This window comes from Anomalospiza imberbis, chromosome 1 (assembly GCF_031753505.1).
Source record: "Anomalospiza imberbis isolate Cuckoo-Finch-1a 21T00152 chromosome 1, ASM3175350v1, whole genome shotgun sequence".
Lineage (NCBI taxonomy): Eukaryota > Metazoa > Chordata > Aves > Passeriformes > Viduidae > Anomalospiza > Anomalospiza imberbis.
Window position 1 is genome coordinate 137,704,307 of NC_089681.1, and position 144,179 is coordinate 137,848,485.

The 144,179-nt window shown below is 39.9% G+C and overlaps 2 protein-coding genes and 1 long non-coding RNA gene across 17 annotated transcripts in view; 1 reads left to right on the top strand and 2 right to left on the bottom strand.

The window, feature by feature from the left end:
* Positions 1-5,400: 5,400 nt before the first annotated feature.
* On the bottom strand, positions 5,401-80,638 carry ARHGAP12 (Rho GTPase activating protein 12). Of its 12 annotated transcripts, none has more exons than XM_068173122.1 (18): positions 80,483-80,638; positions 74,327-75,078; positions 48,217-48,480; positions 43,073-43,213; positions 41,425-41,505; positions 33,131-33,256; positions 29,809-29,883; positions 27,024-27,085; positions 25,339-25,420; positions 18,839-18,943; positions 18,382-18,480; positions 15,730-15,838; positions 14,853-14,972; positions 11,875-11,973; positions 9,713-9,790; positions 8,792-8,926; positions 8,420-8,522; positions 5,401-8,001 (listed from the first exon to the last, which is right to left on the bottom strand). In XM_068173122.1, exons 2-18 carry the CDS (start codon positions 74,993-74,995, stop codon positions 7,827-7,829), a joined length of 2,523 nt encoding a protein of 840 aa, XP_068029223.1. In that variant the 5' UTR covers positions 74,996-75,078; positions 80,483-80,638; the 3' UTR covers positions 5,401-7,826. The 12 variants fall into 12 exon arrangements, with proteins under 12 accessions (XP_068029223.1, XP_068029182.1, XP_068029151.1 ...); XM_068173081.1 differs by lacking the exon at positions 80,483-80,638 and adding an exon at positions 79,670-79,800; XM_068173050.1 differs by lacking the exon at positions 80,483-80,638 and adding an exon at positions 78,847-78,910 and having other exon boundaries at positions 18,839-18,940.
* A 154-nt stretch (positions 80,639-80,792) lies between these two features.
* On the top strand, positions 80,793-81,546 carry LOC137462643 (uncharacterized). Its single transcript, XR_010993740.1, has 2 exons — positions 80,793-80,852; positions 81,080-81,546. It is a non-coding gene; the product is annotated as an uncharacterized lncRNA (long non-coding RNA).
* A 26,032-nt stretch (positions 81,547-107,578) lies between these two features.
* The window catches only part of KIF5B (kinesin family member 5B), a 102,975-nt gene continuing 66,374 nt past the window's right edge, over positions 107,579-144,179 (bottom strand). The window contains exons 1-26 of one of the 4 annotated variants that reach the window (XM_068173000.1): positions 140,725-141,086; positions 133,270-133,357; positions 131,633-131,706; positions 131,104-131,208; positions 130,648-130,696; positions 130,294-130,349; positions 130,094-130,181; positions 128,569-128,693; positions 126,990-127,094; positions 126,450-126,595; positions 124,509-124,657; positions 122,970-123,163; positions 121,956-122,024; positions 120,665-120,871; positions 118,770-118,913; positions 117,932-118,117; positions 116,947-117,064; positions 116,468-116,529; positions 116,247-116,356; positions 115,969-116,070; positions 113,878-113,938; positions 113,703-113,774; positions 113,422-113,526; positions 112,721-112,937; positions 111,528-111,657; positions 107,579-110,135 (exon numbers count right to left, since the gene is read on the bottom strand). In XM_068173000.1, coding sequence (XP_068029101.1) covers positions 110,129-110,135; positions 111,528-111,657; positions 112,721-112,937; positions 113,422-113,526; positions 113,703-113,774; positions 113,878-113,938; positions 115,969-116,070; positions 116,247-116,356; positions 116,468-116,529; positions 116,947-117,064; positions 117,932-118,117; positions 118,770-118,913; positions 120,665-120,871; positions 121,956-122,024; positions 122,970-123,163; positions 124,509-124,657; positions 126,450-126,595; positions 126,990-127,094; positions 128,569-128,693; positions 130,094-130,181; positions 130,294-130,349; positions 130,648-130,696; positions 131,104-131,208; positions 131,633-131,706; positions 133,270-133,357; positions 140,725-140,850 — 2,895 coding nt within the window. In that variant the 5' untranslated portion in view covers positions 140,851-141,086 and the 3' untranslated portion in view covers positions 107,579-110,128. Of the gene's footprint in view, positions 110,136-111,527; positions 111,658-112,720; positions 112,938-113,421; positions 113,527-113,702; positions 113,775-113,877; positions 113,939-115,968; positions 116,071-116,246; positions 116,357-116,467; positions 116,530-116,946; positions 117,065-117,931; positions 118,121-118,769; positions 118,914-120,664; positions 120,872-121,955; positions 122,025-122,969; positions 123,164-124,508; positions 124,658-126,449; positions 126,596-126,989; positions 127,095-128,568; positions 128,694-130,093; positions 130,182-130,293; positions 130,350-130,647; positions 130,697-131,103; positions 131,209-131,632; positions 131,707-133,269; positions 133,358-138,348; positions 138,481-140,724; positions 141,087-144,179 lie in introns of those variants that run through there. The other 3 variants (XM_068172991.1, XM_068173010.1, XM_068173018.1) reach the window with 3 other exon arrangements.

The following is a 144,179-nucleotide window of genomic DNA, read 5'->3' on the forward strand; positions in this document are numbered from 1 at the left end:
TAAAAAGGGAAATGGAGGCTCTGCTTGGCAGACCTTGAATTTCTGTCAGGAAGGGGATTGGCCATATCTTCTACACAGCAATGCACTGTGGGGAAATCATTACTAGACCCCAAACTAACCCTGAACATCTTTACAGGGTTTGAATTAAAGGCTTTTCATGGGTTCCAGTAAATGACAGGAAGTTCAGCTTTGTCATGCTCTTCCTGGTGTTGCAGGTGTAGTGTTGATCACCAGCTCACGTAAAATAGTAATAAATAGCACCTCTGTTCATTCTTTTAATTTGTCAGCCAAATCTGCTAGACTAAGTCAAATGTGCTAGTACCTTATTTTTTTTTTTTATCTTGGTTCTGAATGTTCAGAGCCTTAATTTTTTTGTACATAATTACAAGAAGCTGAGACCCATAAAGTTAAATAGTTCATTGTCACAACAAGCTTTGTCTTCAAAATAATAATCAAGCTAGATGTGTTTGGTGTTTCTGTGTCCAAAACCTCTTCTAGCTGCCACAAGGTAGCTAACAGCATAGTCCTTCAATGTTGACTTTCATGCCATGAGCAGGAAGGTAATTCCAACTTTTCCTTGTCTGTCCAGTGCACAGCTGGTGGGGCAGCTCTTGCCCAGATGACCTGACTCATGGAAGCTACAGAGCAGGGCAGGACAGCAGGCGGCTGTCATGGTCACCACTGTGGGAGGCACAGAGGGGAGGGTACTGACAAGAGGAGGGAAGGGGAACCTCAGGGTCTTCCCCATTTTGTGGCCCTGGCCCCGAGGCTTGCGAGGCTTTGCCAGACATTCTAGGGAGACAACAGCAGGGTGTGCCAGGGCTGCTGCTTTGGTGACAGCTCCTGAAAGCCATTCTTCTTCTTCCCTGTCCTAAGTGGTTTTGGGAGTCAGGGTAGTCCCTTTGCAGTGACAGCCAGGGAGGCAGTTTGCCAGTGCTGCTTCAGGCTCCCTCACCCTTGCACATGGCCCAGTCCATGGAGCAACACTTTCTGCCAGTGTTCTGGTCCCTGGCACTTCAAAAAAGCTTTTGTTCACAAGGATAACAAGAGTTGCAGTTATCTACCTGAGTGTTGACATCACCTAAACTTGTTCTGGAAAGGAGTCAGAGTAAACAGCTCCTCTGCCCAGACCCAGTGCAGCTGCCCATGATGGTTTTCACTTTCCTCCCTGATAATCAATGCCAGTTCTCCTTGCCAACACTCCTGAGTAGATTTGTAAATTTTGGAGCACTTTCATATATCAGCTGTTAATGAGAGCTTTTTCTCCTCCCAAGGATATGTCCCTACAAATGTCAAGCAGAGTGATTTGCACACCAGCAGGGATGTAAGTGCTGCCATGGGTGATGAGACAGGTTTACTCAACTGAGCAGTGTTCCTTTATGACAAAAATGGGAAGGAAGCCTTTGGCCAGAAGAAGTGCTTTCTTTTGCTAGAGACCATGAATGGCCAAGTAGGAACAAGGAAGCCCATGGGTAAATGGGAGGCTACTGCCAATTCCATTCATAGATTCTCCAAAACCCAAGAGGACAGCTACAATGATGATGTCTGGCCTGCAACATGCCATGAGCCTTAGATCACAACCTAGCAAATGAGAAAGGCAGCAGGAAGGAAGGAAAGGCTCTAGTCCCCAGCCTCTGCCTTGCATGACATGGGCAGCACTTCTGCCGTGTGCGACTGATGCTGGCAGAGTGGAATTTGCCACTCTGTGCCACCACCAGCAGCATTCAACATTTCGTTGTGCTGCATCTCGCCCTCGCGCGCTTTCTTTTCAGGCTTTCTTTTAATCTCAGGGATGCAAAGAAAGCCCAGAACACATTAGGACAACTACCTGGGGAGTTAGATATGATTTTTAAAAGCTAATGATGCCGCCCACTGTTCAATGTTTATAATAAACTGTCTTCTCCCCCTCTTAACTAAATTGTGTATATACTGGGTAAGAAGCTGTACCCGAGGGCCCTGAGCACTTGGCTTGCTGCACAGAGCTGCTGTACTCCATAAATAGGAAAGGTGGACAGAAAGTTATTAATTTTCATGCATTTGAATGGGAGAGGCTGGGAAGCTCAGGCAAAAGAAAGTAACAAGCATAATCCTGGCCTGCAGTGTTTTAATGCAAACCTGAAGACTGTGCTGTCCTCTTGGCAGCTGGCTCACAGCTCAGCCTGCACAAGAAATGCAGACAGGGATTCAAAGGCTGCATGGAAACACATTGCTATCCTTCAGTCCTGTGCCGAATGTAATAGCTGATTGCTCAGCTTAGGTACGTTTCTGCAGCACGGAGGAGAAGAGGCACTCTGTGACACGGAGCAGCACACAGCCTGCTGTAACTATTACCTGGAAAGGAACATTTTTCTAATTCTCTAGTCCATGGTTTTACACCGATGTTTGCTTTGTGATGAAGTGTCTATGGCTGAGTGGCCCGTGCCTCAGCCCACGCCAGGGAAGCAGCGCTCTGGGCAGAGCACAGCACATTCCAGGGCTCAGACTGTTGTACAAATAAGGAAGCAAAAGGTCTGAGCTGGATTAGAGCAGGACTAGTGTATCAGTGAGAACAGCATTTCAGCTCTGAAACAGCTTTGTCACAGCAGCAAATACAGTGGCATCCTTCAACCTGCCAGAGGAGAGGCATTACCTTTTGCACAATCATGTCTCAGTTTTTCCTCACAGAAGAAAGCTGTGACGTTGAGCAGCTCACACGTGTGTGTGGGCAGAGGCTTTGGCAAGACCAACAGAAGATGCACTCAGTCCCTCAGTGCTGGGAGAGAACATCCCTGCAGCAGGCAGGTGAGCTTGGGCACAGCACCTGGGCCAAGCCCCTGCAGCCCAAGCACCGCCCAGCCCAGGCTGATCTGAGAGGTTTTCTTGTAAAGAGGTGATTTTTCAGGTCTGTTTCTAGGTTAGTCACCTCTTTTACTGGAACAATTAACTAGCTGGACGCTTGTACGCAGGAAGCCACCAAGCCACCATCAGCTCAGCATCACCCTCTTCGTAAAAGCAGAGAGCTCGGGCACATCAGTGGCCAGGAAACACTGCCAGTGGTTTGATTCCAGTGATTTGGCTGCAGCACTTGATGAACTAGACAGGCTGACCAATATTTAACATGTATTTTCCAATTCCTAATATAAGAAATGACAGCTTTTAATTACAGTACTTAATGTTTTAGAGGACAGCTGTTTCTTTCACACTATGAATTAACTAATTAAGCTATTCTGAGCAGATTTGTATTGTGCATGCAGATCTAAACTAGTTGTGAAGATAGTTTACTTGGAGCTTTATTTCTTTGGCATACTCCCACTTCTGAGCTTCATGTATTTATTTCTTCTGGAATGCTGAGGTTGTAACAGACAGGACCACCTGCATTTCTCAGGATCTGGTGCAAAAAGGGCTGGATCTTGGATGGGGCCCTCAGTGTCACCAGAACAACACTGCCAAACTGAGAACAAGTTTATTTTTGTATTGCACAGATGCTGGCTGAAGGGACATAGCTCTTGACCCCCATTAGCACTCAGGTGCTTGTGTCCAGGGAAGTTAGACTCAAGTGCAGCCCTGAGGAGCTGACACATAGAGGCCAGAAAAGTGTCCAGAAAAGATGGAGAAAGGCAGATACTGGTGCTTTGCAATGTTACTTAACTCCATCTGTTTGCAGAGCAAATTACCCTTAAAAACATAACTGGGCCTTCATCTGTATTGTAAGATGCGCAAAGGAAGAAAACAGAAAATAAAAAGCAACTCCAGCCCACACTCTTGACAGCCTGGCTCTCTCCCAGGTCTCTGGCCTGGATTCCTGCAGTTCTGAGTGAATGTTTCTTTGCTATCTTGCTTGTCCATCACACCCGCTTTGTCTGTTGCCTTCAGTGTTGTGTATTTACTTATTCCCACACTCAGGATCTCTCTCTCCTTCCCCAGCCCACTATATTTTAGTGTAATAAGCTGTAAGAAGAGATTCCATGAGAAATAAAAATTACACTGTACTGGCCTGTTCCACTTTGTGTTCTGAGTTTGCCGAACACAACACAGATTTCTTTTATTTTTTTAAAGTAGCAGCTGACTACCTTAAGAAACTTGAATCTGTTTGGGGAAGTTGTAGGAAACTAATATCAGAGCTGCCATTTAATTCTCAAGGCAATAAAATGGACTGAGAGGCCAAGTCGCCTCTGAATGTCTTTCATGTTGGTTTGTTACACAGAGTGAGCTTGTTTTACAAGTGCGCTGTTTACAAGAATGCTGGGGGAGCTGGAGGGGGGGAATGTTCATTTAAGCCCCACATTCACATAGGGCTACTTTTGTAAAGGCCTGATCCAGTCCTACCAGCTGCTTGCCCACAAAACTTCACAATTGTGGAGGCTAATTAAGATTCTTCAGAGGAGCTCTCCTCTCCCCAGCGGCTGCAGGCAGCCTCATCAGACATGCCCTCCCTCCCCCTGGGCCCAGCAGAATGCCCTACTGTGCCTGGGTTATGTTATGGCTTATGAATTAACCAATTGATTCTGAAAATATCACTTCTCTAGGGCTAAATGAAGCTGTTCCCTTCAAGGGGAAAAAAGTCAGGGCCCAGCCTAGGAATAAACTGATACTGTGTTACCAATAAACTCCCTTCTCTCTCATGCTGCAAGGCGTTCGCTTGCCAGGGGACAGTGAGTTGAGTACAAAGGGAATTTATCACGGATTTCTGTGAAGAGAGGGAGGCTTTCCTGAGCCTGCACAGTAAGCACGATCCATCCACTTGCAAGTAAATAAAGCTTCCTGCATGCAACTCCGACTTAAAAAAATTAGTTTACATGAAGTGACTGTGCACATTTGCCTTGTCTTTTTTGTGTCCACTTCTCTCTCCAGCTTCAAAGTGAAGAAACCTGTAACCAGTACAGATCAAGCATGGCTGAAAGTTGCTTGGCACTACTGCTGTGTAGCTGAACACAGCTTTAGTGCTGGAACAAAAATCTCAGCTGGCACCAATACACAATGTTGGATCTCCAGAATCCTTTGAGTGGTTATGGCCCCGAAAAATTATATTCAGGCTTTAAATTGATTTTAAACCAGAGCCAAATCTGATAAAGAGTCTGAACTGAGGAATATAAAAAATTATCTATGTTTCATCTGATACACATAGATGTATATGTATACACATCCCCTGGTGTGCTTGTGCAGATCCCTCATTTTGATTATTTAAAAGAAAGCTAGCTGCAGGGACAAGACAAGATCTTTCAAGCAGTGAAGAAACCCAGTGTGGTGACATACACAGTTTCATGCTGGTCACAACAAATGTACCATCAGCTTGGACTTCCTCCTCTTCCTAAATGTCTCAAGTGTTTGCCTACACCTCCTTCAAGTAAAAAGAATCCTCTCCACTCCCCAAACTAAAAATTGGAATATTAAGACAACTTCATTGGACAAAACCATACTAGATATTGTAATAACAAAATGCTTTATTTTTGGGGAATACAAGGAAAAGTGTGACATCCTCATAATCAAATTGCTTTAAAAAGGCATTCTTCCTTTGAAAAAGGTAACACTCGCAACAAAAGGTGACCGGTGAACAAGCCCTCTCATGTAGCAGCAGGAATTCTTTCTTTACAGCCAAAGGCAGGGTTTGAATAATGTACAGCCACAGATTCCAACTCAGTCGATATTTTCTGGTAGGTTAGGGCACAGGCTCAGCACTGCTCGGTGTGACAGCCCAGAGGGAGGCTGACAACACACCTCCGAGACAGGGCTTTCACAGTCCTCACCCAGTCGCTTTGCAACAAACCACAAGACTTCACCATTACCACAAGAAGACACTGAGAAAGCCACAAGGTTACTAATCTTCTTGCTCATCTCCAAAAACATTTCATGCAAGCCCTATGCTCGTGAAATTCTCGTACCATCAGTCTGGTTACAGCTCAGAGTGTCACCACACATCCCCTCTGCTGCCAGCCAGGGCTGTGTGTGAGAGGGACACAGCAGATCGAAGGCTACCGACACAATCCCTTCCTCAACGTAACCGTTTCCTGTACAGCGGGCTCCAAGCCGGGATGTGCTTTAGAGACTGCAAATTTATATCCATAAATTACTTCTGCCCTCTCTGAACCTTATGTTGGAATTCAAGTTGTTAAAGAAGGGGACTGGGAAGTTTCTAAAATTGTCAGGTTATAAATTAGGCATTCATATTTCAGTCCAGTGTGACAGCTCTTTGTCACAAGCGGTATCCATCCATGCTAAGGGGTAAGATGCATTGGTCTTGTTTAATAGAGGCTCATGTTGTCTGAAGTGGGTTTGGTAAACTCTAAAAGAACTACTGGTTTTCTTTATTCAGGTTAGACATAACAAATATGTCAGATACAGCAGTTAGTCTAGAAAAATACATTTAAAAAAATCTTCAGCAGACCATGCTCCCTGTAACAAAATCTTTCAAAACCAATTTTACAAATTATTCTACATTAATGTAAAAAGAAAATCTTAAATTTAGCATAGTGGATTCCATCAAACATCTATCTATCAAAACATGACTTTTACTATCTGCAGATGTTAGAATTCATAATACATTTTTCTAATGTATCCTGTACATATTAAATAACCTAAAAGGCTCTTCTTGTAGTGCATTAACAATTTAGCAAGCACGCTCAGTATTTCTCCAGTACCATTTGCATTACAGTTATCTGCCCGCAAATGTAATTAACATCTAAAAGTGCACAAAGTTAGATCTCCCTCCCTCCCCATAACCTGTTTCCCTGCTGAAACCCAGACATCCACTGGAAACATTATGCTACTGTAGCTAATCTACCCATGATTAGAAATGTGTGACTAAAGTGTTCTTAAACTATACAGGAACTGACTTATATACAGGAATCAAAAGGACAGCCTGTATTTACATCAAGAATGAACTTCCACTACCACAGCATTATACCAAGAACTCAATACAGTGTTACAGTCGGTATTTATGTAGGATTTTAGCTTTAGATCAGTATAACACAAAACTTAGTTCAGGACATACCCTGAAAAAATGATCATGTTTATTAAATATTACTTCTATTATGCCCCATGACAAATAACCATTGCTGGATATTCTTACAAGTTCAGTGTTTGAAATAGTGTAATAGTGTGCTGCTCTATGAAGCAGCAAAGAACTTCCAGAGAGGCTGCTAGGGAAAAAAAAAAGGAAGAAATAAGTATAAAAAAAAAAAATCCAAAAAGCAAACAAACAAACAAACAAACAAAAAAAAAAAGCCCCACCAAAAAAAAGATAAAACAAAAAAAAACCCCAACAACAGAAAAACAGGAGAAAAAGTATGACAGAGGGCAGCAGACATCAAGGGAAGAATTAGATTTGAATAACTAAACCAAACTGTTAGCACAAGTCTACGACAGTCACAGCATGCAGAAACCCCTTGGAAAAGTGTCATACAGATCTAAGTAGGTTGTAATAAACAAGCTTAAGATGTAACTTCACTGAATTTTTCCATAATGGGAAAAATGGCAGGAATTTTCCCCATCATATGGAAGAATTTTGAGATTAAATTCCAGATTATCCAGTCTGAGATTATTAGTTTTACTCTCCATGAAATCCAGTGTATGAACCTATATTAAATTTTTCCAATGATACTTTAAAAAGGTAAACTATAAACCTTTCAATTGACTTTTTATATTGAACTTTTCAAAGAAATCTGAAGTGTTGTCTTTAATTTGCATTAAAGTGGTCAAACATTTCTCCTGTTTCTCCCCTCCCCAAAAGTGCAAAAAACAAGTTGCTGCTTGGTCCACAAACATAAAACATCATATACAGCAAGAGGTTTTCCTTCTGATGGAGTACTGCTGCCAATCCATCACTTCCAGTTTCTGCTCCAAGAAAAATGTCAGCGTCCAAAGATGGAATTCAATTCCAGTAGAATTAACTCTACAATCTGATTCTGGTATACTGTGTGGACTGCTATGTTACCAGTCTCTTTCTCTGGTTTTAATAAGGTTGGACCAAAAACTATTGCTATACTTTGATAGGTCATTCGGTTCTTTTCTCCATTTTCTACAACTCTGAAAGAGAAAACAATACACAAGAAGAGATTTATCAGTGTTAGGGCAACAATATGACAGAAAAAGACACATCCCAAAGCAAATGGCTATTCAGAGTATTTATTCAATGAGTAGTCCTGCTATGAGGACATACAGCTGCCATAATTCCCCTCTCTATGAAAAAGGTTTTATTTTGAAATGTCATTCTTGGTCCTCTCACAGTCCCTCTAAAGGATTTGGCAGCAAACATCACAACTATGCAACATACTGTCTCAAGTCTGGTGCTCTGCAAGCTCATATCCAAGCAGTTCATACATGCTTTTACCAAGTTCAGTATTAAAAAATGCAGTAAGAACAGTCACTTGGTACTTTAAATTGGATTCTTTATCTTTAAGGAAAGATCAGAAATACAAAGTCTTTCCCTCTCTCTGTTACTTACCTTTTCAGGTGTCTAAAGAGTACCTGCATCGTGTCCTGATTTGGTTTTGGCAACTGCTTGATTAAATCTTTAACAGCAGCGACACGCTGCCTTGGTTCTTGCTCTGTAAAAGGGTGAGGTTGAGAAACGAAGGTTCAGTATTTTTGTTTAAAACTTGAGCATAAAATTTAAGAGGCTGGGAAGGAAAGCCACGGTTTGCAGTGCTTATCCGAGATAGGACACTGCCACCTCCCGGCCGGCCCCGGCAGCACGAGCAGGCAATTCCGGACAAGTCACCCCGTTCGCAACCAAAACATTCTTCTTATGTCCAAAATCATTTTTAAAATTGTACAGAACTTATCCAAACACCATATCCAAGTTCTCCAGACTTACTAATTGCATTGACAAAGTCATTGAAGTGGTTGTAAGTGAACAGTGGCTCTGGCAATTCTCTGAAGAACATTTTTAGAGCTCCTGTAATGACATGTATATCTTCCCATTTACTGTCATTCAAGTCCAGCTTCTCATCTGAGAGAGAAAAATAAATAATTAATTATAATACTTCAACTATAAAAGCTTTTTTTTTTTTAATTAACTCAACTATTCTTCTGTACTTATTGCTTTCAAAGCAGTGGACTTGCTCTACTTCAGCACATTCCATATCCCATTTTGGGATACAGAGCTGCAGCAACAGATGGAGATGGCTAAACTCTGCCTACTGCACTACATACAGTTCCCCTACTCCGAGGGCATTTTCCAGAAGGGAACAGGAGCTGCTGATATAACACTAAATTTCCTGTTAGATCCTGTCAATCAGGAAACAAAAGGTCAGATTCTGGATGGGCTACACTAAGATACTGACAGAAGAAAAGGTTTTATAGACAGAGTACAGTGAAGAGGAGCTAAGCCCTCCCCCTGCTAAAAGGCAGTAGCAAATCTCACTAAAAAATACATCAACTTACAATTTTAATGCTAGTGAAAGCTTAACATGCTTGCTGTGGTGAGTTATTTTGTTTGAAATAATTCCCCTTTGAAATAATTTCCCTTCCTCAAATTCTATTACAATCTTTTTTTAGAATTCTGTTCTAGCAATGCCTCTATGGTCCGTATGAGACTAAACCTCCAGAATGTCAGGTTTTTCAAGCAATGTATGTTACACAGTCAGTTCTGTAATTCTGAAGTAATTTTACTTCGAGGATGACAGTAATTTTTCTTGATATACTACAATTACAGAGAAGTCTTTTGCCTTAGCTTTCTATGGACTTCAACAATCTGAAAATATATGCCACTGTAATATAACTGGAGGAAGCTTACCGTGATTGACTGCAAATCTCAGCTTCTGTATCACTGCAAGATTGCCACTAACTCTGTATAAGCCATCAATATCTAATCCTGAAATAAAGGGATAAATCCATTTTAATAACTTACATATAGGTCTACTCAGCAAAATTAAAAGCAAAGGAAACCCACCTTGTAACAGAAATAAAAAGTTAAACTAGCTAGTTTTGATGGGCAGGGCATATAAAAAAGAGGGGGTTTAATTTGCTGACACAAGTTTGGCAGCATTGAGCTCAAAGTAATCTCTAAAACTTCCTATTCAAGTAGTAATGAGGCAACAGCTCCAAGTTTCCCAGATGAGATCAGATGTCTTGTTTAAGATGCTCTTGGTGGGTGGGCAGGGAATACATGGGAGTCCAACATGCAATAACCAGGTATTTTGTGGCTACAATGTTCAATTTTTAATGTATGGTTAAGAAAAACCCAATCAAGTCATGCATAGAGAGGATCTCAAAGTTGTCAAGTGACCAGGTTTACATGGAGAAGGAATGATGCACATGCACACTCAGAGCCACCCAACAGCCTACAGAACTAAAATGGGCAGCCCTTGCCTTACAGGATTTCACACTCACAAAGAAGAAAACCGTGTCTCTGTGGTTGCTACTGCAGTTACTCAGCAGTGATTAGGAGGTAAAGAATTTATCTGAAAAGCCACTTGGATGCAGCAGGTGAGTCAGTGCCACTGAGAGGGTGAGTGTTGCCAGAATACCTGCAAGTCCCTGTAGCTCCTCAAGGAGTTGTCTGATGCAACACAGCACAGCTACCAGCACCATCTGACATATCCCTTTTCCCCATAATCCACTAGTCATTCCTTTACAGAATGGACTGATTTGAAGTGTATTGGTAGAAGGAACAGTTGGAGAAGTAGGAAAAAAAAGCTGTTCATTTCTGTCAGCTTCCCCTCAGGTATTTAAAAAAGGAAAACTTCACTATTTTCACTGCAGTCTTGCCTTTAAAATAAAATAAATTTTTTTAAACCCCAAAACAAACAAACAAACAAAAAAAAAAAAAAAAAAAACACAAAACCCAAAACAAAACAAAAAAAGAACAAAGCAAAATAACCCCTTTCTCACAATCTTCAGATCACAAATGGAATAAAGCCTGCTGCCACAAGCAAGGTGGCAGTTTGTCAAACTGGAGTAATGCAATGGAAGCAGTTTTTCTCCCCTCCCAAGCCATAAGATAGAAGCATTGACAAAGAAGACTACAGGCTAAATGAAGTTCCCATGGAAGATGCCTTAGAATTCACATGTACTCCCCTGTAACACTTACCCCGATACTCAAGGGAATGTTCTCAGATTAACGGACTGGTAAATATCTGAATGATGATTATGGAGATTCCATAATCCCCTCTCAGTCATTTTTTCCAAGAGATAAGGCAAAGACAACAGCAAGGAACAGGCAAGAAAACCCGCAAAGACCACAGCCAAATCAGGAGTCACAAGTGACATTTTCAACAAAAATGTGAAGATGTGCTTTACAGCAGAAAACCCAGAATGTCACATGTAGCTTTCAAACAAACTGTTCTCAGTTATTAGGTAGGAAATATATATTTTCAATCAAAGCAAACAAAAACTGAGTCAATATGTGGACACCGATAATCTCCAGAATTGCATAAAATATAGCAATTCGCGTAACTGGCTGAAGGGCATCAAACCAACAGGCTGGTCTTCTGGCAGTCAGTGCATACACAGAGCAGGAACACAACTTTTTCCTAAAAGTTCATTTCAAGGAAGTTTTAATAGAAGTGATTGTTAGCATGCTTAAACCTTCCAAAAATGAATAGTTGCATTTCAATAGTCTCACTTTTAATCTGAAAAAAAAAAACTTGATGAGCTGCGCTCTTCTACTACTTCTTGAAATCACTCTTCCCTTGGAGCCTTGCTGCCAGGAGGCTGTCCTGCCTTTTCTTCAGTTTGAAATATACTGAAACAGATCAGTTTCTCAGATATAAGATTTCCTCCCCTCTCCCCACTTTGGATCCCATCTATGTCTTCACTCTTGGAAACCCAATGCTAACTCCAGACATAAGTTTCAGATTATCTTCCTCAAATAAACCAACAGCATTTTAAGATTAAAATGTTCAACATTAAGACTGGTGAGCTAGAGAGAATTGTAAACAAAAAATTCAACCATACCATGTTCCTCAACATGCTCAATGCACAGCTTCACGAACTTTGGCACCGTGCTGTTTTCTCTTTGACACAAGCTGGTGAGATTTGAACCAAAAACTTGATCTGGAACCAAGTAAAGAGACTGATTTACAGTGGAACAGGACACAAGTGACAGAACTAGTTCAGGTTAAAACAAACCTCTACAAAGGGCAAAGTCTACTGGATACAATTGTCGCAGCATTGGAGAGGAAATAGGAAAGTTTTGGAAGGAGTTCTCAGCAGCTCCCAGCGAGAAAAAGCTCCCAGTACGAAAAGCATCAGCAGCTACACAATCGTGAGCCTCCAAGAAAAGAAGTTTTGCTACTGAGATAATTTTAATCCATCAGGTGATACTTTTAAAGAGTCATGTCGTCAATAATGTTATAAGAAATTTAATGGATACAAATGTGTCCTGTTACACTCCATTCCTGTCCCAAGCTCAACATGCATTTATTGCAATCTTTGTTAAAAATTTGAAGAGATAATGAACTTTAGCCAGAGTGAAAGCTTTTGGCATTGCTTGGAAAAAAGCCCTGCAAAATGCCATCTTTCACTGCACCCACTGTTTAACACATTATATATTAATTTACTTTAACATAGAGTCTTCTGACATTTTTAAGTTCTGACACAAATTTGTAAATGATAGACTTCTACCTCAGATCTCTGAACGGATGCAAGTCTGACCATGCATAGGCAACCTGGCTGCAAAGTCAGAATCTAAATACAGATATTTATGGGCAATGGTAAATCTGAATCTTATTTTAAAAACTGCACAATCCACGGGGAGTATTTTCCATCATAAAGTGGAGTAAAAATGAAAATTAGCTTGGACAGAGAGGAGAATCCTCCAATGTCTCAGTGAATTTTAGCAGCATGTTAATTCTTCTTGCCCACATTGCTATCACCAAAACCTTTGATAGATCCATTTCTATGGCTTTCATCAAAGATGCCCAAATAATAGATGGCCTCTTCTGTTCAGATGCATGATGGTGACATGGGGTCATGAGACAGAGAAGCAAAGATTCCACTCTTAAAGGGAAGGGCTGTTTGTTGGTTTGTTTACTCTGTTCAATTAGGTACATAAGTGGCCATCTTCCCAGAATCTGGTGTATCTTACTTCAGAGCATCTGCAAAAGAGAGACTGCTCTTGCATTTGCATCATGCACAACATCTAGCCCATTTTTCATGTTCAATAATTTCAGTAGATTAACAACTCTTGCATCTTGACTAGTGCTTTGGGAAACCCAAACAGCACACCAAACCAATTTTACAGTATGAAAATGGGCATTTAATGGCATTTTTAGTTGGATATGATAAGGCCAGTGGTCCACACCACCTCAGTGCTGTGGCAGCTACTCACGCAGCAAGCTTTATAAGCAGAATCAGTAGCAAAGGATTGAAAAAGCCCACGCAGCAGAAAGCCAGGCTAGCATGCAGCTGTGGCAGGTAAAGCAATGCAGATTAGGTAGCAGAAGAAAATAGTAGCATGTAACAAAGTAATTTGCTACAATTGCCTTTGACTTTAATAATTTCAACATATACAGGAGTAGTGTTTTATCTTCACATCTTAAAAGTAATGTCTGTACTTTTGATTTTCCATGTAACAAAACTAACACAGTTCCTTCTCCACTTAGTGCATGCTGTTTCAAGTGGATTTTTTCTTCCAGAACTTTTCACTAGTTTTTCTGCTCATACTGGGTTTGCCAAGCTTTCCGTTTACTAAGCTTGCTCTGCAGCAGCCACAAAAGTACACTGGGCTTTTAAATGAAGACTTCTGTATTCTTCATTCATACAACAAATGTAAAGCTGTACAGTGCACATCCAACTTTTAAAACTTACACCATGCTTTTAAATAAAAACCAAACTCCTCATTCCTTAATGCCTTTATTAAAAATCCAATCATTAGCACGCACATGTACAAGTTAAACTTGGCTTTGTGTTCACTGTTGCCAATGTCAGAAGTTACGTCACTGAGCCATGACATGAATACTAAGTTGTAAAGCAGAGCAAAACGTCAAAGTCTGGGAATAATGCTCCCTTATTCCAAACAAAATTTCCATCATTTACAAGTAAATTATATTTGCAGATACACAAATATATCAAATGCCACATGCAACAGAAGCACACCTGTTAAAAGTATGTAGTGAGGCAAATCACAGTAGGATTTGGTCTGGTATTTGCCTACCCATATGCTATTTTGACCCTAGTAGAGCACCACCTACAAGTCCTGCTAAAGCATACAAATAAATAAATAAATGAAATTTTACAATGAGTAGCAAGTCAATAATTTACACAAACACATTAACTTAAACCTGTGCAAATACTGTTCTCTCAAATTTCTACAAGTGTGACAAAAAGAAATCTTTCATAAATCTGATGCAAGAGTATCAGTAACACTCTTCATGAAACAATAAAAACAATGTATACATTCAAAAAAGGTTATGGGAAAAAGATGTTTAAGTTAAGACTCCTGTAACCTCATCCTGGTTTTCCTAAATATTTCATTTCTTATGATATGGCACATGATTGTCTGGTTCCACACGGACTAAAACACCCTTGTGAAACGGGTGAGCGCACGCACTCAGCTTTGTACCCAAAGGGCTGTTCTTTCCCCTGTTTGCACAAATGAGGGTCAGATATCTGAGTTTCCAGCTCAGAAGGGTGGAATGCAGTGCTTCTTAGCTAGAGAGTCCAAGTCCAAACAGGCTCCTGGGCCCCCAGTTTTCGCTGCAGTTTGGCCAGCACTGAGCTGAAGGAGAGGGCATCCTCCGAGCAGTTTAATGGCTAGTAACAGCACTCAGAAGTACAGCAATCACCAGTTCCACTATACATCCAAGACTTCTGTTAAACCAACTATACACATGTATTTTACTCTGAAACTAGACCATTTTAACCCAATTTTACACATGAACTACTAAACCCAGCTTTTCAAATTATGTCCTTTGTTAAAAAGGTTCATTTACCCTTAATGTAGCCTTTTTCACGGACAGCTTGTAATGTAGGGCGCCGTGTAAGAAACTTCTTGAGCTTTGTTTTGGTCTTCTTCTGATCTGTGGAATCTATATTGCTGGGGGCTTTCACTGCTGAAAAGAGAAACACATTTAGCATTACTACCCACAGAACCAACACTGCATTTATCAGCCAAGGAACCAACATTAAATAAAAAACCATTGCACTCCAAAACACACAAAAAACCTATTCAAATTTGCAACACAGCCCTATTTTTTTCCTTAACCTTTTGGAACTCCTTGTAAATAGCATCCATTTCTCAAACTACCAAGAGGCAACCCTGTCACTAAAAACTTGCAAAACCAACTAAACGATAGCTTATGTGTGGAATTGCTGTGGAAATTTAAAAAATGCAGCTATGTTTCAAAGCCAGTCCTGCCTCTAGTTAGGTTAACTACCTTGAAAGAAATAAATAATTTTTTGAAAATTACATATAGAGCCTGGAAAGATAGCAGAGAAAACAGTTTGCCTGGTAAGTCAGATACTATTTCTGTGCATTTGACAACACCTTGAAAACAATTAATTTCACCACTGCTTATTTTCCCCTATTTTAAATGTGTCATACAACAGGAGCTAAAGACATTTCACGCTTCTTTTTTTCTTCTTCCTTTTTTAAAGTATAATTAATAAAACATTAATAAAAATTTTGGAAGAAAATTTACCAAGTGGCATCATGATGTAGAATGAGCTATATTAAGATTGTTTCCAAACTTCAGTAGTTTCATTTTTAGCTGTCCTTTTGAATTCTTCCCTATTTACACATAACACTGAAGATGCAGAAAATGAAAACTGGCAATGCTAGAATAAATTAATGGAAAATTTTCAACTCACAACGAAGTTTCTTAGAGTCCTTATTTTCTTTCTCTTTCTCTTTGTCTTGTTTTTCCACTCCAGGGGAATCGGGTACCTCATCATCTAATGCTTCATCAGACTCTATTACCTGTTGGATTTAAGAAGATATGCAGTGCTCAGTTTGCCAGTTCAGAAAATACAGCATTCATTAACACACACATTTCCTGCAGACAGTTCTACAATACACAATTTTTCCCCCTATAATGACATTCAGTTTGGTCTTTCCTGAACTCTAGATGTTAAACTTCTTCAGAGACAACACCACTCTCATTCGCAGAATAACTTTGAGAAACACTATTTAAATCATAAAACTGGACACTGAACAAAGTACAACCAGCCTATCGTGATAACACTTCATTACATCAACCAATAAACAACACAAAATATTTTTGGTTGGGCTTATTTTCCAAATCTAATAGACAAACATCAGCTATTTAATGGTCTGCCACAGAAATGCCTGACTGATAGAGTAGAAAACATTTCTATAGCATTTACCCAATTTGTTTTCTCTATAAGTAAAATTTTCTTAATAGAAAACAGAACGATCAGTTGGAAAATCTCACTACTGTCAAAACATACACTGAATACACTCTGAAAAGTAAGTGTATCAGTGTCTAAAACTCTCTCCCAGTGTTCCTGCTATCTCAGCATACCCTCATTAAACACTGTCAAGTGAAAACATAGACCATGTTAAAGTGTGGAGGCAGATACCAGTCTGCTGATCTTACCTGCAGCCCAGGCTACGTGCCTGACTGCAGACACCCCAGGAAATGGGGAAACAAACTTCCTCAGTTTCAGTACAACATATCCCTTCCCAAACTGTGTATGTCTTACTTCACTTCAACTGAAGTGAACTGGACTGCTATGCAGTTGCCAAAATCTGACTGCAGAGTGCCTCCTTTTACAAGGAAGGAAACCCTAAAAAAAAGAGGCAGCGTTGTGCGCTCCAGAGCACTGAGCAGCAGCATCACTTCCTGGACTAAGCTGTACTTTAACCTGTAGGGCAGTGTTACCTTTAAACACCTTCATTCCTGGTCCTTTTCAAAAGCTTTGGATAGCCTTTTCACACATCACAGATCAATATATTCAACTGCCCAAATAATGTCCCTATTAAGGATCCTCTGCTACTCTTCAAGAGGCCTCAAAGCTTTTTAGGATTGGCATATTTAAAAACTATTAAATGCTTTGGAAAAAAGTCACCTGGGATCTAGTTTGTACTGTGCAACAAATCTAAAGTAATAACGTGGAAATTTCTGTATTCAAAAAAGAGCAGCCACATCCTTTGCAGGTAGCTGTTCCTCTTGTACAGGATATTGCCACAACAGCAGCCTGAGGGAGCAAAGAGAACAGAATCTGATCTGCCCTTTCTTTTGAGGAAGGTCTTGTCATGCTAGCAATAGTGCCTTGGACACGGGAAAGAGATCACAGCTACTGTTAACATAAACTTTCCAAAATTAAAAGTTGGCTTTAGATCTGATGGATTCTTGTACCCAAAGCTTCAGAGCTTCAAACTATCAGGTAGTCTAATGCATTTTCTTGACTTATGCCTTGTAGTCTTGGGTCTCTTGGCTACCAGCTCCCAGCAGTGTACATCACCATTTCCTCCGGAATGCTGATAAACTCTCTTTATTCCACCTTTCCTCAACCTCACAGGTAATACCTCACATCTCAGCATATCTCAGCCTTTCCATCTTCACTCATTTTTAAGCAGGGAAGAAGTGGCCTCAGTTGTGTTACACAGGGCAGACAGGAGAAGGGGTAACTGAGTGACTGGGTGACACTGCCTTGCCTGGGTATTAAGGCCATGACATTTCCATACCAGGAGAGAGCAGATTAGGATTCTAAACTATGAGTGCTCAGAAAGAAGAACTCAACCATTCATATTAGCCTGCTGTGTTTTGGTGGAAGACACCCATATGTGAAAAGCACTAACAGAGCTAAGAGAAATGAAAGCCACTGACTGGCATTGAAAGCAGCAAAACTGGAGCTAATGGACAGCAGCCAAGTCTGGAACTACTATAAAGTAAGAATACATATGAAGTACACTTGACAGAGAGCAATATTTTCTGCAAGATCTCCTGCAACTTCTGAATTAAAAAACTGTTAATCCTGTTTGGCAATATCAAAAGCAAATGCTTGAGCACTTCTCTGATAATTAAATACTTGGCATTATGCTGTCAGATAAGAAGAGATAATACAGTATTTTGCCAGGACTTTTAATTTGCACTTCAGTGCAGCCATAGTAAGTGAAGAGCAGCATGAAATGCTAATAGAATGTATGTCATTAAGTTGTCCCCTGGCCATCCTCCCCCTTTCATTCCCTCTCTCTCTCAGAACCTTTCAGGTCTCTGAGACAGAACAAGTATTTGGCCAGAGAAGTAAGTTCATTTCTGAGATGGATGCCAGCCCACACTTCCTGCATCTTAAGCCAGTGGACCATCTTTCTCCCTTTGCCACTATTAATTATATTTCACTCACCACCATCAGGAACTGCCATATCCTAAAACTCCTGCCTACTCTCAAGAAAATCAGTAAATGAAGATGCACACTGAACTTTAGAAGTTGTTATATCAATTAGTTTACTAAATAATATTACTGTGATAATAGAACCTTCATGATATAAATACATACCTGATTATTGATGGTGTAGTTAAGAACTTTATACCATTCATTAATAAAGCTGTCATTATCTGACTGAATTAAGAGCTCAGTACCTTGGCGGGTTTTTAGCTTTAAAGAAATAAAAACAGATATCATCAGAACTGATAAACACACTACAGTTCAAAAGTAAAATCACTTAAATCAAATTAAACTTTTCACTGGCAAAATCGTTAGCTAATACACAGATACTCAAAAACATTTACCAGTGAGAACAGCCATTAACAGTCTGCTTAAAAATGCAAAGCATATCCCATGCAGACATATTAAAAATAGACATTTCTTGCAGGTACTAAGATAACAGCTACATTTAAGCAGGTAGAAGTGGATAAAACTCCATTTTATGAGTTTTTGATTTTAAGCTTAAAGAAAATTTCATACATCAGTAATTGAAGTGCATAAAATTCTGCATTTAAATAAAATAATTTACCTCAATAACATTTTTCTTGCTGGATTTGTCCTTTGAGGCCCAGTCAATCAAAGCCCCTTTAAGATCCACTGTAAATTCTGGCTTAGACTGATTAACACCAAACTTCTGGAAAAAATTATGAACAGTGATGAAAAAATTAAACCTACATTCTTAACAGTCTTGCAATCTTTTAAATACAGCATGTATTATTTATAGTCCATACAACTTAGACCAGATACAGTACTTTGCCACCAATCAACAGGTATGACACCAGGAAAACAAAAAACCTTCCACAGAACAACCCTTAAGCACGTCTGTTACAAGCTGCTCAGCTTAAAACCCTCGAAATTCCACAAATTTAAATGCCAATCAGATTCCAGCAGAGATTTTTTTTCTATCACAAATGGCAGAAGTCCATACAACATTTGATTGTAGCTTGATTTTAGCCAAGATAGTTCCAAGCTTTAAACAAAACCACCTAATAAGTAACTAAACAAAACACAATCCAAACATTCTACCACTTAATCAGCAGTTGTATAGAAAACCAAAAATCTAACTAGAAACAGTAGGTTTGCTGGACAGGAATCACATCCCTCCACACTGAAAGAGCACTCTCAGTTTGTACATTTATCCATTTATAATTTTTCTGAAAACATTTACCCCCCAACACTTTTATACTTTTCTGTAGTGCTTCTATTGCAATACTGGAGCATGTCCTACCATGGAAACAGAACTCACTGTCTGTCTACTGAAGAGCTAATAACCTACAAGCAAACCTTCAAACAATTTGGAGGAAAACCTCAGGGAGATGTTCTTACTTCCTACCTTCACATTTATATTAGGTATCAGAATTTTTAAAAATAAAGTACTTTTACTATGATTTCAACATACACTACATAGCTTTGAAATGTAATTCCTCAAGGAAACCAGTTCAGTGGCCCACACAAACAAAAAGCTCTAATTGTGAGTGACATGAGGAAAATCTGGAACAGGAAAAGCTGGAAATCACTCAGTTATAGCACAGAAATTTCATGCTGTAGTTCCAGGGAAAGCTTGTAGCATCTGCTCCCCCAGAAAGGTCCTTAATTTCTTCACAAAGCTTTGATGTGCGAATGCTGTTCCTGCGACAGCTCTGGGGGACCTCCTAAGCCCCAGGACAAGCTCCTTGCTGCAAACACAAGTTTCCAGCCTGTACAAGAACAGCCATACCCAAGGGCAGAAAAGATGGTTCAGAAAACAGGACTAATCTGCTGCTTCTGATTAAACTCCCAGCATGGATGTTAATTAATGCTAATTGTGTTTCAGAAAGGCTGTTTACCACTGGAAAATCTCCACATCTAGAGTCCTAAGGGTAATGAAGTGTTGAATGGAAAGCAGCATCTTAACTTCTTTATTTTACCCATGAAATATCAGAACAGGGCTGTACTTCTAATTCACCCAATGCCAATTAGCACTTGGGAAAAAAATTCCCATCACCCTTCACTTTCTAACTTAATTCTCAGATACCTCATCCAAGAACATTTCTTATTAATTATAGTAGAGCTTTTGAGAGAAGCCCAGCTCAGCAGCAGAATCCACAGGAACAATCTCTGGGCCATTTTGGCTCTTGCAGCAGCTGCCCAATCAAGAGAAAGTCACATAACTGCTGCACACACATCCAAAGTGTCCCAGATGCACTTCCTGGCAGTCTAGATCAATCTTGCTGTGTGTTGGAAAAAAAATTAAATCAATTTATAGAGTTTGGCACTGGAGAGAACAGGAAACTAGTGCAAAAGTCCTCCACAGGATTGGGGGCAGGGGGGTGATTAGTTAAAACCATGGCCCACATGATGCTGAGAATCATAGGACAGGACTTCCTACAGGTGACATCAGGACATAACAAGAAAATAATGTTACCTGTCAGTGTTGCTTTGACCAAAAGAAAAGCCCTCCACTACATTAGCTTGCTGAATCCACACCTGACAGGTTACAGCACTACTTCCTACAGCTTTACACTGTACCCACCTTTTTGGCCTGACTCCCCTCAGCATTTCAGAGAAGCACATAAGAAAGCAAAAACTAAAGCCAAAAGGGGAAAAAAAAAAAAAAAAAAGAAGACTTTTACCACTCCTTCACTCAAATGTTGGCCAAACTGCTGTGTGAAATCCAAGGATGGGGAAATTCAGGCAAATAATCCAAATACCCTGCAAAGGTCTTATTAAACACCAACACATTACATATTTGTCACAACCTTTTTATTCAAGGACATTTTAAGTTAACCATGCAGGCTCTCCTTTGAGCTTTCCTGTCAAGGTTCTTTTCTGCTCCTGGATCTATGAAAATGAGATGCCAGAAGCCATTTCCCTCCTTAAAGCTTTCAGGAGCAAGTGCTGCACAGGGCTGCTCAAACAACCTGCACACAAAGGCTGCTGAAGGCAACTGAACCCTCCTGAAGACAGAAGCCAAAAAAAAACCCTTTCCTTTTGCATCTGCTGCCACACAGATATTAAGTCTGCTTTCTCAAAACAGAGTATTACCTATCAAGCACCAGTCAAGAGAAATCCAGCTCTTACTGAGCAGACACGTTACCCTTACTGGATTTCTCTTTTGAGCTGTCTGAGAATTTTGGAAAGGGCAGCAGAGTAAGACAGAAAGAGGGAGAGGTCTATACGTGGTGCTGCCAGCTGTCCTAGATACAAAGCTGTCCTACAGTCACTTCTGACACTTTTTTTTAGACAAAAAACATAATCATGGGATGTACTTATGCTGGTTGTATGGGAGAAGTAACTTTTTGGAAAGAATAGGGTGTTTTCTTTGCTTTAGATAGAGTAGATGCTGTGCAGTTTAAGGACAGCCTTGAAGATGTGTACTGACATCAATAAATACAAGGCCTTTTCAATCTTTTCAGGATTTTCTCCAAGTCCTGGAAGCCTGCACAGGGACAAACCACACAGTCTGTACAGTGACACATTCTAGCATTCTTTAGAAACAGAACTGGAAGTTATTTAAGACTTTGGATGTACAAATGACACCTGACATTCTTGCAATTCTGTTTCTAATTAGAGTTGGGCAGGATGTTTTCATTCCAAGTCCTCCTCATCCATGGATGGACTGTGGAAAGAAAGCTGTGGAGACAGATGCACCTTTTTGGCTGGCAGGGGAGTTTCAAAACTACAGCTTAAGCAAAAAAAAAAAAAAAAAAAAAAAAATTATTTATCATCACAGCAAAATGATTGTTTTTAAACCAGACTGATAGGACCATTTGCATTCCAAGAAGTTTTCACAACAGCATCTGAGCTCCTGCATAATCAGCAGTGCAATACTGATGAACTGCAGCAATGTACACGTAGCAACCTTGGCTACAATCACAGTTGTGTAACATCAACAAGAGTTTGCTCAGACGAATCTTGAAGAGCATCTATTTCCTTGATGCTTGGGAAGTTTAGAAGCCTGGTTTGCCACCACTGTACTTGTCACTGAGGACATGTCCCTGATACAGAAAGCTGACAAATGAATCCTTCTAAGCAGTTACCATTTTCTTTGCTTTATGAAGCCCTGTCACTTTGACAATAATACATCTCATTCACACAAAAACTGAGTGAAAAATACTTTTAAAAAACATCAAGATCTCCTTATAATAGGTAGCCTTTTACAAGGCTACCAAACTGTTCACAAGTTACCTGTTCTAGGCTTCCACATACAGAGCAATTAATTTCACAAACAAGAAAAAGACATTTGCATCATTTTAAACACAAGGTTATTTAATGAATTTTTGATAGGCAGCTCTTCTGTGCTTGGCATTTTCAAAACATAACATCAGATGCTTAAATTACATATAAAAAATCCTACAAATTTACATCAGCTTTCTGTATGTGGAATATAGCCAGAACATCCTTGTGCTCTTTTCCTTTCACCTCCTCATGCATAACATTTACATTTTTGGGTATTCCAATTACAGCTACAATTATCAAACAACATGTAAACCATTGTATCAAAGATATCATAGGCACCATACAAAGACTCCAAATTAGTTGTGTTAGAATGAAGCAGACAAAATATCTGTTAAAAAACTCAGAATATCATGCTGCTTATTAGTTAAGGCACTAGTGGTTCAAATAGTAGGCAAATTTGGGATTATAATTCTAGCACCAATGAACCAGATACACTTTCTACTTAGTTCCAGTGGAACAATTACAGGATTATTGCAATAAACTTGTGTTAATTTGCACCTTGGATGACTTTCAAAAACAGCAAACAAGATACATGAGCTGTTATATGAAGTGTCAAAACTAAATCTTGGAAAAATTCAAGTTTACTTTCAGGATTAGTGGCAAATAGCCTTACAGTGACAAGAGGCATGCAACAAGAACACATACAGTGATAGCTGAAACTTGGGCAGAGTTTACATAGGTGACAGCAGGTCGATGACTGAGAGCATTTTTCCAAGAAGAAAGCAGCGAGAGCAAGAGCTCAGGAATTGAGCCCCCTTGGCAAAATGACTTGATGAGAAAAAGGAAGAAAAGTGATGAAGTCAAAAAACAATGCACAAAAAAAGAAGATATGGTTACATCAATCACTAGGCAAATGCTAAATATTCTCATAAGGTGAAGAAGAAATGTAATTCTTATCACATGTCAAACTGTTAGACTTGACTTCACCTTATTAAAACATGGACACAGAACAAAGTTTGAGAGGTGAGGTGGAATTTTGAATACCTAAAAAAAAATTTGCCTACAGAGACCAAGAAGAGTGTTTGCTGAACACTCAATTACATATCTACAAAGTCAGCTATGATTATGCAGGTGTAAAACATTAGGTGCTTGAAAGAGATTTTTGCTTAATATTTCCAGCTTCATTTTATTCTATCTGTGCTGTTGATATTTATTTTGCTGACCCTACTCTACTGCTTTACAGTACACACAGTTGACAGTGTCTCACAGAAATACTCTGACTATGGGATTTCTGTTCCATTTAGATTATCAAAAGAATTTATGCATTTTTATTTTTAGATTTATTTTTTAAGATTTTTTCTTTAATTATTCTATCTGGTATAACATGACTTACACTAGTGCCCATAAATCATGCAATGATTTACTATCCATTATTTTATGGATAATTAATTTGGGCACACATAATTTATAACATCATCATATATTCATGAACAGTTTAGTATTGTTTGTTTTAATTATATCAATATACAGTTGAAAAAGACAGTTCTTTTGATTTACAGCCACACCTGAATTAAGAATATTAGTAGCTGTAATTGAGATTTTGGAACTTGACTAGTTACATAGGCAGAACTTTTACCTTGCAATATGCCTATTAATATCTGTAAAACTAAAACACTTTTTGGATCTTTGGCTACAAAAGTCAATCACAGAAGCCACCAAAATCCACTTCCTGCCGTACAGTGGAATTTACCTTCTTTCATGCCTTTCATCTTTATGGTTTTTCTTTCCTCCCTCTGCTTGATCATCTTGCCCAACTTTACCTTTTTCATTCTCTTCTACTCCAAACTTTATTTATCCATCCTCATCTATTTTTTTCCAACCACCCCTTCTACAGAAGGAGGGAAAAATATATTTACGGGTCTGAAAAAACCTCAATACTATAGAAAGGAATTGTCAATTTAAATTCATTATCCATAATGAAGCACAGCAGGAGAAAGTGAGGCAAGTAGAAAGACCAGTGAAGCACAGTAAGATAGCACAGATCTGTAAGAGGCAATTTTGCTGGAATTCACAAGACAATACATGGAAATAATGAACACTGGCTCTGGCCTGTCTTCACTTATTACAGGAGATCCACACAGTTTAATGTCAGACCTCCAAAAGAGGCTACAAAAGCCATAGATAAAGAGACATTTCTATACCTATTAATGCAGGAATGTAGCTGGATGAATATAGAAAATTTAATGACAGTGCTTTTACACTAGAGGTGATAAAAAAATTGAATAATCATCCTCTTCCGTGTGATGTTTCTCTTTTGGTCTTCATCAGACAACAAAATAAGTACAAGTACTCATCATGCACTATGAAGACCTAGAACAAAATATGGAATCCAGCAAGAAAAAGACCAAATCATAAGACAACAACACTGCATTGCTCAAATAGGCCAATGCAAGAAGCCATGTGTCAGACTATTTTCTTTATTATATGTATCACATTCAAAACTTACCTGGAGTTTACAAAAAAATATCCAAGAATGGTAAAACACACAAACTGTTTAGACAAACACATTAGTAAAGAACACAAAAGTATTTGGCCTGGAGAAATAACTTCAAGCTTAAGGAGCACCTCAATGTTATCAGTTTCTTGCCTGTCAAAAATACATACATATAACTGGTTTTCTTCTTGCTCTACATCATCATTACATTATGGTTACATTTAACCATTTTCTTGCCAACTTCTACACAGGTATTTTTTTCTGGGTTAGGTGTATGTATACATAGGTATTTAGGCCCTGCAAATAAGAGGGCTTTAGTTTATTGTGCTTTATATGACTAACACTTCAGTGAGGGTGGGGGTTGTTCCTGGGCTTACCCAGCCAGTTCCACTTCCTTGGGTTTTAGTGAACAGCAGTGATGACCCTTGTAACACTGCCCATGATGACATCCAATTCTTTCTGTAAATAATTGTAAACAAACATAAAATAAATTGACTCTGAAAGTAGATATTTAAACTGTCGGTCATTGTTGCTCAGCTGACCTGTATGTTAATATAGTTAAGCATATATATAGTCATTAGTGGGATCAGTAAGTCTTAATTGCTATCATATTTGTGGAAGGAAACATATGTTAACAATCCCACCCTGACCATCAAAGTCTAAATCAAACAAAGCTAATTAGTAGTAGAAGCAGTACACCAAGAGAAACACCATGCAATTATAATTTCAAAGGGGCCAATCTGGAACGCTCAGCTCCCTGTTTACTTAACAGATCATGCCAAACTACTGCATAGTTCTGAAATTCATTGATCTGAGATGCAACCGTCCCATGTTTATGTAATAAGTTCATTTATATTGGCAAAAAGTATTTCCTACACATCTGAAAAATTAAGAGAAAGAACGAGTTGTTTCAGTTGTCTGACTATTTGATTTTATGCCAGCAGACCCATCCTCCTGAGGTTATTAAAAAAAAAAATCTTGACAAGTCTTGGATATCTATTCACATTGCCCAACATGAATTATTATTTAACAGATCTCAAAGTGACAGGATGGCCACAATGCATCTTTGTGTTCAGCAGTGCAACAATCCAGATCAATGATTCCAGCAGATGCAACGTAAATGATGACAGCACATTGTACCAGCAGCAGCTCACACACTGCTGTCTAGCCAGCCCTACCAAACTCTTAGAAGCAGCTCTGAGGAACCAAACTGAAGGTCAGATGTGCTGCCCAGCCACACTGGACTAGGTCAGGGTGGGTCTACAATAACAGCTGGGTGTTGGCTATTTAATCCTCAGAACAAGCATGCTTCGTGTCACAAGTCTGGGAAACACTGAACTAGATGTAACCAACTATTGGATCTAAAAGACTGTATTAACCAAAAAACAATAAAAAGGGGAAAAGAGGCAAGAAGCAAATCTAAATTAACTCTGAGGATGTGCCACACCTCTGCAGTATTTGCCATTGATTCAAAACACCAGAAATGTAGTCAGACAGCATCACCTGATTACACATTATGATTTATAGTGCAAATTGCTGCCTGGGACGCAGAGGAAAGTTAGAAATGAGGCCACTCATCACCTACAGGAGACTGATGTTGGGCAATACACTGCTCCAAACCCTTCACAAGCACAGTGAAGGAAGAATCAGGGAGCACATGGATGTACGCCCCTTGGAAGTTGAAGGACAGCAAGTGAAAGTCTGAAAGCTCCTCTTACACTGATTTTATCCAAGGAACAAGACACACTATAGCCTACACAGATTTGTTCTTCAGTAAATCAAGCAACCAATCCCATTTTAAAGAGCTGTCTCTCATCAATACACCTTCAGGAAATTGCTGGCCTGTGTGAAGCCTTGATCCATGAGCCTCTGGCTCTCTGCAGTCCATTAGCTTTAGCTCACTGGGACAAACACATGGGGTAAGGTTAAGCTGTGTCACACAGGAAAACCTCTAAGGCAAGTTCAGACAAAAAGTAAGAAGTTGAAAACCCCAGTATGCTGTCATAATAAAAAGACCTTTGATAAATCCTAAGCACGTGCACTTTTAAAGTCCAAGACTTACCGAACTTTCTTCCCATTTTCTGTGATTTTTGTCACATTTAATAATCCATACTTTTCTTGACCCTGTAAGATAAAAGTAAGACATAATAAATATAAAAGAAAGTCTGCTTCTATTAACATCACAGAAGTCAATCCACCAAATAATCCATTTCTGGCAGTGAGCCATCTTTGCTCATGTCATAACTTCAAGAAACTGTCTTTAAGCAGATTTAAATATTCAGACATCAGCAAAATCAAAATTCCTCTGGGAAGGTACTTATTACCATTCAGAGGGTAAAAAGCTTTCCATCAAGACCAAGGTTCTTTGGACAAGTCAAATTAAATAATTTGTGAAAGTAGTGAAAATTATGAATGTAAAATTTATAGTGATTTGCATAATAGTAATATAATAATAGCACAGTAGTCCTTTACTGAAAAAGGAGGTGGCTGACAAAAAAAAAAGTCTAGATTCCCATATAAATTCTTCCTATTAATTTTAATATAATTTCTGATTTTAAATAAAACATGGTTGAAGTGCATAAAAAATTAACATAATCATGTTAAAAACAGAAGAGTGAAGCATTTCTTTGATGTCCTCTTTTTTCCTATCCCTATGGAAAATACCAGAATTTTAAACTACTTAGTTATGTCTTGTTGATGAAAACAATCTATATTAGCATGCCTACAAAAAAATTTGAAGACCAGTCAGTGACTGGTGGGAGAAGAACACTGCTGAACAAGAAGGCTGTTTGCAAGTTTCAAATATTTGGAGTATTTCTAGTCTCTCATAATAAAATGAAGGAATGTTCAAAAAGCATTCTAGGAGAAAAAGACTCACTTAAACCATCACCTTAAGATAAGGTATCAAAATCTACCATTTTCTTCTGACACCCCAGCCTTGTCTGACCAGCCAGTGGTGCTAGAAGAATGCCATATTATTTTATCATCAATTCCTTTTCAGTAACAGCTTCTAACAGTTCCTAATTTGTATAATAAGCTATAGTTTAAACAATCAACTAGGGAATGGATCCAAATTAGTTTTATCATTAAAAAAATGACCTCAATTCTAGATCCAATGAAAACAGAAGATAGATCCTCTTCAGAATTTTCCTCTAAATCTCAAAATTAAATGGACCATAACTGCACAATACAATTTTGAAGATTTTTTTTTTTTTTTTTTTTTTGCTGGGATACCATGGACAACACTCTTATCAGAGACATAGATCTGTTTTTCATGGACTTTAAAAATTCTACCTGCATAATTCAAGCCCAGCACATAAAATACAGAAAAGACACATTATCAAGGTTTTAGCTGGTGGATCAGATGTTACTTTAGTCCAGTGGTAACTGCTGCTCTTACTCAGTTTAATATCTTCTCCGGGCTGAAATGCTTTTCCAAGCCAGTGACATAAGCATTATTTTCCAAAACTGGTGTTTTCAACAGAAGAAGTGAGCCCCTTCCCTCATCCACTTTCCAAAAGGCCAAACAAGTGAATTATCCCATTCTTTAGATTACTCTATTTGTGATCCATGTGGACCAGGGACCAGCAGTCCCATGTATTGCACCCTTTTAACCAACTTTAACAGGTTCTTAACAAGCAGAACAGCCTGTTGCCAACTTTCACAGTGACAGAACAACCTGTGCTCACTTCCCAAAATAAATCATGGTTTTAGTCAATTACTCACAGTGGAACCAGTGGGGATGTTCCAGAGAAAGCATCATACTGCCCTACTTAGCAGCAACACTAGGGGGTAGTAACGGGAAAATTAATGGAATCAAGAAAAAGAAGAGGAAAGCAGGTTAAGGATCAAAACTCATTAGCTTTCTTTGGAATATTTGAATCCCAGGGAACAGCTAAAGAAAATACAGATGTTTTTTTCTATTACCTAAATCAGGAGTGAGCTCTTCCACAAAATACAGTTTCAAAAATTCAAGATCTGAGCCATATTTAATGAAATTAGATCACATGCAACAATAATTGCTTTTGTGTAAGGTTATCAGCTATGCTTGTTAATAAACAATGTTTATTTTATTGAAAATTTGTTTGAAGTGTTGTGAGAATGGATTATCAGGACTAAGCCAGAGAACTATTCCCCTGCATATAGAGTAAGAAAGAAACAGGAGAATTTGTGTTTTTAATGCCCTGAGCTACCTATCAAGGGGCTGGTAAAACTGACCAAGTTACTTATTTCAATGTTACTGTAGTACAGCTCCAATATTTTAAAAAATCTAGAAAAATGAAGTTTTTTATTAATTTTCCACTGTTTAAAAAGGAATGATCACATTTAAAAAATAAACTGAAATTAAAAAAGCTATTTAGCAGGCTAAGGTTTTTCTCCCAGAATTTATTCTACTAAATCAAGGGACACAGTTTCTTTATGCCAGGTCCTTTATGTCTCTTTAAAAAGACTGAAACACAAGCCAAAATTAGATATCAGCTATTACTGACTAACAGTGAGGGATTCTGTGAGGAGGGGGAATTTTCTGTTTTTACCTTTCTAGATGCTCCTTGAGATGTGACTGTTGAAGGAAGCAAACTGACTTTTACATAATTAAGCACAATTTGGCCACAGTGATTTTTTTACTAATCTACTATCATTAAGTTGCATTTAAACCAAGGACATTCATATTCTTTTCCTGAAAGCAGAGCTGGATGTAATGCATTCCTTTTAAAATGCAAAGCCTTCAAATAGTTTTATCCCATTATTTTTCCCAAGAACAAGAAGGCTTGCCCTCAATTCTCTAATCATGAATAGCTCAGTTTCTACAACATCTATTTATTTATTTAAACATTTTGCATACTGACTGTGGCTTGATGCTTTGGTGAAGAAGGAGATGATTCATTTTCTGGAAAACTGGCCTTAGACGCAGTTGATGATTCCTATAAAATTCAAATAGAGAATGTTAACAGATGCTGATATTATTAGTAATATTACTAATATTATTATCTTTCACACAATTATTTTATTTTTTTTAACCTAAAGATGCTTTCTCTCTCTTTCTTTTTACACACTCATAGATTAGAAAAGTACTTCTTTTAGGCATTCATAATATTCTCATTCTAAACATTCTAAACTTACTTAAACAGTGTTCTTACAAGGTTAACAGACAACACTCAAACTGGGTTAATTAGTACATAACCATTTGAAAAAAATGTTAAAACATGCTGCATCAGCTTCAAGCAAAGCCTTCATCCTTGCAAAGGGTAGATTTTTGTATGACATTACTATCAAATTATGATGTATATTTAAAATAATGGCTGATTACAACATACCATATACAAATACTACTATTTTAAATAATACAATATGTTTCTGTGTGGTTATACACAGTAAATACAAGGTTAGCATAAAAAAATTTTATACGTAGAAAAACACATACCAACTTTATTAATTTTTGTGACTCATGATCATTAATCCCCTTATAATCAAACACTGAAAATCTCTAGAGATTTGGGGTTGTGTTTTGAACTGTTAACTACAGACCAAAATAAAATACTTAATCTCTGAAAACTAGAAAAATTGCCCATCTGGAGCAACAACAAAAAAAAAAGGCATGTGTGTTTTCTCTGAAGTAATGATTGCCTTGCACAAATACACTGCTTGAAAATCTGGTAAAGAATCTCAAATGGAAGAAAAACATCACTTGTTCTCTGTTACTGTTAGCACATTTCTCCCCCTCTCTCTTTTTAAATCCCTTGATAGCTCTCCTAAACCCAGTTTGCTTTTGCAGCATTACACAGCACTTTGCACACTTGTGCTTTAAAATTCACTTGCAAATCTACCTAGAAGTGACCCACTAGCTCTTTTATTAGCATAATAACAGAGAACTTCAGCAGTCCTAAGTAGAACAGCCTAAATGTTCCATATTTTCAGATGTCTGCAAAGAAAAAAAAAAAAAAGTTCAAACTAAGAAAATCAATTGTCCCTCCCAGGAAGGTATTTTTTCCTATGCTTATCAAATTTTTTAGCTGATGGCTATATCCAGATATGCGCCACAGCCAATAAACTGTTAAGCAGTATGTCAAATTCTCATGAGCCCTGGCAACCCATACTTTCACTCTGACACATTTCAAGTATTCTTTTGCCCTACTTTCATACAGTTAAGTTCCATTGTTTTTCCAGGAAAAAAAAACACATAAGGAAAATAAACAGAAAACAGTTTCCCTAGGAGACAGCTAAAAAGAAAGTTTGGGGTTCATGTGCCCATCCAGACAAATACCAGTTGCTTTCCTTTCTATTTCATTTGAATTTGAGGTAGCTTTCATACAGCAAAAGCAACTCTGGAACAAGAAATCCAGTATTTGCGGTAATGAAACATTCCCTTTCTACATACTAATTTAAAGCAGAATATATTAACAGTGTGCCTGCTAGTGGTAATAAAACAGCTGCATTAATGAACTAAAAATTGCTTGTCTTTCCATAAAACATTAGTTTATTGCTCCACTACATGTTTTAAATTTTGTCAAAGCCTTAATGTTGTGCTTCATTTAAACTCTTTTCTTCTTACCAATAAAAAACACATGCTGCCTACATGTTTGGAAACTGTTAAAGGAGCTTTAGGCTGCTGACTTAAGACTTCACAAATGCAGCTCAAATAGAGTTTCTTTTGGTTATTACCCATAACATTTGTGCATTTCCATGTTTGCTTCATTAGGTTTGAGTTTTCAATATGTGAACACTGAGCCTTGAAGAAATGTAAACAGCTCCTCTTATTCAATGTTTTACAAAAGTTTCTTCATTCAGTGCAGCACTACATAGAGTTCTTCCCAAAGCAGCAGTACATCTTATGCCAAAAAATAAAAAGTTAAGTCTTCCTTAAAAGCGAAGCCAGAACTTCAAACTATCTCCAACAAAATCGTTCATACCTGTGAAGCATAAACTGCACATGAGGCTAGAAGTGTCCACTCAGCTTTGATTTATCAGGGCTCCATCTAGGCTGTGTCTCATGGAGTGCCACAACACACTGAGTACAGAAGGATGCATGAGGCAGAGGAAGAGGAGGAGGGAGAGGAAAGGAGCAGCAGTGGGATCTCAGAATCGCTGGAGCTGAATTAATGCCAAGAGGTGCAAAGTCTCCAGCCAAGCACAGCCCACTGCCTCCTCAACACCACTCATGATATATCCCAAAGTGACAACTCAAAAGCTCAAGATCAAATCCAATAAATCCTGTTCTGAAGAGCTAAGTCAACTCACGGAAAGCAAGTCCATTAAAATGGATACAACAGGTCGAGCAAGTAATGTTCTGGGCAGCAGATCCATTGTTATTACTACTACTGTGTTTTGTCCATTCAACTTTGGTTTTGACATCTGTGATTACACAAGGCCACTCATAGGCTTTTCCTTACATTTTCAAATCTGCAGTCATTTAATTTTTTTTCTCAGAATTTTAGGAAAAGGGAGTTTACAATGCCATTTCTTGGTATTTCAATCTGAGAAGTTTGTGCTAAGATTTCAGCACTACCAAATTATCTCATTTCCCAGGTATCTTGGGATGGACTGCAGTGAAGTTACAGAAACCAGCATGTCACCACTGTACAGCACCCATTTCAGTTCCTCCCTGCTCAGTTCACATCAGCTCTCCTGACCCCCAGGCAGAATGGCCTGAAATGCAGAAATGGCAAAGAAAATGTCAAAGCAGAGGGAGAGCAAGGGAAAGGTTCTGTCTCCTTGCTGGCCTAAACAGCACCTCTTACTGAACAGCCCAAAAAGAATACGCCCTAAGAATGGGCAGAAAATAGCTTTTGTTGTTACTGACCCACAGCATTTTTCAAACTAAACACCAGGTCAGCTGTGGAGAGGATCAAAGCCAAGTGCTTCAGCACTTTCAGTACTGTCCTCTGCCCTTCAATAACAATATTACAACCCTGTTGTAACCATGCACAGCTTTTCCCCTGAACTAACCCTAGTTAAAATACATCAAGGACAATAAAAGAGCTACTATTCACAAAGTAACAGTAGTGAAGTTATTGAACAGCCCTTGTTTTTACTGCATGTTATACACAATGATACAAGAGACCAAAAGAAAAATGAAATTTCAGAAATTCAGGCATAGTAACTTCTGGTACATTAAATATGACACATATCAGAAACAAGTGACCTTTCAGCATGCTGATAACTTGGTCCTACCTTGTCATTGGTGTCCAGCACAATTGTGCTGTGCCTCCATTTTGTTAAAACTATTGGTTCCTGTAGCCTCCTGTCCAGACTCCTACTCTTTATTATATCTCTCTGCTGCTGTGGTGAAGCATTATACTAAAGAAAAGAAAAATAAAATTGTAAGTAGAATCTAATTCATGCAAACAAGACCTGGACATACCACTCATATGCCTAAATAGTGCAAACTTTCAGACTGCTGATATCACGACCCAGGGGTAAGAAAACAGCCTTGGTTTTATTCTGCATTTAGTCTTCAAGAATTGCCCTTTCTCCTGTAGTCCTCTCTGAAGCAGTAACTAAGACTGGTGTGTTGGGATAATACACTCAATTGGCAGAGAGATGTTTGATTTCTTCTGCAGCAGATGCTGCTGATTTTGCAACCCACCAGGTACTGAGAACCACCAAGGAATTACAGCCACTCTTCATATTGCATTGACAGTACTGCAGCACCTGACCAGCTCTTGTGTAAGAAAAAGAAAATCTATTATCCTGCAGTAAGATATTTAGATTGTTATGATTGCCTGGTATGACTCTCTTTGACCCAAAGATTTGGGATGCCTAGGAGAGAAGACACAAGGCTGAGGACTTGCTTTTTCAGAATAAACAGATCAAATTGCTTATAAAATAATTTGTTGGTGTGGAATGTACTTACCACATACAAATGTACACATTCCATAAGCATGGAAGATAAATATTTAGCAGGAAATAATTTTAAGTCCTATCTGAGCTGTAATAACCACGGAGAGACCATATTTATCATAACATAGGTTTTCTAGTAACTCAAGAGCGTGCAAACTCGCAGAGAAAATGTGAGGGTTGTGAGAAAGACCCAGCATTTCACTAGATCTCACAATTGCAGAATATTTTTCATGAATAGTGTTGCCATTTTACATCATAACAATACATTATAAAAAACTCTAAAAATATTTCAGACAAAGCATTATAGTGAAAACACAAACAAGAAAAGACAACATCTATGTATGGGGGTTTTGAGTGATTTATTAAAATCTCATTCTTTTTAGTCAGTATCAAAAGACTAAAATCCACACACAGAAAGAAAAGGCAGCATTTGTGGAGTCACATAAAGTACTAGAATCCACTTAGTAGGAAATAACAAAGAAAAGTGAAGAGTCCCTTTTACCTAAAGCAATAATCTCTGCAAGGACACTGAGTTCCACAGTTTTGGTTCTGATTCCTGCTATAAGCTCAGCGCCTCAGGTGTTCAAAGACAGAATAACCTATACCTGCACATACCAACAAAGCATGGCAAGGTTTAACCTAAACAACACAAACACTAAATCTAACTAAAATTGCATAATACAGTTTTATTTACTGACCAAATAAAGAACCAGCATTACTACTGTTATAGCACTCACAATAATGCTTGAGTTAGCTTTGTAGTTTATTATGAACAGAGTTAATGCTCCAATAAGCTAACAGATGCTTAAAAGCTAAATAACTTCAGCATTTTGTTACATTATTTTAATATGCACAAGACTAGTAAAACACTCCCAAGTAAATGGATGTTGCAGTACTGAGAATAAAATTTGGTAGTTCATGTACAGACAGAAACCTATCAGCTGTCACTGCAGAAAGTCACTTCTGAGCCTGCCTTTGTACTGGCTTCAGCACATTTCCCTTCACATGACAACTGCTTCCCCACAGTGGTGAGGTTTAACCAGCTCTCAGATTGTCTCCTTGTTAAATCAAAAGCTGAGCTGTGATACATGCTGAAAGGACCCTAGTGCTAGCTTGCTTTCTTTTAAGGAAATACCCACTCTGCCAGAGCTCCTGCAACCAATGTGCAGCAAAACTGCCTGCCAGCAAAACTAAAATCTAAACAATTTCCAGCAAACTATGTCTAAATCACAAAGGATGCAACAAACAGCATTCCTTGCAGCAGCTCTAACCCATTTAAGTGGGCAATTCCAACACATTTCTTGCTATGAAACAGAACTGTTTGTTTCAGAAATAGATTTACACATTACTGACACTGGTATACATTATTTATGGAGATCTTCCATGCACTTTCCATTTGAGTAACTCAAGGAATTGAATAAACAAAGATGTATTTTGAAGTAATTTATCTTGAATTTAAGTGCATTTTAAAAGTTAGGATATGGGCATATGTGCTCTATATTTAAACGGTTCCTTGGATACTACCACAAGCCACAGGAGTTAACTTCTCTAACAGACAACCCCACCTTGAAGGAAAAAGGAACTGTAACATGAAATTTAAATTTTAATAAACATATTTAATAAGAAAACAAAGCAACAGTATATGGAGCTCATCAACAAAGCACTGCTAATAACTCTCAGGAACACTGAGCTCTATGCATTTTAGCAGATTAAATTATTTGCATTGGTGATACAAACAGTGTTAGTAAACTGACAAGTCTTTAAAGGGAACATTTGACATTTTTGCCCCATTTTCTCACAATAGAAACTTCAAGTAAATCTTTTTTTTTCTCAGATGTCTATGAGGTTTTTTGTTTGTTTTATTCATTATAAATCCTAAAACACACTAGGAGGAAGGGTGATATGGAAACAAAAAGTTTTGTGTTTCTGGGTTCAAGACAAGCCTCCAACTTTTAAAATACATGAATTGGTCTGTGATGTCCAAAGAGAATCAGAAGGAGACAGAGGCACCACTTCCTTCTCCACATTGTCCAGCAGAACTCACCATCCTCTAGACCAGGCAGTGTCCACTGGCCAGAGCTGGAAGGCTTGCCTGGTTGGATGACACCACCCTGCTACCCTTTGCTCTGCCCCACCCAACCTCAGTCCAAACAGCCTTGCAGAACAGCTTCAGGTCTGGTTCCCTGACACTCTACAGCACTCCTACCTGCACAGGAGCTGCTCTCTCTCCTACTGCATTTGCAGTATTTACCATTGTTTATCAGAAACTAGGCTGAGCTTGCCTTCCCTCAAACAAAATCTTGTTTTTACATAACCATAAGCAGGCTTTCTATGCCTAAGACTTGGTGTGATCCTGAAGACAAGAGATCAGGCAAGGCTGTCCTCTGCAATAAAACTGACCCATTCAAGACTACACATTGCCTGGCGGGACAACCCCTGTTACACCACATGCCTTAACAGCATCTTCTTAGGGTGCAGTGTTATTTTCCTAGTGCTAAAGCTTTTTTAAACGTAGAACACAACTCCAAATTTGTCCTTGGAAATCCTCCTTGAGAAATCCTCCTTGTGGAAATCCTCCACAAACTCAAATTTGTCCCATTACACTAACCCCTCTTGGCACAACACCCCAGCTTGTTCCCCATTTCATTGGGAGCATCTCTCATCACACAGGGGGCACATGAGCAAATCGTTCATTCTTTGACTGCACACACTAAGCAAAACAGGGATTTTTTTTTTTTTGTAACAGCTCTTGCTGTAGTTCAAGGACACCAGTGGTGTAAATTTAGGTGACAAAGTATTCTTTTCATTGCTGAATTTGTTCAATACCTTCTCCAGCTACTTAAAGGCTTTCTTTGCCTCAGTAACTTTGCCTCTATCTTCTCAACTGGCTGAATGATTTCCATTTAATTTTAAACTGATATATGGCATGGCTCAAGGCTCTGTCCTAGCCTAATTGTGGCTGAAACAAATGTAACACCTCCAAGTTATTTGTAGCAGTTGTCCCCATTCTCACAGAGATGGCACAGATCTGTCAGTTTTAAGAACCAGAAAAAAGAATCTTCGTGGTTTGTGTTAGCAACATCTTCAGCCAGACAAAGGAACAAAGGAACTGAGTGGGCTAAGTGAGAAAAGACTGGGAAGCAACCAATACTGAAAGCTGGTAAAAGACCTGAAACATTTTAGAAAACCTTACTACAATCAAATATCAAAACAGCAGCATTTAAAAACATTCTGCTATCCTAGTACCCTTTAGCACCTCATCTATGTTATTCGCAGTTGTTCCGAAAGACTGTCTGAAATAGAACCTTCTTTAAATTAAAGCTGCCTCAGAACAAAACGGCTTTCTAGTGCTCCTACTGTCCTTGGCTTTGAATAAAATTTTTTGTTGTTGTGATATATGTAACACCTAGTGTTACTGATTTAGTTGATAAGAAAAGCAAAAGCTGTAACAATTTTTCTTAAACCCTCATAAATAAATAAATAAGGATTATTTTTGCCCTTTTAAGGGATTTCGTTCCCTTCCTTTCTCTAGGGAATGAAGATTTCTCTGCCAGAGAATGTCAGGGTGGCAGCAGTTGGGGGCCTCAGCCACACAGAAGGAACAGAACCCAGGCAGAATGAGACCACTGGGACAAGCAGCTCAAGCTCAAATGTACCAGTGACTGAAAGACACCTCTGGATAACCTGATTTGTTCACTTTGCTCTCTTGGACATCCATGGCTTCCCCTTTTAATCCTCAGGGTCACAAAGGTGGAGAGGATCTTTGATGAGCAGCCCCAAATCCTTGCTGATTGCCTCAGGTCCTACTGTGTGCCCAAGCAAAGGCTGGGGGGGAGGTAAAAGCACTAAAGCCCAGGATGAATGAGGAAGATCAGACCAGTTTTGTGAGTAGAAATACAAATACTAAAGAGAAAGGAAAAAAAGCCCTGACTACCTTCTCATACTTAACTCGGGTTTGTTTTTTTAACAACTTGTGCTGGTAAAAACCACCTGGATCCTCACAGCAACTGAAGCTGTCTCAACTTTCACCAGCCAATCCCAAACTTAAGCACAAGAATGTCACTACTGCTAATGAAACTGCCTAGTGCATTGACTTGCAGTAGACTCAAATGCCAGCACAGAGGGTAAACCACAAATCCAGCAGCACAGCTCAGAACAAGACAAATTTACTATAAGACAACCAAGTTTTGTTTGCATGTTCTCATATTCATTTTCCTTCACCATTTGATTGCAAAGTATGTTCCTGACATTACTTGCCCCCTGTTTTACTGTAATTTCTTCAGCTATCAATGCTCTGACAGTTTTCAGGTCTCCATCAGGAAAAGCATTCACCAAGTACCAGAACTGAGGCCCCTGAGCTCACCCCCCAGGCTGGCTGTGCACAGAGTGAATGACCAGACTGCTGGCCCATGAACACTGCCAAAAATGAAACTCCTCCAGCTACTGCTTCCTCTGTGGACACAGCAAGGAGAGCTTATGCACAGTCTGTAAATATTAACACTAAAACTGAGTTCACTCCAGAGGCTTTTAGTAGACACATTCTCTTCCAAATGCTACTCTTGGAACAGAGAGCTTGCTCAGAGGAAGGCCAAGCATCCTGCTCTTATGTCAGGTGTTGGCCTAGGAATGCATTTTAAAAGTCCGAGAGATTTTTAATCTCTACTTTTTATTAGGTTGTCCCCTCTAACTCTCATTTGAGCTATTTATTTCAATATTTATTAGATTCCCCACCTTTTTTTTTGTCATTGTGATAGGTTAACTTTTTTTTGAAACTTCAGAAATTAGGGAGTTCTCACTCCTGAGATGAGTTTCCTCACCTTTACTAGAGATATCTTATTTAAGTCATAAAACTCCTATTAGAAAACTACATTTCTGGAATAGGGTTGTAGCCCTTAAACTGAATTTAGACAGTATTTTTTCACTAAACAGGAAATAAACATATTTTATTTTCTAACTTTTAATTGCTTGTTTGTTGGGGTTTTTTTGTTGCTTGATTATTTTGGTAGGTTTGGGGTTTTTTTTAATAATTGCAAGAACCAAAAACTGAATACAGGATAATGCTGCAGATGAGAAATCTCAGTCTTCTGCAGGATGTAGTAGAAACTATGATTAAAATATTATTATCCATTTTAAAGATTAATTCAGTATGTTCTTCTCTTCCACTGCAAAAAGCTGGGTCACACTCATCATGAGCCTTAATAGACTTTTCAGCAGTTGTCAAAGCTACTGCATCTGAAACATCATTTTTAGCCAGAGGCATCCAGCTATTCCTAGATGTTATTTAAATCCACATGACTGGAGGGCTTTCTGTGAGACTGTCTAAAGTAATTTGTTTTGTAACTGTCCTCCCTTCCCAACATATACCCTCACAATTTTTAACACACGTACAAGAACAATGTGTTATTCCCAAGCATGTGCACATTTATACTTAATTCTACTGCTCTGAGGATTTTTAATGTCACAGTATTAGCTCAGCTAGTGTGCTATTTCCAGAAATCTCTGAACCATTCTTAGTCTAATGAAATCCAGATTATTAAGAACCATCTAACAAAAAAAAAATTATTTTCTTTTTCTGGTTTATAGCATTACATGACCATGGTATTACATCACTTTATTTCACAAGATATGGAAGGCAATATTTGTGCTAAATACACTGGGGGAAAAACAAACAAACAAACAAACAAAAAAAACCACACCTGAGCAAGAGTAGGATTTTTCCTAGTAACTTACTTTTCATTTAAACAAGTGTTACAATGCTAAGATCTTTCTATGGTTTTCTCTCACTACTCAGGAGAACATTCAACATAGATTATTTTTCTTCAAAGCAGTTTTGTGGTCTGAGTGTTCTTTCAAATTCATTTAAGTACTTTATAACCAGCTCCAGCAAGACCTTTGAGAGACTAATCTTCAATCATGTTTAATTACTCACAAGCATAACATCTTCAAATATATAGTTACATAAAACTAGCTAAATCTTTTGTTGAAATATTTAATCTATTCCATAGAATTTAAAGTTAAAAGCTAAGGATTCTGAATCTAAGAGTCAATTGCTCATTTTCTTCTGTTAACCTTTTATTTGCTACCAGTCAAGATTTACTAGTCTCAAGAAGGAATTAAAAAGTGCATTCCACCCAAATGGATCATGAGAAGTAATTTTCAAGGAAAATTTCTAACATCAATATGTGATCACTTTCAGATCACAAATTACAAACCAAAGGCTGTTTCATTTTGAAAGTGGTTACTAATATAACAGAACTCAGACTTTGTTTAGAATCACTAGAATAACATGCATTGTTAAACAAATACTAGAACCCACTCCCTTATGCCGCCTAATGTACCTCAGGTAATGGTTCTGGATTACCTTTGTGATTTATTCTAATTGGATTAAAGGCAATTTGCTATTTAATTCAAATCCTAATTCAATCTATTTTCGTGAAATATAATTTCTTCCAAGTCAAAACTTTCTGCACAGCAGAAGTCACAGAATGAAGTACTCATGACATTATTCCCCTAAATTATTTTAATTATACATATTGAAGTAATAATTACTTCTGGTAAAACCTGGTCTATCAGATTTTAAGACTTCTAATAAATCCAATAACTAATCAAAAGCTAAACAGCTTTTAAAACCAATAGGTACAGATTATATTGTTACATTGAGATGTTACAAAATTTAAGTTATCTAACACATCAGACTGACATAGGAGAATTCTGAAAGCTAACTCAACTTTTCAGTGCTTCAGATGCATGTTCTTCTAATGACATAACAAAACAGCTTAGTATATAACTTCACTCATAATTTTCATAAACATTTTCTCACAAGTATTATGAAAGCACTACCTATTAAGGTTGTTCCTTTCTAAGTGGAAGTGACTCAAGATTGATTTTTGTACTGATAAAACAATAATGGAGAAACGTGCTTTTTGCTGTGCTTTATGCACACAATTTAGTGCAAAACTATTTTTTTCATGGCCACAGCTTATTATGTAGTATTGAATAAATAGCAGGGAAGACATACATAACAACATCCATATGACAAATGCCCTAGTTTTTTGAAGTGAATATGTGAATTAAATAGTATTAGATACATCCTCAGACTACCAAGTGTCCCCAGATCTGTCACTTCCCTACAAATTTCTATTTTCACTACGAAATTAAAAAATACCAGAACACAATTCTGGTGAAACTGTGCCATCCTCAAAGATACAAAACTATGCTGAAACTTTTGTTATTCAACACATATTTGTATAAGCACTTTGGAGGGCTCTAAAAATAGACTACAGTTTTTCAGTGAAGATTTCTCCTTTTTCCTATACAGTTCTTCTTTATCACAGGAAAATCACAGATACTATTCTGCAGCCCTGCATAAAACCTTCGCTCTATTCAGCAAAGACACCAGATCTCCTTTGACATCTGAATAAGCTACATACATCTATTTTTCATGTCCTGGAGTACATTTTCTTTCCTCTTCATCATCAGAAATTCCACAATAATGCAATAAATAACAAACAGCAATATCTGAGTCCTCTGGTGGTTAATACCTCATATTAAAGGCCTGATAGAACACCTATTCAGGAACAGGGGAAAGCCCCAAGTTTTTGAAGTTTCTTTTTTAGGTCACTCACCTTAGGTAACTCCCACTCTGATCTGGAACCATCAGCACTGTAGTAGTACGGTCTACCTTGTTCATCTGCATGTTTTATCCACTGCAGAAAGAAATGTGATGATAGAAAACGTAATCAGAGTGACAGTCACAACAGTAAATCTGAGACCTGAGATTTAAAGTTAATTTTTAATTAAGTGCCATCCACTTCAGCCGTGTCTAATGCACAACCTCCATTAACTAACCAAGGTTAGATTGCAGTAAGAGTAACAGTTTTCAGCATCCTGATTTTTTTTTTCTTCTGTATCTCCTCACAAAAAAGTCCAGCAATATCACACAAGAGATTGTGATAGATTTTTTTAAGGTAACATATCTCATTCTTATCAACATTATGTTGTCAGTTTAGGGAGGCACAATTTTTTCATCAGATCTGCATCAAGATCTTATACACAAAATTACAAAAAAGCAGCTCAACCAGCAACTGCTGATTATATGAGAGATTTATGCACTTGTTGAACAACTTTTTTAAAACATCACTATAAACAAGAGATGCAGTCCCTAGAGAAGTCATGAAGAAGACAATATAATTTCTGTAACCTCTACAAGCACCTCCCACAACCAAAGAAGTAAACCCATGACAACTGGGATTGTTCATGCAGAAAGAAAAGAATTGTAATGAGGAAAATTCAACAAGATGATTACAGAAAAACACAGAAACACTCACAGCAAGGCTCTTGGCTCAAGCAGGTTTCACAAGATTGCCTTTCCATAACTGTTTGTAGTAGAAAAGGCTGTTTTTTATCAATCCCAGTGCAATTAAAAAAGAAGGCTGCATATTTGCTAAAACATAGGAATGTGCTTTACAGATGTTTGTCAGAAACAGATTGAAGATGATAAAATTCTAAAACTGACAAAAATTCTAGCTACTTAGAAAATTCTTGCAAATAAAACTTGCCTAATTCAACTCAAGAATAGGTGGTGCTATAATATGACAAAGTACTGATTCAGTGAACTTTAGAAGTTCAAAAAACTCAAAATGCAACCTCAGTGAACAATTAGAAAAATGGACTGCTTTACAAATAGAAACAAGTACTGTAATTTATCCTAAGTGGGAGAATTTTTTATGGCATGCCCAGAATCCCAGTAAGTTTTCAGCAGCAATTAGATTGTAAGAACAGGGCATAACTCTGCTGATATGGCTGTAGTTTAATTTAGAAGTTTGTCTACATCTGAAAGCAGTAGTGAAAAATCTCTAATAAAGGAAATTATGAAAGTGATAAAGCAGCATTACATTCAGTTTAAAAACATCTTAACTAGAAGGTTTATGTAGACAAGATCAGCTCTTGAAAGACAGTAAGAAAAACTTATTGATATGAAGTTCATTCCTGAAGTATAACCAAGAGGAAGGGGGAGGGCAGGAACTAAAAAAATTCTACATGGTATATTTATTTAATATAATCTGATATGTAACTGGAAATAAAACTTCTTTTAAATAACAAAAACATAAGAAAAAAAGTCTGTTCACTCGCTAAAGCTTCATGCATATTTTAAAAAAACAAAAGGAGCTACTGCTGAGGTACGCTCTTCACTTTTGGAAATGCTGGTTTCATTTCTAGAAGTGAATTAGTGGAAAAGATTTAGAACACATGATGAGAAGAAGGAAAAAGTACCTTTTCATTAGTATAGTCATTGGTATATAAGGTTTGACCATGTTCATCCAACTCTTCTGACCAACCCTTTGGAGGAGAACCATACTGACTATCTGACTGGCTGTAACAAGAACTGTGGTCGTTTTCTTCTGATGAAAGATGCTACAAGTAGTCAGAAACATACAAGGCAGTTTTGAGAATGAAAGCGCTTTAAAATCTGAAATAGCAAAGATTATTTGACTAGAAAGAGAATAGTAATGAAAACAGGGAGTTCACATTTTTATATCTTATGAGAGAATGAGATGCATTTTTACAGTGCAGACAATTCAAAGTATTTTCAGAACTAGCTTTTACTGATACTTTTTTTTTCATTTCCACTATATCAGATTTCACTACTCAAATTTACACCCCAGGGGTTTTGTCTATCCAAATTTCATTCCTACAAATTTACATTACTGATGAAGAGTTAGCTTTAGTAATCTGCATTCCCTTAAAAAAAACCTGTGAGCCCTGCTACCTCGGTTTTCTACCACCATCCCTTATTTCATACCTAAATCCTTCTCCTTTTCTCAAATACATCTGGAAACAGGAGTGGTTAAGGACAACTTGAAACTCCAGTTTCACCTTCTTAGATGGCAGCATTTTACAGTATTTGTCCACTGCATCTTAAGATATTATGAATTTCCACCCTCCTCCTTCCAACTCTGATGCACATGACAAAGAGCATTGCAAAAGCAAGGCTTTCCACAAGGCACAGCTAGCTGAGGTGAAAAATTGTTTCCTGAAGGTAGAAGTCAATTATTATCCTAGGAACAAGTTTGATGTGTAATGCAGAGAAAAGATTTTACACACACATCAAACAATTTCTGTTCCCCCATAAACCTTGTTCATCTCCTTGCTAACACACTGTAGGTCTTATTCTAAGCATCCATTCCATGCATCAAAAAAAAATTCTCCCTTCTTTGATCTCTCACAACATCTCTATGCTGTGGTCTCCTGAGGAATTCTATGCAGATTTCCTTTTACAGTGTCTTGGATCCTCAGCTAGCAGGAGGCAAAATATTGAAGACACCCTGCTACTCAGAAACTACAGGAATAAAACACTATGGTTCAATAACATTGGCATAAGGGCTTTGAGGAAAACTGTAAGGCAGGAGAGAGACACAATTTCGACTTTTTATAGGAAAAAACCTCTCCCAAAAAAATCAAGTCTTATAAAAAATATTCAATTATCAGAAGCTCCCCAGTTTTTAAAAATCAGTGGTTTTAAAGGCTATATGTTTAGTGACATATCCCAATGATTTCTACATAGGTTTTTGGTGTTACTTTTCTGAGTACCTTACCCCTTGTGTGACACACACTCCTTTAACTGACAGGACCCAGTTTACCAAGCACAGGAAAACCCACAGGAAATTTTTAGACCATTAATTAAGGAACACGAAAAAATGCAAATGTCCTCTACAGTTTACAGAATGTGAGCATGTAAACTATGGATTAACCAGTGCTACCTCTCTTGCACATGGGGCAATGTGAAATTCTTATGTGCCAATTCCTAACCACTGTGGGGAGGAGAGGAGAGCAGAGGGAGCAGGGAGTCTTCAGTCCCATTTTTACACTTGCAGAATGAAGACTGAAGAGTCGCCAAGGGTGCTATTGACCCCATTTGAACTACTGTTTCATAGGATAACTATATTGTATACACGTACTTATGTTTACATGGTTTTAATAGTTAAATATTAATTGCATTGATATATGGCAAATCAATGTAGAAGACTTTAGACATTTTTATTATTACTATCTGCAGAGGTTATGACCTAATAATATAATTGGTATTGGCCTCTTCCAAGCAACTTCTGATACTGAAGAAGCACCCTACACAGGTAAAACTAAACGGAGGACCTAAAAATTAAAATTCTCCTAGAAAAACCACTGTTGCATAGTAGGATGACTGGTAATGTGTCTGTCTGCATGGCATCCATATAATAATAGTTTAGATGCTGCAAGGCTTAACTCATATCCTGTATGTTTGCAGACCTAAACTTCAACAAAATTCCTGAGTTATTACAAATTTTACCAAGTCAAGGCATTCCTTGTCCCCTAGCTGTCAGGAACAGCTGCTAAAGCTGCATCAACAAGGTTTAGAGAGCACTGGCTAAACCATGTTCCACAGCTTTCAATTTCACTTTCAACACTTTTTCAGCATTAACTGCCTGTATGTTTTTTTCATATCGTCCATACTTTATCTCAAGTCTCATCCCCAGTTTCACTATCCCACACTTAAATAAACCCATCTTAAGCAGACAGGTGCCCAACCTGACACCATATAAGATCTTTGCTGTGACATTAAAGAGAATTACAGAAAAGGTCCCCCACAGCATTGCTTCTATTGTCATTCTTGGCTTTTTTTCTATTACACAGAAAGTTCCTGGGGGCAGAGACCAGTTCATCACCATGCATTTACTAGGAACAACTATCTATGTCCCTTCTATCACTTAACCTTTCTAGCTTTTAACATTACTACTACTTGTGAAAGTGAAAATAATCAGGAAGAATACTAATTAAGGAAGCTACCATCCCTTTATTACCATTTGTTTATATTAAAACAAAAAACATGGAATGAAATCACATTCTGGACATAATTTAAATCTAGTTTTGAAATTCAATTAAAACCCATTGCTTTTCTACAGCTGTTGGGTAATTTGTGGATGTCTACTTCACATTATGATCTCCTATCCAGGTATTAAGGGTTTGTCTTCTCTGATATTGTGACATCTCATTCCTTTTACAGTTCAACTTAATTAAATCACTTCACTTGACAAATTCCTCCTAGTCACTGTTAAGCACACCTTCCTCAGATGCATCAACAAATCACTGCCTCTAATACATTTTATCTATAATTCCAAAATCTTATACACTTTCTTACAGGCCCTGTCCTAGGACTTCACTGCTTCCCCATATCCCATCCATTTAACTGTCATGACCTACAACTGTTTTCTTTGTGCCATGTCTGTGACCAGCTACTTTGGCAAATAAGGTACAATTCTGCCCCTTTTTAATTATCCAATAAAATTTGATTTTCTAATCACAAAGTTCAAAGACTAACTATAAACTATATCATGTTTCATATATTACAATATCTGATCTCTCAGTTCTCATTTTTACATCGCTTTCCATTTTGCTGCCTAATACAACACAAGCTCCTCTGAGGACAAATCAGTAGAAACTATCTTTTAATCCTTCTGCATGTACACTTTTATTATTAAGAGCATAATTCAGACTAGCATAAAAGTCAACTTATAATTATTATAAGATGTGTTAGCTCTAACCTTTCCTAATCAGACAAAATTTGAGATGCCTTACATTTTCCTGTAGCTTAGGTCTGGATCTCAATCTTTACTTTATATTGGATTAAACACCCAGTGGTTCCAAAAAGGAACATGAACAGTGGAGTGTGGAGCATGTTCCCAAATGCAGAACAGAAAAGAAACAAAGGAAAGAGGGGTGGGGGGAAAGGCAGCTTCAAAATCAAAACATGACTGCTGGTAAGTGGACTGACATGACCATGCAATATTTTGATTACTCAGTCAAGACACAAGTTACCCAAGGAGCTTATGCTACTGATAATACAGACTTAGTGTCTAGTTAAAAATCAAAATGTGTATCATCCACTGGTCTCACAAAGACTGAAAACTTGATAGACATAACTGTCTGATGGCATACTTGTGATACCTGAAGCATCACAAATAAACAGAAGAACTGAGATGAAAGAAGTTATGGGCAATTTTTAAAAAGTAAATAAAAAATCAAGCATTCCAAAGATGCAACCATGTGGTGAAGTGATGGTACAGAGGTATGAGTAGTAGTCAGAGGGATTACTTGCAGATGGGTAGGGAGAAAGAACTCTTGCAATCCTTCCATGAAAAGAAGGAAAAACTACAACAATGAGAAAACCATTATTAGAGATGGAACTACAGTAATGAGAAAACCATTACTAGGACAAGGAGAATCACTACTCAAAAAAGCAATCGGCTTACCCAGACTAAAACCAGTCTTATCCAGCAAAAGGAAAGTCAGTGATAAATTAAGAGACCATCACCAGAGACACCAAAGGGACAGGCATAAACATTCCATCTGTTTGCCTGTTGCTGACATTTGCCTGAGGCAGGAAAATTTGGCTATTTAAATGCTTGTGGATGTCACAGTTGCTGTGAAGGCCAGTGACAAAGGAAATTAAAGGTTTCCATTTCCCTTTCTCTCCTGTTCCTGTTAATAACTTTCCAAAGGTAGACTTCTGTGACAGACTTCCAGCAATCAAAAAATTTGAGCAGTCCATAATTCAATTTTCAAACTAAACTCTGGTTTTATAGCATATATATATATATATATATATATATAGAGAGAGAGAGAGAGAGAGAGAGAGAGAGAGAGAGACACTATATATAGTTGGCACAGGAGAAAATCTTCCAAAACAATATATATATATTTGAAAAGGGAATATAGAAGTGAAATATGTAGATTTTTTGATAAATATTTGCTTTCTCTTTCCATCAGGAAACTGGTTAACCTCAGTACTGTTTGGACACAATAATACTATTTTAAGCACATCTAAATAGTAATATCCATCTCCCAACTATTCCTTTACTTTATCTCAACCACTGCAGTTCAGATAAACACACTTCACGATCAGACTTTCCCTAGTAACTGGCACAGAATAAATTAGCACCTCAAATATTAGTCCAAATCATCTTTTAACATAAATAACTTCACAGTAAGCTTCAACTATCTCAAGCCAGGTCAGCAGCAAAGCTTTACCAAAAGGCTTGGCAAAAGCAGAACTTTTACATACTGAAAAAAATCCATTGATATACCCATGAATATGTTTATGGCCTGACTGTAATCTAGTCAAAAGAAGCTGTATCTGCTATGGAGCTGTTTTTACAGGCATTTTTACAAGTTGCTACTCTTCCACATAGATCATGTACACATTCCTGTACACAAAAGCAACTCAAGAGTGACAGTGTTGACTACTTCATACCAGGACACATAACAAAAAGACAAAGGAAGACACTCCTTGACACCTTGAAACCAAGAGATACCAAATTCCACAGCAAAAGACCATTCATATGCATTACAATCTCATTGTTTTTGATCTCAGAAGGAACTACCTCATGATCTGCATGGCTCTGGGAATCCCCTTTATTACTGCTTGCATCTCGGGCCCACCGTGGAGGTTTCCAGGTTCGCTCATGTGATCCTCTGTTGTAGTAATAACAGCGTCCTGTCGTATCTTTATGGGTTTCCCATTCCCCATTTATTTGGACTGGAGCACTTGTAGGTAGAGGTGGAAGTGCAGACTGAGATATTTTCAGTTCTTGTAAATTAGCATAAACTGGTGAATCAGGCCTCCCTTGGCTTGGTGGAGTAGTTGGCTATTGAGAGAAGAAATGCACTGTTAACGAGCAAATGAATTTTCGAATGTTCCCCTACAAATCAGAATGCAGTAGTAAAACAAACCAACAAACTCCTTTTGTTGTTAAATAAAAAAGCACAAAGGACAGCCATAAAATGCTGGGGTGTAAGAACACCAGATTCTTAATTCTAAGGTAGATATCACAAGCTATATTTATTTAATACTGAACCAATTTTTCAGCATTTCTCCAGATGACAGCTGATAATTATGTCTTACAGTGGATTTGAAATACACTGGAATCGTCATCAAAAAATTATATGCTTGCCATGCCTTACTGGAAAACTTCAGCTTTACAGTTCAAGTATTGCTCAGAAACTGTAAGTAATGTGATCTTGTTGAAGACAATACACAGCATTTCTGAGATGCCACTTGTTAGGCAAAGATTGTTCCCCAACCTTTCCACCTCACTGTTGTTCCAGAGATGGTGAATGTAAAGCAGCACTTTGGCATTCTCAGCAAGGTCTAAACAGGCAGCTCAGTCAGAAAGATGAGCACAATGTTGTGACTAAGAAATTCTGAAAAACACCTGGACAGTTCACCTGTATGCCTTGTCAAACATGCTTATTTGAAAATATTTTAGGCAACATCACCAAGTGTTTCAATTACCCCTCTCTTCTTGTAGAAATTAAGTGGATATTCTTATCCACTTGATTTTGTTCAGATACATGCACAAAAGTAGAACAACAAATACCTACAAGAAAACAAAACACTAATGACAATTGCTTAATAATAAATAGTTGGCTAATGTGACAGACAGCAGAAATTATTGTTAGAAGACCAAAGAACTTAATGAAACCACAAGTATTTCTAAATGAGCCCCTACAGTGTTTAGGAGAGAAATAAATCTTCAAATGGTCAATTTCTAAGTCTAATACAAACACACCATGCAGACTGTAAGAGCATCTGTTTTCACGAAAACTGTGATTATGAGATTGTGAAAGCAGCTAGTTATTAAACCAAATTAAAGAGTTTCCTGGTTACACACTGCCATTTCTGTATTTTGGGGTACAATATTTAGGTACTCTAAAGGAAAAACTATACAATTTATACCATCCCTTTGGTTTTAATTGAGCAGCTTTGCTGTAGGCAAGTCCTTGTGCCTCCTGTTGCTACTGCATTACATAAAAGATCTTTTATAATGTACTTCTAAACACTAAAATCATAAGATGCTAATCTAGGCCACATCTAATCATAAATTATCAGGGTTTGCTCAGGCAAGACAGCATATCATACCACACGATCAGATATAAACTGATTGCACCATAGGTAGAACCAAATATGGGCAATATCCACAACCAAAGGGGGAAACAGCTCGAGAGGAACTTAATGAGATTGTAACGGGCATGGACTTGTTTTGCATGCCTTTAAAAGAGAGAACACAGCTTACCAGATATAGCAAGTACAGTACATCTAAGGCAAACCACAAGTGTTGAAAACAAAAAAAAAAAAATGCAGCACTGGCAAATTCTGAAAGCCAAAACCAACCAGTATCCTCCTATACCTGATTCAAAGGAAAAATCTGTTACAAAACTTGATGAACAGTAAAAGGGTATTTTTTACTATCCAAGTCACACTTGTTGACTTTTGTTTTGTTTTGTTTGTTTTGGATTTTTTTGTGAGGAGGGTAGAACAGCTGCCTTTGGTACAGTTGATCTTGAGAGCCCTAAGAGCATAAACAACACTACTGTGAATGAAGACCGCCCTACTGGTTCAGGGATGAACCAATTCCCTGGGATGTTGGAGCAATAGTCCTGATGCCTCCTCATTCAAGAGCACCATTTCTGCCTCGATGTCCAAGAGCCTGCAGAGCTGCATCTCCCACATAAACCAGCGTAAACCAGCCTGCCATTAAACCACGGGGTTTGTCACTGAAATGACACCACAGAACGCACAAACCTCCAGCTCCTTCCTCTCTTTTCAGGAAGTGGCAAAAGTAGCACCACCAAGCGCCCTGGCTGCTGCCACGGGGGGCTGGTGGCTTGCACAACCCTCACCTCCTCCTGAAATTCCTCTTCCACACAAAGCAATAAGGCAGCTTCTCTGTCTGGCCCGCGTGTAACAGCTACTATTTTGTTTTAATTAAGACAGTTAAGTGCTATCACTAAAATAACAGTTCTTTGTATTAACAAAAGTGTTTTCTAAATAGCCTGCAACACAGAATGCTTGGTGTATTTTCGCATTGGAATATTTTCTTAAGCAACACAGAGGAATATGGCGCAGAAGCTTCACACGGAGGTTTTCAGCCATTCCAGCATTATAACCAGCACAACTCCAGATGAAACTGCAGGACATGGATGTACTCGGCCAATACTCACAGCCAAAGTACTGCCACCAAACTCAGGCAGCATACAAGATAAGTTTAAAACAGTAACATGATATGAAAGTGTAAATGAGGGATTTTCTTCTGAATGCTTAGTGCTTCCAAACTCAAGATACTAATTTCTGGTTTTCAAAGAGAAGACAGAACTTTTCTCCTGAGCAACAAACGAGACAACTAGCTGTCCTGCCAGGCCAGCCCTCCAGCTACTTTCATTCCCTGTTGTTTTCTCTTCTGACAGATTTTTCAGGGGAACTGCAAGATTTTTGAAAGACGTCTGAAAATTACTGCTTTCAGTGAAGCATTAAGAAAATGCAAAGCCACCAATCTGACTATAACACACAGCTTAGCTCATAAGTACGTCTTTGAGGGATATGACTTTGTTATCAGGATCTATTTTTAATAACCTTGTAGCATACAACGAAACTTCCTCATACCCTGAGCCACTCGATGAGGTATGTTGTTTTGTCTAGGATTTTGCTCAGTTCAACAGCACTCAACCTTACCAAGGCTAATTTTGTCAATATCCTATTTATTGATAAGAAAACAGCTTTTGGAAAGTTCAGAGTTTCCAGAAGTTAACATTAGTGTGCATTCTGTGCCAGTGTTGGCAGGAAGGTCAATCCCCCCTCAGGCTGGGAAGGGGAGTCCCACACAGGCGGTCACAGAGGATGTCCCTGTAGAGCTCCCGGGCACTGCACCACCTCCCCCTTTCCTTTCAAACGATCACTTTGTGAGTTCACAACTGAGTTCTGCAAAAACTTGAGTAATTTCAAGACAAAAGGCAGATTAATTTAACTTTCATTTATCAAAATCATTACTCACTGACAATATATTAATACAAATAGACAAAGCATTACCTAGCCCAAACCAGCTCCTGATCACTTCCACGGGTGTATGCCCAAAACCATACACAGTTAAGGGAGATTTAAATATATGCTAACACTAAATAAGACTTCCAGAGAGAACTTCCCTCCCTGAGGCCTTTTTTTTTTCACTATCAAACTCTGACTGCTCATAAACTTGGAATTAAATCTTCCCAAAGAGATTCCTTGTCTTCTCACTATCAGAATTGCAAGAACACGTCCTTCAACATGCCCATGCATGCACACACTAAACGCCTTATACTCCAAACGTTTCAACATTCATTTGCTATTTGATATGGATTTCAGACTTTTTCATGTTGCTTTCTCTTGCTAAGAACAGTGAAGGACTCTTGCTGGAAAAGTGATGTCAGAAAATTAGAAAGCAGAAATACTCCTATGACACTACAACATGAATAAAAATTGTACAGCCCATTAAGCACTCTGGCAACTTCAAGAACAAAAGGACCTCTCCCAGACTCAGTACTACTCTGTATAATACTGTAAAAATCTGCCACATTTAACCTCAGTCTCTCAGAAGATCCTTGCTAATTGAGCCTCACTAATTGATAAAGAAGAGGGTTTAGCAGGACCAAGTTTCCACGATCAACACACAACATTCTTCAGAGACTGCACACACAGCATTTTCAGAGCACACTTTTTATACTGGCACAGTAGGAAGCAGATATGGGCCTCTAAAAAAAACAACCTGTTAATCATTCATGAATGAACAGTCAACATTTTTAACAAAGGCTACAGATATGCTATCAGGCCTCTGGAAACCTGAACTCAGTGCTATGGAAAGCAAACGTACACATTTCAGTCATGAAAAGTACCTTGTGAAGTGGCAGAGTGCAACAGCAAGTTCGCCTGCAACTCATAATTACCTTTTTCCTTTTACAGAACTTAAATTCAAGATAAAAACTTGTAAAACATAACAATTGCTTAAAGAATGACTGCAATGCTAGCCTGCAAAACATGACCTACCACACATCAAATTGCCTTCACTGTGGTGCCTCTGTTTGCAGCTTACTTTAATGCTATGAACCTGAATGTAAAAGCTTTCATTTCACTTGCAGCATTCAGATTGCTGTAAGTAGCTGCTAAAAATGAAGAACCTTAAAAAAAAAAAAAAAAAACAAAAGGGAAAGGCAAATGTACTCCTTATGAAGTTACAAACAACAGATTGTCCATACTCATGCAAAAGAGGAATATTATATCGAAGGAAAGCAAGGGAATACAGTCACTGCAGCAGCAAGCTGAAGAAAGGAGAACAGGCAAATCCCACAGCATCCTGAGACCGGGAATGAAGCATCCCAGTTCCCTCAACAACTGAGTTTCTTGCCAAGGAATTCCCACTGTCCTTTTAGGAAGGCCTGGGACTTCAATACCAGCTTTATTCAACGGGAATGATACAAAAGAAATCTCAAAAACTCGTGTCCATAAAGTGACAGCTTCAACTGGAATAATTAGCTCATCTTTTCCTTCCTCTTTCGGCTTTTGGTTTATCTTTTTACAAACATGTTATGGACTGTTTTCTTTCTAACAGATACAGGCCTATTTACAATCTATATCCAAAAACCCATGGGGGAGATTTCTCAGTGAGTCCTCTACTACCTCAGAGATGAACAGAGCAAGCTAATTTAACAAGCCAAATTTAAATGGGAACTGAAATAATTTTAACGCTACAACATTCTCCAACATAGGTTGGATAATTCACACTGTAAGTCTAAGGAACATATAAAACAATGAGAATAAATATTATAAGCCTGTTAACAGCTGATTATAAATTTCAGACAAGTTATAGTAATGCACATATTATTTAAGTGCATTGGAGTTCTTGTGTTCAGTTGATTTGCCATTGTAAAATTGGTAAGAAAAAAAAATATGACAAAGTAATACAGAAATAAAATCATCCCATACAAATCATTCAAATATATCTGCCTAATAAAGGCCATTCAGCAGTTAAAAGTGTCCCATGCAAAAATTAAGCAGATAGATTCAAAGTAATTTTTAATGCCTAGTCAGTAACTTCCTATTAGACTGGAAACAGTTAAGTTAAGCATGATTCACCTTTGCTAATTTTATCTTCCAGGAAAATTTGTATTTTACTTACACTGAACTACAGGCTGAGATATTACTTCTTTCTATAGTTGCATACAATTAATTTTATTATGCATACTTTTATTAATATTTTGCTTAATGACACCAGATTATGAAACAGTCTTAAGACATCGGGGTTGCCTGAATATGCTTGTGTTATTTCAGCCATGTAAATTCCCTTCTGTTTTAGCTCTCTCATAATTAAAAAAAAAAAAAAATCCTATAGTCGATGAAGATATAAATCTTTATCTAGTACTACTGTAATCTACCAATATCTAGGTGCATGGCAAAAAGCCCCTCAAACTAAATACATTTCCTTCCCTTTGTAGCCCAAAAGAAGTAACTTAAATCATTTTCATATTCCTCAAGAGAATCATTTATTTAATTGTATTGCAAAATCCTGCAGCACAGAAAGCTAAAGGTGGCTGCTTCTGCCACACTGACAAGCACTCGGGAACAGGAATGGAAACTGGCGGCAGCAGCAGGACACAGCCTGTGACAGCAGGGAGCACTCGGCTGGGTCTTGGAGTACCAGAGACCACTCCCAGATCATCCATCATAAGTGACCGATCAAAGAAAATTGATGGAAAACCATTTATTTCCCTGCATGCTCTGCAAACTTCCCATTCACATTCCTGCAGTTGCTCACGGCATGAGCAAACTATTATATATGAACATAGGAAGTTTATAGCAATAAAAGAAAGTATGCTGAAGGACAGCAATAGTGATGTCAAATATTTTAAAAAACGGAAATAAGATCTTACAATGGGATCCTTTGTCAAACATGCACAAAGATGACAGTGTTTACCGTACTTGTACTTTGCCACTTGCACAATCTAGCTTCTCCCTTCCATAAAAAAGCTTTTGTCCAAGGATATAGACAAAGCTGCTTTTCCTATAGCAGAAAATTTCAGTACCATATGAAACGCTTTACGTCATACACGCTTACACAGCAAGCTTACCCCAGTTAGGAAGGAAGAGCCAAATTTGACAATGTTCAAAAGTCAGACAATAAATTTCCTTCGCTCCTTTTCCCCCTGTTCACCAGATCAAATGGTGATACTTTCAACACACGTGAAGTTATCTGCAACTTAATTCAGAAATTTAGCCCACATCTGGAACAACCTGGATATGCCATACAGAAGGAGATTTACACATTAATTTTTCCTACACTTCTAGGGAAGTTAATTTCAAGTTGTTTCTGCATTTTAGCTCAACTGCTGTCAGTTCTTGAGCTCTGTGAAGCCCGCAGTACATGTCTGAATGCAGATTTGTGAATAATAAAGTTGTTGAGAATCATTTGTGATCTCTCTCAAGGATATAATCTATAAAAACTAAAATAGTACACTGAGAAAACACAAGAAAAGCCAGTGGAAAATTGCTTTGTACAGTGGAAAATTATCCTGTAACAGGCCAATAGTACTGCTTTTCAGATGGCAAGTATCACAAGAGCACAACAAGCAGTTCAATAGCTTTAGAACTGTTACAGCAGAATAATCTCTTGAAGTTTCAGAAGTAGTGGAGACTCCTCACTTATTAAAGCATTTACTGTTTTAACTGGTTTAATGTATAGCTGTACATCTCATTTGCCTCAGAGAGGTGAAAGTATTCTTAAAGGCAGATTATTAAGATCTTAATGGAACACTTCTATGTTGTATCCATTACAGAAACACAGCACATCTAAGAAGTTAGCTCCTATGAAATATTATTGTGGGAATAGTGTAGAATAGTATTATTTGAACTCATAATAGCCTAAAGGTCACGGAAAAGTTTCCATTACAGTCACTTCAAACTGAACAGCAATTTTTTCTACACTTTACATTTTCAAAAGTACAAATCCCATAGCCTTTAAGTGTACTTTTGAGGCTCCAGTGCTTACACAAAGTTCTGTAAAGCCAGGAACCCATGAAACTGCAGATGGGAAAGTAAACACCACCTCTGATAAAATTCCCAAGTTACTGAAGTTATACTGAGCAAGTTCAAAAACCTTGAGAACCACTTGAATGAACAGAATGAAGTCTAAATACTACCACACAAGTTACCAAAACCCCATCATTCAGTAGAGCAAAAATTGTCATATTCTCCTATTAGAAAGAGAAGGAAAAACCCAGAACAATTAAGAAACTCTATATGTGTATTATATTGGTTCACTTTCACAATAGATAGTTGGGGATTCTTTAAAAAAATAGGGAAAATAACAATTTGCAAGCAATAGTTCTAAAACAGAGCAGTCATCAAATAGATGTTCTGTTAGAAAGGGTATTTCATTTCAAACACTTGACAAGAAAATGCAGAACTCCCACTCAGTTAACAGCTGTCCTTTTACTCTGCTGCAAGAGCAGATTTCACTTGTGTGAAACTCTGCTTCACCAAATGTTGCTCGTGGCAGCAAATCCAGCAAGTATTTATTATGGTAGTATTTCTTTGTTAGGTGTTAGAATAATTTCAAAATATCTTCTTGAGCTTATGAACTGCAACACTTAAAAGTTTTTAATAACACATGCAGCTGCAGAACATCACCAGTATTCAAACATATGAGCAAAGTTGATGTATGAGCACACTTACTGGGATACTGGAAATATCTTATGGGATTAATTAAGGTGGCAAACCCCAGTGAAGAACACAGTTAATTGGCCTAGGAAGCAAAGTATCAAGTCATATACTATAATGGCATCTGTTGGTTTGCCTTACTAATATATTAACAGTAATACATTCTGTTGGTTAACTGGTAGGCTCTAGTCACTTTTTACCCTGTTATCCTCCACATTTGCCTCTCCAAGCATTCCCTGAGTTTATTACCTGCAATTACCATTCACAAGCAACTACACCTCTCATGTGCCCCAAAACTCCAGAGAGCAATTTCCTTGATTACACTGCCCACTTGAGAATAAATCTCTGAAACAGCTGATGTAGCTGTAGCTATTCACGTTGACTTCCATAAACATTGTATTAAATTCTTGGGAAACAAGTTTCAAGAGTGCTCAGTTTATACACAGGAACACCTGAAAAAGCATGTTATAGGGATCATGACTGGCTAAACAATTTCAAAATATATGATTTGAAGAACCACATTTTGCATACTAACTCTATACCATTACCAACCAAAACACAAATAATACACCTAAAGTCTAGAGAAATTATGATAAAATCTATTCATCAAGCCATGTATTCATACTCTAATATAAAATGAACTTGGATTAGGGAAATAAGAATCTCAGAATGTTCTTAGGTCTGTACACACAAGAGCTATCCTTTCTAACACATCAGAATGTCTACTATTTAAAAAACAAACAACTTTTTTCACTTTTTCCTTTTGAAAAAATTGGTTTGCTAATCTTAGAAGAACAGGAAGCCAAGAAAAAAGTAATTTGCCAAAGTAACTTCAAATGAGGTAGTTAACCTAACTACCCATGCACACAAGCAAAGAATTTTCTTTGTGCAGAAAGGCAAAAGCCACGCTGACACTTCTGCTTATACAGAAGTTCAGCAAATGCTTTTGCTAATTCTGTTCAGCTAACCAAATCAATAACGAACGTAGTTCAACAGACCAAGGCAACAACTCAAAGTTTAGAAAACAAGAAAACCACAGATTTATTTGTTTCAGAAAATCAAAGATTAATGATACATTTTTAAGACCCAGCTATGCTGCTCTACTGGCCACCAGCTACCAGAAGGAGCAACCCCACCTCCCTTGCCCTCTGCACCCCTGATGCTGATGTGAGCCTGCAGCAAAGGGATGGAAAAAAACAGAATGGCAATAAATTAATCCCGCTGAGACTTCAAAAACAAAACAAACAAAACCCCCACAAACAAACAAAAAGCCCTCCCATATTTAGACTCCTTAGGTGTTTGCAGATCACTGCAAGGTCAGTCAGAGACACCTCTGAAGTGTCTGACTAAGGTGACAGGAGAGCAGGACCTTCTCTTTCAGAACCTCCGTGTTAGTTCTTAAGGAGGTTTAGCTGCCTCATTAAATTCCAAAGGTGGCTGAGAGAAGGAATTATCTTCAAGTATCTAAAACAGAATCAGTTACAGAAACAATAAGTAAAGAACTATTTCTCCCAGGGACAGGTAAAAAAAAAATTGCTAGACTGAAGGGGAGGAAAAAGTTACTTACATATGGAGCAAACAAGGAACTAAATTTTGCAACAGCCTGATCAGCAAAATAAGGAACTTTCCTTGAAAGCTTAAGTACGGTTTAGCCCACAACCTTGAATAGTACTTTTGGTGCTATGCAGTCCCTATGCAGTGAGAAAGAACCACAATGGGGCTGTTCTGTATTTTCCTTACTCCCACAAGGCTTTGTAAACAAGGCTACACTACACATCTCTAACTCTCATCCTGAAAAGCAGCACATTCATATCTGAAGTCTGAAACAAATGAAGAAGCTATTAAAAGTATATAGTAAAAAGCTGATTTATTGTACAAGTATGCACAACCAAAATGCTGGGTTTAAGTCCCTGTTTTTTCTTAAGAAAAACCAACAGCCTGTTAGAGCAATACAGGACCATGGTGATCAGCACATTCAAAAACTGAAGCTGAAGAGACTTCATGCCATCAAAGAAGGAAGTAAGTACCCCAAGTAGCTCAGGCAGAGAATATCAAATATTTTTAAGCTGACTAATGACAGCTCTTCCTGTCACCTCAGAGCAGTAGGATGAAAGCAGCAGTAGGATGAAAGCTAAGAGTGGTAAGAGAAAGATATTTTGTTTACCAGCTGAAGTCCCACACTTGGAATGAAAAAACTGAATTCTGAAGAACATGGTTTTTGTCAGCATTTTGAGAAAAAGTGTTTTAACATTAAATCTAACACATTCAGTACTTTACATATGAAGTATAAAATAAAAAAATTTTCTCACAGCATCTTGAAAACTTAAAAAATATTACTAATATTAATTTTTAGTAGGAAAACCTGGGTCAGGAATGTTGGGACTATCTTAATTTAAGCCAGGGAAGATGCTATATTCTCCTCTCCTCTGCAAACCACTAGGGTAACTCAATATTCAAAATAAGTTAAAACCCAGAAGTGTTATAAAATCATACCAGTAAGGAAAGAGGACATTTTCTCTCACCTCCCTATGCACACCTTCCCTAAAAAGAAAAATTTAGAGACAATTTTCTTCAACCTGTAGCAAAACTAGCAGGGATAAAACAAGAGGCTACCACTGGGTCTAGTCATCCTTCCAATTTCAGACATTCCCACAAATGTGAGGAATGAGTTATGGACAATCAAGCTTTCCATATTTCAGAAAAAAATAGGGACATATCCCCTTTTTCAGTTCACTGAGGCGGTTAACCCCCAAAAATTAGTAAGACACAAAACAAATCAGACAAGAAAATATACACAGTGCTGTACTTTGTGGAATTAATAAGTATTTTTTTCAGAACAAGCAAGTTCAATAATGGACAAACCTACTTCCATGTCCAGAGATGATCAAAAAGGCAGTAAAATCATCTCTACACTAAAAAGCTGTCCAGCACAGAATTTAAGTCACCCAGGGCAATACCCTGAAACGTGCCAACAAGTGGCAATACTTGTGCTTCAACTGTACTTCTCCCCTGACTCTGAATTATCAACTTCACCATCCTCAGAACTGCAGCTGTTAAGTCAATTCCCAGGTACAATTTGCAAAAACAACCCTAAAATGTTATGAGCTGGCAAACCACACATGTTTAATTAAAAGTAGCTTTACTGGACCTGTGGTCATTTCCCCCTGGTTCACTTTCACAGCTGCAGCACTGACAGGAAACTTAAAGTCATTTTTCTTCCCTGAGAAGTTGCAAATACACAAGTGATGAAACACGCTGCATTTTGTAATACAAAATAGAGGTCCTGCAAACGAAATGAACTGGGCTTTGGGGTTTTTGCTTAACTTCTTTATGCTTCTGAGTAAATGCAGGGCAATCTAGAATCCAGTATCCATCCGTTCAGAAGCAGTTAATTATAATTTTCACAGTACAAACAACTTCTGCGTGGCCGTGAGGATAAAAGAAATTCTGTTGATTGTATGCTACAGTAACCAAGAAAGAACCACAAAATAGCATCAATGCATAGTGCCTATAGCATGTCTATTCTATCTTCCATTAAACAATTGGTGAAGGGACTAAAGCAGTGTGTCACATGGTCTACAAACTTGTTTTAAAAAAAAGGGGAGAGAGAGCGTATGCCACAATACACAAAAAAGAATAATGAATGGGCACATCAACAATTCCCCCAGAAGCTCAGCACAGCTATCCACCCTCCAAAGCCAAAACTAAATCTGAGTATCTCTCCTCTTCCAACAATACTCCTTAAACATAACCCAGTGACATGTTTCACACAGAAAATTACTGCATTATGTCCATTGGTATCTGTTGCAAAACAGGTGTCAGAACATGTTCCAATGGTCCCTTATGTTCTACATGGACTGCTGAGCAATTAAAAGGTTTGGTACTATCTGTGCAAGATAAAATGCTGTGCTTGCTGTAGATGCCAACTGTGTAAGTAACAGGACACACACACAAAAAGTCTTACTCTAGTTTTCTGTGTGGATTTCATTCACTCAGACAAATATGAACATCTACTGTAATCAAATGTTTAACAGAAATCCCCCTGCTTGTTTGCAGGTCCTTCTCAAACAAAGTTTGAGGTTGAAAGGCCTCCTATGAAGAGCTGAAACAAAGAGGTATGGCCTGCCAGAAAGGAGGAGGAGGTGTGTGTGGGAAGGGGGTCAAGTATTTTGATATTTGAAGTAGACTCCTTCTCCCAAAGCCTGCTGTCACAGTTATACCAACCCACAGAGGGTCTGCTAAAAGATGCACTGATCATAAAGACTGCACCTGGTCTTCCCAGGGATGGCACAGCATTCAAAGTAGAGCCATTCTGACCATGAGCAGCACTGCTGGATTAAGACCATAAAAACATTTTTTGAATTCTGAGCTCCAGGAATGAGATAAGACTCTCAGAAGTAAGAGAAATGAATGAGAGCAGCCGTAAGTGAACCAGACGCTGCAATAAAAATAGGAAGCATAGTTCTTTGTACATCTCTGCTCATCATGCAGACTGCCTGGGCTGTCTGGTACCACACTGGGGAGTGGGGAAACACAGTGACCCTTCTCACTTTTCCCGTGATTGTAAGACAAATTCACAACTTACTAAAAGTAAAATGAACTGACATAATTGAATTCCTTCTGCCATGCAACACCATTTTTCACTGCTGACAAGAAAAAGCAAAAATCATCCAAGCCCTAGGTATCAGAGATTCATTCCAATTTATCAGTATAATGAAGGACTTATTAAACTGCCCTAAAAAAAAAAATACCTTCCCCTAAACAAAAGATAGGGAGGGAAAAGAAACAGTCAGATTCACATATGCGGCACTAACCCTCTCTGAAACTCACTCCTGGTGATCCAAGTGAAAGAGGCCACACTAGCACACTGTGTGCTCCAGATTGCAAAGCATGTTCAAAAATACTGGGGGGTGAGACATAATCTAAATTAATTTTTAAAACCCCAAATAATTTCTGTGATTTTGTTTTTCACTGAAGTAGGATTTACAAAGTCTTCTGACAAGTGTAAAACCATGACTAAATTTAGAGAGTATGTTTAAATGGACTAAAAACATACAGATGCTTTTATTGCAAGGAATCTATTTTGTAAAATAACAATTTTAAATTCTAATGTAAAAGCTTTCATGTAAGAAGAGTTGTGTTGCAAAAGACACAAATAACCAGCACATAGTACAAGGGAAGGTGTAATGGTATTCTTGTTATACAGTGTGAGGGAGTTCTGAAAACCCTGTTAAACTTCATTAAGAGGAATGTTATGCTTATTCAAAATTACTAAAACATTCCAGGCTTTTTTGACTGTCCTATGCAATAAAGCAAACCTATTAGCAGTACATTATAGCTGAGATGGCAAGAATTTGCTAATAGTTTCATGCTGATTAAGCAACAGGCAGTAAGCAGTGCCCTGTGCCCGCCACAGCGAGCACAGCCCTCCCCCGTGCTGCTGAATTACAATTCCGTGCTCAGCATTCAGTGGATCAGATGGAGCCACCATCCTTTAGAGAAGGTTCTCATTGAAACTGCAAGTATAATAAAGTATGGCAGCACTGTCTGCCAAGCTGTCAGGGGAAAAAAATGCTTTAAAGGACATGTATGTTTGCTTGAGTATATAGTCATGCTCCTATGAAGCTGTTCTTGCAAGCTGACAGAAAGCTGGTGTTCATCTGCAGAAAGCACAGGTGGAATGGAAGTGGAACTTCCTAGGAGTCTCAAGAAAAACATTAATAATTAATGTATTTTGAATTCCTGGATACACTAATACTTTGCTGTTTACTTCTATGTTGTTTTCCAGCAAGATTTCCATTGAGCTCACATAAAAAGGTGAATTATGCAACTGCTCCTAAATATTGCAGGAGCTCTGGATTCCAGGTCCCACGAGGGTCTGTAGAGTAACAGTGCTGAAAGCTGATCAGTCCACTGCCCAGAGAGCCTTCTGCAACACTGCTGGCAGTGTCAGTGCTTATTCTGCTGGATGACTGTTAAGATTTTGCTGTTCAGCCAGATTTAGTACAACAGCTATATTAAAGATAAAAAGCTTATTGGGAAAATTTAAGTGCCTGAATAGGCTTTAGGCTAACATTGCTCCAAATGCTTTTGTCTTCACAAGAGCAGTAATTGAGTATGGAGGGTGATTAGCTCTATCTCCTAAATAACACTTACTGGAAGTGTTAGCTGTGCATTTCAGATTGCCACTGAACTGGGGATTAGAGGACAGGCAAACTACCTGGCACAGCAACAGTACAGCAATCAAAACCTCCAGTGAAGCCTCCAGCTTCAGGATGAGCCTTGCAGCCATAAATCCCCTAAGAGCAATGCAGGGAGATGTTAAACTGCTAAGAACACATACTTGCCATTTTAGCATATAGATTCATCTATTTTGAGCAGAAACTCAAGTTTTATGCCCCCCTTTTGCCACGGCACTACAGAGCTTTGAGCCATACTAGCTGGCATACCAAAATCCATCTGGTAGCTGCAAGAACCAGCTGCAAGAAGTTACAAGTATCAATTATTTTTAAAGTCACTTGTAAGTCATGCCTTTATTGATATGCTTAGCATAATGCATTAATATGAGAAGATCCTGCAACGTGAAGAAGATTCAGACCAAGAAGCTGTTTGATACGGTTTTGATGGCTTTTCATGGGCTTCTTTCTCCGCATAAACCTTCCCTCAATAAAGACTGAAGCTTAGAGATTACACAAAAGCCATTTTCCCCACACAATTCAAAATTTTTAAAATATTTAAGCAATTTCAGCTAACAAGTAATCTTTTAAATGGTTAAATTAAAATTAAGACATCATGTTCTCACTCATTTATCTTATTATTAAAATAGATAAACTAAAATTTCATTATTTTAAAAATAATTTTTATTTATTTTAAAAATTCATTTTCACCTAGCAGATTGCAAAGAATGGTCACCATATTAGACTTCCCTGTCTTTAAAACCCACTAGTCCCGGTATTAGATTATCCTTCATTAAATCTGTATTCAGATCCAGTATTCTCTCACATGTTTTCTGTGTAACACTGAATATAATTACTGGGTTCTATGACAGACAGCAAGACTTTTTTTACGAGGTGCAAGACAAAGTTGCTGTATAAGGACTTAGAGAGGAGACTACAATTCCATTTTCAAAGGAGACTTTTGTATTTTAGGACCCTGCATTTCTTTGGAATCCTCCCTGTCTCCCAGTATATTGGAATGGGACATTCACCAGCCTGCCTGAAGCAAACAGACCTTAAGGCAAAAAGCAATAGATGGGAAAAATACTTAACATTAAAATGAATATATTTCTGATTTTTCCAATACTTTATATGTGTTTTGTGACCAATACTTTACATGTATTTTATTTTTCCTCTGACCAGGAAAAAGACCTCTGAATTTGTCACTTACAGAAATGAAGTTCACAGCTCCACTAGAGAAGAATTTTAAAATTAAATTCCCATTATAAGCTGGGCTCTTAACTGGCTCTTTTATATTGTCACCTCCAGTATACGTAAGTACTCAGCTGTTTAGCTTGCATGTTGAAGTTTCTAAATAAACCATAAAATTGCCACATATATTTGCATCTGTCACTTATACTGGAGGGGAGAGAGATAAAAAGAATTAAGACAAAATGTCACAAGGCCTTCTAAATTCCCAAGACACTGCCTCTATTCTCAAGACAATGTATGTGCTACAGCACACAATCAAAACTCTGAGGTTTTGTTAGGGCTGCTTGAACCCCTCAAACTCATGTATTTTAATGACTTAGGACAAAGAATGCCTCCTATTACATCACGTATAACATTTCTTTCTGGTAATGAAGGATAAAGTAGAAAGCCAAGTCTCATGCCAGAGAAGACATACAGAGAACATTAGGTCAAGACTTAGTTTAAAATGTTGCCTTAAAAGACATAATAGGATGAGCAAAGTAAGTGGTATCAGTTAACATATTTATATGAGCTGTTTCAAATTTTGAGCAGAGCAGGAATATTTCCCTCAGTAGCTGTTTAAGACCACACAAAAAGAAGCCTGTACATAATTATGCCATGGTGCTAAGATATTTTTAATTTTCAAATTTAATTGAGCTAGAACAGGCTATGATCACTCCAGTTTTAACACTGGGATTCTGTTTTGCAAAAGTATACTGAATAGCAGGAGGAACAATTTTAGAAATATATCCAACCCACGGTGCCTAACTTAAAGAAGTTAGAGACTTTTTAAGATCACTTTTGAGGGCTTTTTAAAATGCTAAAGCCAAGTCCACAATTGTACAGACTTTTCTCAAAATCCAATAAATACTCAGCAATAGATTATATGTACTGCTTATAGCAGAATTAAGCAAAGCAATGAAATTCTCATGGGAATCTCAACCAGGTTGCATCTTTTTTTCTCTCTACAACTACTGAAAACAGAAGTATTTGTTCTTTGACTGTATTTCTTAGTCTGTTTCTCTCTACTTGCAGACAGTTTGTTGGCACCCAGTGTAAGGACAGAAAGCATGAAACTCTCAGCCATGCATTTCTGCAGCTTTTCTTCCCCTTTATTTTCCTTACACTAGCAAGAACATCTTTCATTTCCAATAACAGCTATTTCTGCAAAACAGTTTCTAGAAAAAGAAGTATACCTTTTTCATTGAATTTTGTGTTTCACCATGAAAATGGTAAAGTAACTCTGCAACTTCCACTTCACTTCAATGAATATTAAACCAGCAATTTTTGTTTCAGATGGCAGTTAAGAAGATATAAAAAGATTCAGCATTTGTGGAATTTTATTTACTTTATAATTCTGAGGCTGCACTCAAGCAGACCCAACCATACCAAGGACAACACAGAAGGCTGGCTCGGGGCTCAAATCACCATTTAACATAACGCTTTGAGAAGCAAAGCAGCAGTTTATGGACAGACAGTAATGACATGAGAGCAGGACAAGCACACTCAATTCCTGAGACCATCGATGGGCACAGAATTTAAATACAGCCCTTCAAGCTACTTTCCTCAGAAAATTAATTGCAAAGAAAGAATTTGTCAATGTAGTACCATCTCAGCACAACGTTCACTTCAATTGTTTTAATAAGCAGCACACCAAAGACCTGCATCAGCTGGAAAGAGCTGTTTTACAGCCATCTCAAATGCTGTACAAGGAATCATCACACCTTAGGTTTGGACACAATCTGCTGAGGCTTTATTTACACAAGAAGAAAAGAAGAAGAAGAGTTTAGAGCTAGATTTTTAGCATAACACTCAGGATTTGGATTTTTCTGTTTTTCCATTAAAAAAAAAAAAAAAACCCACAAGCCCAAGTACATACCTAAGTTTTGCTCAACTGAACTAGCAAAAAGCAAAAATGGACGCAATACAGTTTTTACATATATAGTTAACTGAAAAGTAAACAAAACTTAAAATTTACACCTTGGTGGAGCACAACCCACAACCTTGACACCAAGACAGGTCACTCTTTGAGACTGAAGCATGGAAGAATAAAAAGAAAACCTAGTCAAGTTGAGCGTCCCTCACTCTGTGTGTCTCCTCAGGCAGATAAGCACAACCCTTCAGGCTGGCAAAGGCAAGAAGAATGAAAGCAAGGGAAGATGGAGGCTCTCGCTTTTACAGAGGAGGCTGCAGTGGGTGACTGATGAGGAGCTGCCACGGGCACAGGCGAGCAGATGAGCTCAGTGAGCAGATGAGAGTTGGGCAGAGGGTCAGAGGGACAGAGGGACAGAGGGACAGCCGTGTGTGTGACCACTGGGCCCCTGGCAGGGCCACGCTGCCCCTTCCCACGCTCCTGCTCCCTGCCTAAGGCAAGGCAGCCACAGAGCCTGGCTGTGAAAGCTCTCCCGGGAGGAAGCATTGCAATGCCTTGGCACAGCTGGTGGGCACCAGCACCATGGGGTAACACATACTGCAGCAGGAAAAGCACAGAGCCTCAGGAAAGCATGAAAATGCCATTACACGTTAGAGTGCAGCACCCAGTAGGGATGAACAGAACAAAGTCATAGCCAGGACAAATAGACTTATCTGGATGACAGAAAAAAGTACTGATGTGTACATCTCATGAAGTTGTTGTGAGAAAGCTTAAAGTTGGTTTTCACACTACATGAGGTGCAAATCAAGATCAAAGTGCTATCAAACAGAACAGCTGCCCCTGGTTTTTTTGTATCTCATACATACAGAGAACATAGGTATACAGATATATATACCCACACACATACACAGTCTCCTGTGCCTAAAGCACAATGCAGTTATGCATAACAAACATCTATTAGTTTTTCCAGCTGGATTAAGATACCCAAAAATTGATAAGGAGAGTACCAAGCATGTTGATAAATCTTCAGTGGTGGGGTCTGAGGGGAGGAGGGAAGCACCTGTATTCAATTTCAATAGGAAAAGCAGTCAAATCAAAGTCACTCAATAACCTCATTTAGTGTTGCAATACTTTATGGAAGGATAAAACTTCTTCTAAATACTTAAAAAAACAACCCAATAGTTATGTGCAACACTGCAACATTTCTGTTGTACCATGAATCCTTTCCAAACAATATCCCAGTGATCCTTCAAGATCTCTAGAAAATAAATGAGCATGCAGTATTACTAGACATGTTGAACAACCAACTGAGAGTCCAGAAATTTTGCTAACTGTATTTCTGTTTTTATCAGACATAACATTTTATTACAGTATTGCATAGGCACACTTGTTGCCTGAGTCCCATCACATCAGTGACAGTAAAAAGGCAAGTGTGCCCTCGAGTCCTTCAGATCTGCTGACTCTGCACTAGACTGAGACTATCCAGGCTGCCATAAAGGAGTTCCTTACAGGCTACACTCATCACAACACTGCCCAGGCCAGCACTACCACCTCCCTGCAGCACTGGAAATAAATATTTGTAGAGCCAGGTGGTGAGTGGTGACTAGAGCAGCAAAGTGATTCAGCTGAACAATCCACAAAAGCAAAAGACAGCAACTGTGTACACTACACACTAGCAGAAAACAGACAGAACTCTGCTCTTCAACACTGCATTTAAACAGAATACAGGGAAGTTACTTAATTTAACTAGATGATCTGAAGATCATCCAGAAGCCATAGGTAAACTATTTTAAAAGGCAATAATTAAAATTGTATTATTTAAATTCAAAATGTAATACGTAATTTCAGATTTAAAATAGGAGTCCAAGTTTCTAATCATGATTTTGATTATAAGCAGAAGGTGAAGCCAGATAATTTAACATCAAAACTCAACATAAGCAATAACCTAAACTCATTCAGACAGCTCCTCAACTTCTAGCTTTCATTTACAGAACTTATCAGATGGAAAACTAGAATGAATTAAAATACAGACTCCAAACACCTATGCCAGTCTTCAGAACATCACTGTACACAAGCTTCAAATCTCTGTAAAAAGAGTTTATGAAGATAGGACAAAGTATCAAAAGATGGGGGAAAAAATATACCAAAATTACCTCCTTTTCAAGGTGAGAGAGGCTGGCAACTGCATGTTATTTAGAATGCAGAAACACCATGAAATTTGCATTCTGCATTTTTGTTCTGAACCATTTCCTACTACTGACATTCTCTATGCTTGTTTGAACACCTCTCTGCACTAACCTAGTAGTTTCATATCTACCAGAACAGAACTATAATCATCTAGAAATCTATTGTCTTTCCCAAGAACTAGGTCAGAAGTCCTTTCAAGATAGGCTAAATTCAAAATGGATACAAATATTCTAACAGTATGTTGTCCAGTTACGATCACAAGTCATTTGAAAATCCTCAGTTCTTACTATCCTGAAAGACTGTTTTGTCCAAATGTATTGTCCTTAGCTCTAGAACAAACTCCACATAAAGGCAAAACCCATTTGTCTCTATCGTTTTTAAATCAAACATACCTAGCAAGGCACGTAAGAGACATATCAGCTGTGTGGGTACTAGATATGCACAGATTTTGCTTTGTGGTTTTTTTTCAGTACAAATGTCTACTATTCCAGAGAGCTGCCAAAAAAAAAGGAAAAAAGCGTTTTGCATTTTATTCTACAGAGTGATACGTTCCCTGGTGTTTTGTCACAATGCTGTGAAACAAATGATACTTTCTTTAGGATTCTACAGAATAACAGCACCTTTGTTCTATAGGCAAGCGCTGCAATATTAAACAACTGCCTAGATCGTAACCAGGTGAAGACATAGCAAAAGCCATTGTTTGTACCCAGAGTTATGTGAGAGAACAAGATATGATCAAATATTCTCAAAACAATCTCAAGTAGAGTTTTACCTATTACAGTCCTTTCTGCGTCTGGTGGCTCTCTACTTCAAATGACAGAAGCACTGCCAAAGAGTTTTAAAAAAAGCAAGTCCCCAGTATCTCCAGCTGCTTTCAACTTAGGCAGCAGTGAGACAAAACACCCATTCCTTTTTCTAGGGCTGCTTTCCTGATTAAGCATTTACTCCACCATCCCTAAAGACTCTGTCATCACCCTGATGAGGCTGGCACTTGGCACAAATTCAAAAGAAAAGGCAGGTGGGACAGCATACACCAAAACTCACACATTGCACACTAGAAATTACACTTTTCTAGATAAAACAGAAAAATCAATTCCATATTATGACTAATATTCCTTAAACAGCGCAGCTTGAGCTTCATTTGAGCTAGGAAATAATTCTACCAGGATAAAAGCCACAGGTTTATTCATCTAAATCAGTGCCTTCGAAGTTCCATTTCAACATTTTCTACATGAAATTAGGGTAAACAGGGGTGCAAGAGTCAAAGACTGCGTTAGCACTTGCAGAATTGTGACAGTGCACTAGATGTTTGTTTCAAGTCTGAAAGCACAACACAAAGCTGCAAGTACCAAGTAGATCTGTAGCTTTCCAGCTGAGCATTCCAACACCAGTATTAGAACAAACCAGTCAACTAAAACCAACTTGTCTCACAAGTCATGATTTTCTGACAACTGCCTTGCACAGACAACACTGGTGCTTGCTGTTTATTTTTTTAAGGAAGGTCAATCTGATTTGCAGCAGGGATGTGTAGAGGAGCATATGGGATATGGGCTGCAGGCAGTGTTAGTGGCACACAAGAGCTGCTCATTTTAGGGCACCTAAATCCAGATTTACTCATCTGGACCGAGAGGGAGAACTATCAGCAACCTGACTTACATATTAAAACCACAGAGGCCGAGCTGATCACAAACAGCAGCACTGCAAAGTGAAACTATCCAGACCTGTTGACACTGTGTAGAAAAAAAAACCCACATACAAAAAAAAACAGCCAGGAAAAATATTCCCTAATATTATATGTCCAGAACCTCTGAGTTATTAATCTAATTTAGCAAACATTTCAAGCTGTTTACAAAGCTCTAGCAGCAGCTACTAAAACCACTGAAAAAATATATTAAATTAATGTTTTATAAAATTCCTTAAATTATAAAGCTTTTAGTTCCTTGTCATTGAAAGTTATTCTTCACCTCATTATAATGTGCATATTTCAGCATTTAACATCATTAAAATAACAAATGCTGTTTTTAAGAAGGTAAGAGACTTAAAGGATGGTACTTAAAACATAATTCAAACTATTACATTATACATATCACCATGAATCTGCAAACATGCTCAGTTTTATTAAGAAAAAAACTCTTGCATGCTTCCTTCACACTGTCAAATCACTCATCTCTTGGACAAATGAATGAAATAAAAAAAACCAGCATGAAATTTCCTATCATAGAAGCAAACTGATTCTGTGCCCCACAAAACAGTGATAGCCATTTATTTCAGAGGTTTAATGTTTGACCAGCAAGGCAGTCTAACACTAATGATTTGCCACCAGTCTTTCAACTAAGTGACAAAGTCAAGAACGCCAAGACCTCCAGAAGATATGCTGTGACACCCACAGAAAATATTTTGTTCTCCTGACTAAAAAGTTACTGCAATCCCACAGAAATTGCAGAGGCAAGACAGAAAGAGCTCTTTAAGATCTTTACTACTCAGAATTAATCAAAGCAAAACAGCCACCCTAGTGATAATCCCCTTTAGTGCTTCACAGTTTATGCAATAGTCAATTACTAAAGAGGATGAAAGACAGAACTATCTTTGCAAATAGGTCACTGTCTATATTTATAATGATTAAAACCAACCTGCTGTTAAAAGTAACTTTTAATAAGCATAAAAAGTAACATTTAGACAGTGCCAGGTATTTACTCTTAAATACATTCTATGTCTCCTATGACAAAAGAGGAGGTAACATGCATCAGAAACATAGTTTTTGCCCATAGGTTATGCATTAGCATTGCCAAAAGCAGATTTTAATTTCTGTCTGTAATTCCAAAGTATCATCCTCAAAGACATCACCTAAACATTCTTGACATGATCTCTGAATTTACCCAGCTCTCTCCCTGTCTGCACACCTTCTCTCTCAAAACTTGATAGGAAAGCAAGCATTGCCCAGGGTGCTTTTTAAAGACCACTCTTAATGTCTTCTTCTTTTTCCTCAGCTTTTCCTGCTGGTTTAGGCATGCCTGAACCTGTAAGTCCTTTTTTTTTTTTTTACTTCAGAACAATTACCCAGGTCTCTGCTTCTACTGCATACTGCTCAGATATCCCATCTGCTTCTTTCAAGTACTGTCCATATCTGCTAAAGAATCACTCTTTCAGAACTTTCCTTCTTCCCCCCATCATTGGCCTCCCTGAGGAATATTTTTGCCCTTTCCTTGGGATCAGGACATGACATCTGACACCATTTTCCTAAAATTTTATTGAACTTCATTGATTCTCACAGCTTTGAGTGCCACCATTGTCCCAGTGATTCTTACACCCAGCTGTGCATTCACTCAAACCATTTCATTCAGTTCCTATTCGACCTGCAGTTACTGTCAACACCGGAGACTTAAATCTGGTTAAACTGAAGCTTGTTTCCTCTCAAGCCCTACTTCCTCTAATTACCTCCAGCTTCCTACAGTTCAAGTCCACAAACTAACATAGGGTGCTCACAATGCCTTATCCACCAGAGTGGCAACCAACTGTTGTCATTTCTTTGCATAAAATGTCAAGAATGTTCATTATCCAGTCCTGAGGCTTCTCTCAACCAAACCCCTTGCTACATCTTCATTAGCAAATACTTCTGCTCACACTGCCATCTCTCTGTCCTTCACTTCACATATTTCATCTGTTAAAAAATCCTTCCTTTATGCATTACTTTGGAGGCTCTGGATCTTCCAGTATTTCTAAAGCCAGCAAGCCTATAGCTTCAAGACTGTACAGTTGCAGAACATGCACTTCATTACTGGAAAGGAGGAGGAGGACAATCTTCAGGAAATAATGTAACCACTTAGAAAGATCTCACAAGAGAAGCATTCCTCTGTATCTCATATATTTGCACTCAAGGGCAGAGAAAACACACTGAAGGTCAGGGTAAAGCTGAATGCTATCACCTCAACACCACCAAAAAATTACTTACATGAAGGCATTATTAAGGTAATTCTAGCTTCTAATCTTACAAATTTAAGAGAAAACACCTGTAGCTTAGAGTTTATTATAATGCTGACCGCATAAAACTGAACTCCACAGCAGGCAGGGAAGGGAGAAGCAGTCAGTCTTGTGAAGTGAAATCCTGTTTGTGCGTGAAAGCCAGGAACTTGATGTTCTCACTACAGACTAAGAGCAATAAAAACAGCTTTCTGAGCCATTAATTTCTACACAGCTGATTTCTACTAAACAATGCTCATTATTGAAAGACTTCTAAAAAAACTGCCAAGCTGTTCCAGTGAGAAGGCTGGCACTCTGAAAATCTAGACTGAGCTAACGGTGACATCAGTTCTACCACTGCTTTAATCCCCACGGCTACTAAATGTCAAACATTTTCATTGCATTTAAAGAGCTCACAATTACGCACCATGAGATTAAGTTACAAAATAAGGAAAACTGCAAGGCATAGCAAGCATCCGCACTCTTGCTGCCCAAGATTCTCATAATGGCAAGTGGAACTGCCAAGCATTTTCCACAGCCAAAACGTGGCATTTTTAGCATTTGTTATTCTTAAACACTGTGAAAACTCCCCCCTTCAGACCTCCCATAAAACAGTGTCTACAATACATGCATTGCTGCCCTGCTCAAATATAAATTTATAAATCAGTTGTAGTGTTGAATAAAGTATAGTGGCGAGAGGGGAGAATGGTGAAAAGATTAAGTGTCACTGCATCAAGAGGCACAAAGTCCAGTGGAAACTGAGCTGCAGGCCATATATTTATTACTGACAAAAGACACCCATGTAATATTAATTCCATCTGCTTTAGAGAAGGAAATGCATCAAATTATAGTCAACACAGGAGAAGGAACTGTCCTACCATGTAATATAAATTTTAATGTGGTAAACTATTTAAAGTAGGATATACTTTCTAAACATTACTTGGTATTTTCATAATTTGTTTGGCAATTGATTAATATGGCAGTAACATGCCAACACACACTTCTAAAATAAATATCTAGTAATCACTTTATCGTGCCAAGTTCTAAGTGGTTCATATCAACTACACTGTGCTAGGGCAGTGCTATAAAGAAAGTGTAAGAAAGTTCATGGATTCTCACACTGCATAAGAAACATATCACTGAAGAAAATAAATTAAATTCAGTGATCCTATTCATTCCATAATATTTGTGGGAGGGGCGATGAAGTTAAAACTAACATAAAATATACACATATTAGAGACATGATGTCCCATAACTATAGAAGCTCTGAATATCAAGAATGAGGCCAAGAATATAGCAGGATATTGAAAAGTTATAGATTCTGAGTATTTCAATAAATACACATACACACAGTTCAAGACTCTGTAATTCACCTAATCAATCTTGTATCTTTTAAGTTCTTCCCATACTGACTCATTCCTAAGCAGCTTTTTCTTCATTGTCTCTTATTAGCAAAGTACTGATTCACAGCTCTCCATGGTAAAGCTTTTCATGTTTAAAGTTAGCATCAAGTTTGATTTGAGATACTCTGGTACTCTGAACACATGCTGCCAAGTGGGATTTACTGTAACAATCAGTTTTTATCCAAGCAAAAACAGTTTTACACTACAGATCATGTTCAAGAGTAGGTAGCTTTGAACAGAATTTAAAATAATTGAACACGTCCCTACAGAAAGACAGGGAAGGTAAGTGTGAGGTGGAGGAATTACCTACATACACACATATATAAATATATAACTATGTGTATGCACACATACATCACTGGTTTAAGAGCAAACCTGGATTACAAACAAATAATTAACTTGGTTACCCATACCAGAAGTGACCTGATTAAGTCAGAGTTCTAATCTTTTGATGGGGGAGGGGGATGCCTGTTAAAAAAAAATTAAGTGAGACAAACTGCTTTACCAAGGACAAAGGCCGTCAATGCTCAATTTTAGCCTGAAGTAGGAGTACATCATTCCTGAGATTCTTCCATACTAATTAACAAACTCACATGTTTTGAGTTTTAATCCAGAGTAAAGTTGTGAGAAGCAGAATTGGCAGGGCTGACTCATTAAAACAGTCTACAAATAAAATGATCAAGCCAGAAACTCAACTCAATGTACGTCTTAAGTGTAATTAAACCCACTAAGAAATTAATTTACAGTTCTTATGTTATCTATACACACTTAGGGAAAACTGACAGTAACTTGCACTATTACTTCAACAGGCCAAGTCATGAGGAGTTAAAGCAGTAGGCTCCCTTCCTCTCAAACAAAATACAACCCAAATTCTGTATCATGTTAAAACAATCTTAATATGGAAACACTATTGTTCTTTCTTTAACTTTAAATCACAGAATAATGTAAATGGAATTAATTCCTATAGCACAGAAATTCTGCAGGAACCAAACACAAAAATGTTTCAATTTTAGTAACAATGCTGAGAGAAGACATTTTTATTTGAACAACTGAAAAATTTTGGTAATAAGTCTCAAAACAGTAGCAGACAATTATGGCAATAACAAAAGAAAACAAACCAGATGTGGGGGGCATTTTTAAGCTTACCTGCACTTGTTCTGTGGAACTACTACTGAGTTCATCTCCAGACTCCGAATCTTGGTGAATTTTTTCTGAGCCTTCTCCTGCTGAATCACAGGATTGTTCATGCAGAAAGCTGGTCTTCTCTATTTCCAAGAACTCCGGGCATGGGAAATGACCCATGGAAATGGTTCTAAACTGATTGGAAACCTTGGGAGATTGCAACTCATTGTTTAGTTTTCCATTGTTCTGGGTAAGGTCCAGACTCAAACCAAAAGTTTGACAGGGGCTATTGTTCGGTCCCAGATTTTGATTGGCATCTCGAACTAAGCAAGACACTTGAACTGGAGAAGATTTTCCAAAACTAGAAAGCTCTGGTGACTTATTCACATTTTCTGTTGATCTCTGTAATCCATGTGTCAACTTCAAGGTGTTATTTGGCAACATGCTTGCCTGCTTCACAGGTGGCATCAGTGCTTTCCGGGGTATTTCCTTCACATATTGAGCTGGCACATAAAAGGGTTTGGAATTTTCGTCTCTTTTGACTTGCCACCAATCGTCATTAGTCTTTTTCACTAAGATGTATTTCTCCCCTTGCTTGATCACAATTTTCTTGTCCTTGGCCTCATACTCATAGTCATACTCCACTTGAATGTAAAATTGTCCTGGAAGCATCTTCCCGCCCTTATCAGCCATTTCTATTTGAAAAGATTTCACCTTTTCAGACAAAAGGTAAGCGACATTCTGTTTTAGTGTTATTTTGCTGTTAATGTTCAGAGCTGTAAGAAAAAAAAAGTATATGTAATCAAGTGGCTGTTAAAGAGCACTTTGGATAAAAATAATTTTTTTTAAAATCCTGCCTACTTAGACTAATTGATGGAAAAATGCAGTATTTTCAGATATCCTTCTGAGTGTTGAAATAGAAAATCAGTAGAACAACTTGGGTCACTGATTGAACTGTCCTATTCACACAAGCATCCTGCTATCAAGTGGCTCATTAGCTTCATTAATTAATCAGTTATTATTTCTATTACTGATTAACATTGATCATTGGGGATTTGGTGAGGGGGCTGATCTGAGTCAATCTCTTGCTTACATATATGCTTAATTTCTTAAAGAAACTATTAATACACTAGTTTTAATCAAGATATTTCAAAGAAGACTTATTTACCTCACAAAAAACCTCATCTAACCAAATGTTTAAGTGCTAGATCTTAAAATGCAAACAAAAACTTCCACAGTGACAAAACAGGATTATGAACCAAAATGGGTAATGAAATAATTAATAATACATGAAAATTCTGAAAAGTACTTTTCAGCATCTTTATAATTCAGACAACTGCCACTGCATCCACACCCGCGAACAAATTCTCTATTTAATCATGTAGCATCAATGTCCAAATTCATGGGTGCATAAGCATTAATCTTGCCAACTTGCTCTGAACACAATATAGTAAATTAATATGAAAGGTAGGATTGTTAACTTTGAAAATCAAAGCATGTAAGATCTTCATCATTCCCACAGAAAGTAGGAGAATCAAGTAAAATGCTGCCATATTTAGTCTTATGAAGATTAACAAACACGTAATTTTATTTTTAAATGCACATTTCATGAATGAGAAAAGTTATGTAGAAACTTGCAGCTCTGCAAGTTAAGACTCTGAGATGAGATTTGTACCTTCACCCTGCCACAGAGCGGAACTAATGCAATTCCATGCAGGCACACACATGCAGAGGGAACTCAGCTGCTAAACGGGACTAAGGACAGAAACAACAACAGAAAAGAACTTCTGGGGAGATCTAAAGCAGAAACTGCTAAGGATCATTCAATTTTCTTTTGCCATTTCTGTTATCTGTTCTGAGCCTTGAAAACATACATTTGCCTCATAACCCAGACACAAAGCAGAAGGTAAAAAGCTAAAGTATTACACCAAGACAGAAGTGCTCATCTTTAATTTGTGTCTCTTTCCCACAGACCATCTTCTTTTACTTCCAAGCATTTCCTACAGGTAACTAGGAAGCCACCACCGTTTTCCAGGCTCCAAACAGAATCACTAAGTCAGATTTACAATTTTATCAAAGACTGAACAGAAGGAATGATGGTAGCACATTCAACAAAGCTGACATCAGGAACACAAAGCAGTAGAAAAGAATGCCAGGATTCTGGTGTTTACTCTCTACCATAAAATGGTACGTTGACATTCAAAGTCTATTTCCAGCCTTGGTACAAAGCAACTTGCTTACCTGCTATTTTACATAAATAGGTGTTTTTAAGTGCAGCTCTGCAGTTGTTTAGCAACAGCAGCAGAAGGTAAACATGAACAAATTGCAGCCATTCCCACTCTCTTCCTAGTTTTGGAAGCTCTGACATGAAAATGCTATTTTTTTTCTTCTTAGCAAACCTGACTCCTTCCAACACTTTTTCAAAGCTGCTACCAATCCTTTTCATGGCTTCCAGGTCAGACATCAGAAAAATGCAAGTCCTACCAAGCTGCAGTCTACCTCAAAGCTCTGTTACCTCAAAAAGCTGAACCTTAGGATAAGGATCCATTCAAAATCTTTCTCCCACACAGAAACCAAAGAGGACATAAGCCTCTGGTTTCCCACAGCACTAATGAGTGTTTAAAAGCTTGGATTTTTCTTTCTTTTTTTTTGCTGGTTCCATATGACTATTTATTGAGAATGCATGCTTAACATTTTCTCAAGACAGAAAGGTTCAACAGGTTGCATGTTATGTTTAAAAAAACCCCAAAATTTTGAATAATACAAGTTAAATAAAACAACCACTACAAAAATAGCTCTACCCACTCTTGAAGTCAGTTTTGCAGCCTAATCCCATTCCAAAAAATAACAACAAAAAAGAAATAACAAAAATAAGCAGCACAATTTTTGGTCCTTCATCCAAGCTGCAAAATTATCAAGTCAATAGCAAACATTTGGTAATGTTGAACATATGATTAAAGAGAGATAGGCTGTGTTCAGCCAGAATACTAAAACAGTTTTACAAACAGATCACATCAACAGGACTGAGCAAGGCTCTAATTCTCCTCCTCAACCCAAAAAAAGCAAGAAATATGTATGGTATAGGTGGGAAATTAACCCTGTAGATCAGCAAACAACTACCATGGCCTTTATTTCACAGATTCAAATGCATTAATTTTTGTTTTGCTTTAATTCTTTTAATGCAGCTCTTGTGTCACAAAAGATAGACGGCCTGTACTCTCTGTGCAGCCCAGGGGACAGCTAACTGTAATGCCCTTTCATGAAGCTGCCTCATAGAACACAGTCTAAAGAGCCATGGGAGCCTCGGTCAAACCCCTGCTGTAAGGGGCTCACAAAAACGCAGGTGTGAATGGACAATATTGACACTTGGACTACTGACTTCACTGTGCTACTAGTCAACAGCTGAATGATACGGCTGGTCAGTCCTTGTAACCTCACAGTGTTTTTATTCCTTACCATTTACCTGTCATGCTCGATGGCAACCACATTGCTAAGGAAGGTTGAATTCCTCTAATTAGAGAATGGTAAGTATGAAAAATCATTTACTTCCACAGAGAACACCTGTAAGCTTTCATACCTTAAATAAATAACACCTTAAATAAAGTCTCAGTATCTGATTGAGAGATTAGTAACAAATGGCTTCTCTAAGAAAACCTATGTTCATGAACACCAAAAAAGAGACTCAGACCTCGCTTTTTCTCCTGGTGAATAAAACCCCAATCGCTACTGGCAAATGATCTAAGGTGGGTCACATCCCCACGCGGACGCACAAACCACCATTTCACGGAGCATTCCCGCTGTCCCTCGGGAGCGGAGCCCGGCGATGGCAGGCACGGCACCGGGTGCGGCAGCCGCTGCGAGAGAGGCGAGCAGGGCTTCCACTCGACACCGGGGCAGAGATCCTTTCGGACTCCGGCTGCCGATGGAACCGTTCCCATCTCTTACTCAGCTAAGGCTGAGTAAGGCTGGCAGCCCTGGGTGTTCGCAGAGGTCAGCTCCTCCCTTCCCCCATCCCTCCGCCCGCGGGCGCGCCCCTGCCCGGGCCGGCCCTGCCCCATCGGCTCCGCCGCTCCCGGCACCGGGCCGGCCCTGCCCGCTCCGCACTCGGGGCTCCGGGGAGCTCTCCCCACAAGCGGGTGCACACGCAGCACCAGGGGTTCGGCATGCCAACACTTGCCTCTAGCTACGTTTTCATGTGCGTCCCCACAGAACGAGACCGTTTTTATCCAGACGCGATGTGACAGCTCAAATCGCCCTCAGACGGGCAGGGTTCGGAGAGCTGTAGGTCCGCTCAGAGCTCAGCCTTTCCTGGAGCAACCTAAACCCTGCAGCTGCACCCTCACCTCCTTAGAGCACCCAGCCTTAACTACACAATGATGCGCACTGGGTTGATCCTGAAGTCCATGCAAATGCTTGAAAGAAGCACGGTCCTAAGACACAGAATCATAAATATGACCATATATGATACACATATAGTACGCTCATATATCGTATGAAATATGATCACCCCTACCGTCAACATTATCCTGGAATTCAAGACTCACCCCCACCCTCTCTTTTGAAATTATCAGGGACAGAGCATTTACTTCTCATCTTCCAGAACCAGGTAACTGAGTCTTGGGAAATAACCTAAAATATCTTTTGCTATTTCTTTTATTTCCTCTAGGGAAAAAAAAACCCCTTACTGGGGACAGGGAATTGTTACTTTCCAATACAAGCAGATGATAAATTGTTAAAAATGCTACTGAGTAGCAACGGATAGCCTTAAATTTCTTTGTGCGACCTTGTTCGCATTGTCCTACAAAGCAGCAGCGGTTGACTTGCGTAATCTTTTTCCATTTTCAGCATCAAACTTCACCCACTACTGAAATGAACCCTTCCACAGTGCTGATACAGAAATAAACTCAATTATGAAGGCTAAATTAAGATAAATTCTTAACAGTTCAGGCCAGATGAGATACCCTGGATACACCTCAATAGATTCCATGATTCTGCTTCTCCCTGGGCAGTTTTCTTAGGGGTTCAGGCTGTTATCTGCATGACCACTGCCTGGGAGACTGGTCCCTTTTCAGACTTCAACCCCATTCATACCTTTCTTCCCAAGGGGCACCACTGCTTGTCCAGCACACCTGACTCCTCAGCCAGTATTTTCCTGCAGACCGGTCCTCACCAACGCCTGCAAGAGCCACCCTCTGCAAAGCATGCATTGAGAGCATGCAGAAGTTGCATACAAACAGAGGCAAATGGAAACGAGAGATACAGACAGAACACAAACAGCTTACAAGCTGTATGAAAACAAGCTTAGCCCTTCCCTCTTTCCTCAAACACAGTTAGAAAGGGAGCACTACTCGCAAGCAAACTACCTACCTGGAGCTCACACGTCTTTAAACGCTAGAGGCATAACAAGCAACCATATAATAACTGCCCGTGACTCAGAGCACTGAATAAGCGATGCATTTTAAACAAGTGTCAGGACAACTTTTCAGCGCCGCTGCAGCCCGCGCCCCCCCTCCCCCCGCTCCCTCCCTGCCAGTCCCGCTCGCTCCCGGTGCGGGCTTTGTTAAGTTGTTGACTGCGAGGACCGGCTATAAATAGCGCGGCACGGCCGCCCCGAGCAGCCCGGCCCAGCCACCCCAAGTTACCGCGCTCAAGTTCACGCAAGGGCGGCAGATCCCCCCGGCCCGGCGGGGGCGCCCGGGAAGGGCGGGGGGGCCGCCGCTGCCTCCCTTTGTCTCCCGCAGGTGAGCGGGCGCCGCTCGCACACGGCAGCGCGGGCGGCCCGGCCCCGCCGCCCCGGCAGCGCGGCCCGCGGCAGCGCCCAGGTGCGGAGCTGCCTCCCGGCGCCGCCAACTCGGCGCTCCCGGCGCCGCCCGCGGAACGGAGCCGCCGCCGCCGCCGCCGGGGGCAGCGCGGGGCGGCGCCGCCCGGACCCCCGGCGGGCGCGGGGGCCGCCCCACGAGGCGCCCCAGGAGAGGGAGGGCGGCGCCGGGGGGCTGCGGCCCCGTGCGCCGGCCCGGGCGCGGAGGTGCCCCCGCGGGGCCGGCCAGCCCTGCCCGACCGTCCCGGCGGCGGCAGCGCCGCGCTCGTGCTCGTCCTCGTCCTCGTCCTCGTCCCCGTCCCCGTCCCCGTCCCCGTCCCCGCCCTCCCCGGCTGGCCGAGGGGCGCGGCGCAGGCACCCACCTGCCGCCCGGGCCGCGCTCCGGCTGCGGCGGCTCCCGCTCCGCTCCCGCCGCGGCCCCGGCGAGTGTCGGCTCCGGGGCACGGCGGCGTCACCGCGGGTCACGTGCCGGGGCGGGCCCGGGCGGGGGTGGGGCGGGGGCGGGGCCCGGGACCGCCCGGCCCCCGGCGAGAAATCGGCGATCGCGGCGGCGGGTCCGTCCGTCCCGCCGCCCACCTCACCGTGGGCTGCTGAAGTGCTCCGGTGCGGCTCCTGGGGCGATGCCAGCAGCTCCCGGCTGACGCGGTGTGTGAAATACCCGGGCCTTTCTGTCCCTGGCGAAACGAACAGAGGGAAAACAAAAACCACGCACCTTCCTCGCTGCAAACAGGGGTCGGTCTGACTGTTTAATAGACGATACCTGAGGAAACCACATTTTTAAAATAGTTGCCCAAAGAGAAATAATAAGAAATAGTCCTTGACATTTATTTCCAGTTAACTCGCTTGGTATCTTGCACTGTATTAAAAAAATGTTTTCAAACATTGTTTGAAAATATTTAGGTGGCCTTCATAGCATTTTCAAATTGTAAGTAATCTTATCTTTCTCTTTGAAAAAGCAGTATCTAGCTCTCTTGGTTGCAAAGATAACCTTGAAAGCATGAACTGACCGTAACTGATACAGTGGTATCTGAATGCATCTGCAAACAGCCTGAAACAATGGCATGGAGATGTGTAAACTGTCTGCACTCTATTAATCTAATGAAGGAGAATGCTGGTCTAACTTCTTCTTTGACTATTTTAACACACGGAAGGAGGAAGGAGACAGTAAAACCATCAAAAGGTGGAAAGAACAGGTTTGCTGAGGGAAGGACAAGCAATGGGAAATGACCTGAGAAGTGCCAGTAAGAGAGAGAAACAGACTTTAACTGAGGAAAATATGAAAACAGCACCAATAGGTTTAATTGAACATGTGGATATATTTTCATATGGAATTACAATCCATCTTGAACTTTCAATATTGATAGTTCCTTGAAATCTCATGTGTGTTATGCAACAAACATGCAAGACAAGTAGAAAACACTGCATACACCTTAAAGCTTCTTCTTCTCAAGCCTGAATACTTGTGAGAATGTTCCCTTGACACCAAGGATCATTTGACTTTGGGCTGTCTGTTCACAAAACATAATTATTAAAATTCTGTTGGTGTTGTAAGACTGGTAACACTGTCACACCCATTCGTTCAGCAATTATTCACAGGGTCTGGAAAAAACAGACTACACACCAGCACTTCTCTTGTAGGGGAAACAACATCTCGTATATAGATGTCCATCATTTATCATTAAAAGGCAAAAGAAACATGTAAAAGGACAGCAGTTTTTAATCCATGGTCACTCTTTTGTAAATTACACATACATGAAAAAGATACAGAGTAATTCTTGGATGTTTCTGTCTAGTAGGATTCTATCTGTATGCCCAGTTTTGTGGTAAAAAATAATGTACTTGGGACACTTGGGTGCTTCTGAACAAGCTGACTGCATTTTACCTGCTGACATGCCTGAGGTGTATATAAAAGCATCCCAAAAATCAGTCGTAGTAACCACATAGTAATTATCCTTCCTTACTGCCAAGGCTTCACTAGAGTGCTGCAGGATACGGCGTTAGTGATTCAGTCTGAGGCACTCTTCCCTCTGAGTCAGGGTTGAACCAATGGTCCCACATAAGATCAACAGGCATAATAGAGCTGAAGGTGCCAGAAGATATGTAATTTTGAGTCCCTGCCCAAGTGCAGTCAGGGAAGATTCCACATTACAAATAAACTGTCCAGCCCAAGTTCCAATTTTAGTAGCTGCCTGTGAAGGATTTCTCTGCCAATTAGAAAGAGCTAAAGTTCACCACCTTTGCTCACCATGGTTTGTTTTTCCTGGAGATGTAGGAAGGCTGCCACAGTCTTGCCTCAGATGGGACTACATGTATATATTAGTTGGAAACATCCATACATGTACCTGTACTGACCTCACAAATCCCAGACTGAAAGAACTGCCAACTAAAATTGCTTTATGTAGTACATGCAAGCTATGGTAGAGAGTACAGGACTCAATTCGTGTATCTATTGTGTTCTGACTGTTCTGTATCATACCTTGCACACAGCAACATCAATCTCTCCCTTTGTAAACTCATTCCCTATGAAACATCAGTGTTTGAAGTGTCTAGCTGTTCTATTACACCAAGTTTTCAAAACCTTTGTCCAAATTTAACTGTGTTTGCCAAAAGGGAGTTCCCTTTAAGGTGGTTAAGCTCCCACAAGGTCTGTGGAAGCAGTCAGCCATGTAGAGGTGGAGAAGAATCCACATAAGAAAGTGACATTATAAATGCTGCAGTTGTGGAGGAAAAGAGGACAGTTACTACCTATGATAAAACACAAATCCATAAAAAATAAGCTTCACAGTTCTGAAAATCCAGTCTTGAAAAAATCCATTTCTTGTGTTTGAATTAGACATAGAAATGTTGCTTTCACTTCTCAGATTCAAAATTTCTCAAGTACTAGTGTTATATGTATAAAAAGCTGAGCCTATTAATTTTGAAGGTGAAATTGCCATATCTTTCTTTTCTTTATTTTATTTCTTGTGAGTCTATATCAAATCTCTGCGAGTTCAGCTGTCCATTATTTTATGCCTCAGTCACAGTAATTCTAGATGTGTGTCATGTTTTAATTAATTAGAAATGCATATCTGAGAGTGGCTGCTGCCATCCTGTTACTCATAGTGCCAGAACTGGTGTTAGGTAACCAGCAGAAATGTGCTGCTGAAAACGTGATTGGTATTAAATCTGGGTTGTTTATTCATTGTTTGCCACCCCTCCTTACCAAACATAATCTCATTATGAACTGTGTTGATTCTTTCTTTCGGAAATGACCAAGAAGGCAAATACAAAAAGCTTTGTCACATTTAACAGGCAGATACTGCAAATATCCACCTTGCTCATTTTGCTGTTTCCTCAAGTTTTCACTCCTTTTTAGAGACCTTTTCTCTTTTTGGTCTTACAACCTTAGCAGTGATATGCTGTAGAGAAACCATTCTGAATTTAGAAAAATGCACTTATTTCAGCAAATGTTTTTATATAAATAGAATATATTTCTATTTTACTTTTAATCCTACTTACAAATATATTTTATACAATGGCTCTAAAACGCATTACCTGGGGCATCTCCTGTGTACTCTGCTCCTACTCTCAGTTTTTTGACAGCTTCCAGCCTCTCACCTCTATCTAAAAATACTCTTACCACCTACACATAGACATACAATCAATTTCTTCTTTCTGTTCTTTCTCTGTACTACAAAAGCACTTTTTCACAAAGTGCAGATGCTGTGGGCTTTTTGCATGAACTTGTCAATTTACTCCCCATCTCCTGACTCAACTAATAGATGAGCCATTTTTATTTATATAACTGTGCATTATAAGGAAAATCAATTGACGAGGGAACAACTAAAGTAAAGACTGCAGAAAAAGGAACCCGGATTTCTAACGAGTTCAGTAAAGAACTTCTTTCACCATGACACTACAAAGGAATTTTCTGCCTTAAGGAGGAACTTTTATCCACAGTTCAGAGAAGATGATTCGTTGTACTGTGAAAAATCAGCAAGGAATCTCTAAATTTTTTCCATTTTGCCAGAAGATTATTTTTGCAAATTGTATTAGGCAGAGTGGACAGTGGCCAACACATGCTTTTTCACTCTGCTCTGTTTGTTAGCCACATCACCATTGTGATCTTCAATATTCACATCTCGCTCAGAGCATACAGTGGAAGCTGTAACAAAAATTCAAACATACCTATTGTTTGTATTTGCAGTTTCAGTTTGCAAGTGAAGGACATTGCAGCTATCTGATTGTCAGCCTTACTAAAGAACAAAGTGAGATTTGTTTTGGTCGAACTGATCTTTTGATTTTGCCCTTGCCAAGAGCTGGTTCCCTACTCACCTGTGCGGTTAAACTGTTTATTGCTTTTCCTTTATCAAGCACGGCATTCCAAACTGTATCACTTCTGTGTGGAGCACTAAAATATACCTCTGAGTCACAGCACAGAATTCAAAGTGGAGAAAAGTAATGAATAATTTTCTGACTGAATAGCTAAAGCCTACAGTAGATGAAGGCGGACACCTCTTTGTGCTACCTTGACCTAAGACCTTTGCCTAAGCTAAATCTTAGTCATCTTTGCACAGCTAGTCGTGTCTTGATCTCACCATGGTTTGAGCTAACAGGCAATTAATCCTTTAAATAGTAATATCTATTTTTATAAACCTATAATAAAGAGTGCTCATATTCAAAGGCACAATGTAAATGTCCATTTATACCTTGGAGAATTAAGGATAGCCCTGCATAAGTGTCTTTAATTTTTACATATTTTGTATATTTTCTAATGAAAAGGAAGGGTTGTTTAGCAACCACTGATAAGCAGGATCTAAATAATACATATCTTTGCAAAAATAATTAAATAAAACCTAGTATGATAAATATTTTACTCATGTTGAAGTTAATTTTATTATACTGCACCAAATTCAGGCTTAGAGAAGATTCACAGGGGAGTTTCTGGTTCCTCAAATCACAGAAGTTCAGAATTTACTTCAGTGCAAGGGTCTGATGTGACTTGGTAAACAACCCAGTCACTGGTGGGTGCTCTGAAACTGGAAGCTCCAACTCATACTGCACATTGCTGGTCCCGTGGCACCACAGAGGCTTCTCAAGGTCCAGCAAAGCTCCCAGTGGAGTCAAAGTGAAGTTATGTGAGGTTGTCTGGTTAATACTGAGTGGTTTTTTCTGAGGAACAGCAGAAACTGACAACCTGGATAGATTTCCCCTCAGCTTAACAAACATAGTTAGAAGTCAGAGGAGAGGTTCATCCTGCCCAAGTTGTTTTATTTTGGGTATCTATTAATGTGTATCTACATCAGAGATGGATGACAAAGCTCCCTTCAGACTCAGTGGACTTCTATTAATCACAATCAAAGGAGTCTGGGGAGTAATTCATCTCGTCTTAAGGTAGGCACCCATATGTGATCAGATCAATTGCACTCTAGAGTCTGTTCATGTACTTACTGGAAATCACTGCCACTGGAAATAGTGAATGCCAAAAGTTTTCATGTTCATAAAGAGTTAGACAAATTCATGAGAGAAAAATGAGTGACTTAAATTTTAATTTTCAGCTGCCTGAAATCATATAAAAAATAGACAAACTTTTTTTTTTATTTCTGATGTTCTCCAAATTCTTATGTTATATAAGCATGATTTTTTCTCTTAAAGGTATTGCCTGGTCACCATGGGGTTGTTCTTGAAGAAAACTGAACTAGAGAGCAATCCTGGTGGAAGAGGTTTCACTGTATGCATCCCAGTGACTCAGAAAAATACTTAATCTGCTAACTGTGATATTCAACTGAGTAAACATTCTTGCAAATCACAGTCTAAAGCTTGGCTGGGAATGGTCCTATTGCAGAACATGTGTGGGAGATGGCAAGCTAGCCTCTCACCAAAGCCATGGGGAGGACTGCTTTCACAATTTCACAGTATGGATGATCAAGTTCCAGCACCTGTGACTGTGTTTAATTGACTAGTACAGATGCCATCTTTTATTCTTCCTTCTCCAGTTCCTCTGTTCCATCATAGCCCCTGCACCAACTCTTCTGAATTTTATTCTGCTTCATAAAAGAAAAAAACAATCCTCCTGTGCCAATAGCTACTGCAGAAAGAGTCAGGTAGAAGGTCACGACATTTCCATGACAAGCTGTGTTTCTAGCTTTCATTTCTGAGTTTTGCTTCTGACAAAAAAAAAAAAAAAAGTTATTTCAAGTCCCTGAGTGGGCTGGTATGAAGGAAACTATGTGCTGGCTCAGAGTTCTTAGCAATTTCAGTATATCATAGCCATTCCCAAGGAGTCACTGGAGTTCAGGGCCCAAACCCTTTCCAATCCGTCACTCCTTCAAACAGAGATATCCTAAGAAATCCAAGTCCACATTTTGTCTTGTGTTTGCTTTCTTGAAAGTTTCTCTGCTGGTTTTCCTTCCTCTTTCCACCAAAAAGTGAACAGAAACCCTTATAGAGGATTTCATTGCTCGAAGGCTGGCCTAGGAATAACGCCATAGGTGACGCAGTCAATGCTGCTGCTGTTTCACCTGCTTCTAGCCAGAAATGAGTCATTCCAACTTTTCACCAGAGAGGAAACCATGGGACAAAGTGATAAAAGGGGATTGGCTGTGTCTTTGTTATTTTCATGTGGTTTTTAAATAGTAAAATAGAGGTTTCATTAGAAAGAATGGACATTTTTGCTATTTTGGCTCAGCCATCGTAGTTTTACATCCTGAGCTGATGCGAAGGATCTCCTGGAATGTTTTGTGTACATCATGGTTTGACCATTACAATTGTCCTGCAATAAAGAAAAGGAGAAATCAGAGGTTGTGCTGGCTGTGACACTGCCCTGCATCTCTTTGCCATAGCTGTGGTCTAATGCCTTTTCCCCCAGCCTCAGCCATTCACTGAGCTGGCGCTCCTTAAAATGTTTGTGAAAATGCCTTACTCTTATCAAAGTCATTAAAGCAATTCCCAAACTCTCATAAAAATTGTTGATTCATGTAATCACAGACTTCATTTGAAAAGTCAGGTTTCAATTTAATAAATGCTAAACCTTTTAGAGGCTTATATCTCTTGAATCCCATGAAATAAAAACATGTGCACTACATGGGCATTTTAGCCAGCTCTAATTAGCTCAGTCCCTGATTAGGAAGTCTAGAGGCCTTGTGCATACCAGGTCATGACTTTACCAGTACATAATATGTTCTCTCCATCCGCTGTTTTACATAACTGAGGTCATGATCTCTTTCTTCCTGCAGCATGGGAAGAAATATGGTGAGCACCTGTCTGTGGCAATGGCAGAGTGAAGCTGTGTAGGATGCTGGTTTCGGTCAGGATGAAACTATGGAAGGGGGGAGCCCCAGAGCAGTTGCAAACAGCTGAGCCAAGATAAAAGCTGTTAACACCAAGGCAGATTCACAAGGAAGCAGTGGCAGAGCTGTAAGTATCTATTAAATTGCTGATAAAAGAGTCCCTTGAAGGTGCTTGCAATTATGAAATAATAGCTCTACCTTAGGGATGAATAAACTCCAAAGCCAAGTGAGAGGTGTTCACTGGCTCAGAGTTTTGTTAGCATTATGTTTGCAATTAATGAAAAGGGAGGGAGAGTTCTCGGGCTTCCTGCCGAAACAAAAAAAAGCAAGGAGGGTGGGGGAGGGGAACAAAATTAAAACCAGGTCCTGACCAGGGTCAAAACAAATTTAAATGTTGGAGTTTTTATACCAAAACAATGACCTTGTAGTTTAGTTCAAATGAAGCAGAAACTGGCTTTAAAATAATCTCTTCCAGATTAGCCTGCTAACCACAAGAGTCACTCTAAATGGGCTGCCTTCTGACTGCCACAGTTTTGATGCATGGAAAATATATGAGCAGTCATTTAAACAAAGGGTGGGAATGCTTCTCAGCCTGGAGCACTCCTCGAGGATGGAAGATATCTCAAGCCCAGTCCCTCTGCAGGGAAGATTTAATTATTAATGCTAAGTGGAACAGCAGCAACAGGATTGCAGGCACCCCAGAATACTAAATGGTGTGGCTGCTAGTGATGAAGGACTGAGAAATAGGTGGTAGAGGGGGCTTAAATCCCCTCAAGCAGATACTGAACCTGCATTTTTCATGCCAAGCCTGAATGTTCAAAAGAGGCGTCCCCCTCCCCCAGCTCTGTGATAGTAATACAATGACATCACTTTTCCTTTGCTCTCCCTAGGCAGCATAGTTTAAATGAATTCAGATCAAATCTGAATTTTTTGAATGACTGAAGCCAAATTTCTTGTTAATTTACTATTCACTGGGAAATATATCACCTATTTCCAGTCTTGTTTAATGGAAATTGTTTTGTGCATTAATAACCACAAGTTATCCTCAAAAGAACCACAGTATCAATGGTCATCTCTTGGTCAGAAAATAAAGGGCAGGACAGTTACTTCTGAGCAAGTCTCTCGAAGTGCAGTTTTCTGTGCCAGTCCATCTGACACTAAATGATCTCTGGCACTCACTGCATCAGCTCCATCTTAACAGAATAGCAACAGAAACACAGAGCTGGTAGTCTGTGCATGCCACAAATTGAGTGTTTTGTTAGGTGTTTTGTTTTTTAGGACACACCATAATTCAGCAATAAGCATGAGACAGATTATTGTTGTGTAGGCTGAGATGCTGCCCTGACAGCAGAAGTTGAAACACATCTGCTGATACAGCAATGAGGAAATAACAAACAGTTACTAATTTCTAACAGTTATAGGTCTTCAGCTATTGCTCCTGCAACCAGATACCCCCACAAAACAATTACCTTCCTCAGCCCTTTGCGTTTGCTTCTCGAAAGAGGACAGGGGAGACATAGAAACTAAAGTGTTGCTTTCTCTTATGTGAGCAGCTCTGTGGTTATCTGCATGTTTTCTGAGTGGGCATTACCCATTCTTCCCACTTTATTGTGCCTTTTTTTTTTTTTTTTTTTTTTAAGACGTTTAAAACATTCATCTTTGGAAGAGATCAGTACGAGGAAACTCTGAAATAAAATATATCATCATGGTAAGGACAACTCAGATCAAAAGTTTCTAAGTGCATTTATTCATAGAAAGAAAAAAGAAGAGAACATCCAGTGATACTGAAATGCTACAAAGCAGAAACTGAGAAAGGTTTTCACACAAACTAGAACATGGAACTTATTGCCAAAGCCTTTCACCAAGGCCAAGAGTGTAGCAAGATGAGAAAACAAAAGGCACTTCACACAGGTAGCCCTGGAAGAGCGGCAGTCACAAATGCTCAGGTTTTACAGCAGAGACCAGCCTTTTATCCCTGCCCCCGGTGATTAGGAAACCAGGGCATGTTCTCTCACTTGCTATTCCTCCGGAAGAGTTTACTTTTTTCGACTTTCAGAGACAGGATATTGGCACAAACAGAACTCTGAGTTGACACTATGGGCTTATATTTATGTGACTCTCTGTAATGCAAAAAAAGAATTAGTGGTGTTTAATCTTTACAACTACAGGGTGTAAGTTATCACATAGAATCGTCACTTTCAGACACAAACATACTCAATTCCCAAGGAAACATCCTTTACAGACTCCAGGTTAGCCAACCTGTGCTCCCTTGTTCATTCTGCAGGAACACAAGAAAGTTAAACAGGTTTTCATTTGCTGTGACAAAAGTCAACCTCACTACATTTTATGGCTTGCAAAGTGAGCAGGATGATTAACCATGAATCACAAGATAAAAATTCCTTCAGGGTATTTTCAGGAGCTGTGAAATAGCCATTGACAAGATGGTATCGGCATTTTGTCCCGGTCTTTTTAAAGGTGTATCCTCCACGCTCACCACTTTGGGCCTGCAGTATTATAGGCTACAGTAATTTTTAGGTCATGCTTCAGCCACGCCTTGGCATCTCGTGTGTGACCAGCCCCATCACCTGACAGATGGCAGGATGGTAGCTGGGTCACCTTTGAGCGCTAAGGCCAAGACAGGTGAATAAAAACACATTTACACTGCTGAAAAACTCAAAAGAGAAACAAAGGGAAACAAAACCCAGCTCTCTTCTTTATTTAACCCCCCCACACACCGCCCCAAGCAATTACAGATGAATTATGCACTCTATCCCTCTCCTGTGTAGGCACTTCCTCGATGGCTAGATTTTAGTAATCTATTATTCATTGCCTTGCTCTCTCTTCCCTGCTTTTCCCTCTCCCCACACGGCAGGGAGGTGCAGGGCTGCTGGGGGAGCTCTGTCCCGGCTGCACAGAGCCTGCCACTCAGCCATTATGGGTTATTGCCATCTGCTGGAAAGCCAGCGGGCACTGCCCGGAAACCCAGCCCAGCTCCAGCAGCGGGCTCGGGGCCCTGGCTGGGGCTCACTGCAGTGCGAGTGGCATCTTTGGGGGTGTTGAGGGAACAAGTTGCCCCCAGGACTCTTGGGGGAAACGAGATTATTCCACAGAACTGGGCTGTCAGGCAGGTGAGTAGGCTTGCTTTAAATATAGGTATTTTCAGGGTACTTAGTTGAGTATACAAGAAGACTTCTTTCCTCCAAGGGTTCAATAAATAAACACAAGTGAGAAGACTCACATTTAAAATTTCCCTAAGCAAGCAGGTATTTTTGGAACAGTAAGATCTTCAAGATCTTACAAAAGACAAAATAACCTTCTCTGGAAAAAAAGGAATGAAATTCCCATTTCAGGAGCTCCCGACCATTTCTGCAGCTTCTGACAAATGACCTAACAGTCCTGCTGGGCCAAATGTGGGAGGAAAAGTCTACTGTACTTTGTCAACACACACTTTTAAAACAAGTTCTCATGCTTTCATATTATATGTCCTTATAAGGGACCTGAAAGATCATCCAGTTGCAACCCCCTGCCATGGGCAGAGATACTTTCCACTAAACCAGGTTGCTCAGAGCTCCCTCCAGCCTTGCCTGGAACTCTTCCAGGGATGGGGCATCCACAGCTTCTCTGGGCAACTTGTGCCAGTGCCTGGCCACTCTCACAGTAAATAATTTCTTCCTAATATTAATCTAAACCTATTCTCTTTCAGTTTGAATCAATTTCACCTTGTTCTCTCTACATCCTCTTGTAAAAAGTCCCTCTCCATCTTTCTTGTGGGTTCTCTTCAGATACTGAAAAGCTGAAATTAGGTCACCCCAAAGCCTTCATTTTCCAGACTGAACAAATCAAATTCTCCCAGCCTTTGTTCACAGGAGAGGTGCTCCATTCCTCTAAAAATGGTGGCCTGCTCTGGACTTGCTCCATGAATGTCCTTCCTCTGCTGGAAACCCAGAGCTGATGCAGTGCTCCAGGTGGGCCTCACCAGAGCAGGGCAGAGCAAAGCAGAGGGGCAGAATCCCTCCCCTGCTGCTCACCCTGCTTTGGATTCCGCCCAGGACACGTTTGGCTCTCTGGGCTGTGAGTGCCCATGGCTGGGGCATGTCCAGCCTCTCATTCACCCCAAGCTCTTCTCAGCAGGGCTGCTCTCAATCTCTCCAGCCCGTGCTGATAGCTGGGGTTGCCCCAGCCCAGGGCAGCACCTGGTACTTGGTCTTACTAAACCATATGATGTTCCCATGGCCCCACTGCTTGAGCCTGTCCAGATCCCTCTGGGTGACATCCCGTCCTTCAGGTGTGAAGCTCAACTTCAACTATGGTGAAGCTCAGCTGCAATCACTGTCAAAGGAAAATTATTTAATCTCTTAATGGGAGATGAAATTGCAGCTCTGATTTGCTGGGTTGCCATTTATTCCTGACTGTACGTTGCAGTCATTTTATATCCCCCAGAGACAGGCTTTTATAGAAGCATACAGATTACTTTTTATAGTTCTAAATCTTTTACTTCTTTATTTGCAGCTTCAAGTAACTTTTTAATTAGTTTGTCAGATAGAAAAAAGACTAAGTAAGGTACTCCAGTGGGTAATAATCCTGACCAAGTAAAATACAATGTAGAAGAGAAACAACTATATTTGCCAGACAAGCCTACAGTGTATAGAAAGATTTAGTTCATATGAGAGATAAAATTGCAAAACAATTTGAAGCAGTAATTTAAAATATTTGAAAATCCAAGCACTTGCTCTGGAATAATTTTTATTTAAAATCACATGCTTAATCTTCATTTTAGTATCCTGAATATTTGGCTTGATGTGAGTACTGGGAAGTTTAGCACAATTACTAGATGACAGATAGTACTCAGATTAACTTCCTAGGCTGAGGAAATCTGACAGTCACTTGTCTCCAGACAAATCAAGCTCTGACAAGATGATGTGCTGATGACTCTCCATTTTCTGTAAATTCTGCAATTTTTCATTCTGTGATTGCACAGCAAGAGAAAGGCAACTGACCTTGCTAAAATCAATGCTCCCCAAAGTAAAAGAAGCCTTTGATCTGGTCAAGATCTTCTTGTGAAGGCTGTTGAAACTTCGCAATACATTGATTTTTGATAAACTAAAAGATGTATCTGCAGAGGCAGCAGTGCCTTCTCACACTGGGGGTTTGTCACATGTATTTCATCCCCAGATTTATTCCTCTTAATTGACCATAGGATGGAGTTGTTATTTTATTATCCAACTCCTGTGCTGGGGAATATAATGAGGCAAGTGGAGTACTTATAGTTGTTCACATTTACAATCTACTCTGCCAGGAATAGCTAGTAATAGATATAACACAGTAAAAAGGTGGCTCTTGTGCTGAAGAATTAATACTGTATAAAAGAGAGAAGAAAATGCTGTGGGAACTGGACAGCCTTGGTGCAACTGTAGTGTGTGACAAAGAAACCTGTGGCAAAGTTCTGGGAGTTGCAGGGGAACACTACAGTTCCCAGTTTCCCTCTTCTCCCCAGGGAATCTGTGTTTCTGGGCAACACAAAAAGTACTGCAGCAGAATGGCAGAATTGGTCTTACTGCTTGTTTTGGGGGATGCTTCACTGGAGTATTTTATTGACTTTTAACAAGAACTAATTTACTGAGAGCACACCAAGCCTGTCCTGCTGGAGGTTCATCTAGAGGCATAATTTAGGGATTTTTTTAAGCTCTTGATTTTAGAACTGCTTTAGGGTGGGAGATAAGGAAATGTGATCCATGTAGCTGGTTCTCACAATTTTCCTGGTGCTCATTGGATTTAGGGGCTGGCTTGGCTGATGCAGAGCACTGCGACACCAGGCCTGAGCTCAGGTGAGTTTCTCCCTCTGTCCCTGCCCTCCAGCCCACAGGGTGCCCACTGGCCCCACGCACTGAGTAAAAGAGTGGTTCTGTCCTCCCATGCAATGCCCAGGGCCGGGGAGGTGGCAGGTGCACTTCAAGCCTCTTCCCAAACCCAAGGGGAGATCCCAGCATCCCAGAAGCCAGAGGAGAAGCGGGGGATCCTCAAGTCACTGCCTCATGGTGTTGCCACCCAGGAGGTGCTCGAAGAAAGGCTTGGCTGAGGGGGTGCTGGGGACACCAGAGGAGGCTCATCTGGGACCAGCTTCTGTGCAGGGAAGGGGAAGCGGCAGGCAGAGCTGTGGTCAGCTCCTGTCAAGGGTTTCTTTACTTCTGCCCAGGAGACCACACAAGTTTCCCTTCACCCCTCAACATGCGGCCAGGCTGATGCAGAACATGGATTTAAGACAGTGAAGATTTTTTTGTTAATAGGTTTCCATTTCAAAACCTGGAAGGTTTTATATAGTAGAGCACAGATTTTTCTGTCAAATCTAATCCCAGTCAATGCCCTGCCATAATCTCCTAATTACACTATGCAGTAGGATCAGTCTCTCTAATCCCTAATTATATCTTTGCTTGGAAAATGTTTCGTCTCACTTCTGTCTCTTCAACATGGTCTCCAGCTGCCCAAAGGATTCTCAGAGCTGCTAATAGTAATAATCTGCTGAAGTAGATCTCAGCAGTTTCTTAGAAGGCAACTACAAATTCTCCTTAAAAAGTAATTCAGTTATCCCAAAACTGTTCATCAATTTGACCCAAATTTGTGGGGAAAAATAACAAACAAGCAAAAAAAGATGTGATTAATTGTTGGTGACAATTCACCCCACTAAAGAGAGAGGACACTGCAGGATGCTCCTGGCCCCACGCCCTTGGAGACTTTCAATTTGCACCAAAAAACCCTCACCAATAAAGCAGCGGAGACTCATATCCCTCCTAATGAACACCCACCCATCAGGGAGCATTTAGCTAAGAAACAGTGGTTGCCTGGCTCTTCAGGAGATCATCCCTGAACAAGACATTATTTATTGGTCAATTGGTCACAGCAGCAGCGTTTTGGGTCGGTGTGAGATCCTTGTCATTCACCCAGTGCAGGGGGGGCACAGCTGCTCTCTGAGGGAGGATAAGGTTTTTTTAGCTAAAAGAAACACTTGCAAATTTAACATACTGCTCACTCTGGTAATTGCTTCTTTGTTTCATTTATCAACATTTTGGTTCAGCTGCTGAACTGAAAAAGAATCAGTAATTTTCTCAAACCAGTTCATAATGCTGGGATGGGGCTGCCTCCCTGTTCAGAATAATAATGGTGGTCTGCTTACTGTAGGTGTCAGTTTAGTGACCTGTGGAAAGTCTGCAGTAAAAATAATATGTGGTCCTTCTTCAGTCCTGTACAGCTTCCACAAAATAAAAGAAATCAGTGGTCTGTGCATCCAGCCTTACCACTGTAGCAGCTGGTAGAAGCCCCTTCATAATATTTCATCAGGACACAGAGATTTAATAAGAATTATTATGTTAAAAAATGCAGAGTTAGATTAATCTCATATTATAAGAACTGTGAACCATTAATATTGTAAGAGGGCTATTAAAGGGTGGAAGGCTAAAAAAGATGAACCAGGAGGGCTTGGGGACATGTTTGAAAGCAGCATTTAGTCCAAAATGCTTTTGGAAAAACAGTAACAGGCCATGAGGAGTGTGGGGTATAGAGGCGGGAGGCGTTTGATGCAGAATGAAATTTTCTTCCTAAAAATCAGCAAGAAAGAGTGGGAGTGGTGCTAAGGGGGAAGCTGGGGAGATCACCCTTCCCCTCGTCCCTCTGGCAGGCATGGGATGCTGTGCTGTCTGCATCTCCCTCTTTTAATAAGAGCCTTAGCATATTACAAGCAGCATGATTTTAAATTTCAGTCTCAGTGGGGACACCACTTCTTTGTCCCCCCTGCTGGCAGCCAGTCCTTCCTTTCCTTGTATTCACATGTGACCAAGAAAATGCTCCAACATTCACCTTGACTGAGAAAACCCAAATACTGGGAAATACTAGGTTGGGTCCCCAAACCAAGCATGTCTGACAGTGCCTCTGTGGTGCTGGAAGAATTTGACAGGACCAGAGGACAAACAGGGTGGCACCAGCCCAGGATGTCTTTTGAAACAGCAAATGTTATTGACAGGCAACCCATGATCTGAGTCATTGCAAAGGTGTCTCAGCTCTTGGACAGGTATTTTGGATGTGGAGCACTGGAGGTAGGATACCCATGGACAAGCTGCATCACCCACGGGTTTCAGAGCCCAGCCCTGCTGCGCCATGGGCAGGAGGCAGGCACAGATCAGCTTTCTTCACACATCACATTGAAGCCCTGGGCCGTGGCATGACCATTCCCCATGCTCCATGGAATGGGAGAAGCTCATATGAGAGGGAGGGAGCTCTTGGTGTTTGTGTAGGAGGAGGAAAGAAAAGGAAAGAAAAGTGAGTAGGAGGACCTTCAATATTCCCCTTTTGCAGGGGGAGAGCTGGCTCTCACCTGGGCTCAGGATTACTCTATCACTCAGAGGTGTGCTCCAGAACAGAGAAATTGCCATTTCTTCAGAGAGGGAGCTGCAAGAGGGTTCCTGTGAGGTGCAAGCAGTCCCTCAGCCTGATGCTGCACAAAGGCTTGATACTACCCAGACAACGTGTATAAGTGGAGCAGGATTTTTGACACAGCAATGGCCCTAAAGCTCAGGGATTTCTAATTGCCATCACAACCCTCTCATTGCATGACTTATACTCAGCATGTGACACAGCATTAATTATGCATTTTGATTCACAAGTTGCAGCTAATTACTGTTGTCCTGGTGAGTGCTTCTATACTTGATCTTGTTCACACACACAGGGTTGGTAGGAATACATCAGGGTTTTGCTCTACCCAAGCCAGTCATTCAAGAACTGTAAAATTGCAAAGAATCTTAGGCAAGTAGTGGCAGCAAAAGCTGAGGGCCAGCTGGAGGTACATCCCCAAGTCACAGTGTGAGGGTGAAATTCATACATTCTTTCATCAAGTGGGAAGAGCAGATTTTGACTCCCTGATTTGTTAACCTCACATCTTTCCTGGCATCATAGCCAGCTTGGAGGTGTATGTAGTGAAATATGACTATGAATAATACTTCTTCACACAAGCTAATCTAATTTTTAAGGAGGAGCAGCAGCAGAGGCTCCTTCCAGGAAGGACCACAGCAGCTGGGGTGCCCACACCTGCCTTGGGCAGCTCCAGGGCACCGGGGAGCCAGCAGGACCCACCATGGAGTCACTGTGCCATGGGGCACCCGGGTCCTCCCTGCTGAGCCCCTCCTGCACCTCCGGACCTTCCGAGCCATGCAGCCACGGAGGGCATGGCTCCAGCAAAGTGACACAGTGCCCGTGCCTGTGCTGAGCCTGGGCTGTGCCTGTTTGTGACAGGAAGGGCCATGTGTGCCACCCCAACCTCCCATTCCCTCTGAACGTGCCCATGGCTGCCCCTGGCATCCAGCAACGTCCTGCTTCGGGCCGTGCCCTGGCTGCTGCTCACAGCCACCCAGGGTGTGAGTCACCGGGCACGGGGAGCAGGCTGCTTCCCTCCAAAGCACATTGCCCTGTCCTGAGCTCTGGGGGCTGGTTTTGGTTTGGTTTTGTTTTCATTTAATCTGCCTTTCCCTGTGGGCAAAAGCCTGCCCTTCTTTGCAAGGGAAGGTCAGGGCAGAGCTCAGTCAGGGCAGCTGAAGTGCACAGGCAGAGCAAAGATGCTGTGTGCACCTGCTTTGGAGCAGTCTGAGAGGCAGACCAGGAGCAAGGAGCTTTAGTCTGAACACAGCCCTACCACCTCATCCCTTCCATCAGCCTCTTAGTTATTAACATTAATTATTTAATGCTTAATAATGGCATTCTACTGCTGCTACTGACATACATTGAGACTCAAAAAATCATTCTGTACCCACATGTGCAATCTTTACACAGAAAAGAAGTCTGACCTCTGTTAAGTGTTTCATAAACCAAGAACAATAAAGATTGTTTTCCCCCAGGAGCTGTTTTCCCTATTTCAAGTGAGACTTTCCCAATATTTATTTGTCTGCTTATAAAAAAATAGTTAAAAATGTTCAGCAGTAAGAAGTGCCATTATAGAAACAAATTGCACAGAGTCTTCAACACGTGACAGTTTGGGGTAATCTCACTGACAGTATTGCACACACATTAGAACACGCATCAAATGAAAATAATATTTCAGAGGGGAACATATTCCACGTCACTCCCCCACAAGAATATTTCAGAGGGTAGGAGAGACCTGCAGCTGTTTGGAAAGTATTAGTCTCATTGCAGAATGAGTCAATATTTAGTGACATATCTTTTTCCAAGTAAATCAGAGTGCAGGACAAGATCTTCCACTTTGCTGATGCTCTGGGGGTGCTTGTGCAGAAGAGAGGTGGCACAAAACAGCTGCCTACCCCCATGCCCTGGTGCCCAAGTGCAGCATCCACCCCTGGTCCCTGACAGCGAGGTGCCCCCTTGGTCTGCCCTGGCAGGAGCAGCTGGTGGGCTGCTGCCACCAGCACTGGTGGTGTGACCACAGTTTTAAAAGACACACTGCAATTTCAGGGTAGTTTTGCTCCTTGGTGAACGCTCACTGTGCCCCATGGAGTGGGCAGCAAAGAGCTCTCAGTGCAGGACTGCAGCCACCTCAGGCTCTTGCCTTGGGAACAGACACACTAAATAAAATGTGACCTCTTCTGACACTTGGTACCAGGCCCAGTCTGCACCAAGCTGGTTTATGCAGCCAATGCCCTGCTGGGTATTGGAGTAGCTGCTCCTTTCCCACCTTCCAGAGGGATGCTCATCCACAGCTGCTCTGCTCCCTGGAGTGGGAGGAACTCTGGTCACCCAGGCACTGGTGGGGCTGCTGCTGACTTCAGGCTGTGCGGGCTGGGGCTGCATTGACAGTGAGAGCAGCCCTGCCTCACCCACACTCGTGGTGTAAACTGAGTGAGGTAATTTCAGCTGGAGAGCATCCACAGGGATGACTCAGTATTGAAGGATCAGCAGAACATGACAGTCTCCAAACATACATGCACCTGCATGCATCCACACACATCTTTGTGTATATACACGTGGTGTGTATATAAATATATATATAAAAATACACATGAATAAATAGTACAATCATTTTGTAGTGCTAGGAGAAGCCTGAGGTATTTGTTGTATTAAGCAGCAGTCAGCTTCTACCTGATAATGAGTGTTTGTTAATGCCTGTGTACTAAATGACTGCTGACTGAGTCAAATATAAATGATCATATCAGTAACATGTACAGAAGACAAACCTAACTCCTCAGCTAAATTAATTTCCCTGCTCTCCTTCTCGAGCTGGCATTTACAAGCTCCAAGCCTAGAAAACAATCCTGCCACAGTAATCACACATAACTAGCTACAAGCACAGACCAGAGTCACAGGGATGGTTTAGGCTACAGTAGCACCCTGTGATATTTCATTTTTGACTAGCATTCACAATATCACAACCACTCATGGGATGCAGAAGAGGTAGGTAAGTACCCACAAGACAAAAAGCCAGCGCAGGGAGTGCAGTATGCCCCAGGCAGGAGCTGAAATAGCTGCTGAGGAGGGTAGAGCCCATCCCTGCTCCTCATGAGAGCTTAAGCAATAGTTTTTTGCAAATATTCTTTCTAAACTCAGCTTAAAAAAAAAAAAAAAAAGGAGGGGAGAGGGGAGGGTTTTTACAGCTCTTTGAAGGTATATGGCCAGTGGGAGTAGGAAGTTCTGTGGAGACCCATACACCATACATGAGTCATGACTTTCTGTTTCAGTTCATTTAGCTTCTGGGTTTGGTGTTCATTGCTGCTACATTCACCCTCTGGTTTAGGAGTTTTCTGTGGTTAAAACAAGCAAGATATGGGAACTCCTGGTCTGGCCCTTCCTCTGCCCAAGGGCAGTGGCAAGCCTTGTTGCCCTCTCAGCTCCACTGGATGAAGTTCTCCACTTCTTTATGGAGTCCATAAATATTTCTTGGGTCAAGTCAGTGTGAGTCCCCAGCCTAGAAGTCACCACTCATCAGCAGATGTTGAAAAGCCCTTTCCCATCCTCACTCCTGAAAATGCTGAATACCAAATGATGTAGCCTGTAATGTTGCCTGCAGCACATTCTGGGACACTGAGCCCTAATCTGGGCGTGAGGAGTCAGCACCTCCCCTCTCCCCAGGTGTGGTGTCCCAGGAGGTGGCAGACATCTAGGGACTTTGATGTCTGCAAGTTTGGAACAGGAGCAGATAACAGAACTAGAACCCTCCTGAGACAGAGCAGGTTACTGTCATGCACCTAAATTTTGGGTTATGATTTTGTCTGAAGCTCCTCTTAGATGTGGGTGGTATGCAATCTGCACAGCTATAGAGACACAATGGGAATTAAAACAAAAGGTGGCCTCATTAATCCTTTCTAAAATATCTGAGGTCTGTTTGAGTTCAAAACTTCCCAGTGGGTGCTCAGTTCTCTGTTGATGATCCTGTCAGTGATGCTGCCCACTGCTAGCAGCAGCACCAGGCAAACTCTTCCAGCACTGATCTGCCAGAGGCCCTCAGCTATCCTAATGCAGCAAAACCTCTGCTTAAGGTGAAAGACTTTTCCTGGGACAGCATTCAGGAAATGTAAAAGCAGGGGAAGAAATTAAATTGAGCAAAGAAACACTCTGTACCCTTTTATTCCTTTCAAGTACAACACCACACTCATTTTCTGAAGAAGTCCCCTCGACTTTTCCCAACTGTATGAGCAATTTTGTCTTTGAAATTCTCTTCAGGCACATTGGTTTTGTCTGCTCTTATGGACCTACTTTATTCTTCCATGTTCGCTCTCACCATACAAAAGCGCAGACTCTTCACAGTGATGCACTTGACTGAAGAGCAAGCAAAGCCCCACCGGGCCCACCCTCAACCATGCGGCAGACTGGTGCTTCCCTCTGGCCTCACCTCCCCGAATTTGGAGGTGTTAAAGCAGTGAGGGACCTGTCCTGGCAGGGAGGCGCACTCCAGCCAGCAGAAACCCATAACGGCACACGTATTCTGCTGTGTCAAACCCCTGGCAGCACTATCACTGCATATTTTCCCGATGGTTATCTCCTCTCCCAGGGTGCAGCTCAGGGGAAACGTGTTTCACCAAGTCAGCGCCAGTCCGTGCCAAGTCACCCTGGTATCCAGCAGCAGCGAGGTCTCGGCATCGATTCCAGCATCGCTTGCAGCACGCAGCCCTTGGCATTCCCCAAAAGCAGCTCACCCTCTGCCGCGTCCGCGATGGGGCGGCTTTCCCTGCCCTCCCCGCGCCTGGCGTTCCTGCTTTTCCCCAGCTCCAGGGGAACAATCCTCGCCTTGTTCCCGCTCAGTGACCTGGGCAGGGATTAGCACGCATGAGCTGCTGCATGGTCCGCACGGGGAGAACGCTGGGGCTGCCGGCACGGCGGTGGCACCTGCCTTTGCCCCGGCCAGCTGCACCTGCCCGCAGCTCTGGGGTGCAGGAGGTCTAACGCAACCCTGAAGAGATGATGGGAAAAAGGAAAAAAAGAAAAAAACCAAACAAACCCAAACTTAACCCACCCTGGGTTTTGAGAGGGTGATCTATGCGGTTCCGTGGGTGGAAAGGCATCTACAGGGACAGCCTCATGCTGCATGTTTTGTGGGGCTGAGGACAGGACTGCACAGAAGTGGGGGTCAAATAGGTGACATTTAGAGCAGCAGAGCTCCTGAATGACTCCCCTGACAGCTGTGAGTTTGACTTCCATCATCATCATCATCACCATCACCATCATCACCTAGGCCCTTCGTAGGATGCTGCCAAGAACTTCAGCCCTTCCTGTGCGGCCCAGAGAAATTCCCCCCACCAGAGCGGGATCTGGGGAATGCAATCACCAGCTGGGGGAACAAATTAAGGACACCAAAGTGTTTTGCCCTGCTCACCAGCCATGGAGCGGGTGGGAATGTTTTCCAGCCCCGACCCGGCAGCGTTTGCAGCCCCTAGGTAAGGTGTCTGCCCTTCACCCTCCACAATTTTCTCAGGGCTGTGCTCTCCAGCGCTTCCAAAGGCCTATATTTTCTATTGCTGAGAAGCTGATGTGAAGGTTTGAATGTCTAGAAATCTTTTGGAAGTACTGGTTATACCCATATGCAGCTTCTTGCAGACCTGAAGAAGTCAGGCAGCCACAGCTGGATCTGACTTTCTGCTCTGGCTGGAGGCTGAGGGTGGTTCTGCACTTGCCTTGCTGGAAAGCCCTAAAGGAAAGCAAGGGAGGCAACAGCATCCACCCACTGCTTTATTTGGCTGTCCTAGCATCACCATTTTCAAGTGCTAGCAGGATGCTGCTGTAAGGCAGGATGAAGAAACACTGCTAGGAGTGCTCTCAGAGCCAAACATTGGAGCTGGAAGCAGAGGAAAGATCCATCCCACAATGCAGGCCAGGTTACCTGCAGGTCCCACTTGTGCCTGAGTAGACACAGCTGAGAAAACCTCTCGTAAGAAAACTTGGTAGTGCCAACCTCATAGGGGTCTTTAGGCATCAGAGCACACTCACAGGTTATAATTTCATCTTAACTCCCAGGTACGTTTTGGGAGTGCTTCTTGCCCCTGAGAGCAGGAGCAAGCCCTGCTGCTGTGGGCAGTGTTTGGGACCCCTGTCTGACTGGGTAGTAGAGGGAGGGCTGCAAATGCATGCTTTGTACTCTTGATCCTCCATGGTCTGTGCCCACAGCCTGCTCATGATCCCTGCAGCCCAGCAGAGGATGGGAGCAATGGGCGATCAGCAAAAAAAGACTCGTGAGACAGCACATCCATCCATTTCACAAGCTTCCACAGCAAAGGTAATCACTGAAAGATTTAATTCCTATCCATTATTTACTGTATCAAACCAGAAATCTCAGAACTGGTTACAGAAGAATGAGTTATTACAGAAGAAGGAGTTATTAGCTGTCTACTAATTTAAATTATCTGCTCCTCCTTACTCCACTTTTTGTGGAGCTATGTTGACGTTTGAAAAAAAAAAAAACAAGTTCTGTTGCTATAGCTACCAAAATGAGCTTCCAGCCATGAGATTATGATCAATAAAATATGCCAGATGTGTCTCCAAGAGCTTCCATTAATAAAATACCAAGTGTGACGAGAATCTTCAGACTAATTCTAGGGGACACGAATGAGCTGCTTTTAAATATCTCAGCTGATGAAAAGTAAAAAGCAACTGGCACCCGTAAGATTTTCTGCCAAGCACTAACTGAAGCATTGCTCTCACTGAGAAGCATGCACCAAAATAGCCTCTCAGAAACACGCAGCCCAGAAAGCTGAGCACAAGTGAAAGGGGAACCCTGTGTTTTCCAAGGCTGCCATTGGTCCTTTCCCTCCTGCAGAACTGCTGATGTGCAGAACAAAACCCAGGGCCATGTTGTAAAAGTGAAGGCTGAATTTCCTGTCCTTGCAAAATCTCTTCTTCTTTGCAAGTTGTCTTAAAAAGTTCAGTATCCACTTCCCTCTGGAGTGTTTTCCCACGTGTGCTGTGACTCCAAAAGAAAAGAAAGACGCACTCAGGGTTGGGCCCAAGGAAGGCCCACCAGGCAAGCCGCAGCAGGAAGAACAAAGGCAGCAGAGGAGGAGCAGAGAGGAGCCTCAGAGTCAGGTCTTGCCTGAGAGCCAGCAGCTCCCTTCCCAGCACCACGCAGGTGCTGGGGGGCTCTGCTCACCCTTCACTGGCCCCTGCAGTCTCCTTGCAGTGGGTATCTGCTCTTCTCTACTGGAGATCTTTGGTGCAACAGTTTCCAGACACCTCTGGGTCTCCTTCTCCACAGCCTTGCTTTGTCCTAGGTTTCCAGACTCTGACCAAGAATACGACAAAACCAAACTCCATCCTTTCCCAGGCTAGCAGTGCAATTTCTACCAGCTTTATCAGCCCAGCATATGAACCAAGGATCCCTTTCCTCATGTCCACATGTGCTTACACTCCTGCAGTCAGTTGTGGAAACAGTTCTCCTCCCCTGACAGCTCCTGCATAGGTTCCAGTTAGAATTAGATGAAGAGTAGAAATAAAATTTTTATTAGATTTGACTCTTGCTTTTATGCTTATTTTTATGCATTTTGGCTCTTTTTAAAAATTATTATTCATATTATCTTATTTTGCACTTTCCAGCTCATTTTCACCAGCTAATAAAGGTTGATAAACTCACTCCAAGTTATGTGGATGCTTTGAGTCCAATTTGAATTACTGCATCACTGGTTAGCCCATAAGAGGCAAGGTACATGTCTGCTGCCATACTGTCATTGAATTATCCTGTGCTGGAATTGGATGCCACTGTTTGTCGCTGTGGGAATGAAACGTTAATTTAATGCTATCTGAATTTATTAGAGAGCAAGCCCATTGTACAGGCTGCCAAGGGAAACTGACAGTCCTCTACAATAATGAGCGCAGGAGGAAAAAATCCATTTCTCATCAGGAATGACTCTTCCCACCTCTCTTGTGCTGCTCAAGTGTGTGGATCAATGGAGACAAGTCAGCTGGAAATGAGAGAAAAATACAAAAATGTCTCAAACTTCACCTATGAGTGGATTTGATAATGATTCACCCACTGCACAGGTCTGACTTTCTGCCATTAATTCATACCATTCATTTTTCAGTTCAAATAAAGAAACTAAATTTTGTGACATTTCCAAGTATGTTCCTGTAAAAAACTGTGATTTAAACAGAGTGAAAAATGCCTAGCACGATACTCTGGTACTTATTCAGAAACATATTGCGCGTCTTTTCCCAGTGTTTTAACTGGGAAAAGAGCTGCCAGGATTCAATCCTGTGCAGCTCCGGGGGAGGGAGCAGCACGGCCGCGGCCCCCGGCAGGACAAGAGGGACCCAGCAGCACGGGCGGGTGGGCAGCGGTGCCGGGAGCCCCGGGCCGTGAGCGCGGCCGGTCGCCGGGAACCGGGAGCGTTCCCGGGAATGCTCGGGGAGCCCCGGGCCGTGAGCGCGGCCGGTCCCAGCGGTGCCGGAGGCCGGGAACCGGGAGCGCTCCCGGGAATGCTCGGGGAGCCCCGGGCCGTGAGCGCGGCCGGTCCCAGCGGTGCCGGAGGCCGGGAACCGGGAGCGCTCCCGGGAATGCTCGGGGAGCCCCGGGCCGTGAGCGCGGCCGGTCCCAGCGGTGCCGGAGGCCGGGAACCGGGAGCGCTCCCGGGAACGCACAGGGGAGCCCCGCGCTCCCCCTGGCGCTGAACGGGCTCCGCGCCGGGGCCACGTCCCGAGCGATCCGGGGCCCGGCTGACACCCGGGAGTCCCGACTGAAGGCAGACCAGAGGCCCGGGCCGAGGGAGGGAGCAGCGGATCCGTGGATCGCTGACCCGGGCGCGCCCGGCGCACGAGGCCCCATTGCCCCCGCGCTCTCACGGCCGGGAGGTCTCGGGCAGATTCCTGCACGGGCCAGGTTAGTGCTGCTGTCCCTCGCTAGCTCGGCACTGCTGGAACCTCAGCCCCGGCTGGACAATTCTGGGTTTAGTGCCCCGAGCAGTGAGATAACAAGAGCGGCTCACACTTCATCACGACCTTCAGGCTCATCAACGATCAGCCCTTTGCTGGGCAGGGAGGATGACAGCCCTGGCAGTGGAGGAACTCATAATTCTGCCTGAAGTCAAGCTGAACCTCAGGCCTAGAAAGTGTCACAGACCAAACTCAAAACCTTTATTACTCCACCACAGCCTGGCCTGTATTCCTTCTCTCCGTGACCTGTGGCTCAGCTCCTCTCTGTTGTGTAACCCTGAGCACACGGCCTCGTGTCTGAGAGGAAAGCAGACCTGTAGGAGCAGCAATACCAGGGTCTTTCAGGAAAAGCAGGCAGTTCGTCCCTTCCCCCAGCACAGGGACAAGTCACTCACACCCCAGGTGGCCAAAGGGGAGCTCTGCAGTCTGAATGGGAACGGTGACAGGGGCTGAGCCTGGTGGTGACAGGACCAGGACTCTCTTACCGTGTGTGAGCAGCAGGAGCTGCGCTGCCTCTGCAAGACAACCCAGCGCCAAGCGTGAGAGGATATCCTCTCCTACAGGAGCAGCAGGAAGGAGGCTCACCCTGCTGCCGCCCCTGCAAACCAGCGCTGGGCACTGCGGTCACCAGGCTGCTGCCGGCACAGGAAGGCTCGCAGTGAGCTGTGGCTGAAACGAGCTTTCCTGGGCAGCAAACTAAACTCTGTCCTGGCTTCTGCTGAAGGGTATTTCCCGCAGTAAAAGCATTTAAAGAATCATTTACACCGTCTCAGGGAAGATCATTACAAAATACCCTCCAAATACTCACTTATCGGATGATGAGTGATCACTTAAAACATCTGTCCCGGCAGCACAACACGCCCCTGGCCGATGGAACTGGGCCTGTTGATGAAGGTGATAAGCAAACAGGATAACGCCCGACATTTACACTTAGCTGAACTAATATACCTTTACTTTTAAATGCTGCTCCTGACAAAAGCAAAATCAAGAATCCACTGAACCAGCAAGTGGCTTCACAGGTATCTTCAACACGCTGTTATAAACGGTGAAGTGTATTTGTCCAACTGTTGGAGACAATTTTGCTGACTTACAGGACAGGGGGTTCCAGGCATTTGTTCCTCACAACAGGAGCTGTGGAAATAGCTCTCTTTAACACACACCCGGGGGCACCTCCGAGTAATTTCCCCACCCAGTTTCGTGGATTCAGGAACGCGGAGAATGTGGGTTATGCTGCCCTCCTTGCTGCAGGTACATAGCAACACCTCCCTCGGTACTGGAGGTGGACACAGTCGATGGATTTAGCTCTCTTCCACAACCCCGCTGTGCCCACACCGTGCAGAGCGCAGCCTGCAGGACATCCCAGGGCACAGATACGCCACACCATGCTATGCAATGCCTCAGCTTTCCCTTCACGATCATTAGCCTCTTACTTTCCTTTTCAAATGCAAATAGGCTGAACAGGCTCTTTTCTTTTGTGCTGTATTTTCCTTCTTCACCTAACTTCCTCTGCCCGTTATCCTGGACGGCGCAGCTGGCTGACTGGTACCCTCTGCCCCTCCAGCTTTGGCAGTGAAACACTCGAAGGAGTCCGCGGCTCAAACTGTTCTCCCCGCATTGCCCCCAGCAAGGGCTGGTTAAAGACAAAACAATGAACAGCCCCGTGCGGAGTTCAGGAAGACTCAGGAGCTCAAAACTCCCCAGGCAAAAATTCTGACCTACCCATCAGTCCTCAGTGATCATCTTCCAGAGGTGTTTCCTGCGTCATTTAGTGAGGTTTTATTATGGCCTTAATACGTACTTAAGTAGCAGTCTTGCACATAGCACATGTTAAACAGTGATTCATTTTGACACTTCCTAAACGGGTGTTACAACTCCTCGGTGCATTCAAGGGGGAAGGCACCTAGGCCAGCCAATTCATTCCTGACCAGTTTGACAGGGCAGGTAACCACAGCTTTTCCCTGGCAGAGACGCAGTCATACTGTTTTTGCTCATTTTCGACAGTGATTTTGGACCATTCCATTGCCCATATGAAACTTCAAGAGTGAAAGACTTCCTTTCCTTTCTGAGCATCCCTTAGCGGTTGTGTGCAATTAAAGAGGTCTGAGTTGATAATCCACTAGCAGATACAGAGATCTATCCAAAAGGGAGCTCTGTGAGCCACCTTCTGTTAACAGGGCACACTAGGAAATATTTTACAGTATAGACCAGCTCACTGCTGAACAGTTTTACAGATGCAATTTCTCCCTCCTGAGATCGTTGCTTTTACAGTAACTGTACTGGCAGACTTAAATCATGACCTCCTTTATGCTTTTTATATATATGTATATATTTATATATGAAAGCTATACATCTAGCTAAATCTTTTTCTGTGGAAATTATCGAGAAGTTGATTGCAGCCTTGCGTAACTACACTGCTCCATAAAAAACATCAGTTCAATAGCACTAAGAAAAAGGAGAATCAGCTATTACAGATACTGGTAAAGGAAAATGAGTCCCTGGAAAGGAAAAGAAGCCTACAAAAATCTAGATGGCACAGAAATACTGGAAATGGATTAATCTGTCTCAACCAGAATGAGGGGTCACTAAATCAGCAGACACCAAGCTTAAGAAAAGAGAGGTTCACACAGCAAGTGATAACTCATGGTGATTCCTTTCCAACCAAGTTTACACGGATTCTGGAAACAACTGTCCAAGCATGTGGATAAAGAGAGCTTTGAGCACCACCATACAGACAACTGACACCACACTCAGGAGAGCCCCAAGCACAACACAACACACCTGGACAAGATTGCTGCATCACCGCATTTGACCACATGTAGAGAGAATAAATGGAATAAATGCACAGAGTAGTTCAAAGATTTTTCTCCTCTTTATTTAAACACAAATACATTTACAGCATGCAGGTAAGTTAAAACTATATGGCGTCTTCCCCAAACCAATTGTTTTAATGCATCTTAAGTGTACTGAAGTTAAATCAGATTCCACAGGTAGACTTGTCCTCATGTCAAATTTAGAGTTACACACAGTAGTGAGTCAGCATTTAAGTTATGTAAATAATTTAGTTGTTCACCAGAAATAAATATTATTTTACCAAGTTCCTATCCTAAACCATCTTTTAAAAATATGATCTAGAGGAACATAAAAATAAGAACCACTCAAAGACTGCAAGTTGAAATAGCAGTGTTGAACATTCCCTGTATAGACTGAATACTTTCATTTACAAAATACAGTAATTGTCCTGTCTGGCTGACCTATCACAGCCAAACCAGAAAGCAAAGACAGTTGTGTGTTTTTCTTTTTTTACATTTTAAGAGGCAGTTATTGGTAAACTTCATAAAAGGTTTAAAAAAAAAAAGTTTAAATATAAAAAGGTGATGTACACTGAGCTACATACTAGTTACTATTTAATCTAATTTTTTAAACACAGCAATTTTCAGCACCAAAACCCATGACAATTACCTACAGGAATGAAACCTCCATTCACAGGCATGAGAAAAAAATCCTGCTTCATTTGAGTGGGTTGTTTTGTTTTTATGATTGCACATTGACAAATGAAGGCCTGAAAACCTGTAGTTAACACAGAGAAAGATAATGGACAGTGCTGATTCCATGATGAGAAATTTAATTCAAAATATTTTGTTGTTTCTTTATTTTTCTCTCTCAGTATGCTGCCTTCAACTGTGCTCTAAAACAACTGCAAGTTTGGAGTGCTTGGCGGCCTTAGTGAAGAAAACTGTTTTAAGAGCTGAAAACTCCAAAATAGTGGGATTTCCAACTGATACACTCAACCTTTAAAAATCAAACTACTAAAAATTCAGACTACTGTAGATATAGAAAAAAAGTGGTTCAAGGTCTAAAATTTGACTATACGCCATCATAATATAAATATTTCGCCTATTTTAAAATATAAAAATTGAAAGTGATTTGCTGTCTGAACAGTCACAGAGTTTCTACAGTTTCCACAACAACTGAATACCCAGCAAAAAACTCAAGCCAGAACAAAAAGTTGTATCAACCAGGTCTGAAAAACTCATTGAATTCTTCCAGCAATACTAAGTTTCTTCTTTCTTAAAGACCCGGTAACTAACTAGTTTCTATACAGAAGAAGGCTGTCCTAAAAATTATAGTGGCTAAACCCTATGAATAAGTTAAGTAAATTATGCTATAAAACTTTAAACCCCGGATTCAGCTCAGTGAGAGTACCAGGGCTCAAAACAAACTAACAAAAAAAAAAAAAAATCAAAACCCCATGTTTCATTTTTTTAGCCACTTTACAGGACTTTATTGCAAAGAGAAGAAATTCAACAACTACTACTTTGGACATTTCATATACCTACTTACAAATGAATTACAAATACAATTTAGGGTAGCACTTTATTTTATTGTTATTTTAAACACATGCCACTGGCATTTCTGGATACATCAGTTTTAAAAAGTTGTGTCCTTTATTTATGTGTCTGAATTCATTGGCCTGTTGCTGAAAAAGGCTTTTTAAACTGAAAATTAAAATTTTAGTCACAAATTCCAGTGCTGTATGTAGTGGAATATAAAGTTACAGTTTAGATTGCCCTCATTTCACTATTACAAAATAGTGAAAGTGAACTGTCACAGATACAGACAAATGGACAGACAGGCTCATCAGAATGAAGCAGAATGTTTTCACTCCACCAGACTGTACTGTGTGCAGAACCAGGAACAGGACAGATGGGATAATCCATTGCCAAAGTCTTTTTTGTAAACTCAGGTTTACTCTTATTACTGTAGAGTATTTAATTCTAAGTCACCCAGTGGCCGAGCACAGGATGAGATAACAGTTACAGAGCCTTGTTCATTCCAAACTCTTTAGGTCGGTGGTGTCGCGGTGCCTCGAGGCAGCTGTGGCAGCACTTCAGGATCCTCACACTGTACAAACACAGTTGGCTCCAATGCTCTGTGCAGCATTCCAAAAGAAAACTGTAAGGAGTGCCACCCTAATTCAGTGGGACATGTAGTGTTATGTGAAGTGAAAAAAATGAAAGTATACTTAAACACTGTTGCACATTCCCTAAGACAATAAGATGTACACAAATTAAGCAAGAAAATCTGAACTAAGATTTTTCTCAACGTACATTCAGCTTGGCACAGTGCGGACTAAATTTAAGACATGAAAGACAAACTGTGTAATAAGCAGAGCTACACTTTAAGTAACATGTCATTTTTCAAGACGCCAAAATTGCACTCTAGTTGGTTTTTTTTGGGAATCAGTTAGCAGAATTTGTAGAAGGGGGAAGAGCTGTACAGGCCAGGTATAATTTATACAATTTTCAAAAAATAATCCTACAGTCCCCAAAAGGAGAGATTATTGTCATGGAATGACTCCCTCTACACAATATCCAATCTTCCTCATGCTGCATTTACTTTTCAGCAACTGTAAATGAAAAAAAATATCGCAGAGTTAAGACAAAAAAGCAAAGTTGTTCACATTTACAGTAGACCATATCACTATTTACATGGCCCTTAAGAGCCCAGCTCTTAAACCACTCAGATAAGTGCTAATAAAAAACCCACTTTAAATTAAGAGATCACACAACACACAAAGCATTTAAGCAATGCTGTCTGCTACCAACGATTTTACAGCAACACAAACTGACTGGGTACGCAATCTTGACTGCAATAATGGAGTCAACATTACAGACAGAAACCACTTAGAGTCCAGCTCCATTTCCCATGACTTTTGCTGCCATTCCTGGCTAGTGGCAACTCCTTGGTCTTTCAAGGCAAATGTTATTCAAGGTTAAAGTACCAATCAGTTCAATCTCTTATTTACTAAGAGACATTACTGAACAGAACCAGGTACCTTGACTAGTACTACAGCCCAGTTTTCTCTGAATTGGAGAGAAAGCTTGGAAAAGTCAGTCAGCTAATGAAAAGAAACAAACAGAAACAAGATTCACATAAGCTGTTCTGGTGCCCTTCAGAAGAGGAGCACCCAGATTTCAAGCACCCCACCCCATTTTAGATGTATTTCAAACTGAAGATACAGATAATTAACTAAGGGAATGTCTACAAGACATTTATAGACACATTCAAAAGTGCAGATGACAACAGAGAATATAAAGTACAGCATTACTGTTAGGTGAACAACAGATCAACCAACTATAAAGCAGATATTAATTAAAAAGAGAGATTATTCTGTAAAGCAACTTAAACATATTAAATACCATGCAACATGTAATTACTTTGGAGATTAGAGATGTTTTAAAGTAAGTGCACATTTAATTTCAATTACTCTAACTGCATTTTAGCTAGGCTAACATTTTAAGTTTACTGGATGAGGACATGAAGTCTTCTGTTAAATAATTCCAAATCACTGATCCATGAAGCAGTGTGCAAACACAGTAAGAAAAGCAAATAAATAACATGTGAAAATATGGTAAATTTTATCACTGAATGTTTTTCTGAAGAAAACTATATTTAAAAAGACACTAGAGCAAGCCAAAAGAATTTAAAATATCCACTCCTTTCCCAAACAGTGGCTACTGTCTTTGACTGGTAACCATCTCCAACTGATTGTTTCCATATTTTGTTCTACTCCTGCAGAACACCATCAGAATTAGCATTTTACAGCAAACATGTTTCAGAAGAAAAGCAGCACCATCTTTAGTCAGGGAACATCATACTATTCCACTGGCTATAAAATTCTGTAAAAAGGAGTTAATCTGACTATTCAAGTGACTTCATGCCACAGAATGAACTGCAATAAACCTAATACAAAGTAGTTTGATCGCACATTTTAAAGAATACTACAAGACAAACTTACACTTTGTCTTGCCGTCCACCTCCACGCAGCACAACTGGCTGGCTGTTCTGAGTGAACGCGCCTCCACCACGAATTGCACTTGGATGAGTTGGAGAAGCTGCTGGATGCTGGCCAGGGCGGATAGGCTTAGCTGCATGACAAGAAATGTGACTTACAAATATATACACAACACCACCTTGGATCATTCAAATTTACTGATATCATTAGCCAAATGTAATAGTCACAATTGAATGCACTTTGAATAAGAAAACAAATAAAGAGGATGGCATTCTGAGAACATAACAGATTAGTGTCAACTACAACAAACTCTGGAAAACAGACAAAGTTTTGCTTTACTGTTCCCTGTTAAAGCTTGCAAAGCTTCTGATAAAGATTATATTCACAAGAATTATCTGTCCCACCTAATGTATTACCTTATATGAATCCTTTATTTAAACTATTTTGCAACAGCTCTTTGCAGAATATGAGCAAAACTTAACTGCAATGCTCATTAACATTTAAGAGAAGTGTATTGATGACTGAAGTCCTTCAGTTCTACAGCTTTAGCATAATGTGCAAAGTTAAGATCTCCACAGGTCACACACCTTCTCGGTCCTCAGCACTTGACAGAGTAATAGCAGGTGGAGGAGCAAAGGAATATAACTATTTTGCCTCCACCTTCCCAACCATTTTTCTGTTATTTTCCCCTAGAGAGGGCTGTGGACACTGTATGTTTTGGAACAAAGAATCGAAAAGGTAATTAAAGATCTTTGGATATTGTGGGTTTCTGTCTGTTCCCCTGCCCCTTAAGATCAGGTCAATTTTGTTGTTATTGTTGTTGAAGGTGATGGCTTAATCTTTCTTGTTTCCTTGAAATACCTATTTAGTTTTAGAAATTGGAATGGAATTGCAATCACCTAAGAGATTAAGACTCACATGCAGTGTACTGTTTCTTATAGGAAATGTAACATATTCAGGCTAGACTTCTAGGTTGGTAAGCCTTTTCCAAAGCCATATAAAACAAATAAAAAGCCAAACAACAATAAAATACCACCTCCACCCACAGTCTGTTAACCAAAATATAACTCACAGTAGAAAATAGATCATATTGATAAGTGCAGTTTTAATGAGGCCTGAAAGATGCACATATACACAAAAACAAACCAAAGTAGGAGACAGATGAAGCTTTAGGGGGCAGGAGATTCTTTACTCACCAATTTGTGCTGAATGTCCTCTTCTGGCCATATTCTTGGATCTTACAGCTTCCTTTATACGATCTACTTCCTGCTGGTACCGCTTGCGATCACGAGAAGCGTTCTCTTTGGCTTCCTTCAGTGCAGACTCCAAAGCTTTAACTCTTTCAGCTGTAGCTCTAAGTCGCTTCTCCAGTTTAGGAAGTTCGCAGCGAAGATCAGCATTATCACGTACCAGCTACAAAACCAGAAGTGATTATTTTCTTGGTATCCCTCTTCATAGGGAGAGCTAACCAAATACCCTCCTCACCCCTAAAGAGACAAAGCAGTAGGATTACCATATTAACTTTGCTTAAGCTTTTAGTAAATCTATGGAGGTCGGTGATATTGAGACTGTCATTTGAAAAATCAGTTACTGTGGAACAACCTGCTATCCAACAGAGACAGGCAAGCAGCCCTTAGGCTCATAATGCAGTCCAAACACAAATTTGGATCCCTTTCTGTTTAAGTGCAGCCACTTTGTTATACACCCACATGTACTTAAAACAGCTAATTAATTTATGTTACAAAATAATAGACTAAAGTTTTCCTGCATCAAGAGACACATTTAAGATGTAGAAGTATTTACTTATAAAAGTTATTTTATGACAAATAGACAGTTGCTTCTGTAATAATGGATCAGGAGTAGTTTCATTATAATTTGAAATGAAGTCTCACTGTACCTGCTTGTGAACCTTTGTAAGCTGTTCAAGATTATTCTCAAGGAAGGAAATCTTCTGTTTCTGTGCAGCACTGCCTCCTGTATCATCTGAGTCGATCTCAGCACTCTGCAGTAACAAAGGCAGGGGGAGGGAGACAGGAGGATGAGTACAAATCTGAACTTCTATACTAAGATCAAGCCATAAAAATTAAACCAAATAAACATCAGTTCCTATTTTACTTCTAAACTGAAATTCAAGCAGCATTCTCAGAAACAAGGAGTTTAACTACAGCACCACATTACCTTTTTCACTCTAGTAGCCAGATCTTGAACAAACAGCTTCCGAAGATTGTGAAGAGTCTGAAGTTCTTTTGCCTACAGTTAAGGACAAGAAATTAACAAAACAACCAAACAAACTCTGAAAGAAAAAAAAAAGAGACAAATATTGATATTTGCTTTGGAATATATTATATCTTACCACAGTCTCTTCCAAACCCTTTAAGTCTTGCCTCGCTTGTTCCCGTCTGTCCTGCATAACCCTAAAAGAGAATAAATTGCTCCTGAAATATTCTAGAAAAAAATAGAAATTTTATTTTAAAGGACTAGAGTAATTAACACTCTATGATACAAATGAAAAAAGCCTGTTGGTTGAAGTCTTAAATTAAAGATGTAGCCAACATGACACTCAGAAATCTGTATGGCATGGGGGTGGTGGTGGGACTGGGGGAGTTGCAAAAGGAAAAGAGGGATGTACTTTTAATACTGAATACAAACAAATACATTCAGATGCATAAATTATAAAAGTTTCTAGAATAGTAAAAGACAAGACTCTCAGTTAGCTTCGGAGTAAACATTTGGGGAGATCTTGTCCTACAAATGTTCTTAGCTGTGGCCAGCTGAGATGCTAAGTATCATGTGCCAGATTAAAAATCTTCTCTTTGTTTTCTTTAACACCTCACCCTCAACACATTGGCAAAACCAGCATCATAAACAACAATATCAGTGTACAGGAATAGAACCTGATGATTATCAGTGTACAGAGCTGCTGTCTTGCCAGTTAATGTGAAAGCATTTTCTGCACAGGAAACTCAGAACTGTAAGTCAGTGCAGTTACCAAGATGACAGAATACAGGAAAGGAATGTGGACTGTCCTTTTTATGACCTGAGATTAGAATAGAAAGGCCAAGGACTGCACAAAAATGAAGTGTTGCTGTTAAGTAGTTAAAAAAGCTTCTTTTCCTCTTGGAATTTCTCCTTACTCAGTCAGTTTCACTACTTGTTCACAGTTAAATGAGCAAACATTTGACCTAACAAAATATTCTAAATAATGTCACTATCCTATCCATTTTCCAGGTGTCTCTGCATAAATAGTTCCAGGCATCTTCTGCAAATTCAAATTCAAAAAATTAAAGTGAATAATCTGCATTGTTCCTGGTCTGTCATTTGCCATGCACATTTATGATATTCAGTGGAAAATAACTGGATTCAAAAAGTCTGGGGGAGGACACAGAATACAATTTTTAGAACTTCTTTGCAAATCTTTTGAAGAGGAATGTTCCTATACAGCAGGTGGTCAGTGCTAGATGTAGATGAGCCTACAAACTGAAACAGAAAGCAATGTGGTATGTATAGCAAATCTTACAAGACAATAAAACCTACTGTAGTTAATGTAAGTTTTGTAATAATTGTGGCAGGTAAATAAATCAAAATAAGATGGAATCACAAGACCAGAGTACTGTTAAAATTTCAGTCAGTTAACCAGGACAAACAAACAAAAAGGTAAAAAAAAAAAAAATAGCAAGCATTGCTTCTGGGTTACCAGCACACATCAGTCAGGTCTCTGATTACTTCAAATCCCATAATAAAAACCCCTGAAAATCATTGCGGGTTTTAAACATAGCCAAAAAGAACTTTTCAAAAAGTACTTTTAAGTATAATGTATTTTTAGCTTCTGTAAAGATAAATTTGTATGCACCAGGAAGAGGTTATAACTGATACACTTAGAAAGATTTCCAGGAGATTAAGAGAAGATTTCTAGAAGCTGAGAACTCTTTTTGAGCTTGACTTGGATACTTATCTGCAAGCAGAATGTGATTCCATTTTTCCATTAACTTTCGAGTCTCTAATTCACTAACACATTGTATTCAGTTAATCAATGAAGCATTCAACCATTTAATTTTGAGAATAAACCATTTAGAGCCACCTAACAAGTTAAATCACATAAGAACCATAAAAAGATTAAGGGAACTCAAGAACTAGAAAAAGAGTAAGGGGAATTGTTAGAGGACTCTTGCAGTCTTAGAGAATGCAATACTTAGCACCAAATTGAAAAGTTAATCACTCCAATCCGTAACGCAGTCATGGGCCTTCATATCTTTCATAATTTTACTTTTTCATAATTTTACTTCTTAGTTTAAGTATTCATGCAATGCAAAGGTTTTATAAAAGGTTCAGGAAGGCCTCTTTAACAAGCATTCTATAAAGTGAGAGGCACTGCATCATATTAGGTCACTAGTTTATAGAGTAAGCATTTCCACACACATTTGTTTTATGTATCATTATCACTTACGTAAGTTCATGAAGTTTTCTGCTTTTCTCCTGATCAGTCGCTTTCAGCTTCTCATGCTCGACTCTCAGACGTTCCTGTTCAAGCATCATCTTCTGGTTTTGGCTGAACACAAAGTAAATATTTTATCAGCTGAAACTCTCAGCCCATTCAGTAACATAATGAAAGACAGAAGGACAGTTGTGGAGGAAACTCTCACCACTTCCTTCCCCAGTACTGTACTTCTGTACTTGCCCAGTCCAGAGGCATTTGGCACCACTAAAACAAAGACAAGTACTTACTCTTGAAGCTCAGTGATGAGCTTCTCCTTTGCATCAACTTCATCTCTCAGGCTGCTGATTTGTTTCTGATGTGTCTCACGATGGCTCTGAATTTGCTGCTCCACAGCTTGCTATTAGAAAAAGCCAGAACATATTAAATTCTCTGAGTTACCACCAGGCTTCACTCTGGAGGGATTAGGGTTGTTAGGTTTTCTTCTTTATTAAGCAATGAATTGACTTACTTTGACTTCATTTGCAGTTTGAACCTTATTTAAGTGCTCTTTCTCCATCTCATGGACCTTTTCTAGAAGGGATAGACAACAAAAAAGACAATTCAGCCAGGTATCTACGTAATCACAAGGATGATGGCATTTATTTCCCTTCCCTTGCCGACACCTTACAATTTGGAAAGAGTCCCCTCCCACCACAAAAATTAATTGAGTTAGTAACATCTTTACTCCCATCAATAACAGTTCTTTCAAGCATCAAACATGTTTTACCATGGATTAATTCTACATGTTCAGTAGCAAAAAGCCTTTCTATAGCTCTGCCTTTCAACCTAAACAGAACATATATATATATATATATATATATATATATATATAAAATTTATTATAAATTTATTTATAATTTATTATAATTTATTTATTTCCCACTTTATATTTATCACTATATTGTTAAAATGGTAGTGGTGGGTGGGATGTAGGGAGGCAAGTCCTACCCTGTGCTCGGAGTTGAACTAATTCTTCATTAAGGGAATCCACAGATTCTTCCAGCTGCCTCTTTTTCTGTTCCACATTCTGAAGATATTCCGTCAGTGACTTGATCTTGGCTTCATGCTTGTGAAATGAAAAGATTCATTTGCTTTGGAACTAGGTACCATGGAATTACGTCTGCATAAACGGTTCATACTTATTTTTTACACAACAAGTAACCTCATCTCAAAACAAAAACAGTGCCAGCTAGACTCTTAGAAGAATATGACTACTCAAGTAGATCTGTAATGTAGTCTTTAACACAGTGTCTTTATTCTGGGTTGGAATGAAATACATTTTTGGCTGGGAGAAGAGATGGTTTGCATGCTAAATACTAACAGAGGCAAGAGAGACTCACTGTATTTAGAAGATTGCCCTGAAACGTGCATCTCCTGATTTTAAAAGAGATGATTAACCGTATGAAAAACAATATACAGAAATATTAAACTGCGTACTAGATCACAGTTTTCAGTAGTGTTAGAAGTCACGTTACTTATCTTTTCTAACAATCACATTAAAAAGGCCTTTCTTACACTAGAAATAAATTTAATCTGCTACACAAACCTCCTGGAATTTTACTCTGCTATTACCTCTCCCACTTCCAGCTTGGGGCATTAGCAGGCAGAGTGACCACTAGCCACTGCTTCTTTAAGACTTGTATTTGTAAAGAATCCTGTGATGGAGAACACACGGGCTCCAGTATTTAATACAAGTGCTGCAAAAGCATTAGCAGGCTACAGATAAATTGCAGGAATTCTGACATCCTGCCATGCTGAATTACTTAGAAGCATCCAATTTGATGAGAGTACTAAGGAAACAGCTGAGTCTTATGGCTGTTCACTCACAGTGTGCTTTGTTAGGTGCCAAAAAAACCCTGCAACTTTTTTTCCCCCCGATAGGTTAATGAATTTAATTTATAAAGAACACCGTGCACTGTAGAGAGATATTTACCTGTGAGATCCGGAGCTGGCAGGCAGCCAACTCCTTTTCATTTTCTTCCATTTTCTTATTGCTTTCAGCTTGTGTGCCTTCTAACTGTTTGCAACGTTTTACCATTGTTTTCACTTCTGATTTCATTTTGCTAATGTACAGTCTTGCGACTGTGAATTCTTCATCTATCATGCCAGTTCCCTCAGGCTGCTGAAAAGGGTGGAATAGCACATTTAGAAAGCTCACATAGCAAAAGTAAACTAACAGCGCACTGGAGCATCTTAATGCCCAGGACACATCCCCAGCCTCACCTGATAGCCACAGAAGAAAAAAAAATAAAACCCTTACATTTTGGTATTTAAGTTTTCTGATTGATGATTAAGAAGTTTGTACAAAGACAATGAGTTGCTTGAAGAAGGAAATAGAATTCACTATTTATTTCTAATACTGCTTATATTCTCGCCCTATAGCCATCTTCTAGACTTATCTTTTATTTCATGTCCTCATGCTGTTTTTAATACAAGTATCACCCTGATCATCACTGTGGGTCAATATTAGATTTCCAAGACAATGCTGTTGATTAAGACCACTTCATACAGCAGTTTGATAACATGAATGAGAGCACTGCTTCAGAAAAAAATCATGCATGCTCTTCCTTGTCTATACACAATCTAATTCTGTCTGGGACCTGATTAAGTCACAATATATTGTATATATACAATGGAGAGGCTTATGTCCAAATGATTAATATAGATGAAGCTTCCTAGAGTGGTATTTTTTACCGTACTAAGAAAATGCCCCCACCTATCCACAATGTGTTTAATACGTGGCACTGAAGGCAGCAGTGATTAACTCTTACCTTGACATCATTATTTCCTACTGCAATTCCAATCTCTGCAAGATCTTTTAGTAAGGAGGCCATCATTTCTGTTGCTCGTTTCTTCTGATGGTTGGTCATTTCTTTAAGTTTCTGAAGCTCTGCATCTATACTGGCTAAAGTGACCTATAGTAAAACAAGTTAGCCTTGATTAAACAGAACACGCTCTTGTTCTTGGAACTAGTTTCATACTATTTACAGAGAACCAGTAATTCTTCTGAAAGAGCTAAAAAGTACTGGGGACAGAGACCTTCAACTCACAAAATCTTAAAATTCTGCAGCAAAATTAGTGTTAACACTGTTAAACAGCATTTAGAGTTATATACAATTAAATACTGCAGGGAATCACATTTATAGAGAAAGGGTAAATGGACAGCAAGTCCAACACTTTCCACCATATTTTGGTAAATGAAAACAATTTCAGCTTTACCTGCAGAGCTCTTAACTCTTCCCTACTTGAAAATCAAAAAACGAGATTACTCTTCCAGTACTGATATTTCATAAACACAACCCTTATTCTTGAGCACTTTTTCAGGCGGTTTGAGCTGCTGTGGTTACAGTGGCTGCAGCTCAGCAGCTTGCATGCTCAAGAGTCTGCTATTTGCTGTCCAGTTTTAAAAAACACCAGAAGTTTTACAGCAGAAAAGTCTCAGGCAGAGATGCCAAAGGATGGTTACTGCATGGGTTAGCAGTGCCAGATTGGGATGTCTTAATTTTATGACACCTCTGAACAGATGCTTTCTTGCAGATTTTGAGTTATTCATGACACACAATGGATGTTAGTTATAATATCTAGAATCAGTGCCTATAACTAAAAACTACATCAATAAAGCAAATAAAGAAAAACAGCAAAAATACCCCTGTACAGAATCATACACACACACAGAGCAAGTCTACTCCAACAGATTTTAAATGCTGCTCATAATACTCTGACTTTCATAATTCTCTGACTTTTGGCCAATCTTCAAGCGATGTAAGTTATCAGTGAAGATTATTCAGCTTAGAATACTCAGAAATTTAAAGAGAAGTTTCATGATCTTGTGAACTTCAATTACATCACTAGTGCTCTACCAAGTAAAATCTTACTAACTGAAAGTTGAAAGCAACAACCGCTAGAAGACCCAGACCCTCTTACTATCATCTTCAAGAACAGAGAAGAGTGAGACTTGTGCCATTAATATTGTCTGCAATACCAGCAAGCATGCTGATCCTTTCCACTACTTAGAATTTTAGGACAGTAGGTAGAGCACTAACTGCTTAAAACTGATTGAGGTCTGCCAAATAGCTGGCTACCAAAAGTGTCAGTTCAGAAACTTTGCAAGTATGTAAGGAGGTGCACAGCAGCCAGTGAGACTGATACTGCATCTGTACTTTAACGGGTTATCTTGTGGAATACGTCCCCAACTACTCCTTTCAGAAAGTAAACCAAACTGCTTATTTTTGAAGGCATCAAGGTAAGTTATCTCACACTCCAAACACACAGCAAGCAAACACATATTCCTTTCAAGAAAAACTGCAGCATGCTCAGTGCAACTTCAAGACTGGAAGAAGCAGATTCTTAAGTTAGGATTTCTCGAATTGCACCGGAAAGACAAACAAAACCAGCATATAATGAAAGTGTTAAGTTTTGACACCTAGGATATTTCTGAACACTCTTCAGGTAGTAAAATGCCACAGGCATTAAAAAGACAAGCACTACCAAGGTCAATAATCACCACACATTCTTTCTTAAGCTTACAGGTTGCTGCAAAAACCAAGTAAGTTTTAGACTTAGGATTTCATTTTCCCTTGTGAAATACTTTCAAATGACTTGAAGAAATACAGGTAAGGCAAGAAAGTCACAAGATTGCCAGCAATCTCATATCCATATTTCATACCGATTTTTGATTGAGTTCATCACTAAGCAGTTCATATTCCTTTGCTTTATCTTCTACTTCCTGAGACTTCTGATCATAGTTGACAGCTAATTCTTCAAGGGCTTGTAACACCTCTTTCACTTCCTCTTTAGAAGCATCATTTTCAGCCTGAAGGCGATTCAACTCTGCTTGCAGGTTGTCTTGGTCCCGTCTGGTTGATGCCAGAAGCTGCAATATTGACAGAGGTTTAATAAAAATACAATAATAAATAATTATGAAGAAAATTGCATATATATCTTGAATTTTATTAATGCTTGTATCTACATTCCAAGTGACTAGCTTCATGCAATAAGGATACCAAGAACAGAATATAATGAACAACTAAATTCACAATCTATATTCACAGTTGTTTAAATTTTTAAATATCTTAAAATGGAAGTGATTACAAATGAAGACATATAGGAGTAGCAACTAGAAATGCACACAGAACATTGCAAGTTCTCAAAAAAGCCACTGAACACTACTCATGAGTCTGAAATTATCACTAGTCTAGGGACTAAACTTCCAGCATTTTAACACTATTAGCTGCTGAAGAATAACTAGACAAAGGGTAAAATTGCTAAAAAGCAGATTTATTTATTTAAATTAGATTCAACAGTAGCTCCAACTTCCCTGCTCCTTGGCCCATTTCCCTCTGAGTATGTACACAAGGATTACCATTTTTTAAAACTTTTGTGCTATAGAGAAATAATTTTTCTAGTATTTTGGTTAAATGAAAACTTCATTATTAATAGGAATTTCACCTCATTAACTTATATCCTTGGCAACATGTGCATACAAATCATTTGAATATTCTAGCCAGTATGGTCTGAATTAACACATAGATACTTCCTTTTTCATTACAGGCCAATACATTTCCCTCCTCTCCCTTTTCTCTCTGTACAGCAACTGACCAGAAGCAAACCTTAGAACAGATTTCTTACATTAAATCAAGTTACCTTCAGTTTTGACAACCTGCTAACTTTGCATAGGGAAGACTGTGGCTGTCTTTGCATAAAATACTTCAATTCTTTCAATCTTCATGGGTACTTAAGATCCAAGTAAAGCTGGTTTAAGTTTGGCCATCAGCACAGTGTAGGTGGGAGGAATGAACAGGCAGAGCATTTAGATAAGGTATAGAAGAGAACTGTTGTGCAGTAGTAAGCTGTCATTCTACTCCCTGGTCATAAACTGAGACCTATTACAAATACCACCAATTTCTTTAAAGGAAAGACAAATGAAAATAAAATACAGATGCAAGAGCAAAACTCACCTCTTCCTGATCCAACATCTGTGTCTTCAGTTTTTCTACTAGTTGACTCTGCTGATTAATTTCTTCATCCTGTAGTTGAAATAAGACTGTGTTCATTAAACTGACAAATACCACTCAGAAAAAAGTAATCTATGAGACAGCAAACATTAGGTACCTAACTTTTCCCTATTACTCCCTATTTTGAGATAATTAAACAACAAGGCAATAAAAGTAAAAAACAGCTCTTTTCAGTGGTTGATTTATTAGGTTCCTAACTGGCATGTATGTGTAATACACCATGCTTCAGGTGTACAGGTATACAGCCTTATACCTGTGCTTTTGCAAGTCTTCTCCAAGTTGTTCTAACTTCCAAGGAACAATTAATATTTAATTAAAATATTTTTCTATTCAAATAGAGTACTACTGCCTAAATTTGAGATTATTTATTTCAAATAAAATATCCAAAACATGGAAAGAAAAAAAATTTGTCTTCAAATTACTTATTTTCCCACATTCATTGTTTTCCAACTAACAAACGATACTTCCTTAGTACCAGATAAGGCAACTTTGATTTCTCTTAATCAGAATTAAGAGGAAGCACTCTCAGCAAATACTTAATCAAGCTGAGCTAACAACTTAATATTGGCAAATTAAACACAGAATAAGCTGAGTTGGAAGGGACCCGTCAGAATCATCAAGTCCAACTCTCAGCCCTGTGCAGGACACCCTGAGAGTCACACCCTGTGCCCAAGAGCATTGTCCAAATGCTTCTGGAACTCTGTCAGGTTTGGTGCTGTGAACACTTTCCTGGGAAGCCTGTTTCAGTGCTCAACCTCCCTCTGGATGATGGACCTTTTCTAATATCCAAACTAAACCTCCCCTGACACAACTTCAGGCCACTCCCCGTCAGGTCACAGCAGTGAAGAGATCTGTACCTGTCCCCTCGCTTCTCCTCCTGAGAATGCTGAAGATATATTATACAATAATATAGTTCAAGACATATTTTCACGAGATCTTACATTAAGAATGGCATACCTTGTCATCCAGTTGTTTGTAAAGTTTGGCAATTTCTTCCTCACATTTCCTTCTCTCAGCATCAGTGAAATTGCCAGTTACTCCAATTGTGGTAGCTGGTTTATCATTAATAACAGTAATATCCTTGTCCACTGCAAAAGCTTCTAAGTTGGCTTTCTCCTTGTCAAACTGTTCATCAACTGGTACAGTCTCCCCTTAAAAGTAAACTTAATTTTAGTACAGTTAGTCGTGACATATTTCATACAAAATTACCTTTGAGAGTTATTACATATTTCCTACTAACAGTTTTACACAGTTAATAAGTAATTGAGTTCAGCTGATTACTTGGCAAAACAAAAGACCATTAGATCATTCAAACTATTTCCTGCTTACCACAAAACATTGTATTTCACCCAGTTATTCTGCTATGAGCTCCAAATTACACATCAAACCTTACCTTCTAGAAAGTCACCCAACTTTCCCAGAAGACACAAAACTCTCTCTCCCCCTTGGCACTGTTTTACTAGGTAGCCACATTTACTTTTACATTGCTCTGCTTCTAATTTAAAATATTTTCAGTTACACTTTTATCTTTTTATTTTCATGATGATTTTTCTGATGAGAACACTTTAACTTCACAGAGAAGAAGACAGAACATGCCAAGGTACTTCTCTGGTAAATTAAACTAAATTCCTTAGTGCTTTATTCAAAACATTTTATGCGGTCCTTGGAAAGTATAGGCTCTTCCCAACACTCCAGTATCTCATGTTAAGTATAGTTCATTCAGAACATTGACATTTCAGATGTGGCCTTACATCAGCTCTACGAAACAATAAAAAAAACCCCAACAAAAACCAAAATAACCCCACATCCTACCAAACCTACTTCAGCAAACCCGTTTTTTTCAGATTTGTATCAGGATGTGGTGCAGTTGTCAGATTGCAAAATCATCTTCTATAGCTGTGAAACTCCAGAGTACGTCTGTATGACCTATGTTCTCTTTTCCCTAATTTATGACTTCACTATTAACTTGCATTTTGCCAGCAACTTGAACTGATAAGAAGTTAGTAATTCAGGAAGAATTGACAGGCGCATATTTGGTACTGTCAGCAACTTTGGGGTTTGGGTGAGTTTTTTGCCTATTCACATGTTTGAGTTTTAAATGAGGGCAAGATCTTGTGATATTGTTTTGAATAAGAAAACCAAAATAGAGGAAGCATTTTACTTAGTTTCTGCACTTACAAATAATATCAGTTTTTTGTCTCCCAAAATAATTTTTTTTCAATGTAAATAACTCTAGTCGTGCTAGAAAACCAGGTGTTGAACAATCTAACAGGAATACACTTTCAGACATTTTTGTCGTAACATGATTATCAGAAGTTATTTCAGTTGCAATAAAGCGAAAAATATCACATTCCAAAGCTGACTTACTACTATAGCTTTAACATCCTTATTACTGCCTTGCATAGTGCTCTTAGCTATTTCTGGTAGCCTGAAGACTATTTCAGTGTGTGTTGCCTTGCCTAAAGTTTGCAGAATAATAATGTAACTGCTTCTCACCGTTCCTCCATCTGTTGAGTTCATTTTCCAGCCACTGTATGGTGTTACGCAGAGTCTTGTTTTTCTCTTTTTCCTTCTCATACTTTTTCTTCCACTGTTCTGCAGTGAGCTCCACATTGACACAGACTGTGTTCTTAATGGTCTTTGCTCTACACAGAGAAAGCAAAAAGCTCTGAAACTTCATATTCAAAGAAAGAAATTAAAGGTTACTAAATAACATGTTCACATATCACTAGTGAAAGCAGAAACATTCCCACCTCTTCCAGAACCTTATTTCTACTCCCCGTTGAGTAACTATTCTTTCAATTGGACTGATACAACTGTCAAAGGACAGAGCAACACAACTTTTGGGAAGCTGAGAAATCTCAAGCTCATTGAGTTGGAAAAATTAAGCTGCATATCTTCATCTGAAAGAACTGAGGTCAGGACAGTTGTACACAGTTTTGAACAAAGGATAGTATTCTACATCTAGCAAACTCTGTCCAATGGAGAGGACACTTCTAGCACGCAAACTTCTAGCATTCTTATCTAAGAAACAGCTCATTTCAACCAAAATGCCTAGTTACTAGATCTCCACTAACTAAAAAGGTGTTACAAGCTACTTGGGTAACGGCAGATGTGAGTCTCTATGTTCAGGTGAATTCCATTAAATTAGGTTGGGAGACAAAACTACAGGTACTGATAACATATTCATGAAGTAACGTATGGTTTTCAATATAATGCCATACCTCACTTATCTCAGTAGTTTTCCTGTTTGGTTTTCTACTACTGAATATCCCTCTCCAAAATTCAGAACAGGAAAAGAGCTTACTGGCAGTTAAACATCTCTCTTGCCCTGCATTGACTCCAATAAGGACCCTTCTGCAAAATCTTAAGGAGACATTAACTACTAAAAGAGATATGATTTTCTACTGCATTATATGAATATTACATAGCTTTCTGTTACTAGAGCTGAGAGCTTCAGCATAAATTTGATATCCCTAGGAAGTTGAATTATTATACTGGACTAACTATAGTGGCTGAGACAGGAATGCACTCTGTTAACTCCTGAAGATATCAAGAGCACAAGGCAGTGAAACTACATAGCTGCAGCTGGAAGTCACTTTCCAGCAGCTCATTCACTAAATAATAAAAGGAAAAGACCTCCTACCTTCTAAAAGGAAACCAAAAACCTCCACTGCTGCAGAATGCAGTCATTACTCCATGCTAACTATTTATATTCTGCCAGATTTCTAATGTGGTCTATTTTCCATAATACAAAACTTCTCAGAGAACACCAGTAGGAAACTATCTTGTTGGACTGAAGTGGAAGAGGTACACTAACATCAAAGACCAGATGGACTAGCAGAACACTAACTGGTTTTGTAATGTGCTCCGCTAACTGGTGTGATTCAATCTAGGGGTCAGGAACTGGAATATTACAAAGCAGCAATAATAATACAACAGTAAAGAAAAACCACCTAACAAAGTACCTAATTGGAAATGAGTATGTATAAATTCAGTTACAAACGACACAGGATGCACAAGTATAACTTCAACGTTTACTAGACTGTTAGATACAGACCAGAGAACAGGCTGTCCTGGCAAATAAAGGATTCAACTTACCAGCGAAGAGCCCCTTCCTACCTTCTTCCACTTTAGGGAGGGCAGGGGACAGGGAAGTATTTATAGCCCTCCAAGATTTTACATTAAAACACAATTTGGACCAAATTATATTAAATAATTTTCAGGCTTCTCCTGAAAATACAGTCTTCAGGATCCTGGCTGGTTTAAGGATTTTTATATATTATGAGACAAGACAGATCACAACACTTAGCCATGTATACACTGAAGAATTACACAAAGAAAGTAAACATTCTAATTAATTTGGTTCAGGAATCTTAACAGAGCAACTTACTAATTTCTCAGCGTGTATTTATTCCTCTTAAGTCACGTACTCACCTTTGGCCAAACAGAAGAGTAGATTTAGTTTCAGATTCGTTGTAAGAAGATGGAGAACAGCAAATAACAATAGTGGTTCTGCAATTACCCCCTAGTGAATCTTGAAGGATTCTGGTCATTTTGCTGTCACGATATGGAACATATGTCTACCAAGGAAGAGGTTAAATGATCAGTCATGGCTTTTCAGACACATTTAATTTGCTGAAATATGAACTAAACTTTTGCTAGGTATGACCTCATTAGAAAGACATTAAATTCTACTTTAATTCATTAATCATAAGACTGATGATCCATGGGATGACAAAATTGTATTTCTATGTTTGGTAACTTTTAGAGCACAAGGAAACTTTCAGTATGATGCTCAGGTCCCTTGGCATTAAATGTAACTTATTAATCCTTACCGTCAATACAGTACAAGAGTAATGGCCACCTGCAATTCACTGGCTCATATCACTGAGATTGGTAAGAATTTCTGCACAGTATGTTCAGAGATGCAAACTTTTAACCATTAAGTAAAAAAAGACAAAAGAGAACACTTACACTGCTTTCAGCCAGGGCTGAGATGACATTTCCAAGAGCAGACAAAGACTTGTTGATGTTCTTGGCCTCATCCAGCACAGCACCTTCTGCTCCAGTTTTACTAACCTATACAATATTTCAGGACATTACTAAATGCATCTTCAAAAAATACCTTCAACATTTAAGAGAAAACTTATGTAATTTCCCCACTTATAACTCAGTCTTCCTAATTTTATGAGGTATACATAAGCAAACTATTAGACTCTTTCCCTGATTCATTATCAATTTCTCATTCGAAACTCAGTGTCTGAAGACACTTCTCATGTTTTTAACTGAAGTGATATTGTCCCTGCAAAGTGCACCTTTCTGTAGTAGATAAATGTATAGTTAATAACTTCTGTCAAATTAACAACTTCAAAAGTTTTTTGAAGTCTGTAAAAAAGAATAATTCCTTAAAAATAAATAAGCATTAAAAATAGTTTGTCCAGAAATCATCCTTAAAACCAAACTACCCCTCCCCTTTAAAAGCCCTAAAAAAACAAACCCTAAAACCCAAATCACATACCACTACTACCCCTGGAAAATACAGCAGAAAATCTTCACAAGCACAAATCTGTGAGAACAGATTTTAGAGGCAGAATCTGACCTATGAGAGTGCTGCAGGAACTTAAGTAGCAGAAACATGAAAAAATCTGACCTGATGCCATTCTATTTACCTTGCCTCTTTTGCCTCAAGGGCTGAATTTGACTTACAGTTCTATAAACCTCCCTTTACTGTTTCCACCAAGCTGTGACCATGACTACAATGAAACAATTCAACTTTCCTGCATATAAACTGATACAAAGCATTAGAAAATTCCAACTATTTCAAAGGGACTGGAGAAATGCACCAAAGTAAAGTTTGAAACACAAAGGAACTACAGAGAAAGGAGACCAGCAACCCAGTCCTCTTCTTTAAAATAAAAAAAAGACACTGACTAAAGAAACACATTTCAGAATAAATATAGGATCAGAGACAACAATAAGGTCATAGAACAATGATGTAAGGAAAAACAACAGCAAGCAGAAGTGTCTGAAAAAACTGGAGGCAAAGATAGGGATAAACCCAGAAGCAAAGATGAAAAGAATGTCAGAAATCCAGTTCTTAGAAGACTAATTACAGTGTGTATTTCCTTCCCTGCTTTAAGCTACTGATACAGGAAAGCAAGCTGTCCACCAATGTTAATCAGATTTTCAAATTAAGAAACTTGGTATCACTACATAAGAAAATCCAGATATTCCACAGCCATAAAACTTTATTCCTGTACCTGGCTAACCCACACATCTGTAACACTTTTTTTTGCACTCTCAGATACTGAAACTGAACTTTATCCTCCTTCCCCACCCTAGTCCAGATTTACAAACTCTCACTGGCAGAAATGGGGATCAGCTTAAAAGTGTCTAAGATCCAAGCCAGCCTAGGATTCAGAAACCATGTTTCAACATCAAAATTAACACACCTCAGAGACGACAACTGAACCATCAATATTACACTAATGTAAAATACTTGACTGTAAAGACAAAACACTGTTTCAGAGCAGAAAGAGAAACTTAAAATTACCTTCTCACTACCTGCCAAGTCCACAAGGTAAAGTTTTCCACTTAGCTTCTGTTCTGTTTGAGTATTCTCTTGTTTTACATTAATAAGAAAAATACTATGACTTCGGGAGCTGTGTTCATTCATATCTATAATTCAAAATAAACATGTCAAAAAGATTTGTACAACCAGTCTCACTTAAAACAACACCTCCCCACAGTGCAGCAAGAGATCCAAAGCTAATGAAGCTGTATAGTGTAATCTCTCGATGGCAGCAGACCTAGAGGCAGCAAAACCAATGGTATCATCTAATTGGGTAAGAAAGATCCAGTTTTCCCCTGGGCTCCTATTAATATCACATAAATTCACTCATCAGGTTTGCTAGCTTGTCAACCATGGATTTCACACATTACTTTATTAGAACAGAAAGTATATTTAGGTCTTAATAGAAGAGTCTTTTGTAGACTTCCAGTGTACACCATTTTATCCTTCTCTGAAAGTTTTAACTGCCCACAGCCTCTCATTCCTGTCTTGTACTGCCCCCTCTGCTGTGAAACATTAAGAGAAAACAAGGCTTGTTGAATTTAAAGTATTATTTTAATCCAGTAACAAAATTTAATCTGAATGAGAACATCTGGCCATTTCTTCTTCCTTTTAGATATAAATCTCTCACAGTTCTAAAAGTACCAGCTTACTGATGTTCAAGAAGCACAGAACACAAAATAATATTCTATCCAAATTTTCTTAGTGCAGTCCTCACTTGAACCTTTTTACTTAGGAGCAATGAAGCAAAACCACGAGACTGAAACATTCCTTAAAAGGAACAAATTGTTTTTATTTTTGATCCTTAACCTAAGAAATGAGACGAAAATGCTTATATTTTCTTAATGACTGTATAATCTCTCTTCCTGAATAAAGAACTAAACACAGAAAGATTGTAAAACATCCTCAAATTGGCTCTGAGACTTCTGACAGTCACCTCAGTTGCTAAGAGCTCAAGTCTTACTTTGCATGCACCTACATCTTCCCTTGTCTTCTCTAACCCCTCTGTCATTTCCAAATCCTGCTCTCTGTGGGAATTTGGAGACCTATGGCATGTCTCCTTGCAACTCAGTTGCATGCTACAGCCAAAAATCTTGGGATGCTGCTTAAATCTGCAGCAGGTTTGAATTCTGATCAGCTGCCCTTTGAATATGCAACAGAATGATCAAATTGTAGACGAACCACACTTATAGTTTCCGAGGTTAATTGAAACAAATTCCACAAACTGGGATTTTGCACTATTCCTAAAGCAGAACTACACCTTTTTCTCCAGTGATACATAGTTCCTCACTGATGACTTACTTTTTCTTTTCAATCCCAGTCTAAGAGCAACATGATCTAACCAGAAATGAACTCAAATACTTCGTTCTGAAGTGAAACTGCTTATGCCAGACCCTTTCAAACACCTGAATTATTTAAGCTCACTATCTGTGCCTCCCCTACTTTTTTAAGGCATACCAGAAGCAAATAGATAAATCACTAAAAGGAAACAGAAGATAACACTTACTTGTAACTGCTACGTGTCGATTTGATTTTCCTTCATCTATAGTATCCATAACTTCTTCTGGACTACATACAAAACGCTCTGTGCAACCCTTTGGAAAAAAAAATGGGGGATTGTGAAAAATAACACCACATAAACAAGGCACAAGTAAGTGGTGCACACTAGAGGAGTGCAAGATGAAAATACATCAGACTGATGCTCACCTTTACATAGGGAACTCTATTTTTGTCCTCATGAACAGAAAGATTGGTCTTTGAAACTGGAAGAGAAAACATTCCAAAGCTAAGGCAAAACTGAATGAAAGCACTGCATACAATGCATGCCCGAGTCATAAATGTTACCTCTTAGCAACCCCTTACAAAAACTTAACGTGTAAGAAAGCACCAACACTGCAGCTTCGGTAATATCTTCTAGAGGAGCTCCATGCTTTCCCATTATGAGGTACCTCTATCATGCAAAGTTATTAGCATAATGAATACCTAAGTAATATAAGGGGGTTTTTAACATGTCCCTCTAGAATAACTTATTTTATAGTTCAATACAAATAAAAGTCTTACCGTCCAAAAGGTCCCTTATTTTATCCAAATATATTTCAAAATATGACACCTAGAAGTAAGAGGAGGAAAAGAGATACATCAGAAGGCAAAAATGCTTTGCTTCTTGATCACAAGGATTCAGTATGATTACTATGACCTCCCACATAGCACTACACCCAGCTCAAGTTCTTAAGGCTAAATTAAAATACATCTTTAAGAAGAAATGGTTTTGATCAGAAGTTTCAATCACTATCAGCACTGCCACAGGTTATCAGCATAGCTTCCATCAATGTTTACTGGAACAAAATGAAAGTTTTAACATAATTCTTCTTTAGGAAAATTCAGTTACTTCAGTAATAACTCAGGTTATCAGGTTTCCAAGTTACAGACATTTGAAACAGATACAGAATATCCATTTACACACAGACTACCATCAAGTTTGAATACAGATTAAAGTAAAAATGAAGAAAAGTTTACCTTAATATGAAACTCAAGATTCTCATCCATGGAGTAAATATAATTAAAAATATCTTGCACTATTCTTGGAATAATGCCCATTCCATCTGGGTCATGAAGCTTCCCCTTAACAGAAAAAGATAGAATATAACAAAAAATTAATACTCAATCCAGCACTACAAACAGCATTCAAACACAAAACATCTGGCTCAGTTTAACAGACAAAATGCTGACAGGCATGATGCACTTACTCCATGAAGTAAAGTGAGCCCCACAATTCCCCAAAAGTGAAAAGAACAGCCTCAGAACTCTCCCAAATTACAACAAGTGAAACTATGCTATTGATATCATTCCTCTGTTTCTCATCCTGATACTGGGCATGAAAAAAACCCCACTCTAATTGCCAATCTCAGTCCTAAAAAAAAATAATAGGGTATCAACATGTTGCAAGAAGAAAACAAGCTGACATGTTATTTCTACAAAGCAAAGACTATTATGATGAAAAGACATGACAGTGACAGTAAGAGAAAATTATTTTAACATTTCTTACTTCCATAGTGTGTGTCTTTCCAGATGATGTTTGCCCATAAGCAAATATTGTACCATTGTATCCCTCAAGCACATCTAAAGGGAAAGAATATTTTCATTAGTGTTCATTTCCTTCTTCTAAAGATAAGTTGAATTAATTAGAATGCAAGCAAGCAGGTCCTAAAACGCCCAGCAAGTTAAATCACTCAATGTTTGGGAACCTTGTGCTAGAGTTAGGGGGAGGGAGGGTGTTCATCCCTACATCTTTTAATGCATTTTGCCAACACTGACAATGTCTTAGAAGTTGGCTGATTAGAAGCACCTGCTTCTTCAACCAGAGAAATCAAGACTTCACATTTAGGAAAAAAAGGAAATCGATACAATTGCCAGGCTGAACAGATGGCCTTTGATATCTCAGAAGAAACCAAATAGGAGAACACCATCATATTTTCTGCCTTCAGGCAAGTTTAATTGTCCAATTGTGATGAGAATGAGCAATGCCCTAAGTGTCAAGCATCTTAGTCTTAGGCCATAAGCTTATATTTCAAATTATGAATGAACCAAGCAAAGTTTTAGATTAAGGGGAGAGGGGCTTGTGGGTTGGCTTGTTTATGTGTAAGTTACTCTAGAATTACATCCTGCAAGCAAACTTTTATTTTCCAAAAATAAGCACAAGGAGATACTCCAAATGGGGAGGTCTTTGCCACTCCACCATACTCGTAAATCCATTTGTGTCGCCACTAGAGCTCATTTGCCACTTGATGCAGCACAGCTGAGAAATGCCAAATGGAGCTCAGTGTCTTACATGGAGAAAAGGGGCAGCATTACAATTCTTAGCTAAATTCAGTTTTCAAGGAGCAACCTTCTGATCTGAGCCTAATTATTATTTAACTCATTAATGGGTTAAATACTTGCAGCTGCATGAACTTCCCACAGCAATTTACTTTTCTAATGATGAAAAACACAGTATGTTTACCCAATAGTCTCTTGGTATTAACTAATAGTTGTATTTCAGGGATTTCTGACAAGGCTTTGTACAGCTGTTTTGAAAGCAGGATCAATTAAAACTTATTGATGCCCTCAAGAAATGAATCAATTTTATTTTCAGGGAACTAGCTAATTGCTTACTACAAAAACTTACTGTGGCATATACTTCTTTGTGACAAGACTTGATTTTCTGAAGGTATTAGGCCAAATCTGAGAATTCAGTTTTGGAGAAATTGTATACCCTAGCATGCACAGCAATAATTCATATTTCACAATTATCATTTCCTCTTGCAGTTCTCCAAATAAACTTCTGTATGATGTTTGTCACCAGTAAATTTGGGGGGACATGGGGATGGTAGATGACACATCTCAAACTTATTAGTAACAGTTATTATGTTTAATTTCTGACAAATAGTTTTAAATTATCATTGCAGAGAACTGTAAAAAAAACCCTAAAACGTAACAGGTAAATGTTATCACAACTGAAACAGCAGGTTAAGCACTGACATAATTTATTAGCTCAACTACAGGATGACTGTATGGTGCTACAATCATGTTGGCACTTATCAAACATTCCAAAGATAAAAGGCAGCAAAAGATGTATTCATTTCCAACACTAAAATCCATAGGAATATGAGATTTTCTTATGGTAAATTTGCTCTTCCACCTTACCTTTGACAATCTTTTTAGCACAGTCATTGTATACTTGTTCTTGTGATGTGTTTGACTGGAACACACGGTCAAATATATATGGCTTGGACTGTAAAAACAAAACAAAACAAAAAAAAAAAAAAAAAAAAAAACAAAACAAAACAGAAGAGTTATCAAAAAATGCTGGAAGTGGAACTAGAAGGTGCTTGTCAGTAGTTTAGAAGTACTCTACACTGTCTCAGCCCAATCTTCTATTTTAAGCACTTGAAGACTGTAGTGTGGAAATCAGCTTAAATAGTGTTGCCTAAATCTTCACACGCTTACTTACAAGGAAGGCCCTGAATTAAATATATTTGGTTTCAAAGTGTTATTTACATACTTCTGCAAAACTATTCTGCCACATGACCTCAAGTTACTTGATTTACAAGGTAAGCCAATGCCTGGTCTGTACATCTAAGAACCCCTTATTCTCACTTTCCCTGGTAGTAGGTTTACTCTGGTAAATTCAAATTATTTTTTAAAAACATACCCCATGACATAGAGTATCTGTCTTGGTAGTGTTTCTTGAAAAAAATCAAACAAAAAAAAAAAATTCAACATAAACTACTGTGCCATATAAGACATCCTTAAAATAAAGCTCCCCAGGCAGAAGAAAAGGCAATACTGGGGAAGGGAACCTTTCACAAGACTCATTTTGGAAAACACTACATGAGGAAGATCTGGCAGAATTTTGAGAGGAATGCTGGATATTGCTTTGTTTTAGAGAAGAGATTCTCATAACAGATCTAAGCAGCTGAAAATCCAATAGGATATAAATGATTATGCTCATCTTACAAAGCTCAAATTTTTGTAGCACTTTCAGAGCTTGATTTTGTAGGTAGCCAAGCAGATGGGCGAAGTTTACAAAAAACCTAGGTCACTTCACACTGTTAAACTCCCTGCACCTGTAAAGTGTTCCATTCTGCCTAAATTTAATTCATTATCATCCTCCCACAAGGATATTCTGGAATTGCCTCTCTGGCAAAGAAACAAGTATGGCTTCCATCTTTTAGCCAGACACATGTGCCTTCCCTGGCCTGGCCTTCCATTTGTCTTTTAATAATATCTAGCACCATACCAAACAAAGCATTTTGAGACTAAACACATTTATCTGAGGCCTTGAAATCAAGTGGATGAGCACTCTCTTGGAAAAATAATTACAGTGTTCACTGTATAAATATGTTCAAGAAACCTCAAGACTCAGTAGGCAGAAACTGTCCCTAAGGGGCTGAAGTTTGTCAGAACGCTTGTTTCACAGCAGGGAAAACACCTCCCTTCTCCATTACTCATTTCAGCTTCAAAGACACCTCAAATCCCTATGTTCTACAGGTAGAACTGAGGCAGTTAGATACACCAGAAGGGAGGTGACTAACAAGTACCCCTGAGGTAAGAAAATGAAGGCTGAGAACACATTACAGAAAAAGGAAGATCCTGTAGAAAAGATGACACCATCTTTCTCACTAGCAGTTGTAGTGTCAAAAAGCCTCCAATTTCACAGATATCAATCAGCTACACTACACACTGCAAGTCAGCTACACCACAAAACATTAATCAGCTCTGTTTCGTGCTCCAGTGCATATTTATATGCACTGAAATAATTCCATTGTGGAATAGAAAATCAAGCTGCAAGGCCTTTACTTGGGCAGTATAGCCTTTAATTGATCTTTTTAATTTATACAGTGAAAGCTGCGAAGCACATGACCAATTTCAATTTCCCTAAAGTTAACAATTGCTACCAATACACAAAACTTAATTTTGGCCAAGAGAATCCTCACAAGGGGTCCTGTTGTCACTTGTAATTTCTTCATCCTTTGCATGTGGAAAGTGGAATATTTCTTCACATATCCTCATTTTTATCACACCTATGAAAATCCATATTAGTGGCATGTCCCTGCTTCATCATCACTGAGTCAGTATCTAATCAAGTAAGTTTAGACAAGCAGGTTCCAAGATAATTATGTTTTAAGAATGCAAATTACTCCCACTCAGTATGGTTTCACATCTTTGACATATACAATGCAATGTCTTATCACTTCTCTTCACAGTCTACTTTCTGCAGTAAACAAAGCTAAAACAGTATTACACGGATTACCATGCCCTAGAAAGTCTCCTCATTACCTTTAAGAGATTAATCAAGAAAGATTAAAGTGTCAGATATTTTTTCTGCACCAGATGCCTTTTCTTCCCCAAGAAGTAAACAATCAGATCTAATGATGAACCCAAGACACAAAGAGCCCAAGCAGCATTACTGTGTGGTGTCCCTAACAGGGGTACTAGCAGTGTCACCAACACAGTATGAGGCTGCTTTGACACACTCCCGAAATTTTCAGGAACTGGTGCTCAAATTCTGTTAGAAATTTAATACATATGGCCTTATAAGCAAGACATAAAATACCAAGCAAACAAGCAGCACTTCTAGCTTCCTCTCTCAGACTCTTTTAGTTCCTTGCCCAGCATTTCTTTTGTCTGTAGTCAACCACAAGACAACTGCAGCTCCCGCAGTTGCCTTGCACTTGAAGGGATGTGGTCTCACAGCAAAACTTTCCAAGTGCTCTCACAGCCTTCAGAGAGGTGCAGCTGCCAACATGATTTAGCAGTAGTTAAACTGAATCTTAATAAAGGCATGATGCTGAAGTACAGTTCCATAGCTAACTTAAAGACTACTTACCCACTGTATAAACAAATGCTCAGCCAATCTAAATTATACAAAATTTGGAGTACATGTGAGTTTCTGTGGAAAAGTTTTTTGTCAACATATCCAATGAAGACTACAGAAAAATCTGCAATCACAATTACACTGAAAACTTACATCAAAAGTCCAAGAAATACTAAAAGTTACCTCCATAAGTGTAATTTTAAAAATCCCTTATTACTATTGCAACTTTCCATACAGCACAGAATTGGTTATTCATAAGATCAACTGAGTTTACATTACTCCTTATGCACTGAAGCAAAGTCAGCAGTAAAAAATTCACTTGAAAAACAAGTAGCCTATTTTTCTACCACAACACATGCAGAAGCTCTTTAATGTTTTTTGCTAGAACGGACAGATAAAACAGTGCTACAATACCTACCCACGCTTAGCCTATTCTTGGTGAAAGGTTAAAGTAGTACATAATGGGCTTACTTTGCCTTTAAGATCTGCATCTATATTAAAGAATGTTCTTCCTATCAGCACAAAATATGCTAAAAGATTTATCCAAAATGGAATAATTTCTGGAAAGTATGATGTCAGATACCTGACTCACTTCTACCTATTACTAAGCTAAGGTATTGCTGCTTTGACACACCTAATCAAGTCCAACACTGTCAATGGGTGAAAAGGCACAGCTACAAATTAATATTTTAATTTTAGGATAAAGAAAAAGGATTTTCTTCTTGTGTTAGCCTCATGCACACAAAAGTGCAGCTGATACAGAACAGTCAGTGAATCTTAGCTTTTTGTCCTCTTTTTCTTATTTCTGCGGAAATACTGCATCTCAAGTATTAACTTTTACAGCAGTTATTTATTGCTATAGAACTACTAAAACATGTGATTTAAAACATTGTGACTAGAAACTCAATTTCCAGAATGGAAACAGTATTTTTTGAATAAATGTTTCAGCCAAACTTTTACTTTAGTAGAAAGTGCCTTCTGAAGAGAAAACCAAGTACTGCTGTTTATAAAAACAGTCACTGCATTTCAGGACAGAAAACTCCAGCAAATATGAACAAGGTGCTTCTACACAAGTGGCTCTGCAGCCAGGGAGAAAAGCTCTGCGTTTACAGATTCCTGGACATCAGAATATTTCCTTTCTGTTAAATCATCACATCACTGTCACCTGAAAAGCACCTTTGTTACTCAACATTTAATGGAATAAACTAAGAAAAAGAAATAGAGAGAAACACTGGAAGAGTATTATTTCAGCTACAGATTGCAATTCCTGATTCATATTTAAAGTTCCACTGTAGGGCTGATGCCTTTTTTTTGTCTCTAATTAAACACTGCTTTATTTGTGCATTAGATAATAATAATAATAATAATAATAATAATAATAATAATAATAATAATAATAATAAAAGTTACTTTAAAGAATGCATTTAATTTCTTGAATTTATACAGTCCAGTACAGACTTCAGCATTTTTCTTTTGAAAAACCTACTACTAAAAGCTGCAGTAGTACCAAGTGACCTTCATTACCTGATTCTAACAACTTTCTAACCTAGCCTTGTCTCATTTAAGATCCAACACTAGTTTAAAAGATAATGAAAAAAGAAAGCCAAATGTCTCAAACTCTTTCCAGGATCACAGGGGTACATCTTAAACAAATATGAAAATAAAGATAAGCAGCCATGACTCTTTCCTGAAAGCCATACAAATAAGGAACAGACAATTATCATGACTAAAAACCTTTTGGACAACAGAGGCATACTGCCCATTTCTGTGCACACCCATAAGGCCTCACCTCACCTAGTCACTGGGTAGTGCTGCTTTTGGGTCGGGCTTCAGTTCCAAACCCCAGAGTGTCACTGTATTCAACAATATATCTTTTGGGTAGTTTTAAGATGAACAAGACTAGATATAGAAAGGTTTTTAAAGATGTACAGACACATTATGCAGAATTATAAAGCTACTCAGTTGCAAGCAGCTTTATGTTTGATAAAACAAAGGAGATAATCCCACATCAAACTGCTCTTCCTCCCTGTTCTATCTTAAAGCCTGAAATCCACTAGCAAATTGCTATCAATTTTCACATACAGATACATTTCTAATGTTTAGCATGAAAGTCATATAACAAGTAATCCTATCATCTGTTTTAACAAAATCCTTATATTTAATTAACAGAAAAAGTCATTAGGAAAAAATTATTAATATACTACTAAGATGGAAAGAAGTCACCTGCAATAAAAAAATTAAAAGCCCTTTACTAGTTAAAAAGTTTCATTCTGTGGAAAGAAAATACTTTGTTTCACAGTCTGATTTTTAAAGCAGACCAACATCATATGTCCCCTCAAACTGCTGTTACACACTAGCTACAGTTAAAACTTTTATTTTATCTAACACAGATCAAAATGACTTACTTGTCCAGAAAGACAAGGATGACATTAATTTCATAGGAGCTAGGAAAAGAAGGGAAGACAGCTAGCTCAGAGATGACAGGGGAGTCAAGGAAGGAGGAGGGTTTGGCTATAGTCACTAATTTTCTTCCCCACCCTCCTCCAGAGGAGTCAAATCTGCAGCCTGGGATCAGCTCTGCTTCTGCTGCCTCCCAGTCTTCACCTCCCATCGACCATCACAGGCAACTCCCAAGATCATTAAAACAGCCCCCTACTGCTCCAACCCCGAGCCAGGCACCCACCAGGCACCCACGGGAGGTGCAAGTCCTCCAGGCAGCTGAGGGAAGCAGCTATAAAAAACCAAAAGTGGCTCAATTACTGCTCAACAGGCAGCAACAAGGGCAGAAACCAAAGAGCTGAGGTAACCAAACATACAGCTTATGGAGGAAGCCTTTCAGACACTGTTTCATGAGCACTGCTTTTGCTATCCTCCCTTGGGCAATTCTGCAACACACAGAAAGAAGTGGTGCCTGGCTACAGGCGCAGGTTAGACGGTCCCTAAATCTGTAAAAACTCAGTCAAGCTATTGAAAACAAAACCACCAAACACAAGTTATTGTCAACAGTTTTAGAGATGCAAGTCATAATTTTGAGGATATCAATCTTGTCCTATAGCCACCATTACAAAGCCAAAATCAGAGAGTATCAAACCTTTATTCAAATTTTGTGAAACAAGACACAAATACTGTCACTGCTACCAAATTTAATAATATTGGAGGCATTTTACCCCAAGTCAGACATGGCAAGTCCTGGATCCAGGACAACTGGGAAATTGGTTGTGATTTTTTCCAAGGGGAATACACCAAAGTACAGCTGGCAACACTAAACATCAATCCTGAGCAGAAAGCCCCATATGATCCCCCAGGAGCACAATGTTAAACTGTTCTACTCAGATACAGAACCACCTCAGCACAATCTACATTTTAGATAATTTAAAAATGCACCTAAAGAGTATTTTAAAAAGAGAAGCTTTCATTTATAAGAGGGCTACTGAAAGAAAATTTATTTTTAAAGTCAGAACACGTGGAGGTTTCCACACTAAACTGTGGATTATAAACAGACAATGAAGTGTCACAATGAATGGGTATTCACTGATGAAAGTGAGATTATTCACTCAAGTTAAATTTTCCATTTTCCAGGATTGGTTCCTTCCTCTGAGTTTACCTGTACAACCTCAGGAAGAAGTGATGTACTCCAAGATAGTAACTTGCCAGCTGAAATAAGCCCAAATTACCTCATTTCACAAGCACGCTATTGTTCTTGCCACTCCAGACTCATGGAATTCCATATTTTATAGACAAATTCAGCTGAATATTAACAGACTAAAGCACTAGTATTTAGTAACTCCTCCTACAAAATATTATTTTATTAAATTGCCTCCATTGCCTCCTGCAACTTCAGATACTGTGCAAAAAAGCTATTATCGGTAGCCTCAAAAAACAAAACATAAACCCCTAAAATTTTTAGACAGATAACTGGCCTCTAAGTTACTTTCAGCAGGAATCAGCAGCCTTTTATGAAATATATTTACACAAAAACACAAATTAAAAGTTAACAAAAACAAAACAAACACTGGGGCTAAAGTGTGTTTGTACAACACCAACCAAACCACCCAACAAACTACTGTACTTCATTTTTATATTTCAGCTCCACTTTGTAGCTAGCTACGTTCCACTGAAGAAAAAGGAAAGGATTATCTTTTCCCCTGCAACATCCATGTTGTTTTTAACAGGCCTCATACCTTGCAAGGAGACTCCACTTAAAATACATTTATGAACACGCAGTAAGGCAAGCGGTCTGTTTATTCTGATTTAACAACAACAAAAAAGAAGCTGTCAGCGGAAGACCGATGTACAGATCCTGAGCACTAATTCTCTGGAGCCTGCACTGTCGCTCCGCATTTCTTGCCCAAAACTCTCCGCAGACAGCTATCGGGCGGCAGCTCCCACGCGTGCATTCAGCAGCCACACAGCACGGCCGGACGGCCCGGGGAGCGCCCGGCCGGCGGACGCTCCGCGGGACTCCGCACCGCGGCCCTTGGGGCTTTCGCTGGAGCCTTTGCCAAAGGTCCCCTGACGTGCCCCCACAGCCCCTCGGTCCCCACCGCCTCCCATGCCCAGAGCGGCGCCCATACCCCGCCCGCAGCTGTCCCTGCCCCCTTTCCCCTTTGCCTCGGTCTCCAAGGAGGCCGCTCCCCTTCCCGAGGCGTCCCCGCCCGCGGGCGCTCCCGAGGCCTCCCGCCCCGCAGCGCGCCCATCCCCGCGGCGTCTGACCCCGCCGACCCCTGGCACCCCCTCCCGCTCGGCGCTCTCCGCCTCTCCCGCCCCGGGCGGGCCCTCACCGCGATGACGACGGTGTCTTCGCCCTGGAACTTAGCGACGTACTTGTCGCCTCGGGCCACTTCGGACTCGTTGAGGGGCCTGAAGCGACACATCACTTTGATGTTACACTCCGCCGGGTCCGCCATCTTAGGCCACAGCCGCCTCCGGGGCGCTCAGCTCCGCCGCCGCCAGCTGCCGCCGCCGCACCGCCCGCACCGGGGGTCTCGCAAGCCGCCGTGGCCGAGAAACCCGCGTCCGCCCCGGCAGGAGGAAAAAGGGAAGGGCTCCTTCCTGGCCGCCGCCGCCGCCTCCCGCTCTCACTTCCTCCCCAACATGGCACCGGCCATGGCGGCTGCGGCCGCGGGTCCCGCCCCGCCCCGCCGGTGGGGCGGGCGGGTGACGTCACCCACCGCAGCACCAGCCCCGGCCCCGCCTTGTGCGCAGGCGCGGCACCGCCCCCAGGCGGGCGGGGCGGTGCCCGCGGGGCCGCCCGGGGCGCTGGCAGGGGCGGGGCTGCCTCAGGCGGGCGGGGCTGCCATGGCGCCGCCCGCGGCCGTGCACCTGGAGTGGTGGAGCCATAAACTCATCGAATCATAGAATTATAGAATTATGGAATTATAGAATTATAGAATCATGGAATCATCCAGGTTGGAAGGGACCCTTAAGATCATCGAGTCCAACTGTTAACCCAGCGCTACCCCTGTGACCCCTAAGGCACTAAACCGTATCACCCAGCACCAGATCCAAATGCCTCTTAAACACCTCCAGGAATGGTGACTCCACCACATTCCTGGGCAACCTGGCATCATCCACACAGAATCAAGTTGGAAAAGCCTTGAGGTCATCGAGTACAATGTATGTCAGCTAAATGCCACGTCCAGTCTTTCCTTAAACATATCCAGGGACAGCCACCACAGCCTCCCTGAGCAGCCCATTCCAATGTCTAACAACCATTTCTGTGAAGAAATTCTACTGTCCAACCTGAACCTCCCTTGGGCCATCTTACGGCTAAGTCCTCTGGCCCTGTTGCTGGTTGCCTGGGAGAAGAGGCTGACCCCCACATGGCTGCAGCCTCCTTTCAGGCAGTTGTGGGGAGCAATAAAATCACGCCTGAGCCTCCTTTCCTCCAGGCTAACCACCCCCAGCTCCCTCAGAGAGGTTATGGGCAGAGGGCTGCAGGGATGAGGCCTCGCCGGCCTCCCTGGTGAGGAGCGTCGGGCACCGATCCGCGCTGCCACCTCAGCTCCGCTGGCAGCTGGTGTCGGACAGGTGACGGGGCCGTGTCGGGCACCGATCCGCGCTGCCACCTCAGCTCCGCTGGCAGCTGGTGTCGGACAGGTGACGGGGCCATGTCGGGCACCGATCCGCGCTGCCACCTCAGCTGCGCTGGCAGCTGGTGTCGGACAGGTGACACGGCCGTGTTGGGCACCGATCCGCGCTGCCACCTCAGCTCCTCTGGCAGCTGGTGTCGGACAGGTGACGGGGCCATGTCGGGCACCGATCCGCGCTGCCACCTCAGCTCCGCTGGCAGCTGGTGTCGGACAGGTGACGGGGCCATGTCGGGCACCAATCCGCGCTGCCACCTCAGCTGCGCTGGCAGCTGGTGTCGGACAGGTCGAACGTGCCCCAGCAGGGCATGGCACTGCTGGGGACAGTACTATATGTGTGACAAATCTTTGGGGCCGAATGTGAAGTAAAGGTTTAAAGCAGGTGATTGAGATAGGAACCTGTGATACTTGGGATTTTTAGTTTGTTTGTTTACATTTCTTTTCCTCTGTTAGCTAAAAGGGAGAAAATCCACATCCGTCAGGTGTTCACAGATGCCAGGGAGATGCCAGTGTGCCCGTGAGCCTCATTGCCTGTGTGCATTCCTGGAGCTGGAACCCAGTGAGTGGGATCACAACACACACAGTCCACAGCTCATGATGTCGCCCCTGGGATGGAGACTCTCACCACCTCTTCATCCCAAATGAAAAAAAAAAAAAAAAGAAAATCTGGACAGGAATTTTTTTAAGCTTAATTTATTGGAAGTTTTGTTTATGTATTTATTACAGGGCCTCTAAATCTAGTTGACCAAAACTTAGGGACTGTGTCTAGACAAAAACATCAGGTAAACAATTCTAATAGAGAGCCCCAAGAGTCTCACACTTTTACAGCTGTGCCTCTTTCATCCAAGCATGAACTTTCAGATTGGAACAAAGTACAAACTCACATCTTGGCTGAGTTCAGCCAACTTCCTGACAGAAATCATGACTCGTGCTGGTAATTTTTCAAATAGCCTTGAAGTTAATTAAAAAAAAAAGGAAAAAATAATAGGGAGCCTTTCTCTTAAGTTAGTGTATTTTAGTAGGCCAGAAGAGCAGTTTTAAGTGTACTTAAAAGTACTCATTTTTCATTATAAAAAAGGGGGGAACTACTGTGAATTTTAACAGGGACCATCTGTAATCAGACATCCCACATTTTTAAGACTTCTCAGTTTAGGGATTTCAGTGATGTGTTTTTACTTAGGATAGGTGTGCAAGGCAAACACTTTAAAACTGCTCCACATGACAGAAAAACAACCTAATAATCTAGTTGCACTTATAGGTTCTTTTCACAGAGTAATGCAAAAAATATTTCTGTGCTTAGTTTATCTTATGAGGTAAGGTAAGTCTTCTAAACTGAGTTCATGTTGTAACAAGTTTATTTTTCTGCTGCAATTGAAAATGCAGCAGGACTGTGCTGTCTTATTCAGGGCAGCAACAAAGATGTGTCCACACCTATGAGCACATGTGGAAATAGTTGTCTGGAAAAACCAAGATAAAGGCTCAGTCTGGAGAAGGTGCAGTGCTAGTCCACAACATCTAGCATATGAGATATACACAGACATCTGTCTACAGTTTTCAATAAAATTATGTAAACATAATTGTTACTAGGTTTTACATGTCAGAAAACCTGTTTTAGTTGGTTGTTATTTTAGAAATTATTACATTGTATCTCAAGCAGCAAGATGTATTAAGGCTTCTATCTCATCTGTTTCTGGGATTATTCACAAATTTATGGCTAGCAATATTCTTATGCAGCTGCAGGATTTGAATCCTCAAAGATTTCCTGTGACAGAAGGTTATTCCTTTTATGAAAGGAGCGTGAATTATTTACTACTTTTTCAATTAATTTACTTTTGTACATAAGGAAAAAGAAATATTAGCTGCATAATAAACAACTTTGTGATTATTACTCAGAGAAGTACGTTTCACCTGCTGAACATCCTTTACCCTAATGTATTGAAGAAACTTCTAATTCTTGATATCCATAAGCAGAGGGGGTGCATCTTTAGCTGCTTTACTGACATGTAGTGCCCGACGTAAGAACATCTCAGTCAAAGAAGAAACCTCATAATTACATGATTGTCAAGAAAATAGGTGCTTGGCTTTGCTTACCTGTTGAATGTTTGACAGAGCAGACATTCCACAAAGACAACACAGACTCATGTGTA

Bases quoted from the DNA above. Each gene is read 5' to 3' on its own strand.
- ARHGAP12 (XM_068173031.1), bottom strand. From the start codon at position 78,895: ATGAGAAGTAAATGCTCTGTCCCTGATAATTTCAAAAGAGAGGGTGGG. The intron at 15,839-18,381 runs GTATGTATTTAT...TAAATCCAACAG, and splicing joins ACTACACCATCAATAATCAG to GTAATAGAGTCTGATGAAGC. The intron at 8,523-8,791 runs GTAAGTCTGGAG...ACCCTTTTACAG, and splicing joins TGACTTTGTCAATGCAATTA to AGCAAGAACCAAGGCAGCGT.